Here is a 135466-nt window from a genome sequence, read left to right on the forward strand (position 1 = left end):
GCACTGCTGTCAATCCAATGAAAGGCCTGGCCCCTGTAAAGAACTGGGGACCCCTCCTGTGATTCACCACACTGGAATGTACCACACTTAGAGGACTACTTCTGCTTTCACTAACCTGTGAGCTGGCTGAATCTGTGTTGACGAAACCTTCAGGATCTGCAGACAAAGGCACTTTGATGGGCAGTACAGCTGGTTTAGAAAAGTTAATGGTATGAGGTGACCGAATTACCAATGAGGAAGAATGATGGTGATGGAACAGGAGCAAGCATGACTGATCCTGATGAGCTTTCTTTTGAAATGGAGGGTGTTTTTAATGGCATTAGCTGAAGTGGCACAGCTGTACCCGAATGGTGTAGGGGACAATGTGGCAAACATACCAAGTTGAGGCAAACCTGTTTCATCTGCATCTTGAGATGATGACCTCAGAGGCGACTCAGCTGAAACTTCAGCAGGTTCCTGGGATGCACTGTTTCCACTGCCTTGATACAGAGTGGGCAACAGATGCATTTGATCCAAAGTCCTGGTACGTGTGCCAGTCAGCGTGGTTTTTATCATCTGAAGCAAGTCTGCATTCTCCAAAGTCTGCCCCATAGAAATATCAGCTATTGAGGAAGTCTTAGTTTCTGTGGAAGGCCGTGTTGGTGATAGTATAGATCTCCAATTAGGAAAAGATCCTGTAGAAGGAGCATCATTGATATGCTGTCGCCTGATACCTGTAAAATAATAACTAAAATTAATATATTTTTCCCCAAAAGGAAGAGAAGTTGTCTCCTTGCTAGAAATCACTACACAAAATGCATTATGTTTAGTGAAATAAATGAACATTTTTCCTTTGTATTCAAAGTGCATAAAAATTCAGAGTATGTTGAAAAAAAAAAAAGAAAACACAAAACCCAGTGAAAGGTTCAACACACAGATTACAAACCCCTCAGCTCCTTTCATCTGACAGAAGAATAAGGAAAGCTGCCTTGGCCATACCATTTCAAAATCCTACTTTTAACAGGGATGTTTCAACACAGTAAAAGACACATTCTTAGCTTGGGATAATTCTTGAGGTTATCATGAGTCACCCTGTGCCGAAATATTATGTGAGAAGATGGGTTTAGAAGCAGTGCAGAAAGGGTATAGGTTTTGACAACCAAGCTTCACTGACTTGGCATGCAGTCTGACATGGGAATAGAGTCAGCATTGGCTGCATTCCTGTAGGATACATCTGGAGGTGCTCATCTTGCCAGTTCTAATAACACATGCAATTATAGACACAAAAGGAAGAAAATAAAATAGGGATGAACATGAGGAGAGGGGGGCAAGATCCAAAACAAATTAGGAAATTAAACTCCTTTTTTGATATGTGCAGATGTACAACACATCATTTCAAACACCAGTTTACTCTACATTCAACACCATAATGTTCCTAGGCTTTGTTTTCTTGAAATGATTACAGTTATTCTCAAATCATAGCATAGGAAGTCTCACATTTGTAGTAATTTAAAGATTAAGATTCACTCAAGAGTAAAATTTAAGGGGGGGGGGCTTTTTTTTCCCCCCTCCCCCGTGTGAAGACAATAGATCCAAACTCAGCCCTGGCACTGGCTACCCTGCCAGGCTCTGTGTCCCCTTGCACAGCTAAGCAGAGGCACAATGCAGAGACAGTTCCTGCCCTCCAACTGAAGCACAACTGGATCAGACACAGAGGATGCCAATCTCCTCCACACCCCTATGAATCACTCAGCATGATGGTGTGGAAGAGCAACCAGGGGCAGATCCTGAGACACATAAAATGACCCAGACATCAGTTCCAGCCACCCACAAACCCAAGGGTCAGTAGAGCCAACAGTACCAAATGGGATCAGCCCACACAGGCAGGAGCCAGCAGCAAAAAACCTTATGGTGCAAGAGAGGAAAATGGGTCACGTTGCACCTATTTAAAGTTAAGCTTCTTTCTTTCTACAATTTTTTCTCTTCCTAAATTTCTACGCAGCCCGTCATCCATATGCACAGGCCATAGTAGATGATTAGACCAGATCCCTCAGGCTCCTGTCTGCATTCAACAGGAGGGTGCTGGAATTATGTTCAGCATGACATTTTCTCTAAAAAAAAAATAAATAAAAATCCACCCCCCTCACAAAAAAAACCCCAACAAAACCAAAAACGAAGACCCAAACCAATGATATATCTTCCTTTACATCTTTGTATTTCAGAGCTTTATTAAGCTGTGGTGAAGAATGGCCATTATTATCTCCTCCACTAAAATGCAAGAATGAATATAGACTCCAGAAGCAATTTTTTTTTTTTTTTTGGGAAACAACTCCAGAATGGTCAACAGAACAGAGCTCTGCCCTCCTAGCAACCAAAAAAGTGTCCAGACCTTTCACCTAACACAGGCTACCTTGCACAGTAGCGATTTGGAAAAAAGTAGAGGTAGGCAGACATGGGGCTCCCCATGGCAATGAGAGATCATCAGGCTAAGGGGGAGCCCAATCTGCCTTTATGAAGCTCCACCAGAAGGTCAGTGGGCTGAACAGAAGGCTCCAGAGTCCAACAGGGAACCTGACCCACCAGGAGAGGTTTGTAGCACAGAAATGATGCCTTTGTATTGGGGCCCTAGTGATGTGTCATCAGGGGACCAGAGACCCAAATGACTGGTGTGGCCTGGTTTCTGACATTGTAAATGCTCCACCCTTTGTAGGAAAGCACATTGTGTTCTAGACTGTGTTTTGGTGGCTTTTCCTTCCGTGTTACAGTCTGGTAGCTTTTTAACAGAAGGTAGGAAAGGAGACGACATATTTTGCTCAACTAGAATGGATTCAAACATGCTTGAAATTAAGAACCAGATGATATGCTTTGCAAAGTAAGGCTCTAGGCAAGCCGCAGCTTAAATTTCTGTGAGGCCATCTCTGCTGATGAAGTCATCATTACCTGATCTGTTACACTTCTAAATGTCTTATTTCACCTCAGAACTAAAAGGCCATACTGAAAAGTGAATGCAAAGCCTTCATGGGGGATTTTTCTAGCACTTAGTCCTAGCACGAGTCCTAAGGGGGAATTAAACAAGTCAACGTTCTCTTGTTTTCTAAAATAGCAAAATCAGTCAACATCAATCAGCACACAGTCTGCACCATCCCTCACGTGTTTCTTCACATGTTGGTTTAATGAGAATGATTACGAGAAGAGAGAAAACACAACCTGAAAAAAAGCACTGAATTGATGTTACTGCATCTTGACAAGGAGTTACAAAAAGCTCAAATATTGCAAAGGAGGTAAAACGCTGAATAAAAATATCCCATAACCACTGCTTAATTCTGGTCCTTCAGTTCTTGTTCCTTCCATTCCACACCAACTGCCAATTCCTCTGTTTATGGCCATTAATGAAGTGAAGCTCTCAAGTTACTTAAGCTTCAAGAAAATTATACAATATTCTGAAACCTATGTATGATGCTGGCAAATTTTCTTTCATTCTACCCCTATGAAAAGATATTGATTATCTATTTCAAACTTCTGCCATAAATTCAACATCCTGGTAGTAACTACACACAGCATGCAAAAGGCAAGATTACCCTTGCAATGCAGGCAGTTTAAACTGAAGTACATACTCTTTGCTTGAGAATTGTTAGGATGATACCAACTGCTACAGATCCTTACAGAAAACTGAGCAAACCAGGACTGTAGCATGGAAAAAGGGAAGACAGGAAAACATTTCACTTCTACATCTATCAGCAGCTGGACACACTTGATGAAGGAAAAGACAACTAATTCAAATCAACACAAAAGTTGCAATGAGAACTCCACCCACCGTGCTCCACCACTGAACCTTGCTTGTACACACCTGTAGCTGTTCTTTGTGCCTCTGGATTACCTGTTATTCTTTCATACTTCAGGCTACTGACTAACCCCCACGTCCAACAATCCTAAAACCCATTTAGCAGTAACCTCATTACAACGACCATCATCGATTAGGGTTATTTCCATTAGCCGTAATGAGAAACATCTCTAATATGTCACAGCAGGAAGTTAAAAATTGATCCAGTTTACAGAAAATCACAGTTTTAGCATTTCTGAGCCCCGTTGTGAACACAGAAAGGAGTGATAGGGACCAAATAAGAACACAGAAGAGACTCTCATCCCTTCCTTCTAGTCAAGTAAAAAGGGTAGCACTCTGTGCTGTCCAAAGGTTGAAGGTGATGCACACAAGTAATTAATATGTGACAGCAAAAAAGGGTAATGAATTACGACTTCTGCCCTTTCTCCTGAGACACCACAGTTGCAATGTTATTGTTCACACAGGTTTGGTTATTTCCAGTCAGACAACTAGTTGGTAAGCAAATCTCCCCTGGAAAAAAGTAGTGGCTAATGAAAATGCCCATATATCCCAGTAAGCCTGTAAGTTCTGTTTCACAGAATCACAGAAAATCTCGAGTTGTAAGGAATCCATAAGGATCATCAAGTCCAATTCCCTACTCCTTGCAGGACTTATAAGGCTAAACTATAGACTAAGAGCATCATCCAGATGCTCCTTGAACACCGGCAGGATTGTTGTTCCCTGGGGAACCTGTTTTAGTCACTGATCACCTTCTCAGTGAAAAACCTTTTCCTATGGTTGAATCTGAACTTCCCCTGAAGTTTTATCCCATTTCCTCATGTCCTGTCACTGGTCACCAGAGATCAGCACCCACCTCTGCCGCCACCTATGAGGACAGTGTAGACTGCAAAGAGAAAAAAACCCTCAGCCTTCTCTTCTCCAAGCTGGACAGCTACTTCTTCCAAGCCTTGCCCTCAAGTTCTTTCATCATCTTCATCACCCTGCTCTGGACACACTCTAATAATTTGATGTCCTTCTTATATGGAGGTGCCCAAAACTGCACAGAGGTGGAGACACACCAGTGCAGTATGTGAAGAGATCAAATTGCTCATCTGTACTGCAGATATTTGAAACCATGGTTCTGTTTGCTTTATGCCATAATAAGGCAAAGATCTATAACAAGCAAGGTGAGAGTTCTGTGGGTGCTGCAGCAATGCTCGTGGTTTGCAAGAACAGCAAGAACAGCAGCCAGGGAGAAGCCTGGAGGATCCCACAGCAGAGCTCCTCCCAGGACAGATGAGTATCTGTTTGTTAACACGCTCACAAAACAAATTCAGCTCCAACTGAATCAAAAAATCAAATATCTGGGATTTGAACATTTCCCTCCACAAAAAGCCTAAAGCAAAAAAACAAAGAAAAAGTATGAGAATATCAATGGAATAACAGCCTACAGCTCTACTGAAGGGAACACAGGGACTATCCAGAGCTTCCCTCACTGCCATGGCAGGAGAGAAACATCATTTTGCCACTTCTGAGCCATCGCAAAATATCAGCTGAAAGGGATCTTCAATAACAGAAGACTTTTGTTGTCTTGACTTCCATTGCATTACTTACAGATCATCTGGATCACTAACATTTAAGAGTGAGGCAGATAAAGAGGACATTTGGAAATTTTATTGCATGACTGACAAAGACATCTTCCCATTACAGGTCAGGTATGTATCTTTTCATAACCTTCAGCACATTGAGGAGAGGATTTCAATTTTCAAATAAATTTGCTTTAATTATTCATTTCTGAGGAGAAAAAAAATATAGAAAATAATCCTCAACTGTAAAGGCTAAATTTTAATAATACAACAGTATCTACATAAGAGTAACCATAGCCCTAAGGGAAAGGATGACAAAAATAACTTTAAAAATAATCTTTTTTAACAGAAGGTAGGAAAGAAGATGACATATTTTGCTCAACTAGGATCTTTAAAAATCTTTAATCTTTGAAAACTTGTGAGAAACACAATTATTTATAAACACACATAAAAACAACCACCTACTTACAAGTATTGCTGAGACACTATTTACCACTTTACCCCACTCTACTCAGTACTAGAGAGCACTGTCCTAGGGCTGCATCTCCTCTTAAAAACAACGCCACTATTAAATCAAAACTGCATTTGTTTTCCCCTTCTTATGTTTCCTGCTTATTATTGCTTTACCATTGCTTTCATCACTGAGTGATGAAAGATCAGATGTGACTGGTATGGGATACAATAAGGAAATAAATAGAAAAAGAGTCTCTGTTACAGCAGTGGAAAAAGGCACCACCCTACTCACAGGGTTATGCAATTTACTTCTGTTGAAGAACATTAAGCCTACACAGTATGATGATAGCACCACTTCAGTTTTCTAAAATTATCTCTTTTTTTTATTATTCCTTAAGAGTTTACAATTGGAAAAAATGGCACAAGAAATACAGATTTCATGAGCAAAAGGATATGAAATATGCTACCAGTGAAAGACACAAATACTCATCAAAGCATTTATAAAAATAGCTATATAGCACATCAAAATTTTGCTCACTGTGCAGAATGGTAAAAATTATGCCCTCATCATATGTTCTTCCAGTCATACATTGATGAAACTGTTACACCACAACCTGTATATCCCCATACATCTCACGTTTGGCATCATTCCATAGACATTTGCAGCTTAATTCCACAACTTTTGCATCACATTTAACCCGTGTTTTCCAGTCCTGTCAACAAGCCAACCTACACACACACCTCCTGAGCCCTGGCTCACACCCCCCAACCAAGCCACGCCTGGTTTTGTGGCCAGTGTGCTTTGAGTTCAACCTCAGAGGAATCTGCCTAAAGGGATCACCAGGCTCAGCCAAGGCTCTGGAAGAGAGAACAAGTGTGTTTTTGGCACCTGACAAACCCACAGCTACTATAGCAGGAATAGATGGTGGAGAGGCTGAGAAAACTGCTTCCTTGGGACTGCACTGTGACAACAAAGTGAAGGTAAAGAAACCATCAAACTAAATCCTGTTCTTCACAGATATCTCCTTAACATCAATTGCTTTAAGCAGATTCTAGGAAAAGTTTATAGCAGTTCACTAAATGGATTCTCACATTGGTTTCAGCTGTAACTTTTCCCAAATTAGATCTTGACCTTCCAAACCCAAAACTCTGTCCTGAAGGATTTAAACTCAGATCATCTTACCAGCCCCCGAGGTTGTTTACACCCTAGCCTCTATTTACCTGTAACAGTCGATGTCTACAAGAGCCAGTCATTAAAAAAAAAAAAACAAACACATGATCTCCCATCAAAAAAAGCCCTGTTCCCAGTGATCTTAGGAAATTATACCTGAAAAGTATTAATAATTTATTTTTGACAACCAGGAAAAAATAGTTTGTCCCTATACCACCAGAATTCTGTTGAAATCAAACAGCTTTTCAGTGAGGGAAAACTGCATGAGAAGGTACCATGCCACACAAGGTTTTCTTTTCAACAAATAAAAGTTTGGGGTTTATGATAAATAATAGAAAAACACTTGGACATAATATTCAGTGAGTTTACTTGCACTGCCATGTATTTTCTCACATGAAAAAAATCAAAGCAGCAGCCTTTTCTGTTGGGAATGTTGGTGCACCTTCCCCACCGGCACAGACAGGGCTCCCTTTGGATCCCAAGGGAAATGCTCCAGCAGCAAAGCTTTGCATCAGGGACAACCTTTTGGCTGCGAACTTAAAATACAGGGCTGCAATGAAAAACGCATTCTCTCCTCCTTTTGACGTGTCCTGCCTTCATTGCTTACCCAGCCCAAATGTCAGCTGGCTGGGATTCGGGAGAGCCGAGCCCAGCCGGGGCTGCAAAGGCTTCACGGCTGTCACCAACATTGCTCCAGGACCCGACAGGCTGGTGCGACTTGTACCAAGTGCCAGCCTCTCCTGGGGCTGAAACGTGTCTCCTTCTCCACACAGGCGGCTCTGCGGGGAGGTTTAATCGGGTCCAGCAACCGGGAGGGAAGGGAAGAGCAAGAGAGAGACACAAGACACCGGCCAGGGCGAAAAAAAAAAAACCACCGCGCTCCTGTCACGGAGGAGACAATTCTGCCACCGGCAATTCCAGCTGCATCATCTGCATGTTGTATTCACGGAGCAGATGTTCAGCTGGATCATTAGGAAATGCAGGCAAGAGCGTGGCAGAGGAGGATTTTATCACCGTGCAGGGCAAGTGGGATAATTGCACATAATCATATAGAAATCAGGACCTGCTGTGGGGGCTCTTGCCCTTGCTCCCACTGAATGCATCCATCACCACTTCTGCTTGACTTTATCCAGTTATTTACAGAATTTCAGTGAATAAATGACACATATATATATATCTATATATCCTTTAAATTCTTATTGCTTTGTCAGCAACACTTTTAGGATCAATGCTTTTGTGAGCCTGACACCCTGCTTCATCACGCCTGCTTATCTGTTTATTTGTAAACAGATATTTACACTAACTTTTGCAAAGGAATTGTGTTTATTCAGGAAAGTTGCTATAGATATGCTAGCATCAGCATAAATGATTTAATGAACAATGTAGCAAAACCAATTCAAGGTCACTGGGAACATGCAGTAACAAAGCTGCCAGTTCTCCTGCTTTTACCTTGAGTCTTACAATAGTTGAGAGGTTTTTTCTATGAAACAAACAAAAGAAACAAAACATCCCAAAAAAATCCCTTCAGAGAAACAGGCTGTATTCGTATTTGAGTCTTCATTCTTTACATGAAAATTCTCAGGTCTTGTGGTTGTGGGATAAAAGAGAACTAAAATATTTTAAAATGCCGAAATTTTTAAGCAAATCACATTTTTACAGGACGGGTTTAAGTTTTTATTTTAAATTTCCAGAGCTAGGATAAACTATAAGGGTGGCACTAAATTATCAAAGAGCACAAAAAGAGTTTGGGGGCCAAATTCTTGTCTTCTTAGACTATTTAAGCATTAGGTAGCAAAGCACAGGAGACATGTAGCAGTTTTGCCACTGTCAGTAGCAAAGCAGGTGATGATGGCACATCAATTTATTATTATATGCAATAAAAACATGTTTTCTTAACTGGAAGCTACTCCTTTAACAAAGGTTTCAGAGTTTAAACTGCCCAGAAAAATCAAATACAAGAGGAGACTGAAGAGAACTCCTGCTAAAAGCCATTTATATTATTCTACAAAGAAAAAAAAAATATTCTCTGCAGAACTTTTTTAAGGAAAGGACAGTGCTTTCAAAAGGCTGAACCGTGGGCCAAATTACATAATACAATGCACACTTTGACATGCTTGCTGGGCAACTGCGAATGTTCCCTTGAGCCAAAAAGCTTTCTGCTCACCAACCCAAGCACACTCATAGAGGGAATCTGTTTTGCACGTAACATTTGAGGCTGTAACCCGTGAGGGGAGAAGACCCTCTGGACCATGGATCTGCCACCAGCACGAGGAGGGCGACTCACCCAACCCAACTGCAGCAGCAGCAGCTTCTGCCACCCTGCCCGAAGCTCCACTCCCCAACCAAGGGGAAATCCCCACGCTGGGGCAGCACCAGAAGCCTAAACTAGGACACCAAAACCAGGATGTGCAGGTGCTTTTTCCTCAGGTGATGCAGGGGTGACACCTCCAGCAAATAGGAGGAAACCAACAGGCAGGTTGGGAGCACAAGCACCTTCAGCCACTGCTGCTGGTGATTGAGCTCAAGTGTTACTCGTTGAGTGCTGTTCATTTTACTATGAGCAGGCCCAGGAGCAGGGACCACTTGGATTACACTGCACATTATACACCAAAACAGTTCCAGAGGAAAATGAAATCCAAGCATTGCTGATAATCACATCCCATCCACCTCACACGTACACGTACCAGGGGCATCAGCTGTGGAAGGGGGCATTCTGTGGCTGAAGCTGATCGTTGTGCAAAACAAATCCCTGACACTGCATCCAGACAACCCCAATATTTATTAATTTCAACTTATTTCAGGGCTTCGAAGTTTCAGTTACTACACCCAACCCACTCACAAGTTCCGAGGGCAGGGAAGGACAAGCCCTCTGCTTTCCAAGGACCATTTCAGGCCAAGGCATGAAGGGCAGACAGGGAGGCTGTGCCCTGGGTACCCCCGTGCTTGCCCTGGAGGACACAGAGCCAGATCCTATTTGGGGTCTGTTCCAGCAAGATAACCAGGAGAGAAGTTAATCCTCTCTAAGGAAAGATAGGATCTCAGAGGTGCCAAGTATACAGGATCAATACCAGGACAGAGGTTTCCACAATGTCTTTTTGCTACTTTCAAGTCCTTGCCATTGCCTGTGATGAAGGATGAAGAGGTAAAGACCAGGAAAGAAATGGAGGTCACACACAGAAGCATCCTGCTTTCTCTGTCTGCATAGTGTTCAGTGTTGCCCCACTGATAATGCTTTCAAAGTGTAAAAGTCATTGCTCTTAAAAAAATTAATTTAAAAAAATATTGATTTTATTTAGATTAGAAACTTCCTGTTCACATTGAAGAGAGGATGTGAAAAGACCCCTCAACTTTTGAAGTAAATAACATTTCTTTTTTTTGAAAATGCAAAAAAATAATAATAAAATACCAATTCTATTCTCTCTTCAAGATTTGCCCCAAATAACCAGGATTTATCCATCCTGGCATACAATGCAATTTCTGAACCCAAAAAAGTGAAGCCTGTTACATAGCCCCAGAATGCACAATAGTTAAAGCAGTGAATGTATGAGATCCACTACCATGAAAGAGAAAAAGACAAATATTTAGCAGAAATCTGACACACTCTTCTTTGGAGGGGACTTTTCCTTATGCCCATGAATGAGACCACAAACATTAGCTGTTGCTGAGAAAGAGTCCATGTAAAGTGCTTATTTTTTTCTTAGATTAGAAAAATTCTACTCCTGAGCAGGATTGACAGCACTGAAGGTAAAGGACAGCTGCCTTATAAGGCTTTGGGTTTTTTCCTCTATCCACTTAAAAAGGACAAACTAGGGAGAAAGTTTTATACACATCATCTTAACTTGTTCTTTCTTATATATTTACTCTTCAGAAAGCATCAATTTAAAGGCAATCCCTTGAAAAAAAAATCTGATTTTTTCTATTTTAGTTCAATATTGCCCTTTGATTCCTACCTCTTAAAAATGTAGCAATGGCTCAGTCTCAAAAGGGGGGAAATCACTTTCCCATGAAGGAAACTTTCAGCTTCCAGGAAGCTGTCAGAGAACTTCCTGAGGTCAAGTCAGGATAGTGAAGCAGCAACTAAAGTCTTCTGAACAAATCAACCTGCAACTTTGCTATGACCTGGAGTGGACAGTCAACATGAAATACAATATACATTACAATTAAAAATTACATCTTAATGAACAATGCATATAAACTACGTAATTAAATCTTAAGCTCCTTGTCTGCTAGACAGTAGATGAAGACAGGCTAGAAGCTATCATGACAATGTTTAAAAACTATTTCCATTTTCTGTTACTTTCACTGTGCTTTGCACAGCCCATTAGTCTTTATTTTCGGGTCCTTTATTTTCTTTGCTGCATAAAAGTGGCAATAGCTCAAGTTTACAGCAATATGTTGCCTCATTTCACTTTCTCACCTCTTGGAAATCAATGCAAATAGTTATCTGAAAGAACAGCAGTACTGCCTGTAATAAAAAACCCCAATGACCCTTACTGACAGAGTACAAGAGGCTAAAAGCACCAAGGGGGAGCCCAGTCACCAGTGGTGAAAAGGTTAAATAACTGCCCAGCCAAATCTAACTTTTCAGTCATTAATTAAAATCCACAAGAAATGTCATACAGATGCAAATACATGAGAACTGCTTCTGAATCTGAAAAATCAGCGGTAACACTGGAAAACTGTGGGGTTGCCAAGAATTCTGGAGAATTAGCTGAGCTCCCAGCACAGCTCTGGGCTCCCCTGAGAGCAATGCACACTCAGATCACCACCAGGATGCATCTGCTCCTCACCTATTTCCCTGCAAAAGCGATGGATCTGTCTGCCTCATTTGGGGAGCCCCACCCCTCATACAGAGAGCTTGGTCCTGTACAGGCTGTATCCCTGCACCTCCCATCTTCAGACAAAAGTTATATATTCTACAGGGGTTCGGTATTTAATTTACAGGTATCAAAGCAACACACCTAAAGCTCACAAAGACCCAAACACAGGGATAAAGCAGGTAGATGTACTTAAAGACTGTAGCTCTGCGCTTGCAGTGGCTGCCTGAACACAAAAAATGCCAGTACTAATCAGTGATGTGGTGTGAAAAACTTGATTCTTTTCCCCAAGATAAAGGCATTAGCGTTTTCTGTCAGATCATTAGACAACATCTTCCCTGTGAAATGACAGGAGTCCCCAAAAAAATAATTTTAAAAAGCAGGATCATTGCTACAGGGACAATAATATTTTAGTAATAGCTGAGTCACTTTTAATTGTAAAACCAGTAAATGGTTAACGATTACCAAAGTGAGCAGCTGGTTTCTCAAAAACAAGACCCACTGCCTGGAAGAAAGGGCATTATTAGAAAGAAAAGATGCTGCTATTTCCAGATGGTTCCTGAACAGCACTGCACAAGTTGGTGGATCTCCTAAATTAAAATCACTAAAGTGTTATCGGAACGTTTGGGGTTCGCAATAGACAATAATTAAAAGATTCCCTCTGAAAAGATTAAAATAAGCCAAATAAGATGTACTTATTTGGCAATATGATTTTCCTGGTTGCCTTCTGTTGTGCTTGTTCATGGAACTCACATGTTCCATCACACTGCACCCAACAGGATGGCAAACATGGCTCTGGCGGGAAAGCAGTTGAAAATCTTCCCTCTTGGATCTCCGACTGAACCCCATCTTTCTAACTTCTAATTTAACTCTGAACTAAACCCCCAAAAAGCCCATCTCTGTGACTCACTCTGGCTACTGCCAAGACATTTCTTGTCACTCGATTGCTGCTCTTTTTGATAAAGTTTCATAAGATTCTGTTCTCCAGAAATTTCTGGAAGCTATTTCTAAAAACAGCCTCTAACAAAAACAGACCCTAATTTCTTTCCAACCACTCAGTTAATCTTTAGGGACATGCGTGGTCACTTCTAACAAAAAGAGAAAGATGATGCCCTACTCAGACAAGGCTTTTCCTTTGTACCTACACCGTGGAAACATTTTGCATTCATGTCAGTATAACTAAATATCTGGATTTTAAAGCTCTCAGACTAACCAGGATTTTAGGAGCTTTACTGCTACACTGTCAAACACATGCACTATACAGCATTTAAGAAGGTTTTCCATTAATCTGCTCTATGCTGGTATTGTTATTTAAATGAGATAATTCAAACGAGATAGGGATAACCAGGGGAAACTAATGAATATGGGGTATTTTTTAAATATTAAATAAAGACACGTGAAGAGAAAAGGCATGAAGGAAGAAGGTGCTAAAACTGTCAGGTCATGAAGTGATTCATTGCTCTTTTTACTAAATTAAAAGTTACTCAGCTGTCAAAGTATCAGCATTAAGATCCAAGTGCCTGATGCTACTCAAAAGAAATCCTGACCATCCCAGGCTTTGCTCCAGGTAAGACAAGAAGCACAAGGTGCAAGTGTCTTCCCATAACATTCCTGACAGGTGACATATTTCACAAATCAGGGCAGCGCCTCAGCAAATTCCTTAAGTCAGATTTATGCCACTTCCATGTACTTTTTTAACACACACACACTTCCTCGCTGTCAAGGTTTACTGGCCTGGATGTCAGGACAACATGAGCACAAACATGGCCACACAGGTGACACTTATGAGAACTAGTTCTCATTCAGAGGTTGCTGCTTCTCTTTCACAGATTGGGACACTGGGTCAGTGAGCTGGTGACTTCATGGGTGAACCTGAACTTTACTGTGAGTACAGCAAAGAGTCACAGTGGGGATGGTGAACATATGAAAAAAGATCAGAAGATGCTCATGACGCTCACACAAGTAGAAAAAAAAAAGCCTGTAAATTATCTTCTCAAATATCCATTTGGCTCAGGTACATCTACCCTGTGACTTTTAAAGTTCTCCCAATGAAGGGTGCTTCTCTGCCACCTTTCCCTCAAGGATCTATCCTTCCCTGCAAGCCCCAACAGGAACACCAGCACAAGCTGTGGGACCTATCCTGCTCCCCAAGAGCTCTCACACCTCACCCATGGCAGCTCTGTCTGCTTTCCTGCCCCTTGTAATGCTCCAAGGGTCCCAGGTAGAAGTGTAGATCAACTGCTGAGCCAAAGGCGAGTGAGCACAGAGGGGTTAATACCCAGAGTTAAGTAATTAACCATAGAGGGTTAATAATCAGAGCTCATTGGGCAAAAGTTAGCCAAGGAGAAAGGCTGTTTTGCACAGTGCCAAAGGGGCTGCACTGAAAGGGCAAAGAAAAGCAGCTGGGGGGGTGGGGGGGGGAAGAAAAGAAAAATCAAGACATGTTCTGGTTTCACAATTATCTATGACCAGTGACAGATCAGACTTGAGCAGCAGAAGAAGAGCCCAAAATGCTCCTTTGCACCTGTGTAACAAGAGCACAACAAGGTGAACATCACTCTTCAAGCAATCCTTCAAACTGCTGGAGATCCCTCTGGCCCCACAAGCAGAGACACACGAGACCCCCTACCTTGATGTCTGGGCTCAAAGGCAGGTGCTATTCTGAACTACCTTAAACTGAAGCCAAATGCTTTATTTGGAGGAAAGGGCAGAAATGAGATTGTAAATTCTGGTCATAGTCTAAAAGTTTGTCTGGCTGGCTTTCACATTAATTTCTTTTTCGTGGTTTCACGAAAAGTGATCTGAATCTTAAATAAAGACTAACAATTAATTTCATTCTTCACTGGCTACTGCTTTTTCATTAACAGGTGATGCTTAAAATAGTACAAGCAATGTTCTCAAAATTCCAATTAAAAAAAACTAAATAACAACTATTTTCTGCAGGAATCAAAGATTTGTCATCTCAGAAACTGTAATTTCAAAGTGATAAATATGCTTCAGCCACATTCCCTTCCTACAAACTACCAGGCACCATATTTCTCATCCAAAAGCTTCTTTCATTGCAGTACTCATTTAAAACTCTGCCTAGACATATTAAAATGTTGACAATAAGAGAAATAAATTTTGACAACAGAACAAAGTATATTACCTTGCTTAATAGCATCAATCACGGGATCTCAGTTTGCAGCTATCACAATGAGCCTGCACTGCTATGAAATAAGACAGCTCATTGGCAGTGCAAAGTTTGGCTAGAAGCTAAAAAATTAATACTGCACATTTATCCCCATCATAAAGACACAATGCTACAGCATAGCAGTGGATTAAAAAGGGAGTCCATATTACAGGGTGAGCCAGGATATGATTAAACTCTGTCTCCCTGACTGAGACCTGTGTTCTACCATGAAAGAACAATTTTCTTATCATCTGAGGAAGGTCTCAGACAGCAGCATTTGCACAAATACCAACTCCATTTGTTTATGAGAACTATTTAAATCAAAATAAGGCCTGCTTTCTACTTTTCTTCTTAGTTTTTTTTTTTTAATTATTTACAGAAATACATTTCAGCCTATTGTAAGCATAGCAAATCTAATCCCCACTGCCCTGACCTACCATTATCACCTGAGTTTTAGTAAAGTAAGTGTAAAGCTCATCTTAATTCCAGTCACTTAATACCATCTCATCCCAGGAGGGGACTGGAAGTGGAAACATTATATATTGACTCTTGTTTTAAAACCATCCTTTCTACATCAGTTGTATAAATCAGCCTTAATGCAAGTAAGACTAGACACTCATCTGTTGATCTGACAGCACTTTGATCTTGCTTAGCACAGCTGCAAACCAGGTGCAAGAGCAGCAGGGCAAGGATGAATCACACCTGCTGCAACTGTACCTGCCTCAGCATTCCACTGCACCTCAAATCCAGCCAGTGAGTGCCAGGATGTGCTCTTGAAAATTTGTGGTTTGTTTTTGTTTTTTTTTTTTAAAGCTCATAAAAATATCCCAGAAACCATCAATTATTTTTATTTATTTTATTATTTTCCCCCTTTTTTTTTCTTTCTTTCTTAATTTTGGTCCCCAGCTTTCAGGGGGATTCAAGGTTAACGAGAAAAGAAAGACCCAGCAGCACATCCAGTCAGGCCAGGTGTAAAAGCAATAGAAATAGTACATGAATACTCCTGAAGGCAAGTCACACTTTCTGAATTCCAATGAGAAATACATTAATTTTTATTTAAATTCCTGTCTTGTAGCTTTTTCTTTTTTTTGGCAAGCTATTCTGTTAACCACCTTCATTCTCAGATATCACCATCATGTGAAAAGAGATATGTGGAAAATCAGCAACAAAGTGAACTATATATATTAAAGTAATCCAGTCAGAGAAAAATCCCCAATTTAAAATTGACACTCAGTAGATCAAAACTGAGTAGATTAGAGACAGTAGGATAAAATGGGAGACTGCACCTCTACAAAGGTGAACTCAGGAAATCTAATTTACCAAGAACACCAGAATGGATGCAGTGAAATTATTGTAACTGTCAACATCAAAGTCTTTGACATCTCTTGGCACCATCATATGAAAAAGAGGAATCTTCAGGAACTTTATTTAATTGTAGATGCACACTAGTCATGCTGTCACACTGCACTTGGTATCACACAACGTGCCTCGGGGTGTGCATTTCAGTTATTCGAGAAATACCACGGCAAGCTAAGTGAAAACAGCATTTTGGAGGCAACAAATATCTTCCAGTGAGTTCCCTCGGTGTGGCAAAGGGCTCTAAGGTTAAAAATAAATTATTATATTTAGTCTTCCCTAAGAGTTTGGGCATTCTGTGGTGATTCAACCTCTGAGCTGACCTGAGACAAGCCATGTTTGCTGAGGGATTTAGGGGAACAGTCACCAGTGATTTAACTCCAAATTTCCTCAGACTCCAGAAGAATTAGTCTTTGCTGACCTAGTGTTTCTTCAGCAAAATGTGCTTTCTTTGAACAGAGACAAATAAACGCTGGGCTAAGGTTTGCACTGATGCTGAGAATAATGTTGCTCCCTGCTTGCAAGAAATAATGCCAAAAAAGCACACCATTTGTACAAATATCCCTAAGGTAATACCATTCCCTTAGAAAAACAGGCAGAGGAGTAATGTGTGTTCAGTGATCAATGACCTCCTACTTGGCTACAAACTACCTCACAATCCAACAAGCAGGCTTCTCTGCAGACGAGCCATGTCTTTAAAAAGGAACTAAAAAAAAAAAAACCACCACAGTATTTTTCAGATAGATAATTTATAATGTTTCCTTTGAGATTTTATCATATATTGAATAATATATAGTTGCTTTGGTAAACTGCAATGCAACAACCTCGTCCACATCCAAGTGACTCAAAGCACCATCAAGGAAGTTTCTATCCAAAATATCAAGTACCTACTTTAACTGAGCGCTAATTTATTTATTTTTTTTAATAAGACACAAGTCAGTTACCCAAACCTTACTTTCCTGTGGTGTGCTGATTTCCCCTTTTTACTTTCTCTGCTCTCTTTAGAAGAAGGGCTTCAGACCCAGCCTTGCCTGCCAGGCATCTAAGGCAAGCTGCCATGAACCACAAACCTCACCAAGGCACCAGTTTGGAGCAGTGGTTTGGACCCTGAGGGCACTGCACCCTCACCAAAACCCATTTTTCCTGCAAATCATTTCCCTACTGGAGCAAATCCCACCTCCATGTTCAACCACAATTACTGACTCGTGAACATTCACTTAGAAAGGATGTGCTGAGCACAGTCAAGTAGATCTGTGCAGTATTTTCCATGAAGACATTTATCCTCTCCGTGGGAACAAGGAGGTTTTACTGAATTAAATTACTGAATTCTGCGGTCAACCAGCCTTCCCTCCATATTCCCAATGGGGAAAACATAGTGACAGAGTTGTGTGACACGTCAAAGGGAAACTGCCCAAAGCCTGCCAATTCAGCAATATTATTTATTTATTTATGGCAACATTTACAAACTTGGTGGACTAAATTCCAGACTCTGTTACTGAAAGGGAGCAACCTGCTTCCCCAAACTGTATACTCCAGCAATGTCTGCCAATTACAGTGACCAGGGATGTCAAGCCATTTTTACAAAGTTAGCTAAATTTGGAATTCCTGTCCCAAAATTAAGACCCCCAAATACATGTGTTTCAGCTGCTTGGCCTAAAGCATGTTTGTTGCTGAACACAGACACACTGGTTTCTAAGAAAATGAAAATATAAACAGAAGGAGCCAGAACTGATAATATTGCATTCCCGTGGGATTTCTTCTCACCATCCCTCTACAACGAGTTCACTAAACAGTAATTTAAAATTCTATGCATTAAAGATTTATATGGTAGTTTGGTCTCCAGCTTCTGAAATACATAAATACATTAACAAATATGAAGGATTCTCAGAGACTTATCACAGCTGTAGGAGCTTTGGAAGTTCTTATCTTTTTTTTTTTCCTCCTCCCACCAGCTTCACAAAGCCCAGATGAAGAGCTGCAAATCCCAGTGGCTAACAGGGGGGCTGAAATCCTCTGGTACTTTAGAGGGAGAGAGCAGCCAAACTGCCATGAAAAACACCACCATGCCACGATTAGAGGTGAGAAACACTGAAACAGAGATTCTGTGGAGGAGGGTTCAGCAGACAGCAGCAGAAGGCACTGAGGAGCCAAGTGAGGGTACAGGAAAGAGGGCACCCAGTGGTGTGAGCAGGGGATGGAGCACACCACACATCCAACAACCAAAGAAAGGGCAAACTGCACAGGGGGGGTTCTGGCAAAATGAGATTAGCATTAATAAACAACAACAACAACAACACCAAAACCAACCGAACAAAAAAACCAAACTAGAAAGCTTTGCTATCTGTTTTAGGTTATTCAACTCACTCAAGACAATCTTGGTGTCTTGAAACCTGGCTTATTGCTTTTGAAAGTGTAGGAAGACCAATTACATGCATATGTGTATATATAGGTATAATATATTCTTCAAAAAAGAGGCTCAGTTTGCAAGCTATTCATCAGCTGAAGTGGCTGAAAATAATGTCATAAACATCTAATAAGTACTTGGCATTTACAAGCTGCCAGGCACACAGCAATCAACGTTTTCATTCGGTGTCTGGGACATCTGCCCTCCACGATCTGCCCTTTCAAAAATAATAAAAGTAAATTAGAAATAAATTTTAGAAATAAAAATTTATATACTGTGGCATTCTTTCTGAGGTGGTTTTACGGGGTTATTTTACCCTGAAAAAAAAAAAAAGAAGGTCTGGGTACACTGCTGCTTTGGGTAGATAACCAAGTGGTTTTGAGAAACACGAAATTTAGCACTGAGTACCAGTTTGTGGAAATAAATACATTTGATTAGAATTAAAATAAGAGCAGAAAAAAAACTAGAGGATTATTCCAATCCAGCTGAAGCCAATAGGGAAGAATTTAATTTTAAATAGTTCCATTAAATATGCAGGTTAATCGTTTAATCTATTAAAGCATTTTGATTCAAAAAAACCAAAACCTTACAAGGAAATATTTCTGAAAATAGAGTATTTACATTTTTTTATTTTTAAATAAAACTTTCCTTCTTTAAACCTGCTTAGAGAGTAAGTAATCTGAACGTAAATAATACAAAGAGTTAGTTAAATATTTTGTTACATGTCAATCTGGAACACTTGTGAGAAGGCTGAATAATTTCATCACCATCTCCATTTTGAATCAATCTGAAGCAAAATACTTTTTTCTGGTTTGGGTGAAGTAAAACCAAAAAAAAAAACCTCTCCTAAGTCACTTTGATTAGATTGTTTGCTGTCTTATAAAATGTTGTATATTTCTCATTAGGTAAAGACAATTGATATAATCAGTCTCTGAGCAGAGAACCACATTTTGCTGTAAATAATACAGGTTGAAAAGGTTGAGCCTCCCACTGTCACTGCTGTAGGCTTGGGAATATGGAAGAGAAGTATCAACCAGGGAATAAAAGGCCATGCACGTTGGTCACACCTGTGGCCACACTTTCAAAACATCCCAGTGTAAAAACACTCAGCATTCATATCCAAAGCCTTGCTCTGCCCTTGGATCAGATCCCAGCACCTTCCCTCTCCTCTGGGCAATACCTCCTGGAAGACTTCTCAGCTGAGGACAGGAGTGAGGGGATTCATGGCCCCCCTGAGTCCTGGCCCTTAAAAGAACCCTCCATCCTGCAATTTCTTACTAAGCAGTTCTGCTTTTCCAGAGCATGTGGGAGGGAAGATAAGGGCTTGAGATTGGTATTTCAAGTCAACCCACAGACCCAACCCATAAAAAAACAGACCGTGTTCTATGTAAATTTATACTTCAGATGCTAAACACGGTAATGAATATGAAACAGTGATAAGAAAAAAGTGCTAAATATCATTAACAGGGCAGGCTGTGCAGTTAATAGACCATTAGGTTAACTCCCTACTAAGTAATGTGCAGGCTTTGAGTATTATCCTTCCAAACACAACAACATGCCTCAGTCCAACTTAAACAACTGACTAGAGCCCTACCATCTAGAAAACAACGTGCAAATCACCTAATGGCTATAAATGGGGTTTACAGGCAGCTCGTTGACACCTAAATAGACTCACAAAAGGGCAATTACATATTTCTATGTCCAAACTCTCTGACTGGAATGCTCATTACAGATACAACTCATTAAAAAACCACAAACTACGAAAACAGATGTGTTTGTACACCAGAAATAAAGGAAGACCATTCTTCAAAAAGGGTTAGGCTAAAAGAAAACAAATATTTTCTTCTGACAGTAATGGAACAAAGTCTCTGCATTTCCAACGAAACCAAGAACAACCTTTTCTGCACGCAGAGGGGCAAGATTTCAATAAGTATTCACCCAGAACTAATGTCACAGTACTAATTCCCGGTGGCTAGTCATTAAAATATCACAACATTAATAGAGAGGGCACAAAAATATACATTTTTCTAAATTCTTCAAATACCAGCAGAATTAAAAAATGCCTCTCAGGATCCCACTCAAGAGAAAAGGAATTACAATTGAAAGACAACCAGGAAAGGCTTTTTTTTCATCCTGCTGAGCCCATACACTCTTGCATCCTCTGGCTCCTAAGTTTGGATTTGGTGACTGGGGAGTCCAAAGCTGGTTTAAGTGGTCAGGGACAAGCCTGCTGACCATGCAGCAGGGGAAGGGAGACAACTTCCCTGCTTGTCTATTTGAACACTTGTTTTTTTTCTAATTTCACAAGATGGTTATTTTACCCAGACCACAAGAAAAAAAAAAAAAAAAGAAAGTATCTTCTTTAAATGACAAGGAGATAGCCCTGCATGCACGTCCAGTCCTCTGGAATGTTCCCATGAAAGCCCAGAAGAGCCCAAACACCCACACCTTTACACACTCACTGCATCCCTCCAGCAATGGGCTCTGTTAATTCTGCTGGGTTTAACAGAGTTTATGCTGGTTTTGTGTGGTGTGCTCTCATCTGTCTGTTCCCCAGGGCAGACTTTCATTAACATTAAAACCAATACCGTGTCATGAGTGAAGTCACAGCCAGACTATTCACATGGTTCCAGAGAGAAATGGAATTCTTTTCCTCCATCCCTGGCTAAGCAGCCCATCCTCTTCACAGCATCTGCTTCACACTGCTACGACCATTTTTCCCCTGCTAGTTCATGCTGCAAAAGAAATTTCTCCTCTAGGACAGATGCTTTTCCATCCTGAAATGCTACATATGTTCCTAAAGCACCAGCAGAAGCCCTTCAGCGAGCTGTCAGATTGGCCAAAACCTATGGGTCCCACGCCCTCGGCAGGCATAAAATCAGCCTGGAGTTAAAAAAAAAAGTGAGGAAAATCAGGTCACACCGATAAAACCTTACCTTTATTTCAGATCTTGTCTATACAACCTGATGTCTTCAATCTAGCAGAAAATTCAGCCTTTACTAAAAACAGGTCGTTTCTTTTTTTGGGGGGGAAGGGGGGGGAGAAGTGGAGACTGTGGCACCGGGCAACCACCCAGACGGGAGCCTCCTTTCAGGCTCTGGCTGCGACAGTCTCAGACCAGGCAGCCCTGAGCTGTGCTGCTGTAACCTTGAAAAGAGCATCCCCGGCACCTGTCTCTCCCGATTAACAGCCCTGCCCTCAACTACTGGTGGCAAACATTTACAAAAGGCAGCTAATTATGGGAGTGGTTAAACTGGAGGCAAAGCCTCCTCAAGGGGCAGCTGACCTTTTTGCCTCGAAGAAGCTTACTAATAGGTTTAGTGAGGTTATTATTAAAAAGATTTTCTATGTGAGGGATTTTCTTTATAATCCACAGTCCCAGGGAACGCTGAAAACACACTTTTCCAATTAGCTAATAACCACAGTTTTATTTTTCAAACTGCTAAGTAGCCACAGGATGATAAAAATCTGCATTAAATGACTCATATATACACACACCTGCTTCTACAGAACATCCCACAGAAGACTGCTACAGAATGAGTACAGAAAAATGACATTAAAGGGAACCATAAGAGTCAGAAGCCCAATTTTGCTCTCATTCAAGATAAAGAAAATTTACAGATCAAACCTCCAGGTACTTAGAAGGTCAAGTACATTTATATTTATCACCTCCCCTGTTTACTCACCAAAATCTAGGTATTGCTTTTATCAGTCAAAGAGCCAAGTGATAGAAACTAAAATATATTTTCTTCTAAATGACATGTGCTTTATTCAAAAGCATATATAATGCATGTATTTCCTGCATGAATCGCTACTATGAATCCACAGGCAAATGCAGATTGATAGGTCCTGAGAAAAACACCTCAACTTCCTCAAAAAAAAGAAAATAAAGCATATGATGAATGAAAAACTTAGATAATGATTAAAACTTTGTTCTTTCCTTTTAGTCTATTAGGCATAATGTGCACTCATTAGGCAGAAGTACGCTTGTTTTCCCATCATCATTAATAAGTCTGCATGATTCCCTGGCAAATTAAAAGTAATTTAAAAAATCATCTGCCACTTGTATTGGCAAAACAATACAAGTAGGAAATACTTTAGAAACTACTTTTCTGGAGAGAAGTTGTTTCATTTTGGACACAGTGACTGACTGTTGTGCCCACACAAAGGCCTGAGAACGTTCCACTCTGAAGCACAACTACATCTTGACCATGTTTTACATTTTTCCTAAAAATCTGCAGCAACTTAAGGCCAAACTAATCCACAAAACTCTGAGGTGAAGTGGTTACACAAATATGAACTGTCAGCATTACAAGACCATCCCCTCTGCCTTTTGCCTGTGGTATCAGTTCATCAGAGCAGCTCTGCAGCAGGGCAGTTGCATCTCACATTTCCCTTTAATGGTTGGAGAGAGAAGGGAAAAATCACAAAGGGTTTTCTGAGCAGGACAAAGAAACTGAAGATCTGTGGGGCTAAGAAGTTGTCACTGCCATCCTCCCCCAAACACTGAGACCAGACAGGTCCCACTCCCAAGACCTCCACCTCTCCACAACAGCTTTGCTGAGTGCAAAAAGGACAACTGGTGCTACCGAGGAGCATTTTTTTTTGTTGTAGAATGAGAAAAGAAAAGGAGTAAATGCTAAAAATACACACCACGCCGGAAATGTGACTCATACCCACTGCTGATCTCCTGCCAAGCCTTTTAAAAACTCCCCCCTCCCCTCACGTATCTGACCCACTCCCATAAATTCTTTACAAGACAGCTACTTCTGCAGGGCACAGCCCCCCATGTGACAAATGCTGTGCTCTGCCAGCCGTGCTATTATGGCACCTTTCAGGCACAGCAAACACAGGTACCACACTGCAGCCACAGTTTGGCACAGCCTGACGTGAGGGGTACCACACTGCAGCCACAGTTTGGCACAGCCTGACATGAGGCTCCAGGGCAGGGCGATTTTAAGACGATTTTATTATAGAACAAAACTCATTTCTCTCACTCCTGTCCCCTGACCCACACTCCCACACGTGCTGAGGGGAGTGTGCCCAGGCCTGTGGCTCTGCCACCTGCACCGAGGTGCAAAGACACATCACCTGCACAGGGCTGCCCACAGCAGTGATGGGGGAAAGCCCCATCACACCCCTGGTGTGTCCTCAGGCTTTGGGTGTGCTTTTTGGAGCAGACTCTGAGTTAAGATTTCTGTCTCTCTGTCAACTCCAGCCTTGCTCTTCACCCTTTCTGTAATTACCTTTTGATGAAGAGCTCAAGGGCTCCCTGTTTGCAGTATGTCCTTTGTTTCAGTCTGGTGAGTTCCTCCTGATTGGAGTGTCCTGAGATGTGTTTCAATCTGACACTCTTTTTCTGCTCTCCCTTCCATCCCTTCTGCACCCAGACATCCCCACTCTCACACCAATCTCACCGTTCCCACCAAACCTGTCTGTAATAAAGTGCCACAAAAATGTGTTCTCCAGGTTTTACAGTTTTAACTGTGTTATCCATTACAAAACATTCCACAACACATTTTGCTTGAGGTCACTTGCTGCTTTTTCCAACATAAATCCTAAAAAAAACCCCAAGGAAATGCCAAACAAGTGGAAGATTTCTAGTAGGTGTTTCACCTACAGCAGTGATTTCTCTATCATTTTAAACAACTTCCTTTTACCCCCCACACGATGTGAACACTCAGAGTATGCAATACAACATCTTTACTAATAATATGACATACTTTAATAATTACCCTGTCAGCTAGATCAGCATGAAAGGAGGACTGATGGTAAGTGAGCAACTCAAGTGAGCAACTATTTGGAGAAGGATGAAGTGATAATAGTCTTATAAATGGATTTCCAATTAGGTCAAAAAAAAAAAAAACCCTTTTACAGATTTTCCTCAATTATCACTCATTTAATGGCCTGCCAGACTAACAGGCCATACAAAAGCAGGTTTCTGTGTAAAGATGCTGCCTTAGAGAACAGCCTTAGAGTATTCTCAGACAGAATAAGCAGCTGTCATGGAGAAGCTTCTATCCTGTCTCCTGAGACTCTGCAACAAAACAGATTGCTTAACAAGGATCTTAAGGATCTTAAATCTCATCTGGTGGCTTCAAGACAATTATGAACTAAATAAATGGATACTTTGATTAAAGTGAAATTAATGGAAATATAAAGTGTTAGTAAGTCTGAGTAGCTTCTCTCAAAGATATATCTGATGTTATTTGACAGTGATTTTAATATACAGGAAGCCTAAGGGAAAGCAAATCAGCCACTCAGTGGTAAAGCAGCCCTTCCAGTCAAACACTGAACTTGTAATCCCAGTTTTAGAATATAGATTCTCAATAGATTTAGTTTCTATAATAATAGATTTAATTTCAACATTCAAAAAATATTCTTCACTGATAAATACAATTAAATTATATTGTGGTCCTCATCAAAAAAAAAAAAAAAGTGACATTTAAGGTATGTAAAAAATGAATGAAACTTCAATGTTCCAATAGGTCGAAGATTATGCCCAGTTGGAAGGGACCAACAAGGGTCTGAGTCCAATTCCTGGCCCTGCACAGGACATCCCAAGAGTCACACCCTGTGCCTGAGAGCGTTGTCCAAACGCTTCTTGAACTCTGTCAGGCTTGGTGCTGTGACCACTGCCCTGGGGAGCCTGTTCAGTGAGCCCAACCACCCTCTGATTGAGGAGCCTTTTTCTAATACCCAACCTAAACCTCCCCTGACACAACTTCAGGCCGTTCCCTCGGGTTCTGTCACTGGTTACTCCAGAGCAGAGATCAGTGCCTGCCCCTCCTCTTCCCCTCACTGGGAAGTTGTAACTGCAGTGAGGTCTCCCCTCAGTCTCCTCCAGGCTGAACACACCAAGTGCCCTCAGCTGCTCCTCACACGGCTTCCCCTCAAGGCCCTTCACCATCTTCAGAGCCCTCCTTTGGATGCTCTCCAATACCTTAATATCTTTCTTACATGGAAATGATTCCATAATCAGTACCTAAGTGTTCCTTTATTTTTTCCGTATCCTGTAGCAATAATTCACAAAGAACATCATGAAATGGTGAATTCAATAACTGTGTTGTGTGCAAAACAAAGCAGAGGGTAATCTAATAAAGTATCCATCTATGTGCAACACAAAGCTTTATGAAATACAATTTCATAAAGTGATACTTGAAAATAGAAACTACTGTTACAAAATCTCGTTGATGATGCAGGATCTGCCCTATTTTACACAAACATCTGGCTCAGGGATGCCAAGACACAGCTGGCAGGTTGACTTCTCAAGGATCTCGCATCAAGTCACAGGACACATGCAACACTAAAGGCAGACCCTTCACTCAGAGCCCTGGGTTGGAGCAGCCCAATGCCATGTTCTCCCTTTCCGTTATTTTTACTAACATAACATAAAGATTTTGTACAACAGTGCTGAATGTATAATCAAAAACTAAAACCTGATGTTATAAATGTTACTCAAATTGCAAAGTCAAGTATTCCAAAATTAGAAAATGTTCCTCTTACAACAGCCTTTGATTGCAGACCCTTTCCTCCAAATCCTTGCCTTATTCAGCAGAGGGACTGGATAGCAATCAGGAATTAACATGTCTGTTCACTTTACAATCATCTCCTTCATACCATATATTTGCCATATTTGCACCAGGTTTTAGTCATGAGTTCTTGTTTTATGTTATCACTGAGGATGCTGTCCCTGACAAAATTGTCTCATCTATTCCCTAAATGGAAGAAAAAAGATGAGTTTTTTACATCAGGAATCTGAGGTACAAGGAAAAATACTGCCAAAATTCATCAACACTGTGCTGCTTTTGGATATAAACTTGGAATCCCAATAACCTGATTTATCTAAGTATGCTGCACTTGGGATGTCAGATTTCAAAACAGATACTAATTATTCCTTCTCTATATTGTCTTTTGAGAGAAACAAGTGTTATTCTAATAGACGGGAAAACATAAATAGAAACATAACTGGCATATCTATAAGTACATGGTATCAGGGAAACTAAAAGGACTCAAACCCTGTGCTAGGCCATTTTTCACATCCTTGCAGAGCCAACTACCTCTTTCTGGTCACATCCTCAAAGGCATTTAAATTCATACCTCTCTAACTAGACTCTGAGTGACTCTATTCACGTATTTAGCTTTGAAAGCTGCTGCTCTTCTTTCAGATTTGAAGATGCAGGAAGGCTGGTGCACCTAAAACACGCCATTCTGCCAGCTCTGCAAGTTGTTCCTAGTAAAACACCTCATCTCCTATAAACATTGTCCTGCTTATATCCCTAAACCATCCCAGTTGGATGAAAAAGGGAAGTTGAAAAAGCACAAAGGCCGTTACACAGAAAACATGTGAGATGATCTTTTTTTTCATCCACCCCCATCTCAGGCTTTGTATATGCTTCATGGACCAAAGCATCAGCAGAACTTGTACAACCACTAAACCCCACTAAAGCCAAAGATGCAGGGAGTTGTACCTGAGCTCACACTTATTGTGATCTGTACAGACAGCAAAGCCATAGACTTTTCACTTTCAGTCTGTAAATTACAAAACATCAAAAGCTGACTGTAAATGACCCTAGGATTTGCATTCTCAAAAAAAAAAAAAAAAATCTTAAAGTTGTCAATATGGAGAGCAATATGTTCCACTTCTATTTCCAGTGGACTTGCTGCAAGATGGATAGGTGTAATCATTTCTGGTGAATTAGGAAAAAATCAGCTATTGATTGCAAGGGGTTAAAAATAGCTGAATCAAGTAATTAAAAAATCATTAGTATTTGTATTTCCCTTTGTTCCTGTTGAATGCAACAAATATCTTATTTAGCAGAAATATTCATGGTTAAGAGATGATTTCTCTGCAGAAAAAAAGTGAGAAAAACGGCATATTTTTAGGAAATGCTATTAATTTACAGGGTGGGCTTTGATGTGCCTCCGATTATCCGTATTTCTGTCTTGCCCACAGCTACAAAAATCAGTGCTTTTCTAGAGGAGTTTAAGTTGATATGTGTGCTTCATTTTTCATACCATTCAGCATTAAACCAGGAGGCACGACTGTTATCCTTCTCTTCAAAAGACTTTCACACATCCAAGCAATAATTTCATTTAAATACTACAAAGTTTTTAGGAAGTAGTTTGCTTATAATGTAAGCCAACAGCATATTTGGTGCCAGCAAATTAAATGTAGAGTTGCCTCTGCTTCACACACTGAAATCAAGGATCAAAGCAGGGCCAGAGCTGCTGTATCAGTCACTTTCACTGAGTCAAACTGGTCAGATTTTATCTGTCATAAATCAGTGTAAACCCACTGTTGGTCAAAGCATGCCAAGGGAAGACCTGTCCACTTTAATATTGTTTCACAATCACTTAAAGAAGTACATATTCTTAATGGAAGCAGGCACATCTGCTGCAATTATTTAGCATTGTAATGATCTTGTACAGGTAATCAGCTTGCTTGAAAAGTAGTATTTTTAAGAAAGAATTTGTGATTTCTATTTGGAATTTATCTAAATGCTTTAAATTTAAAAAAAAAAAAAAAAAGACAAAAGCAATCCCTTTGAAGTAAATTCTGGCTGCAGTACTTGAGTAACACTGATGGCAAACCCAGTGTGGCTGTGGTCCCTTTTTATCCTCAGGCAAGGAAAAGGGGAAAGAAAGAAGGGGGAAAGAAAGAAGGGGGAAAGAAAGAAGGGGGAAAGAAAGAAGGGGGAAAGAAAGAAGGGGGAAAGAAAGAAGGGGGAAAGAAAGAAGGGGGAAAGAAAGAAGGGGGAAAGAAAGAAGGGGGAAAGAAAGAAGGGGGAAAGAAAGAAGGGGGAAAGGGGGCTGTGCCCAGGCAAAGAAAGCTTTCCTGAGCCAGAGCAGAGGGAAGTGGGTAGGACGGGCAGGCCAGAAGGAGATGGGGAGCACGTGGGTGGTGTGTGCAGGCTGGGAAAGTGTGAGAAAGGAACTGATGTGGTGGGATCAGAAATTTATGCATCCACACACTTTATATACAAATCATTTCCAGGCACAAGCTGAAGTTATGCTTCATATATGCAATGTGACAGTGAAGCCCAAAACCCAGCCCTACTGGGTGGACAACAATGAAATAAGAAGAAAGATTTAGACTTAAATTGGCAAGCTGAAAAAGGACAATAGTGCTCCCTGACATCAGATGATAGATTTATTATTAACTGAAAGGATCAAATGAATTCACCTTTAAAAAGGAGGTGACAGAGCATGTGAGAAAGACGAGGATTTTTTCTAAGACTATCTCAGAAGGAAGTAGACATTTTTCACAATATGTATAGACATAATACCAAAAAAAATATTAAGTAAAACTATTAAAATATTCATTATAGAAATACAAGCTAAATCAGAATGTGAAAAGACTCAGTTTTTTCCTCTAAAAACGAGGCTGTGAGGTGAAGATTTTCAGAGCAGTATCTTGGCTTGCATTCTGACAGTCAGAGCAAGCAGATATTCACCTCCATGTTACCAGATAAAAGTGCACATGCTGCAATTATATTCCACTTAGAAAGGTGTTTTTTAAATGGCTGCCTCAGAAATTCACTTACCTGCATCAAAGTCACAGAAGGCTTTAGTACTGCAACAGCCTCTGCAAATAAAAAACCTTGCCCTGTTTTTATATCAGCTCCTACAAATCTGAGACTCGTAAATCAAAACTCTGATATCTTTTCTACAAGCTACAAACAGGCTTTAATTAAGCGTGTGGTAGTTAAATCGGAGATCAAAGATACTTCTGTCTTGTGCATCCTGTATATTCAGCACCCCAGGGAATCGTGTGAGAGATTCCTGCAAACCTGAAATGGATTTGGGACTCCAGGGCTCAGCTTTGGACAATAATTCATTGTGTAAACCTCTGGACAACATTTAATCTGTCCATGTTTTTGTGCCCCACTTCCAGTATGTGTAAAAAGTGATCATTTGAGAGGCACTGGTCTCATTTGAATTATTTTAATGTTTACAGAAATTCAGTGAAATTCTCTAATAAAGGGATGACAAGTATACTAGGGGCTGGCACACACCATCTTAGCAAACCTTTACCTGAGCAGGCAGAAGAGTGAGGTATTTCAGGTCTAAGAAGTGTGGGGGTTTATTAGGAGAGTGAGTCTGCCAACGAGGCCACCTGCCTCGTGAATGAGAGACCTTTCCAGCAAGGGTTGTGATAGGGCAACACACCAAATGAGAAAGATGCAAAAAACAAAATCCTAAATCTGTAAAAGAATTCATTTTCAGTGTCACTGTAGAAACACTGATGCATAAAAATTCACAAGAACGAGACCCAGATCGTGATTTTAGTTATTCCAGAAAGTTTCTATTTACCAGAATGACCCAGATGATCAGTTAGTATAGTAAACACTTCCATGCAGTTCCCTGGAAAACAGGTCAGGGTAATAAAGAAGGCACACAATAAACATGTCTTATAGGAAATTCACTGGCATCACACACACAGTTTTAGAGTTGCTGTTATAAATCCACTGCAAACAGTCAACTCTCCCATCAGCTAAAAAGAATCTGCCCAAAGCATCTAGAATTTGCAGGAGGTTATAGGAGGTCTATCCTGGTGGGATTAACAGCCTAGGTCTTTCTCTCCGATTTGTTACTCAGAACGTTTGTGTCATCAAAAAATTGGGTCTTTGAAGTGGTCTTCCTATAATGAATCTCACTGTTTTTTAACCAAAGGGTATAGAAACTGCAAAACACAAAAATTTTAAAAATCAGTGTTCAGTTGGACCTTTGATGCTGTGACTGAGGCAACAGTATTCATTGCTCTGGATAAAAGAGAGTAATAATTTAGTATTGAGAGGCACAGAAGGATTCATTTTGCAGCATGCAGGATCTAAGCAACACTTCAACAATTTATTTTATGGCCTCAAATAATTAAATATTGAATGAGGAAAGAGACAAACCCTTTTCAGATTTTGTTTTCAAAGAAACTCTGCAATGGCTATTTTTTGGGCTTGCTGTTATGTAATTGTTCCTGAATGAGAGCTGCAGATGCTACTGAATGGAATCAACATGCCCAGCAAGGAGATGCAGATCTTCTTTCCCCTTTACCTTGTCTGAGAGTAGAAAGGGACCACAGCCACACTGGGCTTGCCATTAGTGCTACTCAAGTACTGCAACCAGAATTTACTCCAATTCCATGGCTAAGAAAATATTTTTATCGAATAAACTGTTCTGGGCAAAGAGCTCTGAATTTTCTCCCCTTCCAGCACAGGCAAGCCTTGCAGATGGCAATGAAAAGAACTGAGTTACGAGTCTGGACCCCACCAACCATAAAGATCAGTTGTGCAGCAGAGTTGGCCTGTTTGGACAGGGAGGGAACCGTAACTCATCTGCACTTTCAGCCATTCAGTCACAACGCTCGCAAGACATTATTTGAAAGTGGCAAGAAAGAAAGCAAAGCCAGTGAATTCTTTCAAGTCTCCTGTAACTTAAAGCTTGTAAAAAAGTAGCCCATGGGTTAGTGGAAGTCTTATGATACCACTGAACTGGTTTAGGTTACCCTTCTACTCCTAAGGCCTCCCTGTCGGCGAATATTAACGACTGTAGGTACATCAGCAAATAATACCATGGTAATAGATAGACTAAATTTGTGTTTATCTATTCTGTGCAGGAAAAAATTCTACAGCAATAGAAGACATTAAAGCCAAAAAGCTGTGCTAACACAGGCTTACTACGTCCCATGAGCACAGATTAACACCTCGGGTAGCTGGTGAGTGGGAAGTTGCCTAATAGGCGACAGCCAGCGAGTTGGTAGATGTGTCACTAGAGCTACATCAGCAACTCTATAATGAAAAGATTAGATATTGGTTACATTTTGTCAGTCTTTCCAAAAGGACTTATAGCTCCGTTTCTGTCCCCAGGCTAGTACATAATCATCATCCAGTCAGAAAATCTGCATTATGTGGTGCACTGGCGTGTATCCACAGTGGGATGGAGAAGCCTGTTAGTCATACCATGGAAAAATGCATCTGTAAGATGAAAGTAAAGTTGTGAAAGGACTCATGAGTTAGGAGCAATAAATAAAATGCTTGTTCTGTTACCAAACACTGATTCATCCTTCTAACCTCTCTACATTACCAAAATTACTGTTACAGGCAACAAATGCAAAAGCAGCATTAGGTAATACCCTCTCAGACACTATAGTAATGGATCTTTCTACCTTATGTTGGTAGCTGGAGAAGCTCTGAGTCTTCTGTCCAGAGTGGTGAATTTGTCAGGCTACCCAAACAGAAATGGATCACCAGCTCCCTGTTTTCCTTTACAGCCCGGATCTCTTACACCAGTTCTGTCTGCTCCCTCCCCATTACATTCAAATAATTATTTTTTTTTTCTCCACACAACCCATCTCTATTTTTCCCCTGTTGCTGAGTGTTTGCAGGGCTGATTTAGTGGGTTGTGCCTATCCCAAACCAATGTTCTTTCCTGATAACTTCTGAGTTAACCTCCAGAAGATGCATTGCTTCTGTCAGTTTATAAGGTATGAGAACAGCTAATCTAGGAGATGGTCCTTCAGATAGCAAATGATTTTTAGTAAAGCTAATTCCCAAAAACTAGTGGTAGGCAGGACACAGTAATATTTTTTTCTACCTAGACAAAGCTTAGGACTCAGAAAGTGCTTTTGAAACACTGTTTCCAATGACTGGAACACCCTTAACATGATCATACAGAAAACAAATACATAGATGTATAAAATAAAACAGAGAATGAGGCCAAGAAATTTACCAGCTAAGCTATTCCATGCTACAATGAGTATTTAAATAGAAGCAATAACTTATGTTAAGATTATAACAGACTTTTCTTATAGGCTGGTTTAGTGGGATTGCTAAACACAGTTCAACTTAATTTTGAGGGTCCAAGTTTTATACATTTTTGCTGTCCCATTTCTAGCACTGGATTTTTTAAATTGCACATAAACCACTTGCAACACAGATTTTCTTAGGCTTTTCTTGCTCTTCCACGACTACACTATAATTTATGTGGCCTATTATTCCATTTCTCACTTAAGTGCATCAGATTTTCTTGCAATTTATTTTATTTGTAACAAAAATCTAAAAACAGTTGACATATTAGAGTGTAAATGTGCTAATGGAAAAGGATTCACTACAGATGTTATGAGTCATGTCAGATGATCAAATTAGGATTTCCTTTGTCAATAAGAAGTATCTGCTACATCCTCTACTGTGCTCTGAGAGTAACTGAGACTGAATCAGACTACAGCATCTATAGGGCATTTCACAAAAACAAGATGAGAAATAATTACCACTTTTGCATTCCCTGGAGGATGAAGTTTGAGGTTCTGTACTGATTTACTTCCAGAAGATATCAACTCAAATACAACTGTGGTTAAAAAAGATTTTCCACCACTAGGGAAGGACAGCCAAGTACTATCGAGGGTTTCCCAAGCTCTGAGTAAGCTATAAAGTTATTGCCCATCATCTCCACCCTCACACTAAAGACAGCAAATATTGTGAAATAATAACGTGTAAATTACCTGAGAAAAATGCAATTTTGGGTTGCATGAAACAGTTAACAAGTCTGATCAGTCTTTCCAGAGAACGTTTTGTTAAGTGCACCAAAAGTTTCAACGTTCCTTCCAGCAACCACGTTAGTCAAATTTTCCTGCTGCCAGCAGGTCATCTGAGAACACACTGGTTTGGAACAAGTAAATAACAAGTGACAGGTGTGACTCAGCCAGCTCTAACTAAAGCTGAAGCAGTACAGCAGCTATTGACAGACTGAGGAGGAAAATGGGAGAAAGCAGAGTTATGGTGATGGTCTCAACTTCAGAGTCCAAGGGATGTTTACACAGTTGGCAGATTGACTGGTACAGCCAGGTCTGATTCACAGGAGGGCTACAGCAGCAAAGGAATGTGTTTGTAAGAGATAGAGAATGGCAAGGCTATAGCAAGATGTTCACACTGTGCCTGACTGCAGGGTAATCAGTCCTGGCCAGTAATAATGCCATCAGCTGTCACTGGCAAATAGCTGCATTTTATTTCTAATGTGAAATTGGAACCTTTCAGGTGTACACAATGAAAACCCCTGATGAATCTTAAGTATTAATGGAGTCCACAGTACTATGCTGCCTTTTCAAAATAAGTCTAGCTGGAGAAGTTCTTGGTGCAGCTTGAAAGGGACAGCCTGTTAAGGCTGCAGGATTGCTTGTCATGGTCAGCATCATCTCACGTTTTCTCTGTTGTCTACTGCAATTCGTCTGACCATTCATGTAATTTTGCTCCTGCATACCAACTGATTCAAGTTTCAGTTGATTTAAGAATTACAATGGACATATTTTATCTTGTCAAAGAGCATTTGCCTCTTGAGGAAAGTCAAAACTGGAAGCAAGATACCAGAGGGAGATTACTTCAATGACCCTGGAGCAGGGAGACCTGCAGGGTGCAAACCCCTTGATATCACTTGACATCCAAAGAACAATAGCAGGACAGAAGGAGACATAGAAGCCAAGAAAAGTGACAATGGAAATGTAGCCCTTCGATCAGGTCAAATGTGCTGTATCAGTAAAGAATAGGTTTTGACCAAGCAGACCACTGCTGTGCAGTGGAGGAGAGCTACCAGAGCAGGGGTAAGAGTCTGTGGCACTGACAAACCACAGATGTTGTTTGCTGCTGCCCCTGGAAATAACAGCTTCAGGAAACTGCAATACACCAAAAAAACTCAAAACAACACAGGTGCTTTTGCCTCCTGAGAAGATCACCCACATTAGCAATGAATTGGACTTAAAACTAAAACTTTGGAGACCTTTCAGAGTGGGTGCCTGGAAGTGGCTGGGGGCTGAATCCTGTGAGCAGCATCACAAAATACCTGAGCTGTGCAAAGCCAATTTACTGCAAAGCATTTTGCTGCAAGGCAGCAATAACATCTACTCAGTTTTGCTGATAGCAACTTTTATGTGCTACTGGATCACCCTATGTAATGACCCATGTGGCAATCATTAGGAAACAGTTCAGGTTTTTCTACATTAATGACTGACACAATAAACTGTGTCTTATTTAACTGCTCCGTTGTCAGAGCTTGTAAATATAACTTTTCAGAGCTGCCTTTATTTTTCACTACCTTTGTTTCTTATGTCTTAGCCAAATCACTCAGGGATACTTCTGGTGTAAATCAGAAACTTACTTAATTATCCTGTGGAATAATTCTGATATGTGGATGGATGGTGAAAATGAAGCTATAAGGCCAAATTTTACCTCCATGTAGCTGCATAGGATGCAAGGCAACTTGAACTAAGCCACTAGGAGTAGTGTTGAAGGACTGAATTTGAATGCCCACACTGATTATTTTTGGAGTTGTGCTATAAAACTCTACCTTTCTTTGGTCTAATCAAGTGTAAAAGCTGAGCCCATGATAATATAATCATATAGGCCCAGTCTCAGATCTCTGTTTCATTCTAGCAGTTCTAAAAACATGCCTCCAACCTGCTCCACATTCAAAATACCCATCAGGGAACCTTGGGTTTCAAGCTCAGATCCTGTGCTGTTCCCTTTGTCCCCACACATGAGGAAGGGGTTGGTGGCAGGATGGGATCAAACACTCACAGGGGCAGCACTAATGACAACTCACAGTGCATGACAAGCACACCACACAAACCTAACTTAAATTCTCTGCTCTGATGCAGGACCTGAATACTGCCTTCTGGGAATGAAGCAAACCATAAACAGACACGTTAAATATAATTTTGATATTAATTTCACAAACTGCTATGGAGAGATTCTTGTCTTTGCAGCGATTCTGTGATTTTAAGTTTCATATACTGTGCCATTTTGTTTTGCAGGTGACCTCCAATTCTGCAAAGGCTTTTAGGTGTGGTGTTATAAATTTAAGCCTGAAATGAGCTGACCTGCTTAATTAGGATGCCTAATGGAATTTAATGGAACAATTTACTGCTTCAGATTCAGGTTCCTGATTTCTCAACTCTGTGACAGAGACATCTATAAATTGTATTTATAATGCTGTTTAAAAAAGCTTCTGCACAATTTGGTCACATCTACAAAGCCTGTTTTCCACGGGTGTATTCATTTAATGGAAACCTTGATTTTTTTTTTAATTTCACTGACCTCTTCCTGGAAAATCTTTAGTCTCTCTCCTCGTGCTTTGGAGGGAAAAATGTATTTGGTAATCTCAGGTCTTCACAAATTGGTGGACTTGGTTTGGGTGCAGAGCAGCACCTCTGGTGGCTGGTGCATCAACTGGAGAAGGCATAATGTTCACTTTTGTCACACAGGGGCTAACTGCTGGCAAGGGAAGGAAAAATGAGTAGGTGATCCATATGTTTCTGAACAATCTTCTGTTCAGTTCTTTCTTGCTGGCAGATGCAACCTCCTGGAGATGACACCATCTTAGACAAAAACTTCTGTTATCAATGTGCTTGGTATTTTTTCTACCTCTACCTTCTGCTATCCACTGTTTTCCTAAGCCCTTTTGAAGCTGTTTCTTCATTATTGCCTTCTTCCAAGCAAGGCAGCAGAAGCCACAGCTGTTGTGGCTGAGAACAGGTCCTGGTACTACACAGGGTGTTCATGGCTAAGATTACCACTGATTGCATGATAAAATTTCCCCTTCCTGAAGGGGTTTTGTAAGTCATTGCCTCAGACACTGAGCAGTGCTGCAGCACAAAGTTATAGTGCTGGTTTGTTATCAATGGCAACAGGATTGAAAAAAAAGAAAGAGAACAGCTTGTTTTTGGTTTAGTGCCTTTTAAAAGAAGAGTTAGAAGGTAATTATTGGCATGGTCAGAGGCTCCTCTGAAGTCACACACAGATACAGCAGTAACTGTGCCACTGTTCCTACAGGAGGCACAGGGGACACACAGTCTCCACCTGTTGGTCTGTAACCAGAACACTGATGCTGTACCAGATCATGTCTGTGAGACCTGTGAGCAGTGGGTCACCTTCCACTCGTGGATCTCACACACAGGAGCAGGGTACACAGGCTGGTGGGGGGAACAGGCAGTCCTTGTTTCTGCAGGGACAAGACCTGGAGTTGTACATCTGTGCAATGACTCCACAGATTATCTTTAGTCACTATTTAAGTACTAATAGTCATTCTTTGGAGCCCTTGTTCAGGAAAATAAGGTCATGGACCAGATCTGTCCTGAGAGACAGAGTTATTATGAAGGCATTTGGGTCCAGAAGTAACCACAGTTCTCTGCAGATCCTATAGAACAGACCCTGGCACTTTACTCCCTCACTGTGGTTCCAGTTGTGTACCTGTTGGGTAACTGGAAGAGAACACCTTAGAGAAAGTCACACAGAGTGGATGAGGCTGGCAGGAACCTCTGGAGATCACCAAATCCAGCATTGCCCTGACAGCAGAGTCAGCCAGAGCAGGCAGCTCAGGGTCACATCCAGTCAGGTTTTAAACATCTCCAAGTGTGGTGACCCCACAGCTTCTGTGGGCAAAGCTGGAGCGTTTTACCACCCTCACAGTAAAGGAGGTTTTTCTGCCAAAGAGAACGGTGCTTTGGCACAATGAATTAGCTGAGGTTGTAAACTATTCTTTTTTGGCAAGGCACTATGAAATTCAACAGTTTTCTATCTATAGAACTCTTAAATGACCCTATAGGAATTTCCAGAGTGCTCTCTGCTGAGCTACAGAAATTTTAAAAAGAAGTTTGATTTCTATAAAATCCACCAGTTCCACCCTTCTAAAATTCTACAGGCCTATTCTCCCGGGGTTCATTATCCCAGAAATCCAGGTCAAGAGCAGTATTGACCTACCACTCCCTTCAAACCTCAAACTAACTGGAATAGATATTACACACACACAGCAGTTTTGCAGTTGAGCAGATGCCCTGATAGGCATTAGTGTTACCACTGCAAGTGCTGCAGGTGATATTCAGATTTTTATTTCAATAAAGAATGAAAACCATCTAATCTGGGCGTAGCAAACTGCCACAGGAGAATTGTTCACTATGAACTAGACATTTTGAAAATAGACACAAACGTAAATACTACTTAACTTTTGCTGCATATTAATAAAGTTTCAAAACAGGCTGATGAGAGCTTTTGATGCTCAGGTCCATAGGTGAGGGGCAGCCCAGATCACAACTGCATTTGTGATGCCAACTCCAGTCATTCATGCCACAAAACCACAGGAGGAGCATCTTCCGAGGAGGGAAGGACAGCACTTCTGTTCCTCTCTTTATTGCACCAGTGGCTGAATCATCACAGCCTCAACAAATATTCTGTAATTAGAGCTGTTCATTTTATCAATACTGAAGAGCTCCAGAGAAATAGCTGCAAATATTTATCACCATTTCAAGACTGAAATACTTTTACCACACTGCATCCCGCCAGGTAAACCTCCTCGGCAGCTCGTTTAGAGGGAAATGAAAATCTCCCTCTAAAAGGAGAGCTAATGCTGTGAAATCCTTTTAATAAAGCATCATGAGTCATAACCAACTGAAGACTTAAAAAGGCAAGAAATACCCCACTGCTGATGTACTGGACTGGTACATGGGAGTTCAACTCCCAGATCTCATCTGCAGCTTTGATCACGGCCCAGTCAGTGTGACAGGTGGTGCCATATCAGAGGCATCACTGGTAGGGACTCCTGTAGTTGAGGTTCCTGAATTCTTTCCACAATGCCCTATTTTCACCTCCTTCTGTGTTTGCTAAACTGGAATATTCAAGAGGAGGCTTCATACAGAGATGATCCTGAAATCACACTTGGAGATTAAGGGATGTGAGTTTTCGATAAAACAAAGTACCTTTTTTTTCTTCTTTTTTTTTTCTTTTTTTTTTAGAAAAGAATATTAAGGATGAAATTTGCCATCCTGTCCTCTCAAAAATTACAGCAGCTCTTTCTTTGAGAAATAAAAGCATACAGATGCTTTTGAGCAGGGGGTGTGAAATACTGAAATGTGTCATTTACTGTCCCTATGATTATCCAGCCAAATCTACTCGTTACAAGCCTCTGAAAAATGACAATTCACTCATTCTAAAGACCTGTTAGAATTTGGCAGCATTGTCAAAACTCCCTCTTCTCAGCACATACTCTAAATTGGGCCTTTGATTTCTCAAACTAGACACACAGAGAAAGAGTAGACTCGAATTTAATTTAAATTATTCTGCATTAGCGTCATGAACAGACTCTCTTGTGCTCACTCTTTACATTCAAAAGCACCAAGCCTATCTCAGCTGCTTTATCCCAAGAACCCTTTCCCTTTTTTCATTTATTCTCCACAGCAAAAAAACATCTTCCAAATCCCACAACTGAGAACAGTGGTCTCGCTGATAACAGCCCTTGTTTCACAGCCCTGGTTCATTCCTAGTTCGTGATCCATTATTTACTGAAATAGATAAAAAACTTTCAAGGGCTTGAAAAACAAGTAAGAAAAGAGACTATGAAATTAAAGACTATTCTGTAAGCATTCAAAAGCAACACTAGCCTACCTATTTCCAGGCTTCTGCATTCTCCTTGCAACCTCACTGCTATGTCAGTGCCATTACTCTTGTTATACTTTTATTAGTGTAAAAACCAACAGCAACAAAAACTTCCCCTCACCACCAAATGCTTCTCAGGTCAGAATATTGTACATTAAGGTAATGGCATTTCTTCTTTCCAAATATATGTCCATAAAGGGGTGGGTGAATCATACAAGGATAAAAATTTATAGTACAGTTCCAATGCATTAAATACATCACTTCACATTTTACAACCCTACTGGTCAGGCCACTATAAATTTCACAGGAAATACACATACTCAGTAAAACACTAAACAAAATTTAAACTATTAAACAAGTATTTTAAACTACTAACTATGGAATGGTGCTTATCTGCTTCCACATGTGACAACTCAAATTTCGTTTTAAATGAAATAACAATTTCTAGGTGACAAGAAAGGGAAATCTTTAAGACAGATCTAGTTAAGTTAGGTTACTCCACAATTTGAAATGCTGCCTGGTAGTACTACACAAGCAAGAAAAAAGATGAGTTATCCAAGCAAGTATTAAAATCTCTTTACCTTGACCACAACAAGCGCAGTTTAGTGTGAGCTGTAAATTGTCACTGGGCACATTTGCAACTTAAAATCCAGTCACCTCATCACTTAACTATCAACATATATAGTTCTATAATAGTTCACTCATTTCATTTCTGTGACAGGCAATTCTGCTAAATATGTAAAGCAGACCATAGTTAGTAAATCACGATGTATCATGGCAGTGCTAGGACCAAACTGGAGTGCTGTCAACAGCAATTCAATAAAAACAGCAACATGGAGGCTTCTCCAGCCCTGATCAGCAATATTTAGCCATTTTCAGTAAATTAATAGCAAACGAATTCTGCTTGCCATGCAGAAACTGCTCACATTGGGCACATTTCAGCTGGTGGGACATTCCATCTCCTCCCTGAGCCCATCCAGGTGCTGCCTTGAGGAACAACCTCTCTGAGAGGTTAAAAGAAGCAAGTACAAAAACAGGTATCATATGTTACGGCAAAAAAAATTACCAGGTGTGTACCAAGGTCAGAATTCCTAATGCAATAAACTGTTAAAAATAGTAACACTCTCAATGCACACCTTGAGGCATTAGTGTAATACTACTCGTATCATAAATGACACTATAATAACACAGTGAGTACACTGAAGGTGAGGGGAACCAGCACTGCAGTGAAATCAGTAAGAGATTTCATAGCTGTATTTAGAAATGAACTCATTAAATATGCAAAAAATTTAATGATTAGCCCTACACTACACATGATTTTCCATTTTGAAATGAATATGAGTTTATTACACTGCACTCTCAGTCCAAATATCTGCCATAGCAATTTGATATAATTGGGTTTTTCTGATAATTTCATTAAATTACTTTCACTGCTATAAGTAATAAAATGCTGACTCCATTTCACTGCTGACTGACAGACTCTGCTCAATGCATCTTGTTCACTATCAAGATTTAAAGTATGTTCATACAGTTTGAAAACTCTGCAGACCCTAATCCAGCAGAATTGAATATGTTTTCTGAGGATAAGTAGCTGCCTACCTTAATGTCATATTTTACAATAACTACATAGAATTCAGTAGCATCCCAGCTATTAGAAATGCCAGAATAAATAGAGTTTATGGAATAAATTCAAAGAGGCTTGGTTAAAAAAGTGTTAACTTGGCATAACAGAAGGCATTCTTCAAGAACCTTCCTGTAGTCTCTCATTTATGTTTGCAAAATAATAATTGGAAAACAACCCTGAGCTTCTGAGTTTAGTTCCCATGATCTCAATCATGTAATGCAATGTCAACATTTATGGAAAAGATTAATTAAAAAAATGCCCCATGTCCCTGAAATAAATTGGCTGTGCTTTCAGCTAGTGGAAGGCATATATTTTCTCACTTGAAAATGCTGTCATCACCAAGGAAAGCATCTCTGGGGAGAAGGAGCAAAAAACAGTTTTGTGGTGCCAGAAGACATTCACATTTTATTCCTGAACACCTGATATAGGAGCTACATTGCCTGGATAGACAACATACCCACAGAGTAATTTGGAAATCTGAGTGGAAGAGAAAAGGAAAGCTACTCAAGATTAAACTCAAAGCAGCAAAGGCAGCTTTGCCCCATCAGCAGCGGGATGAACAGGACACACAAGCATTATGAGCTGTTGGGGAAGGTGAGTCTGGTATTTGTACAGCAATTAGTGGTAAAAAGCCCAGGTTTGGAGAGATATGTAATAAATAAACACAAATAAGTTAATACAGCCAGTAGTAATTCTCTATTCACTACCTTGACTGCTTCCATGAATGGTAATTTGTGATTTCAAAACTGTGCCTTTGCTCATCTCTTTTCAGGTGGAAGAATTTTAATGTGCTTCTTCCTCACGAAGTAAAGGCCAAGGATGATGATGATGGTGATCATCAGAGAGTTGAGCAGACAGGATAAACAAAAAAACGCATCTCCTCTAACAAACATGTCACCATTCCCGTGTTCCTGTCACATTAATTCCATTACTGAGCACCAAGGAGAGCGGAGACAGGAGACACAGGGCACTACCATGTAAATGCACACAGCCTTTCTATGGTTAAAACACGTGTGCAAAGCGTGTCTGACACCTTTGGTATGAAGCTCTGCAGCATCTGCAGTGCTGCTGCTCATTCCATAGGCAGGAGCAGCCCTTCCTCAGAGCAAGACCAGCCCTGGATGTGTGCGTGTGTGAGTGTGCATGTAAGTGTGCTGCAGCTGGCATTGCAGGGAGAAGCAGCTGGAAGCCTTTCTCAATCCTTCCCAGTTTTCAAGACAATTCTGTGAGGGGACAAACTGGTGTGATTATTTCCAGTACTCTGCCCAGTTCTCACCAGGCAGACACCCAATGCAGTTGCGTGTGGAGGAGCTAAAGGGCAGTTTAGAAGGAAGACAAAGTCCGGAAAAGTAAAGGAGCAGTATGAGGTTAAATATCCCGAAAACATAAAGAAATCCTGCAGACAGTTCAATTAAATACCCCAGATCAGTGTCTTGCAGAGGTGTAACCCTTTTGGCCAAGCAGGGAGGACAGCCTTGCTTCTCAATTCAGGGTGAAAGGCAGACGTGCACCCACACAGAGAGAGCGAGGAGGAGACACTGCTCTGCTGCAGAGCCCTCTGCAGCTACACCAACCTGTGTGAAGCAGTGTGGGTGGCTCTCAAGTCAAATGCAAATCGTGAGTGAATACAAATTTGAGGAAATAAATATAGGAGAAGAGCTACTTTCCATTTCTTTCATATATTCTGAAATTGCAGTGATTGTTAATTCATTAACATAAATCACAGAGCCGGGCACCTTATATCAGATCAAATATTCATGAAAACAGCAACTTTAAAGCTACCACCTTCGGAAAAACAGATGCTGACCTTACAGAAACACAGGGGAAAAAAGGAGATGTGTAGAAAAACACATACATTTGCATACAAACAATACATTTACATACATGTGTTTACTTAATATGCTAGCACAGCTACCAAAACATTCATTGCCATATGAAAGAGCATGAAATACATACAAGTACATGCATGGGGTAAAGATTCTTTTACCTATAAAAGGGCATTTGTGCATCTCAAGAGCCACAGGTCAGTCAGAGAATTAAGCAGCAGTCTTTGCTTACAGGCAGCACTGAACAACTCAAGCATATTGTATCAACTCTACCTGACTACTGCAAAATTAATGGTGGTTTGTCCCAGCTATTTTTAATTCTTTGGTATTAGCAACATGAAGGGCTGGTGCTTTATATTGAACACCAAAGGCAGGTGAAGATACTTTGAGCTGAACAAATGCTACTGAAAGAATGACCTGCAATACATAACCTTGCAAACCAGACCAGAGAAGTCAGTGCCTGCAGGGATGACAAAACAAACATCAAACTAATACACCACTTGGAACAATTCATCGCAAGTGCCCGAGGGGCAGATTTACAAAAGAGGCATGGAAGTGCCTCGTAAGACTTGCAGGAGCTGCCAGCTTTGAGAGCTGCCTAACACCTACTCGCTTGAGAAGCAACGAGGCCCTTGAAGAGGCAGTGCAATTTCTGTGCCCAAATTACTCCAGGGATCTTGCAGGTTCCCATCTGCAGCCATAGGCACCCAAATGCCTTTGCAGCTCACCAGTCAGTGCCCTGGTACCTCCTGACTCACCAAAAATTACTGAGCCCTGCTGCCTGAAGTACCTGTGGTACTTTTAAAACTGAGCCTTAAGAGATCCTTGGGTACTTGTAAGTAGGTATTTTCTTTGACAAAAGGCCAAAAAGGACAAACACGGCAAGAAATGGGATATTGTAAAACCTCAGCATATGGCCCATGAAAGCCTTGATGTAAATCTTAGTTGAAACATTATACCCACTAATGCCTAGTAGTACTCCAATAGCTGAAACATCTCATGACACAGAGAGTAACAGTACAGATTGCTGCATTAGGCTGAAGAGAATTACAGGGACAGTTCAGCAAATTCAAAATAGGGATGATTTATTACTGGAATCCTCCTTTTTCTTTCTGGAAGCCACAGGAACACCTTCACAAGCCCTGACCCAGCTACCAGGCAGTGTTGAGCAGGTTTTAGCTTCATTCCAGGAGACAGCACCTGGGTTGAGCGAGGGAGAGAATCTTCCAAGAGCCCATCTTGCTATTTACTTTTAAGCATTTTCTGAAAGCTCCAACTGGAACATATTGCTATTTTTGCACCAAAGTTTATGTTAATTTCATCTTGTTTTACCATAAAAGCTTAAATCACACTTTTTTATCATGTAAATCACTGATCTGAAAACTCCACATTGCAATGTGTCCTCTTTTTTTGTCTCTCCAAAGAAAAGGCTGAGGACCAGTGATTTGCATCACCTCTTCATGGGATTACCCATAAATTTGATACTACTTAATGATTTCTGAATAACCCCTCAGAGAAAAAAAACAACAAACTTATTTTGAGAAAGTTGTTGAGTTCTTGGCACTTGTTATCTTGACGGCAAGATATCTTAAAAGGCAAAATATAATTTTCTGTCTTTGAAATGTGCACTGAGGGGGGTTTGTGGGGTTTGGGTTTTATTTTTTTGACAGTAGCACTGTGGAAAACTGCTGAAAAGTTTCAATTACTGCCACAGTGATAAAGAGAGGACCACGAGCTGCAAGTGAGCACCCAGCAGGATAATGCACATGGAAAAAGAAGAGGACTGTTGCATGTGTACATGTGTTTGTGTAAACAAGACCAAGTGCTGATGGGATTTTTGTTTCAAACGAGAAAAGCCTGAAGAAATAGGTCAGACCTTTTAAGAGATAATTTGTATTTCTTGGTACCTCGTGTCGGCTGAATGAAACAACAACTGCGCTTATAATGTCTTTCGAGCTGCACTTACAGTGGTTGGCTCATTGGAAGTGGTGACAGATGTTTGTCATCACATTCTGTCCCCAAGTCCCAGGAGCAGCTCCCGGCTCCCTATCCAGCATCACGGCCAAACTTGGGTTTGTTTGTCAGGGCCAGGGCTCCCCTGCCAAAATAAAACTGGGGAAGGTGTCCTAACACAGGAACCGAGCTCCCCCCACACACTCAGAAGCCACATCCCCTCTTCCTGTCTGTCTCTCCCCCTGCCTGCTCCTCTGAGTCCCACGGCCCCACACTGTACCCTAAAACCCCCAATCCTTCCCTCGTGTTCAGCCAGAGTCTCCCCATCTGCCCTCTGAGACAGCTGCTCCATCCCACTCTTCTGCTGGTTGGGAGCATCAGGGAACAGCAGAGCACTTGTTATCATCTCCTTTCCATCTCTGCAGGCACAGATTTTTATGAAAGCAGGAAGAACCTGAGACAGCAGACAGCTCTATCGCTGACAAACCTGATGGAAACTGGCCAAAGGATTAAAAAGTTACTGGGGAGGGCTGTGCATTCCTCAGTCTTTCAAATGGACTGAGAAAAGAAAACGGCAAAATTCATGGCTTTAAGTTTTGTTTCCCTAGGAAAGCAACCAAAATATTTCAGAACGGTACCCAGCGTTTCTTGCACATTATCTTTCAGACTGTATTGAAAATCAATGCATTTACAAAACCCCAGAGAAGTCAGTAATACTTTTGTAACAGGTTTCTGCCAGCCCCATCACTTAGTGAACTGCCTGAGGGAAGATAACCATGTATCCCAGGGCTTTAGGCAGGCTCTGCACTACACCCCCAGAGGTTTGGGTATTCCAAGCTTCAGGGTCAGTGCTCCCACCCCTTCCAAGGGGTTTTGTGCCAACAACTAAGGAGCAGAATCCAAATGTAACTCAAGAACAAAACGCTACGTCTGTTTTGATCACATTAAAGTCAGAAGGAGCTATTAAAAGAAGTTGTAGCAGATGACTGGGTCCCAAAGAACCACAGGCAATAAATTCACATGGCAGCTTTGTTTCATAACTTCAGTCCTACTTCTTCCTTCTTTGTCTATTCTAATTACTCCCTGATATGGAATTAATGCAGAAATCAAATTAAATGCTCAGGAAAGTGTACGAATCAGCTGGCCCGAAAGAAACAACTATTAAAAACAATTAGGTAAATACATCGATTTAGAAATGCACAACATGTTTCTGCCTGAGTGAAAAGTATAAACACAGAGACAAAATGGAGACCTGTGATGCCAAGAAAGGAGTAGCCTCTCTGGGTCTTATGGAAGTGTTTGGTGGCAGGTTTTGGTGGACCGCTGCCTTCAGAGAGCATCAGTGCTTGCAGGTGGCACCGAGGAGACAAACATTCAGATCTACATTGCCTCTTTTTTGCAAAACCTCCCCAAAAGTGGTGTTACACTGGGATGGCAAACACTCTGAACTTGTAGAGGGGATACAGCACTGGGACCACACAGATTGTCTAAAAATGAGTTGACCCAAGTTAACGCAAAGTGCAGATGACAATTTGATGTTCTACACTGAGATTAACTCAGCAAAAGCAACAGCAGGTAAGGAAATAAGTCCCAGTAAAATAGATAGGTGTCCTCTCTCTCCTCTGAATTTACAGCAAGAAAACTACCCCATGAAAACTGTTTCACAAGAAAAACATAAAGAAATGGTTTTCAATACAACAAGATCTATGAATGTATTACTAACTCTGCACTGGTGATGCTCTTGCAATTCGTGACATTCTGGAAGCAAAATGTGCAATAACATGGATTTTAAAAGCCCGAGTTCACTGAATGTAAATAGTGCTGTCAATGTGGCGAGCACAGATGCCAGTTAAAGTACATTAATTCTTTAAAGTTGATGATATGAATAAGTGCACATAATTTTATCTCTGAGCACCTCTGCAATCAGGAGCCATGCAGTGAAGCCCAAGCAGACAGCAGAGGCAGTTTAACTAACACCTTTCAGACACTTGCACACCCCAGTAAAGGCCAAAAGTATCTGACACGTGCCAAAACTGCACTCAAGGAACAGCAAGCAGGGGGTCAATATGGAAAGTACCTACTATAGAGAAGCCCCACAAAACTAAGTGAATAAGTCCAACTTGGAAACATCACAGAAGAGCTGAAAAACTCCAGAGGAATCAAAAAATCCTTGCACCACAGACACTGCCCGTGTCTGGGTTGCTGAGCAGGTCTGGGCACTGCCTGTACCACTTGTGGCCCCCCAGCGCTGAGCCCAGGCTGTGGGGACAAGCTCAGTGTGGACTGGGGGATGTGAACCTTTTATTTCTTCAAGAAGCTGAAGAATAACCTGGTTTCCCAGCTGAGAGAATGCAAAACAAGAAAAAAAAAAAACCCTTACAAGTGCTGGTGTATCCACAGGAGAACATTCCTTTAAGTGACTTCCCTATCTCTCTTTTTGAATACCACATATTTTCTCTAGCAAAGATAGCTTAACTAGTGAGCCTAAAAATACTCCTAAGAACAATTTTTACCACACAGTGGGATACGTGCACCTTGGCAAGTAAAAATAATCCCTATTGTACCCCGTTGACAAAAACATTCAGCAGACACCTCATCTAAATGCCACTCTATCAACACTGTCAGTATACATTTTAATAACAAAAAATGAACTCATCCATAATCCATTTAATCTAAGTTTCCCAAATCATATTGTCACCTCAGCCATAAGAATCCTCTTGTATTAAACAGATAACAAATAAAGTATATTCTTTGCTCCGAATTGAGATGATGTCCTCCTTTTAGACATGAAAATTATCAAAGGTGCAGTGCTAATATTCGTAAAAAGTATTTTCGCTAAAGAGACTGTGGAATCAGCTAAAATGGAAATCCTTCAGCTGCTTACAAGAATAAATGCCAATATTATCACTGGGAAGAGTACTGGTATAGCAAAAGGATGGTAAGTTTTATTCTATTGGGGATAAGATTTACTTTATGCAGAAATAGAGTAATAAAAGAGCATAACTTTTCATTACGTAATTGTTATCTTTCTTTTTACCTTTTAATATGTTTAAACAGTATTGAAGAGAAACAATTATATTCTTTTGATATGAAAAAAACTGTAAAAGAGGAAGGTGCTCTGTAATTAATAAATCTTTGTTTGCAGAGGCACACATTCAGTGCTTAAAAGACAAACACAAGTTATTTCTGTCAAGATATGCTGAAACGCCCAGATATAAGCCCAGATACTAAAAGGGTGGGATTTGCTGCTCACAGCAGTTTTCACACACACAGTTTGACTTACTGTTTATCTGGTAGTTTACTAGTGGGTGATGTGAGGTAAGATGCATGCATTTTTCAAGTTAATTACTCTACAAGTTAATTACATTTCTACAAAAGCAAAGGAACCAAGAGAAAGAACCATAGAAAGAACCAACTTTTCCCCAAAAGAGAAGGATGAATCAATATATTTATCTTTACTCTCAACCCAAATATATTTGGATTTAAAGAAAACAAAAAAAAAAAAAATTAGTGAATACACGTATCACTTTATTTTCCCTTTCCTTCTGCAAAGAGAAGTTAACAATATCAAAACAACAGCTGTGCACCACTCTGAACTGAAATTAAGTTCATGGTGTTCCTGAAAATGTCATACCCACACAGGGCAGAGGCACAGATGTCTCAGTACCACACCAGTTTAACTAGTGTAGGTAACTTCACGCTCTGTGGTCTGGCTAACAGTTACATCTACTGAAGCAACCTATGGAGGGGGGGAAACCAATTTTAAGAAGGCACAGATAAATAACTGCAGACTGGTACTTGAGTTATTCTCCAGATTAACCTTTACTGTATTTATTTACATTGTCTTAGTCACTGAAGGTCTCAGCAGATGAGCAGTAGAACTTGTTGGGCACCTTAAAATGGCAACTCCAGTCTGTTTAAGCATGCACTCAGGAGAGCATCAGTCTTCTTACCTACTTAATGCCCTCCATCACAGTTTTGCCTTTTTCCTTGGTCATTATTGCAGTACAAACAAGCAAAATTGCCCCTTGTGAAAACACCTCTCCCAGGTGTATCACTATAAACTTAGTGGTATCTTAGTGGGAGAAAGAGCCCATAATTAAGACTCAGCTCACTGCTCAGAGACTCAGTCCCCACCCACTGATGTCCCTGGGATTCCTCTTTCTGCTTCCCTGACCAGCCCAGACCTGAAAGGCAAGACACCCATGGCTAGACCTAATTAGTCATGGAAATACCTAAGTATTTTAAGCAATTCAACATCAATTCCATGAATTTAAGCAGACTACAATGTTAAGAATTTTTCTGTGTGTGCATGAGTAGATAGCATTGATTTCAGCAATAATTGCCTAGAAAGACAATTTTAGAATCAAATTAGCAGTTAAATAATTGTAGAAATTATACAGAGAGATTTCTTTGATTGGATAGTTGTAATAATAGCTACAGAAATCCATCCTACACAGATCCTACATTGCATTACGCTACATTATTTTAGCCTAAAGTTAATATTGTTGAAAACAAATCACATTCCAAGAACACGCTCCTGTAAGATTATTTCTTCGGGGTGATTTTAATTAGCTGCATTACGCTGAAAATATTGGATACATTAAAATATCTCATAAACTTCGAATATTCCATACATCGTTATCTCAGTCCTGTTCCCATTATCTATTACTTCTAATTCATCACTGATTTTTCAAATGAGCTGCTGGCTTTTCAATAAAACACACGCTGCCCAGCCAGTCCATCTAAGAGGGGTGAGTGTTCTGCAGTGTGCTGGAGGATTGTGGTGTAATTTCAGATAAGCATTATATGTGCTTCCCTTCGAGCATTCAAGGAGTTTCACTAATTGTAGTGGCTGACTTTTAGAGGACAAAAAGGAGATTAATATCAAGACACCATTCCGGTCTCCTACCTAAGGCACACTGCAAAACCAAAGGAAGCCAGAGTCATCACAAAAGGAAGAGAAAGCAACTGAAATGTCTCCCACACGAAAACCAGCAGCAGAGTTCCTGTGGGCTCTACCCAGGCCAGGATTTTCACCAGTGTGTTTCCAGCTCCCAAATAAATTACAGCAAGAAGCACAAGATGTCGAGCTCTATCTCATACAACCCTAATACCCCAATTCTTTTGATGCATTCAGGGGACAAAGCCTTACCAGTGTTCACCTGGCATCCCATTAGCTCTGCCTGAAATACCTACAAAGCAAAGAATATTTCGTTTGCAACTGGAAAGACTATTTAGCTTGGTATGCTTGTCCTCTTCCCTTTCCCTAATCCATAATCCCCTCCTCTCTTTAGCTCATCCCTGTGCACAGCTCTCAGCACTTGGCTTGACAAATTGGTCTCGAGTTTGAGCTGCACAGACACTGCTGGGAATGCAGCACAGCCCCGAGCACTGGTGGTGTACGGAGACACCGGGAACACGTGGACACACATTACCTGCCAGGTGTCTCCATGGCTGTTCGTGAAACACAAGTGTCCCCTTCAGCCAAAGGGAGTCTGGTTTCCCAGGAGCTTATTTTCTGTGCATCTAGTCATGGTTTATACTCTTTTAGTGCTGATTATTCGAGTTCTGGATATTCTGTTTGTTCACACAGGAAGGTAGGAAATGCCACCCTGAACTAACCGGGATTCATCCAGTCTCCATCAGTCTGTGCAGCCAGACACTACCAGAGAGTGCACCAAACATACATTTTTGGGGTTCCTAAACTACCCATTTTTATGGCAGCAAGTCCTACAGCCAGAAGGATTGTGAAGCAGCACTGACTGGTTTTGAATTAGGCTTTCCCCCTCGCCCCCCCCTCAATTGCTGATTGTCCCCTTATTGCTAGTGCTAGGAGGCAAAGCAAACAAAGAACAGTATTTATCTTTGTTCTATAATATTGTGACATTTAAACAAGGAAAATGGGAACTGTCAAATAGGGATTTTGATATTGATGGCGATGATGGACTGGATTAGCAGAGAAAGGATTTGACTGATGATAAGCAAAAAGAGAATGGAATAATTAATGCCCAGGATTGAATTTTTATGGGCAATGAATCACTTTAAATTCATTTTACATTTCTATCAGACTATAAATTTGATCTAATATTCTTAGATTTCAATGAGGCATTTGACTTTATATCTCACATTTTGATTAATAAAATATAAAATGAATATGGTGCCTATGCCACAGATTTTAAATGATTAAACTGAGCATCAGTTCTTCTGGTAGACCCATATGGGAAATGATTCTCAGCCTTGCAGTCAACATTTTTATCAGTAGCCTGGAGGAAGTCAAAACTATCTGATAAAAGTTCTGAGATGACAACTGGGAAAGGGATGAACAATGAAGCAGACAGGCAGATGTAGTCAAGTATCAGACCACACATCTGGAAATACAGAGTACAGACCAATTTCACGGGTAAGAGTGTCTACAGAGGGGAGCAGTGATGAAGGGTTATGTCTGCTGAGCAGACTGCAGCTTCCATGAGTAGGAGAAGCATTGTAGCTTCAGGGATCGTTAATCTTGCTTCTCTCGATTACACCTAAGTCTGCAGAGTAGACTTCTTCCAAAAAAAAAAAATAATCTTGGAAGCAGAGGTGAATAATCAGATCAATGGGAACCACTTCAGAAGAAACTTTAATTCAATTCTTACATTTGGGAAGATCAGCACTACAACAAAAAATTATATTACATCTGACACTGATGCCCACCGCTGATGAACCAGGAATACCAGACCAGCTGTGGAGGCTGCAGTTTTCAGAGGGACATCAGACTGGAAAGACTTCAAAAAGGACTCACAAGGATGATGAAAGATGTGGAAAATATGCCTTTGATTGAACCCTAGGAGAACTCAAAGGAAAAGAGTAGTTGTGCATGGCAAAGAGATTTTGGAGGTCTTCAGTCTGGTAGGTAGGGTGGCCAGAAAACACAGTGGTACAAGTTCAGCTTTGAATTATATACATTTCCAAATGTAATAGTAATGTCCTTCAGCAGTAATTCTGGTGAACTGCCTGCTCCCTCATAAATTTTAGTCAGGACTTCATAGTCTCTTAAAGGTTGCCTGGAGCTGCCACACTTGTATCAGTCACTAAAACCAAGAGAAAACTTATGGCTCACGTTATTCAGAAGGCAAATTTGACATCAGTGACTTCTTTGTGACCCAAATGCCTAGAAATGTTTTAGCAACACAAGTTTTCCCATGTTCTGGGATATATCTTGGATATAAGATGACTGCAGGAAAAGCTGCATGTGCCCAGGAGTAACCCCAGCTGGTCAACAGGATTTTTGTACATGGCTTCTCAGTAAAACATAAGGCTTTGACTTTACTCAGTAAAACCTAAACAGCTTTTGGCAGGTGATAATCTGGTAAAAATCTTTTTGAAAATAACTCAATAATTTCATATTAATTATGTGACTCCATAAGCTTTTTATAGGTGTTTCATTAGCCAAAGAAAAGGTAGATATAGAAAATAATGCTTTTTTAAATAGCAGTAGAGCCACAAAGAACACCTCATAAAATGTCTAATCAACACTCCCACTTATTCATCCAGAAAAAAACCACTGCCTGTAGACAATTTAAAGCCTGAGCTCTAATTCTCTAATAAAGTCAAACATTTGTTTTTAAATAGCAACACATTGTAGATACCAAGCCTTGCATAGGGAATATATTAAATATATATTGATATATTCAGGAGGTTGCAGCTTTGAAAACATGTCTTTTACTAGCCACTATGAGAGCAAAAGCTTTAGCCTGTTTATGGACTGCCAGTCAACAAAGGACGGGGGGGTTTATGTGCATATTTAATTCACCAGCTACACGAGCAATAGGAAATTCAGATAAACCCATCTGAGAACACTGGACAGCTACAACAGTCAAGCATGTATTAGCCTTAAAAATATTCAGCCAAGAGATTTTACCACAAGATCAGAGAAGTGCTTTTAAAATGCCAAATAAAACCAAAACCATCTTTTTTAAGGATTTCTTAAAGCCACCCCTAGAAATTTTGGCTCAAAGACATCACATCAAAGACATCCCACAATGACAGAAAACTGTAAAAATGCATTTCCTTTCTTAATTAGCCATGACCTCTATAGAAATCCAATTTTTCATCACTGACCTATTCATCTGCCAAAGCTACTCATCAGATTAAAAGAAACTGCACCAAGAAAACGAGGCAAGTCTGTAATGGTTTCTTTTAAATCAGTTTTTCAGAACTTGAGTGACAAAGAAGACCACATAAGCTAAATTATTTCCATTTTCAAAACAAAGAACAACTATTTGGTAAGAAACTGCTCCCACAGATAAACCTCCACATTTCAACTCTTTTCTTACCGTTCTACATTGGTTGCCAAAACATTTTGCTGGCCTCAGTTACTTCATTGTTTAGGAAATACCACAGAAAACTAATACATCTTTGTTTCCTATTCCTTTGGAATCTGTTTTTTGACATTTTAATTTCCATGCATTTAAATGTTTAGCCTTTCTTTTGTCTTTTAAAAACCTTTCTCTTAGCCTTGCAAGTTTCACATATTTATGTAACAATCTTTCTGTGTTATCCTGGCTAGTAACTTTATCAGGTTAAATTTACAAACCCCACACCTCTCAAACACAGGGCAACAGTTTACTTGAAGACATTTTACTTATTTTCAGCTAAAGACACCGCAGTGAGATCATCATATCACTAAACACCAGAGTGGTGCAGGATAGCCCTGCTGCTTTTTCATTACCTGGTATACAGATGGATTGTAATTCATGTTGGCTTCCTTCAGGAATTTTTTATCACCACACATCTGCACGAGCATTTGGGAAAACACAGGACCAGCAGGTATGTTGTGTGAAAAGACTTTCCTAGAGAGCAGCCAAAATCTCTACAGTCAACACAGAGGCTTTTTAGCCATAACGAGGAAAATGCACACACATGAAGGCAATTCAGAAGTTTCAAAAGAAGAGCTACAGCTGCTTCCCTGCTGATGCACCAAACATGATGGTAATACCTGAAAACTGGAGAATATGCCAATTAATCACAGACTTACGCTCTGTGATTAAAGTCTTGCATAGTTTCTCCTAATTTCTCCCATGTGTTCTTCCTATTCAAAGTCAGTAAGAATAAGCCGGGGTATTTCCCTTAAAAGGTGAACATTGGTATATTGCTAACAGATAATTAAAATGCTAGACAAGATGTTGTAGATAGTTTCAGATCTACAGCAATGTGTTGTAGAGAAAATGAGGAAAGGGGTACCTTCTTATGAGTCTGGATTTTTATGGTTTTCATCTTTGAATGTTCTTTCACTTTTCCTTCCTTACTCCTGCGCCCAGAATACAGAAAGGAATTTGCCCTAGTTTAACTTCCAGACCAAGTAGTAACATTATGTGTGTTACATTTTGCTACACACACTGTATATACCTCATACCTGCAAAAGTAATTGTTCTTTAAATATTAACAACATAATCATTTCTTGTCACCCAGATGGGACCCATAGTACTTATATCTTCAGATTTTCGATTTTCTGCGATAACTCCTCTTTTATAAAAGGGAGTAGCCAAACCAAGCCACTTATATGTGCTGTTGAGAGGCCCTTAAAAGCATCATCTCTGTTCAAAGATGCCCTTCAGACACCTATTGGCATAGTTTCTCCATTTCAGACTCTAAGAACATTACTGGCCTTTCCACCTGTGACAACCATTACTAGATGTGGGTGTTCCCTTTATGCCCTTCTGCATGTATGTAGGACTGCCACCAAAATGTCAGGTCAAAGACTGGGCTTTGCTCTTAGTGGCTTCTTTTCCAGACCCTTTGTCATAGACCTTTTCAAATCTGGAATTATTGAAAGTTATATTTAAGGAGAGAGAAGGGAAAGGAGGGAAAACCCTGATGGGTTTTCAAAACTGTGCCAAGAACACTACAAATATACTTCAGCAGCAAACTGCTGTGTGTGAGCTGTACATTGTTTTTCCCATATCCTGTACTGCTTCTAACTAAATACCCTCATTGGGAATGTTTTTCTCTGGGGTGTTTTAGGTGAGAAATGCCCTGTGTCCAAAGCCCACCAGTGCTATCCCACCTGGCTGGTAGGAAGGCAGTGCCTCACCCATGTTCCTCAGGATTAGCCATAAAAGACAGATTAGTTCAGTAAGTGCAGTAGTTCCTTCCTTGGACTCAGAGAAGGGAGTGAGAACAGTAAATAATCACTAAAATGTTCATTTTATTTTTTTAATGAAATGTTGTCATGTTTTGACATTAAAGCCTAAATTAATATGCAAATATCATCAGTATTTACTGCAGCAGAGACAACCATTCCCACACGACCAGGAAAATACCATAAACAGAAAATTACTCACAGTCCCCTTCCTTTTGTTCATCCACCTGACCTCAAGTGAGTGTGAAAGACTCAAAAAACAGTGCAGTGAAGACTAGGAGGGTGCAATACGCTACAGGGTGACTGAACACGTCAGAAAATAAGTTCTTCTCTAACCATGGGTCCTAAACAGCCAGTCAGCATTCCATACAAGCATAACACACAAGGATACCCTTCAAGCTACTCCAAGATATTTGCTTGTCTTAATCTACAGAGAACAGTTTCATCAAAGTGGTTTCAGTGTATATGAATTTGACATATTAGATATCTAGGTGAATACTAAAACCAGATTGTTTATTATCAGCTAATTATTTATTGATCAGGTCAGATCCAGGAATGTAGTGGAAGAAGGTAACTCATGACTGGTGGATCTATACCAAGCATATCCATCAAAGCCTCAAATCCTCACAAAGAAGCATCTTTTTCATGCTCCTGGTGGCCTAATGCTTCCACCCTTGCTGTAGATCCCTGTTTTGTTTGGAATAATATGAGTTAGAACTTGAACTTTCCACTGTTCTTTCATGGGGTATCTGAGACGCCTGCATGTATTCTGCTCTGTTGAGATGATCAGAACATCAAAATACCAACGTGACCACCCTGAAACTACTGATTTCCTAAAATGCTGGACTGGTAGTTCTGGAGAGCAACCCCATGAGGTGCAGAGTGCCTTTTTCTACGTCCTCACCAAATTCCACAATGCAGAGCTGGACCCAGGGAAGGATTAGGGCCCCACACGCTCGCAGCCCTCTCCTCTCCAGCGGCTCCTTTGGCAGTGAAAACACCAACCTGTCCGCTTCCAGATGTGCCAATCCCGGTGCTTTTTGTGGAGTTTCAGGAGCTGAGAGGAGTCGAGTCAGTGCTCAGGTAGCTGCCATCCACTGAGGAGGAGGTGGGACTGGCAGTTTAGCAGCTGGCACGGAGCACTCTCCGAGTTGTTCAATGAAAGCTCCAGCTGCGAGAAGCAGCCACTGCGCTGGAGGTGTCGTTATTGTTTGTGAAATCATTGTTAATTAAGGTGAGATCTCACTGTGCTGGCGTTCAGCAAACACAGGAAGAAATGGACCTTTCCCTGACAAGTTTATCGTTCAAACACAATACACAAGCAAGCATAGAGGACGATGGAAAGTGTAAAAGGTATATTTTAATGTTTCTTTAAACTTTGTTAGCCCAGAATTCCCCCCTGCAGTCTCTCTGATCAGTTGATTAATCTCATGAGCAACACAACTGTGAGCAACACGCCTTTTCCTCTGTTTTACTCAAACAACAGTGACATATGTATTGACTGGCTGAGAGATGCTCCACCAATATCAAATCAGATTTCAGTATCTGCCTTTCAAAGTTACACCCATTTCAGAAACTGCCTCTCTCTTCTTCCACCAGGGGGTAACAGTTGCCCAGGGTTCATGGCTCTGATTCATGAAGGAGTTTTACCTGGCTGGAGCATGGCAGGAGTCAACCCCAAACTGCACATTCCCTCATTCGATTTTTGGAGCATTACTTTTCCCTTTCTTGACAGATATATTCAGTTTGACTCAGTTTTTGCACTGGTTATTCTATAATCCACGAGAAATCACAGTTTTGTGATTCTGATGATGGTGGACAATGTAATTTTATTTTCAACCTGAATTCAAGCAGTGGTCCTGAGGTTGACATAATGTTGAAGTTAATAACTAATTCTGCATGTCACTGAGCAGTTCGGTATATATCCAGCTAAAGAAGCATAAAATACTTCTAAAATTAAAAATAAAGCTTCTTATCTGCTGTTTGAAAGCTAATCACTCTGTAGTCGATGGTGAAAGTGTCCCGAGGCACAGACCAGCACTGAGGTCTGGCTCTGAAACCCTAAGAGAAAGATAAGCAGTCTCCCAACACCTGGGAGCCCAACACCTCATCCTGCCAGGATCTCTTCTCAAGGAGATATTTGCCCTTTGTCTTGAATTCTTATTGAGGTGTAGGGAAATTTTGTAGATCTCAGGGATCAGCAAACTTTTGAGTTGTCTTCTGTAGCACTAGCACCAGAGTAAAGCTTCTGTCTTTTCTCTCCATGCCCCGGGTTCCCTGCTTCATCTTCACACACAGTGATGCCACATGTCTCCTACAAACCCAGTAGAAGAACCGAGCATTTATCTGTGTGTGTGTACACATGTACAGACATAAATTTCCCACAGAGGGAAATGTTCCCCAGTGGAGAAAGCTTTAGTAAAAATGGTGCATGACAAATGCTCTTCCCAATGTTTCATGCATCATGGAACACCACTTGGACTTCATGGCAGTGGATGTGCTCTATGAACCATACACATTACCATATTAAACATGGGAATCTGTAAAATCACATTCACTGAACAGAAATCCAGACCTAGATGTAGACTACTCCATGTAAACATATAGAAGTTAACCTTCTTAGACAAAAATGATGTTCTTGATTGAAAATATGGCTCTACCACATATTTTGCCCCTGCCTTCAGTGGGAGACAGCACTTCATGTGTTCCATCTCAGTGGAAGACAGAGCTTTTAAGGTTGATTGGCATCCAATTTATGCACCTCAGCAATTGTACCTACTGATCAACACTGAATAGGAGTAATAAAGTTTTACTGGTGATTGCAGCTGTAAAGCTCAAAGCTATGAAGTACAACAGATTACATTTAGTACCTTAATGTAACTACCTGATAATCTGAAATCCCCAAGTAATGCCAATTGGTGACAGTATTTTACACAGTATGTGCTATATACACCATGGTTATGTACTTTGCCTTGGCACTATTTTGGCTTCCCAACTCTTTTTTTTTTTCCCAAGGTGTTGGCTATGAGATACCTACAAATATATTTTTTAACTCTGTTGGATTTCTTCACTTAAAAGTGAGATCATTGCTGTGTCATAAAGACATACAGACCACAAAGGAAGAAGCAGAATATTCATACACTTCGTTCTACTCTTGAATCTCACCCTCAAGCATGAAAAGGTGTCTTGTTGCATTGTCAGAAATACCTCAGCTTTTGCAACTCAGCTCTGAGAGCCTGGCTACCTCCGAGGGAACACACATTTCATAACTTAGATGTGGTGCCAGAGTTCCTGTGAAATCCAGACTGACTTGACAAGCCAAGGTAAAAAATTAGCCATTCCTCTGATCATCATGGGTCAATTCATCTTATAGAGATAAATCAAACTGTGGTATTTACATGCTCAGAATAAGTAATGTAGTATGAGGCACTGTTCCATCAACCTACAACCTGCAAATGAGAAACCTTATTATATTATGGCCATAAAACTGGCATCAATTGTATACAATTACTGTACATACATATTAACAGCTTCAAAATGTGGATTCACATCCCTACTCCTTTCTTAAAACCATAGGATCAATCTAGCCATATATCAATTTTAGCCTCTTTCAATTATTTTAGCACAGCCTCAGAATTATATTTGGCATCTCTATCTGGCTCATACAATAACCGCCAGCAACAGTAACCATTTCTGCATTGAGGTCACCGAGTATATCGGCTCCTGTAAGAAGACTGGAGAGCGCAGGACAGTGCCTGACTTAAAAAGTCAAGGGAAATAGGAAAAATATAACCCAGAAATTGTCGGAGCTCTCAGCTGCATTTGAGGTGTAGCGCTGAGATCTTAGCGCAGCTTGCCCTCTCCTAACCCCTCCTTACCTTCCCCTCCTCCCCGCCACACACACAGAGAATCACTGGAAATGATCCTTTCATTTAACAAAAGCCTCTGCCCGTCCCTTTCTCTGCAAGGAACAAGACCTAATCCAACTATCCCGTCCCATAGGAAAAGCTGTTATTTGTGCGCCAGCCAGGCAGACCGGGGGGGGGTGATGGCAGCTCCGGCTGCCTTTAGGGAAAGGCAGAAAACCCGAGCATCCCCTCTCCACAGAGGAGCCTCTGTTCAGAGAGCGGATAAGAAGGGATGCGGCAGACAAAGAGAAGCGCCGGGCTGTTCCCCGCTCTCGGCAGCGCCGGGCACAGGGCACTGATTCCCGCTGTCGTGCGCGGCTCGGGCAGGAGGGGACCCTGTGCCACTGCAGCAGGTGAGGCTGCTGGGCGGGAGGGAGCCAGGGCAGCCCGAGCGTCCCCGCAGAGCCGCGCCGTCCCCGCGGGCAGGGCGGTGACTGTCACTGTCACTGCTGTCACCGTGACAGCGGCGCCGCCGCCGCGCTCTCTCCTCCCGCGCTCCTCCCCGCGCCCTCCGCGCTCCTACCGGCTCGGCGCGGGCGCTCGGCAGGAGGGCGACGACGACCCCGAGCACAGGGACTGCCGCGGCCGGCCCGCTCCCCCGCCCGCGGCCGGGGCTGCGGGACCCGCGGGGCGGGGCCCTCGGGCGCACGCCCCGCTCCGCCGCCCGCGCCGCCGCCGCATCCCCGCCTCGCTCGCCCCTCAGCGGGCAGCGGCTGCCCATCGCCGCCGCGCCGGGCTCTACAGCAGCAGCGGGCTCCGCGGGCAGGCGCGGCGGGAGGCGGAGCGGGGGCGCCGCATCGCCGCCCGCGGGACGCGCGGGCCGGAGCTGCTCAGCGGCGGCGCGGCCCCTCGGGCTCCGGCGCGGGGAGCGCCGCGGAACGCAGCTCCTTCATCCACAAAGGGCTCACGGCGCCGACAGAGCCGGCCCCGCTCCCCCGCCCTCCGAGCGCGGGGAGGCGGGAGCGGGGGCGGCGCTGCCGGGGCCGCGGGGACCCTCCGCCGCCCCCCGGCCGCTCGGGAGGAGCCGCGGCCGCGCCCAGGTGAGGCAGCCGGCGGTGGGGAAGGGACCCTGCCCGCTGTGCCGGCCAGGGCACGTGGAACGCGGCATCAGCTCCTGCCGATCAGCTGCCTCCCTAGTTTTTCTTCAGTCGCTTGTGCCCGGCGCTGTCTTTGGGTGTAAACGAAGCTGCACCCGCTCACACTTGTCCTGCGAGCCTGGCAAGACTCAAAGTCACTCCCTGCTCGCTTATTGCCGGCTGGTGTCCCGACCTGCGAGTCTCCGGGCCAGGGCATTCCCGAAGATGGCCCAGTTATCCGAGGCACCAGGCAGCAAGCAAGCAGCCACAGCGCCGAGCGCCACTGGCAGCGTTTCTGCGAGTGCAGAAGCAGCTCTGGAAATAAAGAAACTCGAGTGTACCGCAGGGGGTGACCAAATTGGCAGCTACAACCTCAGCCGCCCACTGTGCAAACACAGGAGAGGTCTACGCCTGTCGCCCCTGTCCTGTGCTCACTCGGTCGGTCACTCCCTCCCTGCCCAGGACACGGCTCAGACCTCCAGTCTGAAAGGGGAGCTCCAAAGGACAGAGGTTTGTCCCTGTGATGCGTAAAGGTACACCAGGAAACCAAGCAGCACACGGAAACGTGTTATGGACAGCAGCTGCCTCAGTCACAGTCACACCAAACATCGGGGCAGTTCATTTAGTGTTTTCTGCAATTACTATTTTCAGCAGAGGTAACATGAAATCTTTATTCTAGTGTCATCTCTTTCCTGGAATGCTTCCATGAATTCTTTTAGTTCCCAGATCATGTCTGCAGGCAACAGGCAGTGATGGAGGGAGGAGGAGCAAAGCAAAGGTGCCTTGGGGCACAACATGCTCCGGTACTCCGAGAGCTGATTCTGAAAGGCTGCAGTAGTGCTTACACGCAGGAAAGCTGCCCCAGCCTCGCAGCAATTCTGTTCTGCTGGAAGTTGTCTTTCTGAGAAATCCTTCAAAGTCACGTTTGAGGTAGAGCAAGCCTCGTCAGGGGCCAGCCCCAGCTTGACATCTGCTACCCAGCCGCTCACAGCATCCCCAAAGCCATGGTAACCCATAATTACATATTTATCTGACTAGTTCAGCACACTCCCTATGTCACCAATGCAATTACTTGGCCACTAATATGTCCCATTTCTGCCGTTTTACTTTTTCCTCAAATCACTAATTCAGTCTGTGCAAAAATTAGCTTCCACATGATGACAACTAACGATTATCCAGAGCAAAGATGGCAGTTGTATGATTATTATAGTGAAATGGAGAGCTTGCTCATCACTCCACTTAATCCAGGGCCAACGCGTTTAGTGCAGGGCCCTCTGGTGGTACCTTTAGGGAGTCCCACAGAAACCCCATTCCATCATTTTCGTATTTTTCTAGGTTTTGTCATAACTCGGCTTTGTAATAGATCCATCAGCAATTCAATTTTGAAAGCGATTTTTCCCAATCTAGCTCTTAACCATTACGATTTTCTCTTAATTTTCTATTACACTCTGTGTGTGTGTGTGTGTGTGTATCTATTACGTATAAAACACAAATACTGGATTTAGATGTTATTTCAAAGGATTTTTAAAATTTTCTAGAATGATGACTAGTGAAAAATCATGTGGTTTTACCAAGTAACTGTTGTTAACTACTTCCTGAACTTACTTTCCTTATCCTATTTCTTTGGGTATTTTTTTTTGTCCAGAGAGGTAATTTCTACCTCTTGGGGAGTATCTGTGCGTCCATACTTGCTACTGAGATTTGCTTTCCTACATATGTATTCTCCTAGAGCATCCACATGCTCTGTACACTTGATTATCAGGTACTTTTTTTTTTGCAAGCAGCACATGTATTTTGTCCATGAGTTTCCCTTCCATGGTCACACACATGGCAAAGGGGGGTGAAGTGCATGTACTTCTAACCTGGTTTTCCTCTCAGCTGGGAAATCCTGAATGCCAGACGTTAGTCCATATTCTAGAAGAGATGTCTCATTGTGGAGAAAGAATCAAGATGCTCCATGCCAGTGAAGATCCTCTCTAGTTGGCTGTGATGTATTGAGTGTTCCTCCACAGGACCAGGATGAACACTACTCTCCCACGCTATTTAATAACAAGCCACATACACAGAGCCCAAAATTCATGCTTGCATGGATTCCCCTGCCTTTGCCCCAGAGCAACAGGTTGACATCACCTGTCTGACTTGGGTTGAAATGAAGAGTAAAATCCAGGTCCAAAACCACCTTGCTCGCAGCAGACCTACCGCAAACATTCCGAGTCTTCCCTGTCTTTATGAAGGAACCCATTGATGAGGATCTCATCCATGCATGAGAAGCCACTGTGTCCATGCAGTGACTTCCCCATGAAGCAGGTGGCAGGCCATGGTCTCTCTTTGCAACAGAACAGTTGGCATTTTTCATTTTGATGAATAACCAGGCCAAGCCCACGAACATCTCACTCCACAAGCACAACCAGAGAATGGAGTCCAGCCTCCAGGCACCTCTATCCACATGGTGTAGATGCTTCTATTTCAGGATTTAAGGAGAAGAATCCTTTCAAATGTGTGTTTCAGCCTCTGAGCATAAAGCTCAGTGAAAACTCAGTGCTGTTCCCCAGGACAAGGACGGGCAGAATTACCTGAATGTGCTTGAAGCACGTACCCACCTCTCCCAAGGGAGAAAATGCAACTTCCTACAGGTGAAAGGCAGGAAGTTATAATTAACATCAATCACCATCAAACCTTATCCACGCCTTCCTGCACAGCAGGACATCAGCCCAAGCTGGGAAGAGAGGCAGGAGGGGCTACAGCACTTCTCTGGTGTTTCCCAGAGCTCTGCACTGCATGAGACACACGTGCTGAACACTGTGGGCCTATGAGGAAGTTACAGCTCTCTAAGTGGGGAGCAGCACTGTTCCACAACTCTCCCGAAACTTGGACTTGTGCTGCCTCTACTTGTGACAGGAGCTGAACTCAGTGTGCATGAGCTGCAGTGATGAATGTGAATCTGCCATGATAGTCAGAGCTGCTTTGTGAGTGGTACCAAACAGGAGCTTCTCTGTTGCCTCCCAGAGACTGATCATCTCTCCAGCTGAAAGCCTAAGCTAATTCATTGAGAAAACACAGCGTCATCCTGAACCCATTTGTCCCACTACAGATCTGTAGCATGTGACAGCCCCTTTGACTCTGAGAGCTTTTCCTTGAATGAATCTGCTGTCTTAGCTGCAGTACAAATTTGTCCTTTGCTTCTAGTGACAGGGAAAATACTCACCAAATTTTAAACCAGTGTTAGTCATCCTGAAGACAGCTGAAAGGAAGAGTACTTAGTTGTAATTGCCTGTTCTAGTCCAATCCTTACACAGGATGGGGAAGAGCACAGGAGACAGCTGGACATCATTACTAATAGAAAGCAAGAACAGAAAAGGACTTCATAGGCAGCATATTCCCCCTGAAAGGCTCAAGCTGCCTTTCCTTGTTTGTTAGATGTTGCCAGAAGTCGGAGTGTAAAATACACCAAGGCAGTGGCCTTATCTGCTATGGGAAAAGTGGGATCTAAATACCAACATGCATTTAGAAGTTAACAATACACAAGTGTAACTGTAAAAAGAGAGAAAGAAGCAGCTTGGAAGCAACACAAGTGTCTGTAGAACTTGGACAGACATGTTTACATGTCACCTGAAGGACAGTGCTGCAGGAAAAGCTTTGTAGACACCGACCAACTTGACTCGAAGAGCAAACGCTGTGAAAGATCAGCATCAGCAGCACCTCGTATTTAGCAAACGAAAGCTTTCTGTCAATTATGAAATATTTCGGTATCAAAAACGTACTGCACTGTCATTTCAGCCTTTTACCTTCCGTTTATGACTGCACCTTAAACGGGATGTCAGGCACACAAACCATTCTCCCCACACGTACCCACGTGCACCACCCGCTTCGCGCAGCTTCTCAACCACCACATTTCAGCAAGCACCGCAACCCCATGGCAGAGTGAGAACATTTGGCTGACAACAGCACTGCCTTCCATGGATGTCTGATCCATACCAGGTGGCCATCTGGAGCCACTGACCACGTGGGGCCATCTGTGGCAGCGGGAGCACCTTCCTGCAGGCCCGGGCAGCAGCTGCCACAGGCTTGGTACGAACTCGGGCAGCAGAGTGGTGTCTGCTGGTAGCTGGGCCAGATAACCTTCTTCAAAGGTTGTAAAAGTGGGACATCCAGAACAAAGATCCTTCAAGGTTTGGCTACACTAAAGGCAGAATCTCAAGGCCCTCTGAAGCAAGCCTTGAAAGCTAACAGAATTTAAAATTTCAGAAAGAAGCTTAATCAAATGATTACATCAGAATTTTAGAGCCCTCTCAGTGAGTTTTCATCATCTTTGCCTTAATCCAGCCTTGATGTGACACAGCAAAAAATAAAAGCCACCAAAAGTCATCTGCTGCAATATATATTTTAATTCAAAGTGAATCTTGACAGTAATACACCATAAATTCTTATTTTGACACTCACCAAAATAGTCACCTGGAAAACCCGCTTTTTGTGACAAAGTACAGAAGGCTTGGTCACATTTAAATCACTGAGAACTAGAAAGAAATACTATCGCAAACTGTAAGAGACATTACATCCATAAAAAAATTTTCCCAGTCCTCATATTGTAATATTGCACAGTGCAATTGCTACATGGCGAACTAGTGTAGCATAGAAATCCAAAGCAAAAAAAAAAAAGCCACAAGTCTACAAATTGTTAAACAGTAACAGTTCAACCTTATTAATCAAGTCTCTATCACTGGGTGTTTCTAGAACAAGTCTTCCTACAGCTTGCAGTGTGATTTAACTTTTACTTAACACAAACCAAGTTAATTAGCAGTAAAAACAGAAAATTTAAAAATTAAACCCCCCCCAAAAAAAGTTAATACAGTAGCATATTTGACCAATAAAACACCCTGAAGTAAAGTTAAAAACCGAACACAAGAAATTCATATAAAATCTTGCAAATTAAAGTAATATGCAGATATGCAATTCCGTAGTCATGCAGTGTTTTATTTAAAAAAGGCATTTAAACGGCATAATGTATAAATGCTTCTCAGAGGATGACTTTTTTCACAGAAAAGGTCCTCGCCCTGAAAACTTTTTTTTTTTTTTTCTGCAGATGGGCCCTGGACACTTGCAGTGACAAGAGTCCGTTCTCTCAGAGTGTATTGCAGGAGGGGGGAGAAGTTACCTGGTATATTGAATTTAAGCTGTGGCAGGATCCCAAATATTTCGTTCTTTGAAATGCAGACGTTTCTAACGTTACAATACATAGAAAGAGCAGCAGATCTAATTTGGGGCGCATTTACAGCAACTCCCTCCTGCACACGACAGGATACCGTTGTGATATACAGATAATCGTGTCAATTGAACAAGCACATCAGCTTAAAACCTTAAGCACAGTAAAAAGAAAGTACAGTAAATACATCAGACCAATGATGATCCCCATGGCCCCAGAAAAAAAAAAAAAATGCAGTATTTTTTATTATTTTTTTTTTTTGTCATCGCGATACAAAACTCACGTTCTCCGTTTGCATTGGTGGTTCTTGGTGTGTCCATTGCCTGCAATGGAGGGAGCACCAAAAAAAAACAAACGTCGCTTCCCGACACAAGGGAGGGAACAGAAAACCATCTGCTGGACCACACAGCACAAGTTTGAAGTGGTAAGGTGGACGTCCAATTTGAGCATCGTCTTGGCTCCCTATATTTATGCTTTACATACGCGTTGATAAGGTTTCAAATTCATCAGGATACTCCCTAGTTTCTAATGTATACTTTATATACACACACTCGTACAAAATGCATAGAGTTGATCACTAAAAACACTGAAACTTGTGGGAAAAGTTAGGTTTCTTAATTTTCAGTGTGATTAAAAACGTACTGCTGGTATTTTCTTTTTTTCTTTGTGATCTAATACTGTTGTATTTTAGTTATTACTTAAAAAATAAATCAAATGTAGGCACATTTATTTCATTCAGACATTCATTAAATAAAACACTGCTTGTGTTAGTGGAGTAAAGAAAAAGATTACCAGTTATTAGCTTATTGTCAGAGTTAAACTCAAATGCTTTGCACTCTCATTCCAGTCAACATTGCAAGGATTGTATTCCAGATTTTGTTTTAAAAAAAGTTAAGTCAAGCCTGCAAGATGCAGCTTCTTAAGTGTCTACACAATGCCAATATGAAAACATAAAAAAATTAAGTTACATCAATACATCCACTTATATGCAGTGATGAGCTCAAAGTTAATGGAGATAAAATACTGATGCAAATAACACACCCCAAAAAAACATATGCAATCATCTTCCATCATTTACAGTATAGTAGTTACGACACTTCAAACATGAAAACAAAATAAAAATTTAAAAATTAAAAAAAAAAAAACAACAAACCAAACCCCAAACCCGGCTTCTATTTCATGTAATTAGACTTGTACAGAAATTAGAAGGCTAAGAAAGAACTAGTTAATCACCTAATTTCACAGCTATCTGAAGTGGCAATCATTATATAGCAGCTTATCTATGATACATTCAAGATAAATGATACAATTTATTACTTGCCCATAAGCTAAAACACAGCCTCAGCTTAATACCTTCTGTAAATCCCATCTCTACACTACAGTATACTTGAGGTCTATGAAAAAGTAGCTACCTTTTATAGGAAATGGATGATTAAGTCTTTGGTGCCGCAAAAGCAACTTCATTTGAACAAAACAAAACAAAACAAAAAAAAAACCAAAAAGACACGCTTCCTAAGGGAAAAAAAAAAAAATAAAATGCAAAAAGCATGTAATTTATGTCCCTGACGGAATGTATTAAATAAGCAAACACCCGCAACAGGCTAAAACAAATACTATCATGTAAAAAGACTAAAATCTCTCCCATGCATAAATGAAAGATTGCACACAAAGAACTCACATCTTTTCAAGCTTCAATAGTAAATATTCTGCTACTAGTTATTAAATACTGCATGGTTTGCTCAAGCTAAGATGAAACCACATCATGGATCAATGAGCACTTGGCTTTTCCTCTCATTAGCTAGTCAGTCATGCCTACCGCACCTCTAAACATTTTATTATATCCAATTAGACAAACACTTTTAAAATAAACTACTTAGGTCGTACTGCAGTTCCATTTACCAGTATAAAATACTGTCTTGTGTGTCACTACTCAATAGCTACTGAATCAACTTTTCTTAAGCACTACTAAAGTCTTGCCTTGAAGCTAGATCATTCTGGGGGGAAAAAAAAAAGACAGCAAAATTTGACTACAGCAAAACATGCTGCCTTCTCAGTAAGGAAAACACACCCAATACTAAAATCATACCACACAAAACCCAAAATGAGCATTACGCTATCAAAAAATCAGCAGATCTGAATTTTTTAAGTGCTGCAGTCCTCAACATTTATATATAAGTAATAACATTAACAACCTCAAATATTTAAGGCACTATGTGTGGGAACAGTTTACAATGCAGCTGAGATTATTAGGACGACAACATTTAAGAGCAATGTTTAGGCTTTTTTTCTTTGCCCATGCAAAAGACACATGCAATGTGAAGAAGAACAACAGCTCAACTTTTAGATAAGTGACTCAACATTTAAACACCAAGATACGCAATACAAACAAGTTACTCCTACACTGTACTGCTGACACATGTGCATCTGTTGCTCTAGAGTTCTGTACACTGAATGGCTTCCCAAATGTAGACGTGTCTTGCACTAGTTAGAAGGCAATTTTATAAAAAATAGCAGGAGCAAAACCAGATTTCTGCTCCCATAAGTCACCTGTCTAAAGTTACTATATAAGAAGATAACATGACCAAAGACAAGTTATACCAAATGTGCAAAACACATTAAAAGTGAGTTTGTTTTTTTTTTTTAAAGCTCAGAGTTGTTTAAATTGCACCCAAGTCTACATGATTCAAAAAAATAATTTTCCTGTTGTGCCATGGCTAATATTTAATAAATACCATGTTTCTTCTTAAATCAAACTTCTGTTATCATTGAGCTTCCTCAATATACCGTGTCTGAGTTCTCACAGAAACGGATACTGGCTGAGTTTTGTTGGGCTCAGTGGGAATCCCGTGTAAGCGGGCGACGCCGCGATGTACGAATGCGGTGGGAAAATCGGCTTGTACTGAGTCTGATGGATGGTTGGGGAAGGTAAGAGGCGAGGGTTGATGCCAACTGGGACCTGGTGGACTATACCACTGGGATGGGTGATGCTGTACGTCGGGTGCTGTAACAAAGGTCTTGAGGTACACGGCGAGGCGAGGAGGTGGGCGACGGGAGCGGCGGTGCTGAGGGGCGCCGACGACGGGTAGGGAAGGAGAGCAGGCTGTGCTCCGAGGTGGGTGCTTCCAGAGAGGTGGGCGTGCACAGTAGTGTGATTGGGGCTTCCTTGGGGGAGGGAGAAAGCGTGGCCAGCGACGCTGGCCGGGATGTAAGCCTGCTGCCTCCGGTGAGTGTAGTTCCCGTTCCACTCCTGCGGCCCAGATCCAAAGTGCTGAACCTGTCCACACACAGAGACGGGGCAGGGTCTTAACGTTTCTGAGCACAAAGGGGGGTTGAAAAATGGAATAATGCACTAAAACTAGTCAACTTAAAAATCAAGAGAAATATAGAGACGGGAATAATTAAATGCTTATATAAAAAAAAAAATAAATATTAGCTATTTCGGTAGTAGCACAGACAGGAAATCTGACAATAAGAGATGGAAAACAGAACACAAGTTATTTTAATGCTCTTGCAAAAAAATAATAATAAAAAAAAGATAAAATGCCATGCTGGGCTGTTTTAACAGAAATACCATGTATCACATGAGCAAGGTGCTTATTCCACTCAGCACTGGCTTGGCATCAATTGGAAGTGCTGCATTCAGTTTGGGCACCATAATGAGGCACAAAGAGGACAAATAGGAGAGAAATTTTAGAGGAGAGCAGAAAAAATAATAAACGGATTGAAAATATCTGAGACAACTAGGCAAACAGAAGTCTAGGGCTATGATCACAGGAAGATGTGGCAATCATTAACAGTCATAAAGAGAAAAGACTAAAAATCAATTACTCTCATTAAATGATGCAGACTTCAAACTGCACAGGGCATCTACTAAAGAAGGAAGGATCAGCATAAATTTTTGTAATGAAAATAACATTCTACACTTTCCGCCAAGAGGCCGAGGAGTTGCAGACATTGAAGAGATTAAAAATTAATACCATGCTGATCATATTAAGGTTTGCTTAGAATTAATTAAACCAGTCCTTTTGCATAATCATGCAGAAGGGGAGACTGTGTCACCCACCCAAATGTTTCTTTCAATCTACACTATTCAAGTCATTATTGCTAAATCCTCTTATCTACGTATTGCACGCTTGCATTTAGTATTTAACTTACAATATTCACAGTTATTCTGCAAGACTTACACAAACAGGTACTGCTCTTAGTTTAATGTACCTAACTAAATGTATCTAACTAAAACCTCAAGGCAGCTACAGCTCAAAATCAATTAATTAAAAGGCTTAAACTTGATGTCATGTGTCAACTTCAGTTCTCAGCCACAGCAGACATATTTATTGTGTTGTTGGGTAATGATAAAAGTAACTTTTAAGTTAGCTTTGGGTATCTTCTAACATTGGACAGAACTACATTCACAACCTCATCTCTCCCCAGTTTCGCTACCTGGCAGCAAAGGTAAGAAATGGTTGAGTTTGTTAAGCTCTCTCTCATCTCTGGATACTCAAACTACAGGCATTTTCTCCACACTACTACCAGAACAAGACTGAGATACAGCTGTAGATTTTAACTGCACACTATGAGCATTTTAGCATTTGGAGGTAGGAATAAAAATGCTAACATATTTTTCTGTTTGTCTCATGCTTTGATTTTGTGTAAACATTGACAATTTTGCCAGTGTGGCTTGTCTACTATTTCTGAAAATAAAGTCAGCTGCTTTAAGAAAATGACCAAAAGTGCAAGATACTTATGACTTGCCCACTAAGTTGAAATCCACTTTTCAAGATTTGAACACTTCTTTAATGAAGCTGCTGAAAACCTGCAATTGCCATTGACAGCAATTGAAATTGTCAGCATTCAGTACATTTCAGAAAATGTACCTTTTTAGGTGTAAGTACACATACCTGACTGAAGTTTACATGTTGCTGATGGAATGCTGATTTTTGCTGACGGTTTCCTACAACAGAAGACTGGTTTATTCTTCCCAGGACAGACCGACCCTTTCTCAGTGGCTGGCACGTAGCATCTTCCAAGATACAAATAAACAATGTTATGTTTTTGTTGTAACTTCTCTCTTCTGACAAAAGTCAGGCAAAGTTTCATTTGCTTCAACATATAGGGGAGAAACAATAATACAGTACACTAAAGTCAAAACCCAGCAGTATTTAGAAGTGTTTAATATGGATTAGCAGATACATGAATAAGTCAAAATCTTCAGATATCCAGCTATTGAATAAACACTCAAATTTCTATTCTTATCTACTGGCATAGAAAAAGACACCTGAACCAACTTACCTGTATTCACCATCTGTTCATCAAGATGTAACCTGTTTTCAAGTCTCATTGGTGGTACCACTACTGTGCAAACAGTTGATTTGGTTTCAGGATTAACTGAGGCTCTTGCTTCCTTATTTTTATTATTATTGGCTACAAAGCCATTTTCCACAAATGGGCTGTCATGTCCTGAAGAATCTGAAGTTGGGGAACCATCCACGGTATCACATCCACTTTCCTGTTCATCATCTGACATACTGTCAAAAAATAACAGTATTGCAATAAAACAAATTTATTTTTTGTACAGATACATTTTCTTAAATTAACACATAAAATTTATAGAAGTGAAACTACTCAAAGGTGGATAAAAATAATGCATATTTATTATACAAGCACATATATTCAAACTCATTCTATCCATAAATGGCAAGACTCAGAGGAAGGAAGGAACTTCTCCATAAAGACTTAGACGTGTAACCCAATTTGCACCCACTTTGTAATTTATGTTTTAAATAATTCTGTTCTTATAAACCATCCGAAATTTACTCTTTACGGTCAAATAAAAAGTTGGAGAAGATTATTTCATTTCTTCCTGAATGATAACACAAATGTCTCCTCATGGTTATTACAGTAGCAAATGAGGACAGAACACACTGATCCAATTTCCTTCTAGAAATCAGCCACATCCTGGAAAAGCCATCCCTGGGGCCCGTGAGAGTCACGATGGGACAGAGAACACTGAGGAAGCATCTGCACAGTGACAGGCAGCTCCCTCTCCTCTGCATGTCAACCACCAGCTGGCACACGAGACCTTATCTACTGAAAAATTAGGTCTCTGAAGCTCCTCCTGAGCACTGCCCGTGCCTGAGCGACAGATTCTGTTTCACAGATCCAGGTTAAGGAGACAAACGCAACCCTCTGTTTACAGCGTGGCTGGTTTGGCACCTGTGGTCTGTGAAATCCATGCTGGTCAAGTGATGCAAACTCATTTATTCAACCACTGCTTTTACCAAAGCAGCTGGAAGGGGAACAAGGTGGAGAAACCGACTCATAATAATGGCCTTTGCTAACATTTATTGAAGATTCGTGCTTGCAGCAGAAGAAGAAAGGTGGCAAATGCGAGCTGCCAGAAGCAAGACCACGGTTCAGTCAGTGGAACCAGAACCAAACACCTTTTAGGCAGCAAGAATGGAACACCCCAGGAAAGGAAACTCATTTACAATGAGGTATATTGTCAGTAGAGATATTAACCTCCTTTATTATTTATTTATTGCACAAGCAAAAGGTACATCACGGGGGCATCACTAACAACAACAAAAAAAGAAATTTAAGAAGTTTTCAATTGGGACTGTGCCAGGTTCATAGATAGATAGATAGATAGATATAGATAGATAGACATATTATATAGATAGCAAGAGACACCCTTCACTTAACAGAGCTAAAATGAATGATATGGGGTGATGAATAGGCAAGTGTAGATGCTAACAAATTTCCTGGTTCAAGGACAGGCATGAGAATTGAGAATTTCCATAAACTAGAAAAGCATGAAAATCCCAGGTTCTATTAAACATTGGTGAAATAAATGCTTAACTTAAAACATGCAAGAAACAGCAGTGAATTCACTAACACCTGAACATACGGTCAAGTCCTTTAGGGATTTTACAGCTAATGTAACGTGTCTTTATTGCATGTTGTTTAAAATAAGACAATATAAATAAAACCATTTATAAAAATTAATTTTTTTGTGAAAAGTACTTTGACACTATGAGGGGCAGCACAAAAACCTGAAGACTCAGCCAACAGAGCTAGGTAGATCTGAGTATTTTTTTTAAGCAGCATATAGTAATACTATGACAACTACTGAGCAATTAATTCTATTTCTATATTATTATTTTTAAGTTCCTAATTATATGACTTATATTAAGTCAAATGCTAACGAAACCAGAATCCAACACACTCCTCTGCTACTGATAGAAAGTTGAATTACAGAGGGGAATTTAATTACAGTTCAGTTCCTTGCAATTCAAAGAAAATACTGCAAAAGCAAGTAAGTCTTTTTAAAAACTTACCTGAAGTTTTGAATGTTTTGATATTAAAGACTATCAAAGGATTGACAACAGTCCTGACACCTCCCAGTATAACACATCTCGTTATCTAAATCTTTACTAAAATTTAACTATTTAAATGGAAATTCTTCAAATGCTTTTAAGTTATTTTCTTCTTTTACGGTCAGATATGACAAAAGCTTAAAAAACTAGGACTGGTGAAGTATAACTGGTTTAGTCCATCTGTTTAACTCTGGTAAATTTTTAACCCCTCTCTTTTTTTTCTTGAGGGGAGAGGATTGTATTTACATAAAGAGAAAGACATATATAAATCATCCATTACAAGCATCATGAAGTCAGGCTGTAGAAACTTTAAAACACATAAAACTGCCTGTGTAGACTAGCAGTTCCATCTCCTTATCAATACACACTGTGATAAAATCTTCAATTATTTTAAACAAACTTTTTTTTTCAGTAAGACCCTAATCAAATTCATTTTGCACAGTGAAACTGCTCTGAGTTTGAATCACTCTTTTCTGTATAGAAGGCTACTCTACCAAAAATAGGAAGTGAATAAAAATAAGAATAAAAATAAAAGAATTGGTCACGCTTATGGCAGTCAGGGGTTGCCTGAAAAAAATTAATTGTATCTCTAGTCACGGAATTTCTATGGGACATTGGGTGAATCATACTAAACCAAACTTGTCACCCACACCAGCAACTACATATCCCAAATATTTCTTGGTCAACAAACTCCTATCTAGGAATCTAATTGGTAGATGTGGCACAAGTAGGAACAACTGATATTTCAAGACATTAGCACCAGAAGGGCAGGGACTGAAATAAGAGGAGTAGCCACCTGCAGGTGCCCCAGCCAGAGCATCCCAAGTGACTGGGAACTTCTGATTGCCTCACAAGTCCATGTTTTATAAGTGTCATACAGATAGATGTGTTAGTGTCAAGACCTCTGTTACTAACGCCATAAAATAGTCCGGATTAACAGTGAATGGTTTTATAAATGAATGATGCACAAAAATGCAGTCTTAAGTTAGACATGAGGCAGTGAACATAAAAACATTTAAAAGCTGCTTATATGAACAGTGTTCACATAAGTGAGGCTTATGTTTGGTAGAAGAAAAAAAGGCATCAATGTCATTAAAGATTACAAGATACACAATGGGAGAACAAGAGGCTGCAGAAACTAAAGACAATCTCGTAACTTCCAATCTGTCACATTTTACTTTGGCTGACTTAAATTTGCAACCCTAGAAGATTTTTATTCTAAAGGAAGTTGCATGCAACATGTTTATATTTTCTGTGTTAACACCATTCATTCAGTACTTTGAAAACTTCCAGTGTAGCAACATAGATCTGCTAGGAATGACAAAAGAACAGTCTATGCTATGCAACTGCAGGCCAGTAAATTAATTTTTAAATAGGTCATTCAGCCTCACCAGATGGCAACATAAAAACTTCTGCATTTTTTTTACTATAAACTGAGTCTGCTGCATGCTAGGATCTTTCTTTTTATTGAAAGGATTACAACTTGTTACCTGTTGGATCTCTTGCAAGGAGATGGACTGGACTGTTCGGAGGAGCTGGTGCTCAGGGTGCTGTCGGGACTGCTGAGGGAACACACGCGGTCGATGTTCAGGGTGTTCTGGCAGGCTTCACACTCCAGGCTACCTTTACACCTGCCACACAAAAACACAAAGTCAGCCAACGTACCAGCTCTCATTCACCACTGACTTAGGTGTCCAATATTAGAAAAGGTCTCTTAAATGTAAAATAATATCCAATTCCTTGCTTCTTTTACATCCAAACCAATTTTAAACCTTTTCGGCGTTCTTTTGAAATTCTAGACTCAACAGGCATTTTTTGAAACCCACTAAATAAATAATTGTTTTACTTAATCAACACTAAAACAAGTAGATAAAAAATTTTACTACAGCAGTTCAGAGGCATGAAACCTTTGACAAAGCTGAGATTTCAAATACAAGTCCTTCCAGTTCTGAATCATTACAAGTAAAAATGAAGTCAAACATTAAACTTCTAAGCCCTGATTTAAAATGATGCATGCTCTGTGATTACAAGCAAAAATGAAGTCAAATAAACATGAAACTTCTAAGCTCTCATTTAAAATGATGCATGTTTCTGTGATGGTTCTGTGAAATAAAACCCCACTGGGGTACCATAACCAGCACCTGCTTTTCTACTCAAAGGTACACCTTTTCATACTGTTAAAGAAGTATTTTGTACCCATATATATTTTCTACATACATATGCATGTAACATCATCTACTGGATAATGGAGAAAATATTCTCTTGTGCATCCAGCACGCTGAGGTAAAAGAATGCTTTGCTCCCTAAAACTCAAAAAGGGTCTTAGAGAGTTTTTATACCCTTTTTATATCTACTAGTATATCTACTACAATGATAACATTGATTATGCAAAGCCAGAAGACTAATCTTCAACAAATAAATAGGGTATGACATTATTAAGAAAAAAAAGTATGCTGGACCTAAAAGTACTATGGTTTGAAAATGCTTAATGCACATGGATTAACAAGGTAGAGTTTTGACAGTGTTGTTCTCCCTCAAATAATATAGGGCTGCAGAGCTAACCTCTTCCTGAAATTTGATTTAAAAAGCATTATTTGTCTTTTTTTAAACTCAGATCCATTAAACGCAGCAGCTGCGCTAAGGCAGCTATATTTAAGCAAACCCTGTAAAAGAAATAAAACCAAATAATAAAAACAATACAAATAAGCACTGGTTCTTACTCCCTCAGTGAATGTGTTCGTCCTATGTCATCCTCATCTGTGTCACTGCTGATGGTGATCACGCTGACGGCGGGGCTGGGGGAGCCGGATATGAACAGAGCCTGGCGCTGGGTGGTTCGGAGAGATGGATCAGGATCCAGCCTGACCGAGGCTTCACAGCAGGTACCCTCCTGTCCTTCTGAGTTAAGATTGTCCTGTGCTTCTATACAACTTATTCTCTTCACAGCCTTCAGGTTAAGTATCTTTGGAGATATAAAGGCTGAATTTTGGATGTTGGTGTTTTGTAACGCGTTGCTCCTGTAAAGAAAATATACCATTCACATTTAGTGAATCTCTACCAGCAGAGCTGAAAACTGTACTATTTTCAACAAAACAAAAGCAAACAATGTAGGTTAAACAACCAATTTTCTAAAGAAAAACACAGAAAAGTAAACACAGTCATAAATACTTGGCATAGGTGATTTCAGATATTAGCAAGAAAGATCCAAACTATGTAATACCTAAGACTGAAATCTATGACATTGAATGCAGTATACTGAAAATCTCATTTTCTCATAAGGGAAACAAAGAAACAAAAATTCCCATTCAGGTGAAAAACAAGCAAATAAATCCTGGCCAGATTTTCTGCAAAGATTCTCCCTGAAAACCGAAGCTGGTGGCCTCCAGAAGAACTCCTTCCTTAATACAGGAATGCTGACATTGTCCCTGTAACACGTGCTTTCCCCTTTATTGAGCATCCCACACCTTTGCCAATACTTTGCATGGAAGTGGGGCATATTTTCTTCAGCAAGCAGCTGAAGCATTTTTGGCTACCAGTGAAAGAAAGACTGTTGTTAAGATGACTGCAAGGCAAACTGCAACCCTGTACAGTGTGTCTTTATTTTCAGTTCACTAAACATGATATATCCTCATGCACATAAACTTAGGAATATCCCACTAGAGCTACCTCAATATATTCTTATACCTCCCCAAAGCCTGTAAAGACAACTTTCTATCATGAGAAGCACATACTAACAAAAAGGAACTAAAACATCTTACCACAAGTAAGTATTTTTCCACCTACTCTATTACCAAAATAACATTGAAAACTTACAGCAGAAAGGACACATTTTCCCAAAAGACTGTTTAAGGGCAAATGTCTCCAACAAACATGCCACTTTTACAGGTTATTCCCCTGACCACAAAACAGCAACAACAGGTACACTGCCTTGGAGTGTCAGAAATATTCTACCAACCTGTTCTGACACAGTTTGTTCCTCTTGGTAGCTGCAGGCTGAGGCCAGACAACGTGTGCAATGCCCACACTAATTGGCTGAGGGGCAGACAAGGTTATCTGATGTGTTAAAAGAGGCTGTGGTATCACTGAGTTGTAATGAGTGCCCTGGGTAATCATCTTCCTGAGGAAAAGGAAAGGCAGTTTTATATTGCAAGTCATTTGCATCAGCACCCATAGTTCTTGGTAAATCAAAGCCATTAAGGTGTTGCACAAAAATACAGGGACTTACCCCCAGTCTCCAAGCCTCTGTGGGCCAGCCACAGGATCAGAGGCCAGAGATGTTGCAGGAGCTGCCACTGGTGCCACCTGCTGCCATGCAGGAACCAGGATTTGCTGAGTCTGATTCGACCACGTCTGTTGTGAAGCAGAGAAGATTTTTATGACGCAGGGAACGACTGAACTTACATTCACTGCTTGTAGTTCAGCACAGAAGGGGGACCACAACAGAACTCTACATTTAAAAACATTTACTAACTAATAATAAAATAAGTAAGATTTTTTTCCTTTAGAGTGAGCCAACCTGAGAAAGGATTCCTGCTCGAATCTGTAGTGGCTGAATTGCGTGGGCTTGGGTCACCAATGGAACTGCATTATCCACCCTCAGGGAAAAACTGGTGGGTTTGCTGTGGTTTGTAGGAATTCCTATCAGGGAGAAAAACACATACCCAAGCTTTAAGCAAACACCAGTCTTGCATATATTTTCTGAGCAAAACGCAAACGCAGAGGAAAATTTTAAAACATTTCACGATTTTTTTTTTATATGTTTATGATCTAATTCCATCATTTAGACTTTCAAGCCAAACAAATCAACACCTAAAAGATTTTTGTGCCATAACTTATTTGCACAAATATTTGATGCTGTAATTTCCAGAAAGAACTGCCAATAGCTACTATTTGGAAAGAGCCTACTAGAAAGAGGAATGACTTTGGCAGAAAGTTCTGCAAAGCTAAGCATTTACTCTTTATCACAAGCTACATTAAAATATTTCAAAGGAAGCAGAAAAAAGTAAGCAGAACTGAATTTCAAAGCTTCTCACAACTGACTTCTGCACATCTCATGCTCTGTACTTCCAGTAGGGTGAAACCCATTCCTCTTAGCTTTTATAGCTGACAATGCCACATGTATAATGCCCCTCTTTGCTACCCTCTCTTTTGTGGGAAACAATGTAAAATTTTCTGTGTATCTCATCAAATATTTGCAGTAGAATCCATAATCCTATTCCTCCTTTCATCAAAATAATGCAAACCATAGCACTGTTAGAATATTACCAAAAGAGCATAATTCAAAAAAGATGCATCTCATGCCCTGTATAGATTTCATTATTGTCACAATAAGAGACATATAGCAATGCTGAAATGTTTACTACTTATAACATTTGTTTACACAATAATGTCAAACTAAAACGAAAGAGAAATTTTTCTCAATAGATACTGCAACAGAAGAACTATGGTAGAAGACAATACTGGCTGAGAAAAGATATACCTGATCTCATCTTCTAACTGCACTTCATGCCTTGTGCTTCAGTTAAAGATTAAGCAATGAGTGTTCAGAGGTAACTACTAAAGAACTACTAAACTAAAGTTTAAAAGTGTTCTGGTTGGGGTTTTTTTTATTCTTTACCATAAAAGATGAAAGAAAATCTTCATCTGATGTAATTCTCATGTCATAACACAATACTAAGTTATAACCATGCACTTCAAAGCTTTTAATTTTGAAATGCAGCTGACTGATTTTTTTTCCCCACAGCCATCTAGAAGAGCAACATCTTAGCTCTGACAGAATTAGCAAGTTTTAGCACTTCAGATATTCCACAGAGCAGCCAAGCTGGGAAACACTGAAGCAGTGCCAGATACCATTAATACCCCCTTTTCATCCGTGCCAACAACTCAACTCAGCACCTCTGTGATGAAAACAATATATTCCCTTCATTTCAGCTGTAGCAGAATTTAAATTTGGAAATCTATCATCATATTAAGAACATGGAATTTAAATTTGGAAATTTATCATCATGTTGAGAGTATGGAATTTAGAATATGGAAATTTGTCATCATATTAAGAGTACAGTATACAGATCACAGATAAAGTATTTGCCTGTACTGTCTCCTTTTCTATAAATCATTTCAGGGTTTTTTAATTGTGAAGTGTGTGATTGTGTAAAGAGTATATACAATTTAAATAATTAACAGCTCAGAAGGAAATCTGTATGAAGCAGCTATACATTTACCTCATATAGCCTCTGCCCAGTGAATACTCAGACCTTTCATGAGTTTCTGGAACCCAAGGTAGATGCAGCTGTCACAAATAACATTACTGATAAAATCTGCTGGATCTGTCTCTATCTACAGAGATTAAGACTTCCTGGGGTCTAAGTTTAGGTTAAATATTTTTGGTTTGGTTTTTTTCAGAGTGAGTCCAGTATGATTTCTGAAACTTATTTAAAATGCAGAGGGAGAACTAAGGAGAAGTTGGAAGGTTATTCTTAAAAAAATCTACTTCCTATAAACTCCATAATTTCAAGACTGGATCTCAACATGAGGCTGAACATCACCAAGACAAACAAACTGCATCTTTGGAGATGAAGACTATAATCAAAGTTAATAAGCAAACAATATAAACCACATCTCCCTTTCCATAAATGATCACTACTAGGATAAGACACTGATATTCCCTTCATCTTTCTTGTTTCCCCTCAAATTTTATTTCAGAATACATTCCTCTCTTCAGCTTTCACACTTTGTTCCTCTATTTTAGCCAAGATATGAATTTACATGTGTGTCTGTGGTATATGAAGATGGGCTCTGAATAGCTTAAATCATTTTCTGCAGGTGCTGATTTGCTGTTTCTTTCAGAAAGGTGCAGTGTATCTGCATCTGACTCACATGCTAATTTTTTAATGACAAAATTAAGTTCTTTTAAATATAAACATTAATTGGATATAATGGAAAACTCAACTATTGCTAACAGACAGACAGTAACACTCTTATTTTAGGAACTGTGAATATTACAGATAAACATACCTTGAATAGCTGGAGGACATATAATCAATGCCTGTTGGAAAACATCACTGCAACCAAACTGAGCAGTTCCTGCCTGCAGTGGTATCCCTTGGTGCAAAACTGAATGGGCAGATGCAGTTAATGCCTATGGGAACAGATTCAATACAGGCAACATTATTATAACATTAAATCTAAATATCTCACACACTTGTCCCGCCACTTTATATAACAAACAACTAAAATAACTTATAAAAAAATTAAAATTTCAAATACATTTTACAGGAAGCCATTCTATTTGGCCACTGGAGGGCATCATAATACAGCACTGGCTATCCCAGTTTGCACCTTAATTTGAAACGTGCTGAATTCTAAATGGTTTGTTTAAGGAAACATTAATGAAAAACAAAAGACAGAAGATTTTGTCACTTAACAGATGTAATTTTTAAAATTATTAAATTAATTAGAAAAACTGCATTAACTGAACTTATAATTAAAAAAATTAAACGAAAAATTAAAAAAAAACCAACCAAAACCACAAAATATTGTTTTTACCTGACTTCTTACTGGACCAATTTTGGTAAAGCTCGCAGTCAGGTTGGCTGCAGTGCCTGAGGCAACTGATCTCATAAGTGATGTTTTATTGCGATTGCTTAAGTCATATAGATTTGATCTGCATTTGCAAATATCCATGATATGGAAACAGGACTTCACTCTATCAAAACCAGAAAATAAGTTGCTTTAATCACAAATTTCATGTCGTTAAATGTACAAAACAATTCCCCAGAACAAGGTAAAAAAAAAAAAAATTAGTTCAAAGCCCACGTTTTCCAGTTTCACAGAACGGCATCATACACGGAAGCAGAAAAAAAGAAACACTGCTGTTACTATGGTCACATCAAGCCTTTGTAATGCCTATTTTAAAATCAAGAAAAATACTGCTATTTCCTACTCCTTCCATCTAACACCATTTTCTAACAGCTGTGTACAAATGGGAAGGACAGTAATCTAAATAGATGGAAAGTTCGCTCTTTCAGTGGAATGCTTGCACCTTAGGAAATCCACAACTCCAGAACTGCAAGAAAACTTTCAATATATTCCACATTAATCAATACATAAAGGAAAGTACCAAGATGTTAACCTCAAGAGGAAATGCCTATCCTAGCTTTCAATGACTGATTGGAACTAAGGCTCTTCATAACTCCAAAAATCAAGCCCAAGTTTCTGCAGTGTTGGAATTTTAACAACCATGTATAAAACCAACTGTTCTAACTGTTACTTTTCAGAAGGAAAAAAAACCCACATAGTTATTCAACCAGTTTCCTTGACCCAGTAGGTGTATCTAATACTGCAAGCACTCGAAAGAATTCTCTAAAACATTACAAAAATCATGAAAGGGTTTTTTTCTCTCTAATAGCCGAAGAAACAGCAGTACCATGCAAACGAATTGCAACAACAGAGATTCCTGTGTTACATACTGGTTGCTATGAGGGAAATCAAGGAGGTGCTTCATGGTAACAAAAGAATGGTTCAGGGTCTCAGCTGGAGTGATTCTTAAATCAGCATCGATAAGCAACATTTTCTTCAACAGACTGACGAATTCCCTCCTATCTGCCTTCTCTGCCAACAGGTCACTTCCTTCCAAATCCATCACCATGTTCACCTGGCATGGAACACAACAGTCAGATACAAGATATGCATATTATTTTACCTCTTTCTGTTACTGCTTTCTGCTATAAAATACTAATATTCAGCCTTTTGTTAGCTTATCCCAAAACAACTGGCTTGGAATTGGTGATTTTTTTCTTCACTCTCCCCAACTAAAAACTCCTGAAGGCTTTATTCCCATCTGGGACTTGGAATTTAAGGAATAAGATTTGGAATAAAGATCTGTATATGGTCTAACTCAAACTACAGAGGTAATCTTCAAAAAACAATATCAAGCATGTATTAATGCCAACATTGCAACCAAATTTGATTCTTTTTTCAGGATATGAAAGACAATGAAAATATTGACTTGAGAGTTATAAAGCCAAGGAAAAGTGAAAAAACAGTTGTTTTTAATAAAAAAATTTTAAATATTATACTGGGAAATATATTGTTAAGATAAAAGAATGATACTGGAAATTATAGAATTAAGACAGCAGGTTCCATATGCATTCTTTGTTTTACCCATAATGGCAGATAAGGTAGAAGAGAAACTATACATCATACATAAAATTAAATGGTCCACAAGGAAAAGTAACATTGTTTAACAAAGGCAATGACAAAGGAAGATCTTTATTAAAAGCCCAAAGGGCTGACATAGCCAGACATTTTCCTCAGAGCAGCAGAGAAGAACAGATATGACTAGAGATATAATAAATAATATTCTAAAGGGCATTTCTTTCAAAACTAATAAAATGTTTTAAAATCAGCATTCATTCCGACACGTTCCTTTCACAAAGGAAGACAGCTTTGATACTCACATGCACTATATCATCCAAACTGTTGAAAATATACTTTCTGGCCTCTTTAGACTTCATACCTGTTTCTGCCTCATGTTCTTCCAATGTCTAAAAAAAAAAAAAAAAAAAAAAGAGAGTTGAGTTTAGAAGTTGTCAATAAAAAAAAAGTCACAACTACAAAGGAACTTAATCTGTTTACTGACCTTAAAAACACTATTGTTTTTTCCAAATAATTAGTATTTTAATTGAATAAATATAAATACAGTGCTTTTCTGGCTACTTTCATTCTCTAAATCGAAAGACAAAGACTACTACATTTTACATCTGACAGATCACAGTACTGGATTACAATATAGTCTGTAAATCATGCAGGAAATGCTGAAAGCCTAGCAAAGAGTTGTTTAATGAAAGTGCCTCATGTGCTTATATTTTTATATAGCACAGGTTTTCTATTACTTGTATTCTACCAATTTCCTCAAACTCAGACCTTTAACTTCAAACAGCAGCAACATCATATCACTTAAAAAAAGAAAAGAGAAAACAAAGAAGTTGAACAGAGGTTGCCTGGTTTTTATTTTTTTGTTTGTTTTTATACTTTTATTCTTCCACTTATATAACAGCTGGTATAAACATTTTAAATATTGAAGTATGAAACAAACAAATTCTAGAGAATGAATTAAATCACTTATCAGTGATTTATGAGCTGGTATACCACTTGCTGTTACAATTTTCCTCCTTCAACACAGACAACGCCTGTGGGATGGTGCTGCAAGAGGCAAGGTGGGAATTCAGGGATTAAAATTAAAAAAAAAATAAAAATCAGCATACAGATTACAGAAAAGTTTCCAAAATTAACTTTGACAATAACTGTAAGTAATGACCAATGGTTCATACCAAAACTCCTAATTAACAAGGCAAGGTAACAGCTTCTGAAAAATGGAGAGGGCTGTTTGCATCAAGAACTCGTTTAGGTTCTCCGATATGGAGAACCTAAATGTAAGGAGTCACCTAAAGATCAACTGCTGAAGAAAAGAGGATACTGGATTAACCAGGAGGGTGTAACTGGAGAATTCTTGCATAACCCGACCCTGCAGCGCAGCCCCGGCCCTGGCCCAACACGCCGGGGATTTACCAAGTTACTGTGGGGAGTTACACAACTCGTGCCTTGAGCTCCTCAGCTCTTTGCTGCTGCACAAATTTCGTGTCGACTGTAACTGTTTCCTGACTCCCTGAGCCCTCTGTAACCTTGGTGAAGTCGGATCATGAAGCAATACAATTTAAAAAAAACTATTTTGCATAGGAAGTGAAAGCTCTGCTTATGGCCACCGTGCAATAATGTTGGTCAGAGAGAAGCAAGGTGTGCAGAACACAGAAGTACTTTTTAATTTCATCTGTGGTCGCTGTATTGCAGCTTTCAGCCAACAAAGACTGTTCTAGCAGGGGATCTGAAGGAAATGAGCTATTTCTTAATCTCCTCTTTCTCCTAGGAACTTCTGATCCTCAAGCCAGTTTTGGACGAATTTTGACAGAGCAGTGTGGGCCTCAGAGACAAATTCCTGAAGCAAAGTGAAAAGCAGTAACCGAGCAAGGAGGTAAACAAAACAAAACAAACCCACTCATTTGGTACCTCTGGAGACACAAGGCTTAATGTGAATTCCCCACATGGCAGCCATGCATTGGCCACTGCACAGCCTGGCAGCTGTACTAGACCTGCCTCTGGGTCAGCCAGCAGGAGAAAACATGGGCACGAGCTTGGAGTGCTGCTTTTGGGGAACGGAAAAAATGGTTGGGATACAGAGCAGGAGCTGGCAAAAAACAGGAGATGCAGAAGGGAGACAGTGGCATTGCAGTGAATCTTGGCCTCTCTGGTGTCTCTGCTCACAAAATAATAGGCTGGTTTCTACTACATTCTACTGTTTACCTTTAATCTCCAACTAGAATATGGTGCATCCGTTTCTCTACAGAAAAATCTTGCGGTTTTCGTTCCCATGCTTAACAACTGCTCTCCTGGCAAACCTTGAGTCTGTGAAATGTAACGAATCTGAGGAAAAAAACGAAACAGGAGAAACAATTTATCTCTTCTTTTCAAAATCCGATCCACACAGTTAAAAACTTTCAATTTCATTTTAAAAAATGGCAAAATGAACCAGGCTCAAGAGCACCCAAGTTCAACGGCTGCATCTTAACACAGGGGAGAAACCTAACACTGAGCACTTGGTACTGCTCTCTCCGTGTGTCAAAGCCATACATAAACAAACCTCTGAAGTGACCTATATAAGCAAGCTTTTTAGGTTGGGTCACAGAAACGAGAAGCTGGGGAGAGTGGCTCTCATTGCCTCCTCAAATTCATTCAAATCCTAAATGTATTATTTTAATTCTAAACAGAAAAGTCAGTGGGAGTGCTTTGTTTGCATACTGAACTTCGGTGATTTTTTTTTGCATGTTCTCATTACATAAGTTGATAAAAATCCTTCCCATTTGCTGTTTCCAGTGTATCAGCCTTTTACACACCTGACACACCTACAACTAAACATTCCATGGGGAAAGCGGGTGCAACCTCTACACATCCAGCAAAAGATACTGTCCTCATCCAAGAAACTTTGCTACTGAATATGATGGGAATGGACTACCCTCATGAGCCTTTTCCACTGAAATGATCGACATGCATTTATTTTAGAAAACTACTTACTGTGCATTTTGACTTTCTTACAGTTGATGACTGATGTATTATCTAAAACAGTTAAATTTCTAGGCTTTAACAGAAAACTGTTGAAACGTGATGAGTTTTAACTACTGTGCATGCAATGTTAACTCACTGTACAAGAGGGGAGTTATCCCACAAGTAATACTTCTTTAAAAATTAAAAACTACCTTGGAGTTAGAACAATAACTGGGCAATAATTGAAAACTGAGCTTGTTGCAGGCTGGGATGGAGGGAGCCTGGATTCCAGCAGCCAGGGCTGAAGGTCCAAGAGGAGCAAGGCCCTTCAGGGCTGAACCCTTGAAGGGCAGTGTCCCACACAAGGGCTTCTAGGATGATCCAGCCCCTGGAAAAGGTGGAACAGCCGAGGAATAAGAGAAAATGGAAGAAAGGGAAAAATCAAAAGGAGAGAGGGGTCAAATACACCAAACCAGAAAGTGAGAGATGAGAAGATGAAGTCAATGAAAGACAGAGGACTTGAGAGCTAGGAGCACCTGAGAGGAACAAAACCGATGGGCAGTAGAGAGGAAAGGTACAAATGAGGCTTCTGCTAAAAATAACTGACAGACCCAAGTGGGGAGGAACTAAATGCAATCCTGACAACTTTGGGTATTTGTAATCCTCCATAATTCCCTACCTCAGGGAGTAAAGAGAATACCACTCTGAACCAGAAATGTTTCCAGATCACTTATGATGTGCTTAGAAAACAAATAAAGACTGAAAAGTTAAGGGGCGGAAAGACAGTGCATTAATTCAAAAATTTAGCAGTTGAGCACCTGTGCCTGTTTTTAATGAGTATTAAAACTCAGAAGGCACAGCTATTTTCCCCTGGGATGTACAGCTGTTACTGGTGCTAATCACAAATGAATACAAGAACTAAGAGCCCCCTTTCCAGGGCTAGCGTGACACAGGTTGCCAGGGTTGCCACAAAGCAGGAGGACGGGGGGGAAAATGCAACACAAAGCCCTTGCCTGTTCATTTACTCAGTGACACACACCATGTAGCAGGAGGAAAGGAATTTCCTTGGAAGCCATCTCCTAGTGCTGCTGTACTCACGTATACCGAGAAAAAGCCTGAACCAAATTTCTCCAAAGCAAGTTTTGCAGACGTGCTGGAGCACGATGAGAAGCCTGGTTAAAGTAAGGTAATTCCTGCTGGTGCAGAGGAGGTTACAGCCCCTCTTCCTCTATGACTTCTCCAACACAAGGGTCAGACTAGTTGCTAGGTGAGTTATTAACTGATGCTTCCAGCAAACTTGAATGATATGCCACTCTTTAACTAAATGTCTTTCAATCTTTTAATTCACTTGTAAAGCAAATAGAAAGTCTTACGACCATTAAGATTCCCCACTAATCCATGCAGTCCTTTGCATGAAGCACAGCACCTTGGAAGGTGCCTGGTGACAATGCTGTTAACTTGCACTGCCCAACAGGATCTAGAGGTTGAGCCATGACAAGAAACAAGTGACAGGAGTTCACTGTCATAAGGACCTGTCCCTCTAAAACTGAACCAAGAGGAACCAAGGAGCACTATAAGGCAGGCACTCTGTGCTCTGTACTAAACTGCCTTCACCTGCCTGGGTTTCGTACTTGACAACATGGTTGTGGTGCAGTGGGGTAAGAAAGGGCTTTTCTTTTCAAATGAGACCCCATATTGTTCTGAAAAAACATCCTGAGAGTCACGAGACCGAGCTTTACGCTGTTACTGCTCCCTGCACCAAAGTCAGGGGCTCAAAGCTACGTCAGCCTGTTGGCACATGTTAATCAGTAATCGGGGCTGCTGCCATCATGACAAATCACAAGTTAATTTGAGGAAAGAATTGTGACAGAGGCAGCATTTTCCACACTCAAACCCCCAGCTTCACCACAAGTGACTGAAGATGTTGTGCAAAGCAGCATTCCACATCCAGAAGCAGCATCTGTCTATGTGTGTGATCCTGATCAGAAGACCATGAACTGGGCCTACCCACAGCAGCATCCCTTTTAATAGCTATTTACAGCAGTACAGGGTTCAAAAGTGGAAATAACCCTGGAAATTACATATTTTGCATCTTTGTTTTCTTTTTTTTTTTCCTAATTAAAGTTCAGATCTCCTACAGGTTTTTTCAAAATAAGAAGTAAATAAATTTGCCAAATTCTTGGAAATTTTTGAGACAGTATTGCAGATTCTTTCCAAAGGAAAAAAAAAAAAGCCCTCACTTTATCCTTAGAAATTTATGGCTGTTGGATGTTTCCTCTTTCATTTTCCATTTTAACAGCAACACTCTGCAAAAAAAGCCTAAATGCTTCAAAGTATCAACCTGAGTTCCCCTCATAGCTCACTTTCTACACATGAAATGCTGCACTTTGTGTAAATTAAGTAAACTGAAATAGAAAACATCACCAAAGTCAACTCAAAATTAATATAAGCCCTGATAGTGGTTTTAACAAACAAATTTCTAGAAAAGTAGGTCTGATCTGTAAGCACAGGGAGTGAAAAGCCCACTACATGATCAGGACTTGAACGACCTAAACAACATGCTGGAGGGGACTGCCCCTAAACTCAGTGTTGAATCAAAGCTGTAGAACTTAGCAAGAAGCCAGTGCTGTTACTTCTGGAGTTTTCAGGAGATTTCTTCACTTTCCAAGTTCAAAACCAGGTAGGGATAGTCAGGATGCTGATTACATTCCTTCCAAATTTCACATTAGGCTAGAAAATGATAGACTTCTCTAAGTGTTTAAAATAGAAAATGTTCTACATCATTCATAAGAAACAACGTGGGGTGTTTTTAAGTCAGCTCACTAATGCTGGTGGTGTCAGCAGCTGAAAACTCCAGCAAAGCAAAGGCACAGCTTCAACAGCTCCAAGCTCTACCACTGCATATCTGCATTATTATTGCGACAGTTGATTCTCGTTCCTCATGAAGTGCAGGCTCTCAAATCTTTGAGCTCTGCTGGATTTCCAGAAAGCATCAGAAAGTATTCAGAAGACAATTAATCCTGACATCTGAATAGACATTCCAGAGTCAGCCCCGTTCATTATGGTCATGGCAAGTGAAAGAGAGATGATAATGCGATGATGGTGGCCGCAAACTTTGGTTTCCATCAGAAAAAAGCAACTTCAATACCAACATCTATTTTGTAAGATGGAAGGAGGAGGACAAATTGAAATTTAATTCAAAAAAGCAGCACAATAGACAGTCTGGGTTAAAAACATGGATTTATGTTTCTAGGACAGTCAATAAGACTAAATTAAAAGCGATAAACAGACTTGAAGAAATGCTACATAATAGGGGATATTATTAACATTCACAATTCTGGATTTTGTAATCTGAAATCCTTAAAGTTGCAGAAAGTATGTATATGCTTGTGAAATTTATTCTACTACCTGGTCATATTCCAGTGCTCCTGGGTACAGTGGCCATCCAAGAAACAGCTCTGCAATCACACACCCTAACGACCACATGTCTATGGCTTCACAAAACGGCAATCCCAGTATGATCTCTGGTGCTCTGCAAATTAAACACGGTTACTGAATTTTTTTTCCTTGGGGAAAAAAAGGTAATTCAACAATCCAACATGACAACAACAACAACAAAAAAACCCCAAACAACAAAATCTGTTATTTGATAACACAGGCTAATTATTTCAATAAAATCATAGCATCAGAAATTGCATTTTTCTTTAAATAATCTGTGGTAACATTTTGCAGCTCCAAGGTGTTTTTTTTCCTACAAGTATCAGTTTGCTATGCACATGAAAATAACTTCTATGCCTGAAAAACAGAATGTCCCTGATTCAACACTTTTCTCTTTCCTCCAGTATATCTCAGATGATTCATCCACTCAATGTTATATGCCTTTAACTACATTCTAAACAAATACAGTCTTTTATATCAAACAAAAAAATCAAACTACAAGTTTCATCAGAAGATCCACTTCTCACTTCCCAACTGGACAGTACACTTAAAGCTATTTAAAATATCAATTTAATTACATAACTGCAAATCCCTTAATGTACTCAAATCAGTTCAATGTGATCAATTTTTAAATTGCTCAAATGAAAACACTGCACTTGCTAAACAGAGCAGGTGTTATTTTTCACCTAAAACAAATGTGAATTATTTAACCAACAGCATCTGAATTTATTTCTGCACTCAAGAACCAGAAAAATTGGTATTGACACAGCTGCTAAAGGGGCTTTTAGCGTTTCTGTTCACGTGAAACCAACTCAAGTATTTCACAAATATCCATTTTCATTGCATTTGTTCATTTAAAACCTTCCCTCCCAGCTCATTCAAGCTATTAACAAGAGGAAAAAGAATTAATTCATATCTGCATTCTAACACAGAAAGATGCCTGGAGACGTAAAGTATTATTTAAATGATCACACTATACAGGGATCTGCTTTTAAAGCACACAATCTGTTGTTAGCTCAGCATGTCACAGAACAGTAGGAAGGTGGTTAAATCCAACAGGGCAATTCCCATTGCAGCTGGGCAGAACAGGAGCATCCAACTGAACAGGTAACGTGATAAGGAAAAGCTTACAAATCTTATGCTTCAGCACATCCTGGTGTAGTCTACTGACATTCCACATACAAATCAGACTCTCTGATCATAGTGAATTCCTATGTGTCTTATTCTCCTCTAACATTAACCTTTATCAAAATATTCTCTAAATCACTGATGTACCAAATTGGGAGCAAAACCCCATTTTTATGCTACACTGGGATAGAGAAGCTATTTTTTAGCTATACAGCAGACCAAGAGCTGAAGTATCTCCATCCCCTTTCACAAGGGGTAGTTGGTAGAAGCTGTACACGGACATGCTCCAAGCTCCAAGGATGCACATTCACCACCAGGGGAAGGACTCCCAATGCTCTGCCCCATCTCCGACCAGTGAAGCCCTTCAGGTTTCTGCTACAGGGAAAATCCAAGACTTTCCACAGAGAAGGAAGCCTACAGGACAGGATATTCTGTTAAATATTTATGTACTTTCCATTCATGCCAACACATCAGTTCTTCCCATCCTTGCCACAAACCATTTCAGATGTGATTATATGAAGGATAAATCTTGCTACGCTGGCAGTGAAACTGGAGAGGCTCAGTTTTCCAGTGCCTCCAAAGATGTGATTGCAATAAACTTCTGGGGATCAAACACATGTATTTCTGTAACGTGGGATCATGACACTGCCGTAAGTATTAGCTAGTTTTGTTATCTGAGAAATAAATTCAATATCTGTAGATGCCACAAGAACTAGAAATAGCAACGAGAAACGTCTGCCTTGACCCGCTGGCCGGGTGCCAGTCTGCGTACGGTTGTTACGGATCTCCGCTAAAATACACTTCCTTTTGTTGCCTTATGTTACAGCCCTGAATAGTTAATGAATATACACACACGCAGCCTATGGATATAGGGGCTTTAACAAATGCTCCTGCTAAAATAAGCTCTTTAAAACCTCTTACGTTTACTCAATGGTTAATATGTGCGCCGTATAAAAATAGCCGCAGTCGGTCGGTCTGTCGCTCGTCTCTTTGGAGGGACAGCATTGCAAATAATAGAAGGGTAAGGGTGGATACAATGCCAAAAAAAAAAAAAAAAGAGACAGAATGCTTAGTGCATTTCAAAATACAGTACTCTTTTAGTTTTTCATGGCTACCAAGAAAAGCACTAGTAAGTCTAAGGAAAAGGGATGTATTTCAGGAGAGGCAAGACCTGTGCTCCGCACTTCCCAACACCTGACCTACCACGCGCAGAAGGGAAGAGGAAATCAATGTGCTACCTGCACCATAACTACAGTACAGTGAACAAAAAACATTTTCAGGCTAGCTTGGGGTGAGGAAGATGAAGAGTTGCTGCTCTTTCGGGTTCACTGTGTCCTACCATGTTTCATGTCAGTCCTTAAAATAAGGTAACTCTCTCACAGCACAGGAGAACTGTAACTGAGTTTGATTATGTTTAGATTGGTCTTAACCAGCTCAAACATTTTTGATAAAGGAAAGTTTGTTAATGTCAGGCTCAGAAGCACCTTTTTCTGTTTTCCCTTCTTTTGAACTTCCTGTTAAAATCTACCTGGAGAATTGGGGGGAAAAGCGTTAAAGTGGAGGGAGTCATTCTTCAACTTTTATTTTTAAGATGATCTTTCCACAGCTCTTTTCTCATATAAGAAATATTTTTACACACAGCTTAAAAGGAAGGCATTCCCTTTCCTAACTACAACCAAAGACATCAGAGTGGTAGGAGCTCCAGATGTCTCAACATTCACTTTAACATCAGATTACTCAAAAAACCCAGTGTAACTCAGTACTTCTCTCTCTCAAAACAGCAACACACATACACACAGACACTAATGTTTGTTTTTTACTACAGATTACAAGATGTTCAGTGCACCAGAAGCTACCACAGTCCCCAACTTCGTAAATAGCATCTGTTATCCCATATCAAGACATCAATGAGGACAACACCAGAATTTTCTAAACTTCTTAAAGACACCAAATCTTACTTAAATGTACTCAAATTAAAAGCAAGATTTTACAGAGAAAGCATCTATTTCCTTCTTATCAATGTTCATTAAACATTAATTAAAAATATTATCATAAAACTTAATTTATATTCCTACACTCAAAAGATTCACATTACTAAGCAAAAATTCCTAGATTAACACATCTGAAATGCTCCTTTCTCACTTTACACAGCACAGCTCAGACTTTTCAATTGTAAATATCTAAAAAGATTAAAGATGTAAATGAACATTTCCTTCAGCTTCTCATTTGGATAGTAATATTTCTATTTATTACATCACAGACCAGGAATACATATACTATTCTACAAGTTTTTGTAAGCTTATGAGGAAAGAAACCATACAATTTGTTCCATTAAGTTGCTCAAAGACCAGAACATTTCATAAAATAGTTTAACTTCGGTGTGTTAGCCAGCTTGGAATGAAGCAACAAAATAAACAAATTTGAAGAAAAATGAAATAATTCCTTGAGGAAGGATTTAAAACAAACAAACAAACAAACAAACAAACAAAACAAACCCCAAGCAAGAACTATTAAAAAAAAAAAAAATCAAAACTTTAGCATAGTAACAGAAAATTTCTTCCATCCTTTACACTGGATGAACAAAGAATGAAGAGCAAAAATTACCCATATTGAAAAGGTACATCATGACAAAAACTGTAAGAAGTCCAGCCATTTCAAATGATAATTACCTAGAAATCGTTGGTTAGAAATCTAATTTAGAACAGAATTTCCACGAAAAAGCTAAAACCCAACAGTTAATGCACGTAATGACAACTGAAGAACAGCATAAAACAATAAAAACAGCAGCTTCCCAGAACCACTCATTTTATGAAAAATTCAGCTGAATGCAGGAATGATTTCTCAAATATGTTCCCACTGAAGGCCCTACCACATAATCAAAGTACATATACCCCCTCACAGATCAAGGAAATGAGAGTAAAGACTGAGCCACTTTTATTCCATTTCTCTTCTGGCAGCATGAGAGGGTCAATGGATCTACTGTCAATCCCTTGCCACTGGTTTATTTACTGACCACCAGGCTGCTGCTCTCCAAAAGAGTATAGAAGTAGTCACCCTCCCCTCATGTCTCCCACTCCTTTCAATGCATCTGTGTGAATCCTTTCCAAGAACAAAACCTCTACTCCCCACCCAAACCAACTTCCACACTAGAAGCTGAAGGCAATGGTGCCAACAAGGAACATGGAGCTACTTCCACTCCCCAGGTGCTACTGCCTACTCTGAAGATGCTGGACATCTGGAATGCTGGAATATCCTTGGCAGTGGCAGCTCTTTCTTAGAGCTTTTGCAGAAAAATTCTTTCCAAACAGGCATATAATCCTTATCAAGCTATTTTAACTCTGCTGTTTCGGACAAACTGAGTGACAATTTTAATATTGGTTCTCCAGAAATTTTGGGTTCTATATATTCATATAGTTGAAGGTAAATGGATACAATGCTTCTAACATGAGCATTTTACACAAAATTTATACTCTTCTCATATAAGCCAAACTTTACTACCCCTATTTACTGCTGTTCATGGTCACAATGCCTAATAATTATCTGCTCTGGATACAACACACTGTCATCATTATAATAAATATTAATGCAAGGCAGTCATCAAAAGGGTAAGGGTTTTTTTTTTTTAGTAATGACCTGGTCAAAGTCATGCTATGGAGAACTCAAGTACATGAACCCAATTTGCAAAACTTAAAGTCAAACCAGATACCAATCTGAGAACAACACTTCTTTCCACCCCAGTACCATCACCAGCAAAATGCAAGCATGTACTTTCTGAAAGGAATAACCAGAGGGTTGTGGGATGTATAATTCTTTTCTAAACAAAGGAGGTCTAAGAGGAGGATCAGATGTAATGAATAAGTTAATGAGAGATGGTAATGAGCATTCTGATGAGTATTCTCACGTACAATTCAACGACCAATCTTTATCATGAACATGGAGGAATGCAAACCTTTCTACAAGATCTGCAAGAACACAGGAAAGACTCTGGGGTAGAGGGATCCAAATCAAGGTGGCAATACTCCAAAAAAAAAAATCACAGGCAAGTACAATTCAATAATCTGAAGGATGAAATGAGAAGGAACCATGTAATGACAAAACCTGTGAATGATGAATGATATAAAGAACAGTTGGCTCTATAGTGCATTCATGATGGTCTTCAGAAGGAATTTCAAATATGCAATTAGATCAACACAACAAGAGGAAGTAGAGCATACATGGTGTATAGTAAACCACAGTGAAAATTAATGTACAATAATATTAATTAATTACCTATAAGAATTACTGTTATAAATTAACCAACTTTTCAGTGAAATATCTAGACAACTTTACAGATTACTTGAGAAAAATATTTTACAATTGGGAGCAAAAATAGGATATCAGTACTTATTTTTAAAGGACAAAGACATACCAAAAATATTATGCCTTATATAAAACTAGTGATATTCCCTCACCTTGAATAGTGTGTGTTCACTTTTGAATTCTGTGTTCAGTTTTGGTCACCCCCATCTGAAAAAGGATACATCAAATAGAAAAGACGCAGAAAAGAACAATATAAATTAAAGACTTCAAGAGACTTGGGTAGAAGAAGAAAGCCTGGTTAGAACTATAAAGCTTCTGGAAAGAATGAATGATCAGTAACATTACTCAAATTATATAATAAATAAGGGAAGAGAAGCAGCCAGAAGTTTCTAATGCCCTGCCTCGCTAGAGAAGAGCAAGGAATCCCACTCTGAGATAAAGACTGATGTAATTATAAAAGTGGGGATTTTTTAAACCCAGAATACAATTACCCTTGGAATCATAGGCCACTGCTGATGTAAAAAATATTAAGAGTATTTAAGAATGGATCAGCAGAAAAATATCCACAAAGGCTCTAAATTATACAGTAAGGTTTGTATCCATGTAGAATAAAAACAGCCATCAACTGGGTAGAGACGTAAGAAACTTGCACCAGAAGCCACTGATGTGCAAACTTTTGCTATGGTAGGTTTTCTCCAGCAACAAAATTCCAGAACACATAGACCACTGATCTGAAAACATATGTGTATCTCATTTTCTATATATTAAAATCACTATTACTGCATAAATATAAGACATGCCCAAGCAAACCCATTGACCCAAACTACAGTCTTCTGTACAATATTCTGGTCTCTACAACCTTCTTTGTGGTCAGAATAAGTTTTACTTGTAATGTCATTTTGTTAGAGTAAGAATTATACCGACAAAATTTATAGAAGTCTTTGAAAAGGTTGTGTTACAGATTAAAAAAAAAACAAAAACAAAAAAACACTCAAGTGAACTTCTTAAAACACTTTTAAATTTGCATTGCCTCTTGCTTTTAAGCCCATTGAGATGTCAGAATGGAGACTGGCAGTGTCATGTGTTAACGTGCATTTGATCCTAGAAATTCAAGTGTGGTACACAATGCCAGACAAAGAGCCTTGCTCCCTGTCCTTCTAAAGGAATGGTGCTGCAAATCTATAAATCTATAAAATCTATAAACTGAATTACAGGTTTACATTCACAATCCTGGCTTTTGCACAGTTTTCAAGGGTTCTTTAAACTCTTCTATGATTAGGTATTAGGAAGAAGGTAACTAGCAAATTCTGATTGGGGAGGGTGTATTTTTTTTAAACTCTAAGAAACTGAAAGTGAAAATTGAAGTGCTCAGGCAGAGCCGGGAAATAACAGTTAGGCTGCATTGGGGCATTTGTGTCTTTGAGGTGGCAGGAAAGAATCAATCCCCCCCACACTTTGCAATTTAAGGCTATGTCACCATGTGTCACAAAACACAGTGAGAACAAGTATGTTCGGGATGATATGAGAAGTTATCCCCTCCTTCATGATTCCATTCCTCCTTTGAAGGAGTTTGGTGCACTACCAGAGCCTTGCATGGGAAGTGATAGTGAAATCAGAAGGAAAGGCTGAAAATATCTCCTGTAAATCTCTAAGGCCATGGGATTGCTGTGGTGGTGCTCCTAGTGCCACACAAAGGAATTTTCATTTCCTGGTAGGGAAAAACTTCATTTTAGCATAATAAAACATTTCCATAAAACTGAACATGCCAAATAGCTAGAAAAGACCTACTTCACACCACAGCCTTCCAGTGAAATATATATATATATATGAGTGTATATATATATATATATATATATATATATAGTACAAGACTGACATAGAGCTGCCAGTTTAACTTTGAATCCTGATCTGCCTTAGAGATTTAAAAATCTTTATATAGAAAGTGGCCCAAATACGTAACTACTTACAAAAAGAAGCAACCACTGCAAAAAAAAAAAAAAAAATTAGAACACAGGGCTCATAACAGAATAGGGAGAAGAAAATAAAACAAGAAATTAAATGAGACAAATCAATCAATCTTAGGTAATTTCATCAGAGAATACAAAATTACAAACAAACTATCCTGATACCAAAAAAGAATTTTGTTTTGAAAGAGCAAGCACAAATTTTAGCTAATACATCTCCTCTTACCACTTAACATAAATACTAAAGATAATCATTACTTAGTTGCTCCTTTTTGATTTTTTCAGATGAGAATGTTATTTCAGTAGACTCTTTTCCACTTATTCACTCTCTCTGGTGAAATGAAAAATTGATTTTAACTAAAACCAGATGTTTATGCTTTTGTCTTTTCATGATTCTGATTCTCCTCAAAAAGACTGACTGATTAATTTATGTACTTGATACGTTAAGCAGTTTTTGAATTATACAAAAATTAAGCAAAACAGATACTGATGTAACAAGAGAATAACAAAAACTGCGTACAGAGAAACTCTTCAGATGCTTTATTGGTAAATAAAGTCTGCTATTTAATACACTTACATTTTGGATAGAAAAGTGTCAACATTTAAAGCACCAAATGAGGTTACTTACCCATAACTGTGTTTTGACAATACCCTTTGTGTCCTTGTATGATTTACTCTTAACTGTGAGAACATTCTGCACTCCTCTGTCCTTGAGAGAGTCAAAGGTTGCAAGAGAGATGGTCACACAGACATTTCCTCTGCCCTCATCTGCAGCAAGGAACATCTAGGAGGACCTGGACACCCTTTCTTCTGCAGTTTGCAGTCAGATTAACTTTCTGAGCTGAATTAACAGCCTACACATCTAATTTAATGAGATGGTCTCTGTCACAGTGTGCTGTTCCTGACATGCCTCCTATATGCTACAAACACCTTCGGTGTTTCTTCTCCTGTCTTCTTTTCTTTCTTTTTGTTGGGGCATGACAAGGGGAAGGATGGGAAGGGAAAAGAAGCAATCTCCAGAAAGCAAAAACATCTAAAATCTTGTACAATAATTTTGTACAAAACAAAAACCTCAAGATGAGCTGGTGAAGGGTCTAAATTATTTTTGAGAAAACCTGACTTGAAATGATCTTGCTTAGAATGGTGATCGAAGGCAGGGCAAGCACAAGTAACTGTGGAAGACCAAGCAGTGGGGCTGGTGGCAACCACAAACTGAGCTCCCCACGAGGAGAGGATCTAACACCAGCAACCATTCCCAGCTCTGAAGGAGCACAAGAGAAGAGTGAGAACAGCACAGTGTGGGACGTTTCAAGGCTTCGCAAATCAGACATGTTAGAACTTAATTCCCCCCTCACCCTTTATTTTGTTATTGTTGATTCTTTGGCAATAACAACTTCTAACTCCAGAAGGGGCTGCATGGACTTGCAGTGCCCAAATACATCAGCTGAAGAACAGGCAGGGGGTTTCTGCAAAAGGGTAAGAAGCCTGGCAGTATTTTCTTGTCGAGAATGACAAGACCTTGTAAGTCAGTTTTGCACAAAGGCTTTTTGTGCTTTAGCTCTTGATGCCAACAGTCCTACATCTGGACTGAGGTACAAAGTCATGGTGGTCCTAAAGAAGCAAGCAGACAGATCCCACCGGAAAAACCTCACCAAACACAAGGCAATGGGAAGAGGTATTAATCTAAAATGACTGATTAGCATGAGGGTCCCTCTTGTTGGCACGGTTCAGGTAAAACACCAGAGAACTCACGGATATTGCTGTTACGTCAAAAATCAAGTGACTCATAAAATATTACTTTAACTGTCTATTAAGGGGGGAAAAAAAACCCCAAAACTAAAACCCAAACAAAACAAACCAAGATCAAAGTCTACCCTGAAGACACAAAGCAATATTTTCCATTCTGCAGCAACACTCGCGAAAGACGTCGCCCTCCAACACAGAGCAACGACACACCCGTCCCTGCTGCAGGTCTGCAGCTCAGCCCAAGGGTTTGATAAACCCCCAAGGGTTTGATAAGCTATGGAACTATTGAAACTATCTGAAATCATTTTCTAGCATGCAGCTGCTGTATACAACAGCTCTTCAGTGCACACTGTGCTGGAAATGAGCGTGCCACACAGATACCCGAGAAGGTAAGAAAATCTGCTCACATCCTCGTTTCTTTAAACTGCTGAGGCATGCCCATCTGGACGATGCTAAGTGATATTCTGAGGAAATTTTGCAGCTCAGGCTGATAAATTTTGACTTAAAATTACGTTGTTTGAATTATAGAAAGCTCATTGAAATTCAACACAAGTGTTTCTAAACAGGCAGAGCAATGTCATGTCATGTCTCTGCCTCAGACCTTCAGATCATTCTGTTTTCATACAAACTACCGTGTTTTTCTTATTTACCTTCCCAACAATGTTCTATACAGTATTAGAATAACACTTCCACAGTCTATTATTCTGACTTGTAGCCTGAAGGTTATTCACCATGACACAATCCTGTCCCAAAATTAAAAATCTGTCAGAAGAAAAAATAAAAAAAAATTTTAAAAAAAATTTGTAATCTTAGAAAAATGTCTGTATTTTCATTACAGATAACTTATGTAGTGATACTAGATTTAAAAAAAAAATTGTCAAATCAAGAATCAAACATTAACAGCATGACATCAGGACAAATAAGAGTGCAGGCTTGTGAAAGTTGTTTAATTTTAGAAGACAAACACGCAAAAGACATCTAGGAGAAACTGATATTCTAAAAAAAATTGTATCCTATTAACAGCAACAGGTGAGCACTTGAAAGTCAAATATTAATTAGTAATGCATTGGTTATTATAAATATTAAATTATTAATTAATATAAACATTGAGTTATTAATTAATATAAATATTAAATTATTAATTAATATAAATATTAAAGTCAAAAGTACACAAAATTTAAAAAGTAGAGTCTAGCAAAATGTCATGTATTGATGCCACAGCTTCACATAGGAGATTCATGTCCCTTCACTAAACAAATGGAACACCAGAATCCATTTCTCTTTGGATATTCCCCCACATAAAGTGTTATGTGGATACTTAATACCTATGTCAGCTGTTAAATTTAAAACAAAAAACTGAAAAAAACCCAAACATTACAAGAAAGTTATTATGGAAAACCTACAGATCAGCTACTGGGGCAGATGACTTAACACACATGACATTAAATCTGCTTTCTTAAAGTTACACTAGTAGAGACTTTTTGTTTAATAAGAATATTTTTAAACACTTCTGGTTTCCAAGTGCACTGATGGATTCATACCCTACAGATATATGTATGGCTCAATGTTCTGTGAGGATCTGTTGCTTCCACAGAACAATGCAGAAAAATAAACCCAACACAGAGTACACGGCAACATTTAATAACCTTAAGTAGTAATTTATGATGCTCTGGCAAGTGAACCCACTGGCTGACTTAGCGAGTTTTTCCCATACATATTTCCATGATTAGACCCCTGGTGTAAATATGACACCACCAGAAAAAGTCACATCCTTACCCACAGCTCAGTGATCCCAACTAACATGGGGGAATACAACAGAGCCTGAGCTCTGGGGCACCACGGAAAATCAGCTGTTAACGTTCTGACAAAACCAAGACAAATTACATTAGAAAATTTAAAAGGTTTTCCTCCCTGATGAATTAAGGCTATGGACTGCTTCCGAGGAAAAGTACACAAGTCTATTTTGGTAGGTCAGACTGCAAGACCTCAGCCTTCCAGCGTGTCCCAACACCTGCTGGCCACACCACCACAGTCTGCTCGAAGAATCTGTATGCAATGGTACCTTTAAGTGTTTCATCCCAGTCATGAATCCCACCAGTACCAGGCTGCTCGTTTTTCCCTTTTACTGGTCTCCTTGGGTGCTTTTTCCTCTCTGCTTTTTCCCTATTTTTCCTTCCCTGGATTCCCACTTTAGTTTATTTGTCCTTTCCTGTTGAAAGGAGAGCCTGTCTATTCTTAGAAGAGTTTTGGGTCCTAAAATAAACTGCTTAACTATGTATCTATTACATTCAGATTGATGTCATATCAGACCCTGACAACATGCTACAACAGGAATGCAACTACAGCAAAGAACCCCAGCATTTCTGCAAGCCCTGCTTTGCAAAGGTTTTTGAAGTAAAAGTACATACAAGAATGTAACACACTCTACTCAAACATTAAAACATAGGGTAGGGATTTTTCCATCTATTCTTCTCGCTACATAAATGTTGATATCATTTTTCAAGCAGTTCTTGCCTGGTATCTAATAGTAAAAACCAGACCCTCTACCACCACACTAAAGAGGAGAAATCAGGGTAACCAGATTACACTGGGAATTCTTAAAATTCTGCTGTCAGCAAATTAAAGTTAAAAACAGGTAGTGCGGTTTAAAGGAAAAAGATAAAAATGGGATCTAGATAATAACTGGATAATAATGGGAGCCTTTCATCTGAGTGAACCCTTTGAGTCTGGTCCAGGACACTAATAATTGCAAGCAGCTCATTAGTTATGGCTAAAAACTTCATTCTGTTCCCAATATAGACAGACACTCATGTCAGGAAAAGGCACTTGTTGACAATAATAACAGAAGCAGCAGGGATCAAATTGACAGGGAACTTTCCCCTCATTTACAGAAGAGCTGCTGCTCAAATTGGGCTGTAACACACTGACTGCTCGGTGCCCTGAGCTGGGGATGTAAACTTTTGTCTCCAAGAGAAAAAGGAAAGGTGAGCTACCTCCACTGACCTCTCTTCTCAACATACAGAGAAAGAATCATACAGAATTTCACAAGGCTCTGCTGGCAAAGTGTGAGGGACAACAAACATTTCCTGAACTTTAAAAAATAATAGCAGTAGTTACTTCAAGGACACGACTGTCATTTCATTTGAACCATTAAAGAATGAATTAATATAATATCAATAACGATTATGAAGCACTCTCAAATATGTCCTAAACTGAGAATTGAAATATACACCACATAAAGCCCATAATCCATCTAAGTATCATACTGTGCCAAGGAGACATTCTAGTTTCAATGTTCAAATGACTTGCACCAAAAGACAAAACCAAAACATGCCAACTAAAAATTTATTTTGAATAAACAGACAAAAAAAATTGCAAAAACAAAATCATTGTGGAGTTGGACTATTCTGCATGTGACACGAGCTGTGGCCAAACCCTGAACACTGCCCTAAAGGCCACGGCATTACAGGAGTCTGCACAGTAGGAGTATTTACTGGGAACTCCCACTCCTTGAAAAGATGAAAACTGAAGTCCAGTTCACAAATCTCCCCTAAAAACATATCTGTGATTTCCTTGGAGATGTGGAGAATTCACACTTGTTTTGTTTCCAGCATATATGAATTTTCCAAGGGGAAAAAAAAAAATCCTCAAATCAAAGCGTTACCTTTTCTTAGCCCCAGGAACTATTTTTAGGTTATGCTGTCACACCACAAACTGATAGGACAAACTTTCAAAGGCCAGCCTGGCATTATGTCATCACTTTTTAGTAAGGCTCCCAGCACTGCTCTTGCTATGTCTTTGCTAACAGACTTAATATTTCCTTTTCAGTCAGGTTCATTAAGTTTTCTGGAAGTTTTACATTGTGCTTTTCACTTTTAAGAAGAAGTCAACCTAGGAACATAAGTGGGTAATCTGTGTATGATAAAACTGGGAGGAAAAAAGAATAAATCTCTTATTGAAAGAAAAAAAGCACCTCCCAAAAGCAGCCCACTATGGCCCAGTCTCAGCAATATCCTGAGCTTGCTGTTTGCAAACTGAACAGTCCCTAAACACACACACACACTTCGACTGGTGGGGGAAATCTTTGCAGTTTTCTTCTATATTAATGAAGTTCCTATAGATCTTTTGGGTCTCTGGTATTTACCAAAGAGTGTAGGTGACATCAGACAGGATCCTTATCATCAGCTCAGTGAGATTTTTGTGTGACATGCATTTCCTCACAGTAAGTTTTTCTACATGTCTTCCTCATGAAATCATGATTTTAAGATTGACAGCAGTAAAGACTATTGACTAATATATGAATAAGAAATTAAATTATTAATGGAAAAGGTAGCATAAACTATCACAAGCAGGGCAATATACTTAAAGAAATCCATGGTAGTAATCCCACTGCCAAGACAGACTTACAGATTTGTTTGGAATTACCCAGGAAGAACTGCAGTCAATCAGCCTCCAACAAGGCTCTCTAAACAACATATACATTAATGATGATGCTGGGACGTGAGCAGCAAAATTATCCATTATCAAACAGTTGCCGAGATGCTGGAATACTTGAAGTCTTATACAGAAATAGCCTCTTGAGAATAAATAGTTGGAAACAAGAACAGTATCAGATCTACATCAAATTCAAAATAGAAGAGACTTGGAAGCCAGTAACATAGCCTTATGAGGAAGAGTCCATTAGAGTATAATGATAAATACAAGTACTTTCATTAGTCATTTCAGAACTAGACAAACTTTTTTTTATTATTATTTTCTGGCTCTGATGTTGTAAATGCCCTTAGGCAAATCATCTTGTATTATGTTTTAAGTTTACAAGTTTTTTAAACATAAATTATAACTAAAAATAACCAGCCAAGAAAGGCACAAAATCCAGTAGACATTCAAAAAAATCCCAAAAGCTGCATTTTTAAAATAACTTTTAATCTGAAGATAAAAATGACTATAGTCTACAAAAAGTATGTCACTGACTTATTAAGGTATGGTACTGTGAGTACCTAAAGACAAAAAGCTGCCTTGGTAAAGTACCAAGGAAACAGGTCTTTACCTCAGAGACCTAAAGCAACTGTCTTTTGAAATAAAAGGCAAGATGGTCCTGTTTCAAAACAGAGATTGTTTTGAAATGGCAGATTCTGCTACCATTTTATATTCTCCAAGGATGGTCAGTGTAATAGTACAGTGTTCACTGTAGGGCTTATTAAGCACCACGTAGCAATACAGTGCACTACTGTTACTAAGTTTGCTCCCAAATGTGGTTACAGTTCCATAGACTAACTAGTGTTCATTCTTCCAAGCTATACCTTTAACAGTGGAACACATTTATGGAGCTGCAGTAGTTAAACCTGATGTCTATTTAGTGATCTATAATACTACAGGTGTGAAGGTTTCTCAAAGATGCCAGACCTGTTTCTAAATCGTTTCTATTATTTTAAGCATGACAAAAATAGACTCAACTGCATACCCCTGATTTCAGTTTAAATTCATATGAACTGTGGCACACGAACAGGTTGCCACTCACTTGATTCCATCATCTTTCCAACCTCAAAGCAGCATGGTAAACCATCAGGAACATTAACCAACCAACCTAACAGGCATCATCAGATTTTATCTGCCAAGATCAGGGGGAGGGGGTGTTCAACTTTGAATTATTATAGTTTCTTACAGGTTTTTATATATAGGGGAAAAAAAACCTAGTCAGCCTGAAATGTCTAAACAAAACAATTGTGCTCAAATATCTTACATCTGGAGGGGTTAAGGACTCTATAGCAGCACCCTTCAATAAAGAATGGCATGGCAATCTTAACAAGGCACACTGTTACCAAATTCAAGAGGACTACCAAAGATAGGCTTCGTTGGACAGAATAAGCACATACCTCACCGTGCTGTGTATTTCTTATCCCTCACTGGTGCCAGTATACCCACTGAAATGAGAGACAAGTGAAATCATAGGTTTTTTGTTTCACTGTTGAGCATGGGGGAAAAAAAAAAAGAAGTATGTTAAAAATCTATGAATTGAGAGATTGAAGTTACAACAGGAGTTAACTGAAGTAAGTCATCATGCATGTAAGCAGTTTTCTTCCTTCTGGGTGTTGAACCAATGCCTCTACCCCCGGAGGGGGAAGAGGAGTGGAGCTGAACTGCGTCCAGGGGATCTCTAGGGTGAAAACTGACCCCTGGGCAGGCCCACTTATCAGCCAGATAAAACAGAGCACTGGCTTCATAAACTTCTCCAAATCATCAGCATGCCTCAATGCAAGCTTGTTATGATTTAAAAGTGGTGCATAAATGCAAGTGTAATTACAACTGTCATACTTTTGGTATCTTCTAAACAGTAAACAGGAATAAGCAAAAACCAGCTGATGAAGTCAGTGCTTACACATATCAACACAGCTTTAGATAAGAATGTTCTGAAATAAATACCACCCAAAGCCACTGCATGTGCCACTGCTTCAGTAAGGAGTTATTGCTGTGTCATAACTGTGTCAAAAAAAGATATCACAAAAATATCGAGGCAATGTTTACAAGTTGGGTGATTACTTTAAAGGTAATTATTTAGCTACAACACATGACCCTTATTTCCCTATGAAAGGCTCTCTACTTAACTGGATTAACACACTATTGATAGCTAAATTCCACTGCCGGAGGCTACTGTCAAGTCATCATTTCCAGAACAAACCTATAAGCTATTTTCTTTATCCTGTGTGCAACTATTACAACAAGCTCATCATGAATTTGCTCCCAAAGTGCTCTAAAAAAAAAAAAACTGCTGCAAAGAACATTCAAGAGATGCATGACACAGGATTACCTGTTCTAATGAAATTAGACTGTACATCAGTCACAGGTTGGAAGGCTAAATACATTTTGCAGCCAACCAAGAACCTAACATCTGATTTTTCAACATTGGTGATTTTTTATTTTTAATTTAAAGACGATTCAATTTTGATGCTGTGAAAATAGACTATCACCTAGAACTGAACTCACAGATGCTTTCTAGGGAAAGCAAATCCAGCTCTGCATTCTCAGCAAATATTTCTCACTAAAACCTTTACATTTTTCTTATCAAAAGCAGCCCTCCCAGATATGTAAACCCCATTTCTCCAGCCCACTCCTTAACACACGTGATACACAGAAGATTTCACATGGGGAAGTCAGCCAGGAGAGAATAGAAGTAACCTGCCTCAAAAAAAACCTTTCCTGCACGAACATGCCCTCAGGGTAATGCCACTGGAGAAGACACCCCATCGTGCACTGCCCACCTTTGTGGAGCCCTCCCATTTCTGCAGGATGGTAATGCAGAGGTAGAACAAGGAAGAGGAATTCCTGACCCCTCTGTTTTCATGGAATCATCAAGAACCGTGTCAATACAAGCATTACCCCCTTGTTTTATCTCATTCCCATTTGTAGCATCCCACTAAAATCAGAAAGAAACTGAAAACAAAAACCAAAACCTGAAAGTGGAGTCGTAGTTTGTTCCTACTGTACTTCACATAAAGGAAATTTATTTTAAAGTTAGGCTTAGTAACAGGAACAAAAGCAATAAAAAACCCCGACTGGTTCCAAACTGGGCAATTTTGAAGTCTAACTTCCTTCCTCCTCTCCCACCAACACTCTCTGTTTCCTGATGTTGATAATGCCGAGTGGGACACAGAGCACAGACCCTCCTAATGAAGGGCCCCAAAATATCCCTATGAAGGGTCAAAGGGGAGTAACCAAAAAGGTTAAAGTACACAAGGAACACAACCCAAAGAAAACATTTTTGTTAGGGACAGGACAGGCTGATGTGCTGGGGGCACAAAGGACTCGGAAAACAAGGTACAGTTCCCTCATTCTGTACTGGCAAAAAATGCTATTCCCTACTGTACTCATGCAGGGCTGCTCGGAAAATTTCATGAGACCATCTTTCCAACACAACTTACCCTATTTTCCTGGGCTCTTGTCTGGCTCAGCAACATCAGCAGCCAACATTTCAAAGTGCTGGTCACTCATGCAATAAAATTGTCTGCCGCACCACACAGCAGCTCCCTTTTCATACAGCAAACACAAAACCTATTTCATAAAATGTAACTGGGTTGGGGAGCTTCACTGCCCAATTTGGCCAGGCCAAAAAACGGCAAAAAAACCCTACCTCTAATGTGTTACCAGACACAAAAGGTCCAACCTACAGAAGCTAGGAGAACATACTAGGAATCACCAATAGAAATGTACCTTTGCTGCTTTGTCTTTGCATAGAGTTCTGCTATCCATCACTAGCACAGGCTGGATGCTGACTGGATCTTTGATCATCCAGAGCTGGTTCTATATTCTTCAGAAGGTTATTAGAGGCTCACACGTGTATTTGGCAGCCCTTTGCCTCATTCAGCCTTCTATTGAAGGGGTTACGTTTGATATAGGAGAAATAATGAGACTAAGCAAAGGAAGAACCCCTTTACAAAGTAAAGTGTATTGTAATGACATCTAGGTCTACTTGAAATACATTTGCTGCTTCAGAGAAATGTGTGCCTAATAGTTATTTTTATTATTGTAAGCCATATCAAAAACGTTACCTCTAAGCATCAAAAACGATACCCCTAATTGTGCAAATTACACAAACCACGTTTCAAAGCGCAGCAAAGTTTTCACATTTTTCTTAGGCAAGTCACACATGAGCCCAATAAAGGAAAAAAAGAAGACCAAGGTTACTAAAAAAAGAAAAAAAATGGAAATTTAGTTTGATTATAAATGAAAAGAACAAAAATTAAAATGTTTTCTTTAAAATCCGGTTTAAATTAGCAGCTAAGTTTGTCAAGGAATAAAAAAAGAAAAAACTGGAAACTTAGTTTGATTATAAAAAGAACAAAAATTAAAATATTTTCTTTAAAATCCAGTTTAACAGCTAAGTTTGACAAAGAATAAAAAATCTGTGATCTGTGTTAAACCACATCACAGATTAATACCCGGGAAATGGGTATTAATCCCTTTCAGCTACCAGTTCTTTAGTAACATGCAACAGTTCATTCAAAGTAAGAAAAAAAATAAAAAAGGTGTAAATAGAATAACTGTTGTACAAGAGATTTAGGAAAAACGGGGAAAAAAAAATATATTTTGACTTGCAAAAGAAAATATTCGTAATGGCACATTTTCAGTGACTCCCTTTGCATTCCTACCTCTTTTGCACACTAAAAATTCCACCGTGTCGAGTCGCCCTGAGCCGGACGGAGCGTGGGAAGGGTCCAATTGCGTAAGATGTTCTTAAGGCAGCAAAGCTGGGGCTGCTTAACTGCACATACTTAAATACTCAGAATAATTACACAGATTAGCCAGCCACTCTCAGAGCAGAGTGTTGCCTACCTGTGGTTCAAACACACCCTCTCCACGAGCGTTCCGTGCTCCAAGGGCTGAGGTGGGAGACACTGACCCTTGTGTGTTTACAGGACAGGACTTTACCACTATTCCTAGGAGATCCACATGCTTCCAAGTGATGGAAGAATTCCTCAAATACAGAACTAATTATGTTGTATCAATAAGGTAAATATGACTCCCACCCAGAAGTTAATGTAAAGGCATAAAGTATTTTCCCTTCAGAGTGGAATAGCAGAAACGTGAACTCCTGAGTACACCTTGCAGTACTGAGAGCCCTAAAGAGGCATCTGCTCAAGCAACTGCAGTTAAAGGACTTGTTTCTTGTTTAGCAGAAATATGTGAAGAATCCCACATGGCAGTATTTCAGATGCCAAGCACCTGAGTGTGTTTTAGAAAAATCTGGGCGAATTTTGATTTTTCAGATATTTACTCATAGGCCCAGACCTACGGAAGTTTGGCACAAAATACTGCATACTAGTTAAAGGAAGTAAGTCATCATAAAATATTTGTTTCTTGAAGGGATGGTAAAAAACCCAACCAAACCACACAACAAAAGAAAAATTAAATACAGCAACGCACTGCTCTGAGGAGGCAGTCCTGTAAGTAGAGGTATATACAGCTACAGTTGACATGATTCTTGTAATGCACTCTCTTCCCATTCCCCCACACATTTTTAAGTGGGGATGTCTTGCTTTTGGGGGTTTGTGGCTTTTGGGTTGGTTGGTTTGGTTGCTGGGTGGAGGCTTTTTTGTTTGGATTTGGCTGGGGAGTGAGAGGGTACAGCTGTTTTGTCTTGTGTTTTTAAATAAAGCTCCCTGCCCTGTCTGCAGAGTTTTCTGTTCCTCTTGCAGTGGCGGTGCCAGTCATGAGAAGCAAGCATTGAGCAACGAGCTGGAGAGAGAACTAAAAACATGGATTCTTAGCCAACATCAGGAAATTATTTCCATTTTAGAAGTCAGGAAGCTTTTGACACATTACTCCACGAGTCTTCGTGCCACATCCCGCTGAAGAAGAGAATCTGCTGTTATGCCACACAAATGTAAACAAGCAGATCAACAACCCCTTGGACTTAATTATACTTTGTTGTTGCTGCTTTTTCAGATTTGCACTACTACTCTCCCCAGAGAAGAATGAACAACCCTAGATCTCTGGGTTGTTTTCTATAGCATGCAAAGGCAACAAGCATATAATTTAGTTAGTCCAGAGCTATGCACGCACCGAGTAGCCAGATGGCTACTGCAAAACAGCAAGGATAACTGCCAGCTTCTTCCTTTTCACCTTGTAGGGATCACTAGTTTGAATCTTCCCTCTACTCTGCAGCTACTCTGCATACTGCTGGTATCAGCACCTTCAGGACTTTGATGTCCTGTCAGATTTGGGTTGAAGTATTTGAAGGTTCAGTGGTTCTGGGACAAAGGCACACTTTATGTACATTAACCAGTTAGAGATGAAAAAGCTCACAGGTCAGCTCTAAAATTTTTCCAAAAATCCTGCTAGATTACACCCACCCAGCAACCAATGGATTTCTTATTGCAGGAATTTCTTGCGCTACCCATTTCAGAAGTGCCAAGAGCAGCCCACGAAATGTCCCCTCCAACAAGCTGGTCACAGTCCATTTTCAAAACAGGTGCTTTTGCTTGTCCTCACAGCTCCCCACTGGAAACTTATAGGTTTAACATACACAGAGAAATTTCAGAGCTTTGTTTGTAACCACTCTCTAATGAAAAAGTCAAAGAAAACATTCAAAGAATCTTTAAGAGGAACTACATGGACACTGTCTTGTGCAGAAGAAAAATTAAGCTACGTAACTCTAACTAAATCACTGCAAAATGAATCCACTTAGATGACTGCAATTAAACCACAGAATACTTGTATTTTTTGATTTGCTAAACCACACTAGACTGTGTACTGCCTTTCATTTTTGCTTTCACCTCAAAGCCCATAAGTCACTTGCTTGACAAAATATTATCTTACAAAAGTTCTCTCTTAAGGCACAGCCACAGAAAAGAAAGCTAAGAAAGGGGAAAAATGTCTGAGAATATAAACTTCTGAAGCAAAGCTAAAACCAAAGCACAACAGCAAGGGGAAATGAGTTGTTGCATCCAATTCCATACATGCTTCAGACACATAGGCGACGCAATTCATGACCACACTGGTTCCAGTTCACTTCTGTGCCAAGCAAAGGGACTTGGCATCCACCACCAGAAACACATGGAAACCCAGAACAAGGACCATGCACAAACTAGGAAATTACTGGTCTCCCGTGTTGGGAGGGGAAACAGCACTAATTACAAAGTAATTAGCTTCTACTAGAAGTTTAATTGTCTCATTAAAGGAGAGGGAAGGGCTGAGGTTACTGTTCTGCATTTGATATTCCTAATTCATATAACAACCATCTTCTTTGAAATGGTTGAATTGATACAAATTCTGTACCTTGGGAGGACACGACCTATATACTCTGGTTAACAAAATGCTTGAGCAGGTATTACACCAGCATTATTTCATACAGGCCTGCAGGAGAGTCAGTGGTCTCACATAAGCTCAGTCCTCCGTACACACAGAATGAAAATGCTGAAGTGTCAAGAAATAGCTGCAGACCAGGGAATGGCATACAGGTGTGACCTCCATCCCATTTAGTAAATTAAATATCAGACTAAATTTAGGGGCTTCTCTTTTTATGTCAGATACCTCTACATTAGAAAAGGGTCAGGGGGAGTCATTTGATTATACCTGTACACAGGCTAATAATGATGCTACAGACAGAAATATAAAGAAAAAAAGGTGCTTCACATATGCAGATGCTTAATAATCATAACCAACGAAACCTCAGAAGAATCGGAGATTAAGTGAAACACAATTAGCGCTAATTTGGCTTAGGAAATGCTGAAGTTCTTCTTTCAGGGAGGCAACGAACTGCATGGCTACAAACTGACTAACCCAAATGGCCCATGGCACCACTCCATGAGCAACCACCCCTGTGGGACAGTCATTCAGAGGGCAGGGTGGAGTATTTTGCCACTAACGACACATGCTAATTCCTAATTATCCTGCTATGTAACACCCTGCGGGGTTGCAGGTTTTTCCCTTGTTAAATATCTGTCAGTTCCGCAGCTTTTTTTTTTGGTAGGCTTTTTGCAGCAAAACAACCTCTGCCTATATTAAACACTACATTAAATAGGAAAATTACATAGAACAAGACAATACTAGGGATGAAAGTGATGCTGGTCATGTAAAAAACAGGTCAATGCCAACTCAATGAGAGAAGACTCATACAGTTCATCTACTGGTGGGGCCAAGAGACCAGTAAAGAAACAGCAAGAAATAAACTTCAGCATCACTTTTTTTTGTGCCTCTCTCTACAGAAGTTACACAGCACAGTCAGAGAGACACCAACTTTAACTACAGAGCTTTCCCAGCCACTCTGCACATCCGGGAAAGCTTTCAATTTAAGAATACTTTCTTACTGGAAATTGTTGAAATAATTCAAGGCTATAAGAAAACCAAAGCACAGCCAGAAGCCATACCATATAATCTACAAATTACATCCTCCTGTTCTACTTTCTAGGGCTCTTGTTACCAAAAATGGCCCTCTGCTCCACTTCTAGCTACTCTTTCAGAGAAGTGAAGTGTTCAAAACCAGCTGCATCTCCACACAATGCTGTGTCCAGCACGATGTTAGAGCATGTCCACAGCAGGGCAACAAAGATGGTGATGGGTCTGGAATATAAATCCTATGAGCAGCAGCTGAGGGAGCTGGGGGAGTTTACCCTGGAAAAAAAAAAGAGGTTCAGGGGAGACCTTATTGCCCTCTACAATAACTTGAAAAGAGGTTGTGGTGAGGTGGGGGTCAGCCTATTCTCCCAAGCAACAGGACAAGGGGAAAGAACCTCAAGTTGCACCAAGGAAGGTTCAGGTTGAATACAGGAAAAATTTCTTCCCTGTAAGAGTGACTAAGCATTAACAGGCTGCCCAGAGAAGTGGTGGAGTCACCCAGAGAACAAGTAGATGTGGTACTTCATGATATGGTTTAGATGGCATGGTGGCGTTCGGTTGAAGGTTGGACTTGATGGCCCTGGAGGTCTTTTCCAATCTTAATGATTCTACGATGTCTGTGCAAGTACATCAGTGCACAGACATCATCCTCCTGCAAGCCCTTATGCTACTGCCAGCAACAGAGGAACAGCTGGAGGTCTCTCCATCCCTGCTGTCACCCACTGGTAGCAGCCCACACAGAATTCAGGTAGTTCTCCAGAGAAACCAAAAGCTATGGCACAATCTCTGGATCTACCATAAGACAAGGTCCAAACCCCATGGACTACAGACAACTTAGTGAACTCCAAAAATTGGCCACCTAGAGGACAGAGATGTTTAAATGCAGCTCATAAACCATTTTTATAGTGACAGGGGGGACAAGTGTGTGGAAACGCTGAAGAAAATTTCAAAGTATTAAAAACACAGTTAAAATACTCATAGGCAAATAACATACTTTACATAAAAAATACAAACCAGATCTTGACTGGATGGCAAGAAGTGAAAGAGAGAAAAATCAAGAGCTCAAAAATTTAAACATTACTGGGGATCAAAAAGGGCACTGAGAACAACATTCAGTGCTATTAGTGTGAACATTGCTTTTGCCATCAGATCTTTTTGGCAAGTACCAAGTGCTATTATTGATTTGCAACCTACAGCATACCCTACTAGTTTTTCCAGCTGATAAAACAACAGTAATATGCAGTTTAAAACCTTAATACAGTGTTGCATTTATATAAAAGCCTTGTACATAAGCGATGTGATGCCTGCAGTTTTTCAAAGAAGTCATGAAATGAACATGTTCAAAAGTTATCAGGGAATTGAGTTTTATTGAAAGAATGTAACAAAATATAATGAAAAACCCCTGTTCCAATTCAATTCCTAGAATCAGTTTTGGGCAATTAAAATACATTTTAAATTCACATTAATTTTGAATCTTCAACATTAAAATAAGATTGTGTGCACTACACTTAAACAATAAAGCAACTCTTGTGAAAGATTTCATCATAAAGTATTTGCCGATTTTAAATATTTTGAACACTTAGAAAGACTTACTATAAGGGTGAGACCCTGTCATTGTCAAAAACATCCAAAAAGGCATTCAAAACAATGGAATTCTGACTAAAGGGAACCATGTAAAGACATGATATTTTGTGAGAGATTGCTGCACTGTCCTGGGACAACAGAAATATCCTTGGTATTTACAATGGGGGAAATGTTCTTAAGGTAACATCATAGTTTCAGAATGCAACTTCTTCAAAATCTTATCTGTGAAATGCTTTTGGCTTGCTTCTCCCAGGCCCCTAATTCCATCTCACTTGTTAGAAGCTATTTTATTAACAGTCCAAACAAAAAAATCCCTCCAAAACATTGGCAGGATCAAGGACTTTCAAATATACAGTACAAGATTTATCAGTCCAGACATTTCAGGCAACTTATTTTCATACAAAGTGTAATTTTACTTAATTACATCTCAAATACTTGTTTTTATGTTAGACACCTCTACCACTTTCCAAGTGGTTCCTGAATTCACAAAAGGTTTTTTTTTTTCTTGTAAATGTTTTGGTTTTTAATTCCGTAGCATTTCATTCCTGGTTTTGGTCTGAATCCACATGAGTGTTAAGTATCCTAGATGTGCTTACATTATTTATTTGCACTGGCTTAACCTGCTTGATTTTCAGATCAACTGAGAAACTTTTTGCCTTCTGTGGCTAATGGGATGAGCCCCCAGCTGTGGCACATCCTCTCCCTTTCGCAGGCCATGGCAGCACCTAAGCCAATCTTTGTATATTCAGCCACGTGAAAGACTTTCCCCATGTCTGCTTCCTCCTCCTCATTCCTGTTGGATGCTGAGGGCTGATGCAGAAGACAGCCCTCACCCCCAAAACACTTCTTCAAACACAAGGATGTCAGGTGGGGCACACAGGGGCTGATGCACAGCCTTTGCTTTCAATCCCGCTGATTTAGATCTGGCACTGTCTGCTCTTACAACAGAAATGCACGGCCACGTTTTCAAAAGAGGCCCAGTGGGAGCAATTAGACACAATATTTACAATTGCAACGCTGCAGCTACTACTGATATTTTCTGCAGCTACAGACACCTGATACATCCACGCTCACGTACGCACAGATGAACAGATCTTTGTGACATAAATATCAGTGCGGTGGGGGGGGGGAAAAAAAAAAAGATCACATTTCAGTAGATCTATTTTAATGTGTGAAAAATAAAAGCTGCTTCCCAAAACCTTAGCCATGACAAACGGGTCTATCATTCAACCTCAGAAAAACGCAATACAGCAAGAACCAAGAGGTTTTTTGCCTTCAAAATTATGAAAGAATTTCCCTTCTGCTCGAACTGAAGCAATCTAAAGACCAAGAGAACGCTCATCTGAACCTTGACTTAAGTTGTTGCTCCAGCCATCATGACTAACTTGAAATCTGGGCTGACATTACTAGAATCTCCAAGGTACCTTCCAATGGTTCATGTGTTATCCCAGCTTATGTTACTCAGAAAATCTCTAGCTCAGAAAAACAACCAACCTGAAGGCTGGATGTCATTTCATCCATTCCCATCCCCATGATTCTCCTCTGGATCTTCAGTTAGGATTTAAAACAAACAAACAAACAAAAAAAAACAACAAACAAACAACCCCAAAGTTGCAAAGTTACAGTAATCATGCCATTCTTTTCTACAGAAAAATTTAAAAAAAACCCCCACAAACACAACAAAAGCAAAAACCCCACATGATTATCAAAAATCTACTCTTATTTTCTACTTCTATGAACAGAGAATAATAAGGTATTAGAGACCATGATATGTTGATTAGAAAATAATGAGAGAATTGAAAATACATTTGTTATCAAACAGCTACATAAACATGAAGTTATGATGAGCTAAGATTGCCACTCCTGGATTATATTCATAATGTTTTTGGTCAGGTCCTAGTAATCATGAACTAGAAGTTTAAAATGGGAATTCAATAAAAAAAAATTAATGAGCAATATGCAAAAAGTGCAAACAAAGTCTGGCCAAATCAATAAAGCAATTTGTTCGCAGACACAAGCCACAAAACCTTATCTTCACACTAAGTTCCGTTCGCTCAGATAAGGTTATAAACCAGCAGTCACAGCTCTGCAACTTTAAAGGAAGGGGGGGGGGAAACCTGCTAAGTGTCCCAATTCACTTGTAATGGCAATTCCTTACATTATCAGGACTTTCTTATATATCCTACTGACAGTAACCATGCCCACAGTAGAGCAGCTGACTTTGAACATGCTGACCTTGAGCAAGCAAACGACCTTTAGCAGCATGTACTTCTGGCTTATTTCACTGCAACAGCGAAACAGCCTCACCATCTATAGAAGTCTGGAGTCTCTGGCCACCACCCCTGACTATTTTAAGATATCCCAATACACTTCAGTGATGCACAGTTCAAAGTGATAGAATAACATCTGCTAGCATGTTGAAGTGCAAGTTGTTTACAGAGGCATTTTTAGCTTGTTCTCATACTGTGCTTCCCGAACTGACAGAAAAATTGATTTATTAATAGAGCTTTGCCTCTCATTTAAATATCTAAACCCCTCCCAAATTTAATAAATATTGAGCAAGAATTTTAGGCATTGTGAAAGGAGAAAAAACAAGACGTCCCACTCTAGATAAAGCTTATTTAGAAACTTCAAGTATGTGACACTAATGGGTGGACTTGAAAAGACACTTGCTTCCTGAGATGTCAACTCTGCACAACTTCTCCCCTTGGTCATCACTATAAAGAAAATCTGTATTAAGATAGGTATTTGTATAGAGGTTTTTAACTGCTATTTTAAACATACAGAAGTTGTATGTTGATCTGATGTTATGAGAAGATAATCCCCTAACATCAACGGATGCAACGTTGTGTTACTGAGTCATAATAACCCATCCTGCTGACAACTCAGCAGAAAGAGAAAACATTCTATTTTTTAAAAAAACACTCTCGGGAGTCACTGTCAGCTTGTGTTCTCTGGCGTCCCTGGAGTGACAAGGGCTACATCTAACCAAGTGACAAAGGCCACTGAGAAAACAAGCCTCTCCGGGAATTTATGGGCAGGAGAATTTTCTTCTAATTTTGAAGGAATGTGCGTAGGAAATCAAATAAATTGTATAAGTTTGAGGGGGGAAAAACTGGCATAAGCTGTTGTTGGTTTACTCTGAAATTTAGCATGAAGCTGAAGAAGTCATAAATAAAAGAGCTGTTCTAGTACAACAGCCTCAGAGCACACACTGCCCTCCTCACTGGAGCCCTGCTCATGGGCAGTAATTAAGCCACATAGTTCAACTACTTTATTGTTTTTCCAAAACCCTTTAAAACAAGAGAGACCATATCAGATCAAATCGCTCTCTGAGCCACAGCAGAACTGACTGGGCAAATGAAAACAGTGTCAGGAGCACAGGACACAATGACGGTCACTCTTCCTCTGTCCTCTCTGATCCTTCATAGTAGAGGAGGGTAGGAGAAGGAGAGGGGGAAAAGCCTGCTCTCATCCACCAGGAATACATCCAACAGCGATTTTTCCATCTCTCTGAGCTCCATTGCAACACTATTGACATTTGGCATTTTGTCTGGAACAACTCTGTTGATTAGCAACTATCCTTAGCTGGAAGGCTGGAGGGAGAATATCACTGTCCGATTCAGGAATGACTCCACTGAGTGCACCTACTTCCATCACTTGCTTTTCCTTACGAGTGCACTGCTGAATACCTGGGATCATATCTGACTACTGTCACCAGCAGAGCAGAAAAACATTTCCGACCTACACGTGTCTCTTAATAATCAAGACACCTTCCATTCTGCCAGCATTGAAGTTGTCCACCAGCCTACTGCAGGTTCAGTTGGTGCCCCATTTAGTAAGGAGATCAATTATATTGCTTCCCACTCATCTCATTTTCCCAATGAATTTGACTATGCTAATCAGCAGTTTGCATACAGACCACTGGAGGCCAAGAGGAACATCCTTCCTTCAGGGAACTGAGTGCTTGTGTCTCCAAACATATTTTCAGTAAAGTTTCCAGCTGTGCTCTAACAGCACTATAATCTGGCACACCACGGAGATGATGTTTGCTTCGTAGACAGGAGTTGAAACAACCATCGAGGTGGCCACATGGGCAACCAGACAAGCCACTGTTCAACTCCCTTTTGGTTGGCTGTGCACCAGGAGCACGCAATGAAGCGGCTCACTCACTCCTACACCTGCAGTGGCTACTGGTAAGCCCATGATACGAGAAGGATTTTATGAGTGATGAGCTTCGTAAGGTTTACTGAAGTCTCTGAGGAAGACAACCCAAATTAAATCAACATGAAGGTGATTCCCCATGGAAAAAAAAAATGTGTTACCTCTGAATGCAACACTTCCCATGACAACAGAAATGAAGGTAACTTGGCTCCCTGAAGCAGATGGGCAGGACTACCTTGACCATCTCAGATCATTTGACTATTCTTGGAGGGCACTGCCATTTCAAAGCCCCTCTTCTCATAAATACTTCCCTAAATGCATCTCACCTCAGGAGAGAGGCAAAACAAAGGCAAGCAACTTTCAGAGGGAAACACTATGCCCTAGGAAAACTTTCTGCCTTGCCGGATGAGCACAAAAGACCAGATTTAGAAATAAATGTTTTCATTCCGCTCCTCCACAGCCTCCCTGTGCGATAAGGGGAGAAAGAAGCTTCCCTTTTGGGATGCAACACTCCCCTTTTCACGATTTGGGGCACAGTGGACCAAAAGAACAGGAACATACTGATCATACCATGCCCATAAATGACAAAAGCTGCATCACCTAGGCTGTATGTAAGGGCATTTTCTTCTGAAAATGTACACACTGCCTAGTTATTTACCTCCCTAGATCACTCACAAAAGGTCAACAGTCTTAACGTGTGAGGCCAACAGCAAAGAAAAGGCTTCAAATACCAGATCTCTCTAGTCCACAGCTATTAAAATCCAGACCAGCATAAAAACAGCGTGTCGGCACAGACACTGTCTTTTAGGGAAAGAGTACAGAGAATAACATTTCATCTTTTAAACAAATAAAAAATAATCATCTGTGACTTCAGACAGTGTATTGTGGTTGGTATTTATTCATATCCATACTCTACAATTTCTAGCAATATAAGTCAAAGGTTTCCAAAAGGTAATGAAATGTCAAAATCTGTTTTTCGTACTTGTTTAAAACATTTTCTTATTTTCTTTTTGCTTGACATAGTTGAAACAGAAACAGGAAAACATCAAGTCATTATCACTCCATTCGGTTTTTCTCCATTTTTCTGCTTGTTTGTATCCTTTTAAAATTCAATTAGTCTCACTTTTTTAGGATCTCTCCTCATACAAAAGTACTGTAATATTTCCAATAGTCATCATTATGTCACCTCTCCTTCTGCTACAGGCTAAGTAGCAGCCCATTATTCATTCACCTGGCTGTACTATGTTCCATGCCTTAAATCCTAATCCTCTTATTACTTATTTTTCCAATTCATTACTCACTTCCTCTTACGGATGCAAAATACTGACACCAGCACTGAAAATAAACACTGTAACACTGGAGAATGCCACAAAGTCCATTCTCACAATCATTAGCTCACTGTGGTCCCAAGAACAAAAAAAAAAAAAAAAAAGTAGTGATAAGATTGGGGGGGAAAAAACGAACAAACAACCTTTTCTCTGCAGCCCTGCTTCCCCTCAATCTACATCGTCATTTAAGGACATTTCATTCCATCCCCTTCTAGAATATCAGATCCTAATATAGTCATTTTAAAACAAAATGTTTCCTCTTATTAACTTTCTTCAAACTCTCTCTGGCTGAGTGCTTTTACACATCAGAAGAGGCCAGGTTCCCATCACATCTACTTAGGAAATATCCACATAGATGTCAAAACCAGAACATTCTGCCTGTCACTTGAAGCAACCCTCATCCACTGTCGTCTCTGACCAGGCAAAGATCCCCACTGTAACAGGTAAAAGTAAAAATCATGCCAGTACACACCCACCTTAGCACAGAAACCATTTTCAAGGATTGTACACAAGCAAACAATGTGATCACACTAATAAAAAGAGGTGCTGTAGTGAACCAGCACTTTTTAAGAAACACTTTCAATTAGAACTCTAATTGGATTAACTTCGCTTGAAGTTTTAAATAAAAATCTATTTAAAAGACTACTTTCTTGTTAAGTAACTTAAAACAAACACATACCACCACTGAGCTTAAGGGACAACAAGAAAAAATGTGGGGGAAAATATATTTCAATAGCAGTCCCAATTGCTGCTTGTTTTAAAGGGTTTGTTTCAACATATTATAGTTAAACAAGTCAAACCTGCACTATCACTCCCAGTCTTTTCCAGTACAAAAAGCATTTAAGTACAGTTATATTTTATGAAGTAGCTCTTTATTTTATTGACCAAAAGCAGAGTTTCTTGCAAAATAAATTCCATCTCAATACAATGTATTCTCTGAAGGCCCTTCTCATCCTTCTTTCAGGTTTTTCTCTTCCCTGGCATCCTCTATTTTGAGACCTTTTGAATCAAAATCCTATTTTCTGATATTATTTACACTAGTCAGGTGTTTCCACAGGAATAAAGAAAAATGTTGACAAACTGCCAAGTTACACAAAGTTAATCTGAATCACACAACTGGTAGAGAGCTATGGATCTATGATGAAATCCAGCATGCTAAAAACCTTTTCAGTAGTAAAACTTTTGCTGAAAATAATCTTGATATTTAGCATCTTTCTTTTTCCAAAATTATCTCAACCACAATTCACATATTCATATAAATATAACACCAAAACCATTCAAGTAGATGGACCCTGACCTTTTTTTCTTTTTTATGTCCTTTTTTGTTTCCAAAAATTACTGACCTAAATGCTACTTTATAGAAGGATGATAAAACTATACAAGACAAAGAATATGATCTTCTACTGAGCAGCCTGAATATTTACAAAGCACTTAAATGCAACTCAGTAACTAGGCAATTTTAGGGTCACATGCCATATTAAGTATATGAATATCATTCAACATCACTGAGGTAACACAAGTACATGCACCCACAAATCTTATCTTATTCTGGGGGGGAGTGATATTTTAGAAAGTACATCCACAAGGATCCCCACTTATTCACACTTCAGTGCAACACAAGCATCCAAAATGCACTCAAGGTGCACACTGACCCCTGCCAGCACATGGACCTGCTCAACCCAACCAGCAGGTCAAAATGCTAAAGAAACGTGGAGCCAAGTAAAACAGAACTACAGTTACTACATTTTTGAGTAGGCAACTAAATAATAACAACAACATTGTGTCTACTGAGCCATCTGAAACAGAACAAAACAAACATTTGAAAGCAGTTAGTTGAGACTGAAGTACTAAGACAGGACCACCCAGCCCGGCTGTCCACAGGCTCCCCTTCCTCAGGGAGGGAGGAGGGAGAAGTGGCAGTAGCTCACAATAATCTGTAATTGCTTCAAGAAATAAAAAAGCTAAAATAGGCATGAAAACATTCTCAGACCATGCACCTGGAGTGTCTGCTGGACTACAGATCTGTACAGAAGAGCTGACGTTAAGACAGTTGCCCTTGTCTAGAACCTCACAGAATTCATGCATCTTTTCAAGTCTGGCCCATTTTCGTCCTCAGGGGCCCAAACCCACAGTATCTGATGTGGGGTACAGCCACTGCACCAAAAGGGACTCTCTAGTGACTTAATTTCTTATTCCCTCTCGTGCACATTTTTGTATAACATGGGCATGCATCAATCCATGTCGTTTCCCAATTTAGTTTTCTGCTGATGAACTCTGTGTAGTTTTTAAACCCTTTGCTGCAGTTTGCAATTAAGCAATAGAGAATGCAGGTGATGAACTGGAATATTTTATGTGAGCACTGTATATGAAGTGTTCTTGTTTACAAGCTACAGCCAAAAAATTAGTTAGATCCTTCTGGTAGGAACACCAGTCACTCATTTCATCAAGCCTAGAATTGCACTGCACAAGTTTTCCTTTCCAGAATGAATAGCTATAAAATATTTAAAATTTTCTTCAAAGTACTCATTATCCTAGTTTACTAGCTTTTTACTAAATTGGCAGACAGTCAATACACAGGGCATCCTATTGCCAATGACGCAGAGCAGAACCGAAAAAGGTCTTCAACCAAGACAAGTTCAGCTTATGAGGAAGACAAAAGGAATAAATATCGATAATTTTTGAATGTCACACAGATTGGATAATTACATGAAGAAAGGTTTGAAAAACAAACAAACAGAAAAATCAAAAACATACATCCATTTTGAGGCAAATGAGAATGCAACCATGTATCAAAATCACTTTAAATGTCAGCCTGGTATCACCTTAAACATTTAAGTATCCTGTCACTCACTAACTCCAGCTGAAGTCCACTGCTGCTGGAGGCACTCAGTCAGAATGGAGTTTCTAAGAACTAGGGAAAATATTTACAAGTTCTGGAGAAAAACAGAGGCATTTACATAATCTTTGGCAACAGGATATAGAAGTATGGCACTTCTAGTACACTGTCCAGCTGCTTACAGGAAAAAACCCATCATCACATTAGGAAGGCAGGAAAGGCATCCTAAACAAGATAATTTTTTTCTCTTTTCCTTTGAAAAAGTCTCATCAGCAGTCTCAAAATAACAGTAAGTGATGACTTCAGAGCGCAACACAAAACATACTTCCAGAAAAAAAATCAACACTGCAAAAACATTCAAAGCAACTATTCACATTCAAAATGGTAACCAGCCACTTAACCCTCGTACAGCCTATGTTCTTAGATGGTTCTAATTTTTTCTAAATTATTCTTATTATTTACCTGGAACAGTAGTTCCTTAAGCCATTAACTTTAATAAGTGCTAAAACCTTGTTCCATTGAAGGTTAAAAAAAAAATTAAAGACACTTACCTGTAATACCGAGATTGTAAATAAGTTGAACAAATAGTCTTTGATACATGGCTGGCAGACCCGAAGTCTATTACTTTGACCCGGTAAGGCTGCCGAACAGGATCCACCAACATAATGTTCTCTGGTTTGAGGTCAGCATGGATTAAACCCAGACTTTTCAGTTTTTTCAGTGCAGTGGCCACCTGTTGCAGAATGGGCCGTATTACTTTGAGTTGTAGGGGGCTGAATTTGTTTTGTTTCAGGAAGTCGTACAAATTCTGTTCCAACATCTCAAAAACCAGGCAAGTGTGGTTACGATGCTGAAAGCACTCATAGGCTCTCACAAAGTTAAATTCATCAGCATTTTCAGTGCTTAGCCTCGCTAAGATGCTCACTTCTATTTGCCCCTGGCGCGCGTACGAAGGGTGATTCTTCAAGATTTTGATTGCCACAATCTCATTTGTCCCCCTCTTCCAGCACTTCACTACTTGTCCAAAGGTCCCTCTCCCAAGGAAATCCAGAACCTCGTACGTGTTTTTCACGGAGCACAACACCTCGTGCTGCACTAACTGGTAATCTCCATCTCCGCTCGTGCCACTGGGTTTTGCAGTTGCAGCCGTCGTCACGACCGTCACCGGGTTCCCCACGCTGGTTTGCAACATTGCAGGCAGGATGGACAGTTCATCGACAATCTGCATCGTGCTGTTCTGATTATCCAGCTCCTCGCTCTTACGCTTCAATCCACATCGCTGGGGTCCTTCCAGGATATCTGACTGGCTTCCTTGCGTCCCAGTCCGAGGTGCCTCTAGCTGAGGTTGCTGCACCCACGCTGCCAACGCTTTTGTAGCACCTGCGGTATTTTTTAAAGCAACAGCATTTGACTGCAACCAAAAGCTCTGTCCTCGAGGTCTGTCAAATGGGTTTTTAGTCTGAAAGAAAGTACTAACCCTGTGGGGAGAAATTCCAAAGTTTTTACCATTCACATAGATTTGCGGGTAGGTTCTTTCGTGGTACACGCAACTGCTTGGTTCTAGTTTGAGTTTCTTCACACTACAAAAGGCACTTGACTGGGTTTGATAAACATATGGTGGATAGACCAAGACTTGTGAGGCCATACCTACAGAGAAGATAAAAAGAAAAAAACAAGTGAAAATTCTACACGTGCCCCATGCTTTGCAGCAGCTTCTTCTAAAGAAATCAGGACACGGGTATATTCTCCAAACGAGTCAGTCTAAAGCTGTTACATATTTAGTTTTTTGTGGCTGATACAAGGCCCTTATGCCTTACCAGAGCACACACTTCAGCACACAGGGACTTTAACAGCAGCAGGTTACTGCAGTCAAGTGCACAGGGCAGGACTGAGATAGTCTGCAGCAGGACGCTGCATGTAATTTTTCAAGTGCAGGACCTCCCTTTGTGCTATTAAAAACTCAGGTTTCATTTAAAACCTCCCAACTTCTACATACAAAAGTACCATAGTGTTCGGTAACCTAACTGAACAACCCATTCAAATATTTGTCAGAGATGACATAAAATAACCCAGACATTCTTAACTGTGAGATAAAGCTACCTGTTACACAGGTAGACTTACTCCTTGGAAGCACCATCAGGCTTCAGAGAACAGACAGACAACGACACAACTGTCCAAGCTGGAAGAATTTCACTGGGATGAAAGGGAAAGCGGTCGAGCCATGTGATGGGGCCCAAAATAACTTCGGGGCACGTGTATGTACACGAACGACCACAACTTTCCAGTAAATTACGATGTACAGTAATCTAATCCATTCACGAAAGGCAGGTGCTTTTCCCAAGTTATATTCCACCCCAGTGCAGGAGTTCCAATATCAGTGACGCAGTCTTAGGGGGTAGAGGCACCGAATTTAACTTCCAGGTTTCCTCTTTCCACTGACCCTGCTGTCCCCTTCCAAACCTGTCAAACGCCAGCCTTAGTGTTTAGCATTACATGACAGAAAAGTCTAAGAAAAAAGGCCCTGGATGGACCTCAGTGTAATTTGACTACAAGGTTTCATGGAAGTTATGGAAGTTATACCAGTCTGATCAGCAACCAGAGACAAATTCAACACCAATAATACCTTAATTAAATCACTTAATCATACCAGGCACATGAAAATTCTGTTAATAGGTATTTAAATTGCAGATGAGTCACATAAAACTTGAGCCAGACATTGCAATGACTCCGATCAAATGAAAACTAACCAAACGCACGGTGTAATTATTCTGAAGCTGTGATTTGATTTATGCAAATTAGCATTTAGATATCTTAAGAGCAATTAAAATAATCATACCAACACCTCAGCTTAGCATCCTCTAATGGGTTTTGTCCCAGCTGTAGCAGAAAACTTCAAAGCCCTTTCCTCCCCAAAGCTGTTTGCCCAGAGCCCGATGATGGAGAAGGCTGGAGACAGCCAGCAGCTGGGCTCTCTTGCCACCAGACGTGATGGGACTGCCACTGGCCTCCTGCTTCACACCAAGAATTTAAGACTAACTATTAACCTCAAAACACAGGCAAAAATTCCCCAAATTCTTGAATTCTCTCCTAAATGGCATACCCCATTACAACATGCCTAGTGCACAGCATAAGCATATTACTGACTACGGGACTTACCCTCTTTTCTATAATAATCATATTTAAATAATTCACAGTTCAGGCCAACCTAAACCTTCTGTCAGCAGCCTACCATTCCTCCAGTTCTTCTGGGATGATTCAAATAGCAGATTTGCCACATTTGCTCCAAAGACACCGAAATATCAAAATAACGCTTGAGGTTTTTTCTTAGCAATCTTTTCAAGGTTCCTGCTAAAAAATGCTCTGCTTGCTTTTTCACCACAATCCTTGCTTACTCTTTGACACGCATGTGCATGACAGAAGTAAAATACACAACTTCAAAAAACTTTTACACTTCAAAAGCAAAGAAACTGTCCCTCTTCTCAAGGACTGGCATGTCATCCTACAGCTTGCTGACAGGAGGGTTCAGAGGCCCAGCATCACCTTCATGACTCAGAGGCAAATCTAAATGCTGAGCCAGCCCAGAGGCACAGCCATACCACTAAGCTCCTGGGCAGAAACAGGTCCAGTGCACTTCCAAACAGGAGGGAGCTGGATGTCTGGCCCAGAGGAGAGAGGCTGGCTAAGCTGCAGCAACCCCAGCAGGTCCATTTGTCCTAGATCTGCCATAACCAAACAGCAAACATTCCCAACATTTCACTTCTGGAGAAGGTAATTGCCCGTGCGAGCACATCACGAAAGCTGAGGGCATTAAATGAGGATGGTTACTTTAAAAAAAAGCAATAAACCTACACTGCAGTTAAGGATGTTTTCAGAAGACATGACAACAACACAGTGTGGGGGGTAACAGGGGGAGGACAGTCCTCTAGCATGGTCAGAGGACAAGTCAAATCGTCACCTGAGCCTATTGAGACCACTGACATTCAAAAAAAGTGCAAGTTTTCTATAGCTCATGCTGTTCAAACCAGTCCAGAAGTTCTGGAAGCACACAGTCCCAGCTTTAACATTAATTTCAGTTGGACAAAAAAAGCCAGGCTATCTATCATCTTTTGGAATTTGTGTGTTTCTTACAGACTTAACTACATGACCCTGAACTCCAACCACAGTAACAGCTCTGTTCTCAGATAAGAAGTGTTTACTGAGTTATCACAAGAACATTTGCAGCAACTCCAAAAAAAAATATAATTAAGCACTAAATAGAAGAGATAACATACCCTGGAAGAACAACCTTGGATACAATAATGAACTGCACTAAATCCGACTGAACAAAAAACAGTAAAATTTCACTCCAGAAAAATAAAAATGGTCTTGGTTTTTGTTGAAGCATCTCAATTCTTACCTTCCCCTAAACACTTCTTTGTTAGCTCCATTATTTTGCTTGTGTTTTTTTTAAACATACACTTCGAGATGTCAATCTCATTTGGACAAGCTACAACGTCTTCACATGACCAATGAATGAGGTGTTCCTGTGAAACAGGTGCATGAAAACCCTGCACCTGAGACTGCTTAAAGATCCCTGCCATGCACTCATACACAGTGCTCAGTACACATTTCAGACAGGGGCACCTTCCTCGCTCTACATTAACATATATGCAGCGAAATCCAACAGAGCATCACGTAACTAATCCAACACAACCACTTTCTGGAGGCCTCTGTTTTGAGAAACTAAGTTTATAAATAGGATTGATTTGCCCCTGCCCGGACGAAAACAAAGCCCCACAGTCAGCAGAGCTGCACAACAAACCTTGAAGAGAAAGGGAAAATACCACAACAGCCTCTACTATAACAGCACTGCCATAGTGTGGGGGCTTTTTTGTTGGTTTGGGGTTGTGGGTGGTTTGGTTTTTTGGTTCTGTTTTTTTCCTGTGTTGGTTTGCTTGTGTGGATTTTTAGGGGGTTTTTTTACTATTTTGGGGGATTCAGGTTACAATGCAATCCTATGTATAGCTACACTGGAAAGAGTAAAGAGTTATCACGTTGCAGGGGTTTTTTGTTGTTATTTTTTTTACCAGGTCTCCTAGCAGAAGAAAAAAATACAGCACATTTCCACCTACCAGAGTGGATCTTTCTTCCCCCTCTTGTCACAAAACATTTCACTGAGTTTATCCATCTTTCTGCACAGTTCTTAGAGAGACTATTCCCACTTCCTCGTACAAACTGAAGCTTGTCAGGCTACATCTACATTAACAAGTCCAGCAGTAGAATAAGAGAGGGATGTGCAGAGCAAAGCAGCCAGTGCCAAAGGAAAACAAAACCCTTACTTCTGTGCTCATTTCAGGGAGGTTACTTGAGCCCCAACACTCATGAGCACCAGGTGCATATCTTCCATTTTAAAATTTAAGAATTTTAAAAAACCAAAGGCGTGCACTAGAAGACCCCTTCGGAATGCAAATCAAAGCAGAGTAAACAAAACCATCAGAAGATGGACTGAAAAGTGCAATCCCCAGGTGACATAAGACAGCTACGCAGGTAGCCTCCAGCTACTTGAGTAGTTTCAGACTTGTCTTTCAGTTTTAGTTGCAGAGAAGCCTGTCTGCTCCCCCTAAACCCATTTTTAAAGCCCTCTTCTCCTCCCTCAAGTGCAAGGAGACCATCATAACTTCCCTCCAGCACAGTGACTGCTCCTGAGTAGTGGCACACACAAGCTGAGGTTGACTCTAGAGCTCTCCAGTTTGCATTCTCCAATACTGAGGTTGCCTCACATGCCAGACACTGCCAGTGAATACTGCAGGGGATGTGGAAGAGAAAGACTGTCTTGAGACACCTACCAAATATTATTACTTCTAGACAGGTTTCCTTCGAAGGAATGGGTCTTCTTGGTTTCAAGCACAGAGAACTGGGAAGACTACGTTTGGCTTATTAAACATTAAACTACATAAAATGTGTGACTTCTGATCAGAGTTAAGACTGGGAATTCTGTGCTTCTGAAGAAAGTACCAACAAACTAATGAAGTAAATTCACTGTTAATTCATTTAAATAAACTAATAAATGCACTTTCACAAAGCGATGTCAATGGATCGGAGGCACTTCACAATTTGCCCCCCCCCCCAGCTCGGCTTTCTCTACAGAAACTGAGTAACAAACCACACAGACGTGTCTCAGCAGAATGAAACCCCTCTGCTTAACATCTTGCTAATGTTCACCTAACTGTAACAATGCTGGCAGTTCTAGGCAAATTTAGGAACACGACCAACTTGGCAGACTGGGACAAAACCTCGACAAGCACAGGCTGTTTCAGGCCTGACCACCATTAATAATTAACCATACACTGACATTTCCTCATGACCGAGTGAGGCGGCTGTGTAGCAGAGTAACTAGTTAGAAAGGCCACGAGCTGAAGAGAAATTGCCACATTACACCCTCAAGTCGTCTGCAGAATACGCAGCTCCTTTTACCTGCCCCAAGCGCTGCAATCACCCTGTTGTTGCTGGCGTAGTAAATCCCCGGCAGGCAAAGCCCAGCCAGCGGCACCCACCTAATAACAGAGTTAAACTGTAACTCAGGAAAACTTGTTTTCCCACTTCTTTAGGGCCTCCATCGGCAAGAACCGGCTCCAACATACTCTCACCCTTCTCGCAGCGCAGCTGGGGCATCGAGGGAGGCTTTCTAAAAGCTCAGGAACTTCCAGCAAATGCTCAGTTTGAGCAGTGGGTGCTTACGCAATGTTTTGTTTACATTATGCATCACTTTGGAAACACTTAGGATACTAACTGCCGTTTTTCCCAGGTAAAACAATTGCTCTTTTTACATTAGCTGACACTCAACTTCGCCAGTTATTTAGCAGAGATCTGAATTAGGTGCCCTCTCTTTCCCCCCCCCCCCCCAGAAGAAACTTAATTACCAGTAGTAGCAGCACCTCTATGCCATTGTTTATTTTGGATATGTAGTCGAACAAGCTGTACTGATCCGAGTACTTTCATACCCATGACCCGTTCACCCTGAGGAATTCCCTTACTCCAGCCCTACGATTACTAACAAAGCACTGGCAATTGAGGTTTCGTGCAATTTATACAGGAAAAGATCCACAGACAGGGCAAAGTGTCCAGAAATACAAGCCCAGAGAGTCCTCCCACCCTCTGGCCACCTCAAAACCAGCTCTGTGAGCAGATCTGTGACCCACGGAAGGGAGGGAGCAGAGCAAAGGAGAAAGCACGAAGCTGTTTCAAGTAACACATGCCATGTGAATCGTTTCCTTGCATAACCACAGAGGCAATTCTAGACATGAACTGCACAGGCACACACACACACTCCACCACAGAAAACTCTGAGATGCAGGGGCAGCTGATGATACCTCACAAAAAAAGCCAACACCAAGTTCCAGGGGTAGCAACCAGAGGCACGCAAGTTTAATGACAAAAAAAAAAAAATTATTACAGTCTTTGATTAGAACACACAAGATATTTTAGAGCTCCAGAATTTTGGCCCATCGTACACCAAGAAAATTCAGTTGAGCTGATGGCAGCCTTTGCCCAACATAAAGCCTCAGTCCTGCACAGGTCAGTGGCAAAAGTCAAGGCTGAAAGGCCAAAGGTTGGTTGCAAGCTTGGGGAGAGTCTTAGCGGGAAGCAAATGATACAGGGATTAAATTTTGCATCTGTAAAACTTAGTTACTAAACACCTAAGAAAAATGTTACAGAGTTGACTTTAGATTTGTACAACATCAGAGATATTTTTAGTCAGACGCTACCGATGCTGCATTAATAACAGAAACGGAAAACCTAAATTCATTTAAGTGTGATACAAACTAGTCTCAACTGCACCATTGTCTCGATACTCGGAAGTAGAACTGACGCCACACACTGAACACATACTTTATATAAAATATCAGAGTGAACTCCTATGACTCAACGCTGTCGTTAGTGCCAGTAGCAGTACTCAAGAATACAATGGCTATATTCACATTTTCCGCAAATATCAAAAGCTAAATCTTGTGATATGACTGCAATCATAGCTAAGAAGATAAATGAAACAGTACTTCAAGCACTTTTTTTTCCTCTGGGCAAGATGCTGTTGTCCAACTGAAAAGCAAAGCACAAGCAGTGCAGCATCAGCCATCAGCCCCGGGTGAGAACATGCCCTCCAAATCAGAATGTGCCTCCATCAACACAAACAGCGCATTTCAACCAGCCAGGGCTTCGCCAGCCTAATCTCTTCTTTTAAAAGGCTAATTCTTTTAGAACCTGGAAACAGTAGGCACACTGAAATAAAAGTCCAGAACAGTGGTATTTAGGAGAGCCCACACCTTCGCGTTCCCCACCACAGCAGTGCTGAAGGATCCATTCAAACCACTGCTGCTGTCTGTCACAAGAGCAAGAGGGATCGAGGTGAGTCGAGAGGCAGGGCGTAAAGCCACACTTTTTCCATTGCTGTAAGTGTTTCCAAAAGATTTTGCCACCTTCCCTAAGGCAGAAATAAAATTTGATAGAGGGGATTAGCCCAAACTGCTTGTTGGTATATCACCTGTTCAAATGCCGCTGTCTTTTTAAAACAAACAAACTTCTTACACGTGTATGCCCGTTTTCCTTCTTATTTCCAGTAATTTTATTTTTGTTTCATTGCTTAATTTTGCCTTCTTAAGTCTGTTGGGCTTTTTTTAAAAACAGAAATGGACCAACCCCTCTAAGCAATTTATTTAGAAGCTTCATTTTAGCATAGCTCTAGACAGTATCAAATGCAGTTCCTGTAAGGAAGAGGGCTGTTTCCCTTGTAGATACCTCAGCTCCACATGCTGAGGTATCTACATGCATGCACATCAAGGGGTCCTATTCACCTAAAGTTCATCAAGTCCTCTAAACTATTCAAAGTGGAGGAAATTCATCCAAAATGGTCTTTCTCCCTCTTACCGTAAAAGATTTTCCCCTGGACAAAACAAAAGAATAAGCCACACACCAGTACAACAATACAAAATAACTGGTCTCTCCACAGGACTTGCACATTAAGTTTGCAACAGCACACACACAAACAGCCTGTTGAGCTCATTGAGTCTGACACGTGATGCAAAAATTTGCAAATCAGGCCCTCCTGTATCAAGGAGGTGAATACAACTGCTGCCTGCACATTGAGAATTACCCAGCAGTAAGGAATGTTTGAGTTAAAACTTTCCCCAAACACATGGGGAAAAAAAAAAAAAAGAAAATCAGTCTCTCTTCCCAGAGCATATTCATCTCCTTTTGCAATAAAAATATTAGAGTAAATAAGAACCTTAGTGTTTTTTGTTTGTTTGTTTTAAATCTGACTTAACTGCAAAATAATTAAGGCATCTAAGCCAACATGCTTACCTTGACTGATCTTTTTCTGCTGCAGTTTTCAGGCCACTTGCCTCAGCTACATCCAGTAACAACTTTCAAACATATACACATTGAGATAAATACACATACACATAGTAAGTATATGTTTGAAAGGTATTTGTATATATACACAGACGGAAAAAAAACTCTTCAAAGTCCTAGTATATTTCCCATAATAAAAATTCCTTATTTAAAAGGGGTTTGATTATTCTGCCTTTATATATCAGGAGTTTTTCTTACATTGTAAGCAATGTTGTCATGAAAATAGCATTAGTTGCTTGCTGAAAATAGCTGTATAAATTAGATGTGGCATATGTAGAACAATAAAGAAAGATAGAACAGAGGAAAAAGAGGTGTTTACTTTTTTCGGATTTCTAAGGATGCAGAGGAAGCAGCATTTCCTACAGGTAAAAATCAGTGCATTAGAAATGCATACTGTCTCACAGGAGGATCAGCCTCTTGCCTCCTAATGAATCAATAACTGCAGCAACCCATATTATAATGTTTCCCAAAGCCACCAGTGCAAGAAATTTCTCCATCTTCTCTATGCAGAGAAACTTATTGATTTAACCCTACAGAAAGGCAAAAAGAAAGGCAAGATTACATGCAGCACATGACCCCACTAGCTGGGGGTCATAATAATACTGATAAATGTGCATCCCTTTTTTCTCTGTTGTATTCCCTTCCATGTTTAATAACCTTTCCATTTGTGGCATAAATAAACTTTTAACGACCACTCTTATTTTAGTCTTCAAAAGAATGTTTAGACATCTCTGCAACCAAGTTTTAAAAACACCTTTAGTCCCAAGGAGCACTTGACCCAAAGAGTTTCCAAAGTATTTCTTGAGAAAAACTCCCACCATGTCCTCTTGCAGGGCTCAGAGCTGACACAGTCAAAGGAAGAAGTCTGCCCACAGCACCAATACAAAAGCCAAATAGAAAAGGTATTAAAAACACCCCTTTAGCATCTCGTGAAAGCAATCCATTCCTATTAGGCTGAATATCAATTAATTTCATTAATCACTAAATAAGTTGATGTTAACAGACAAGGAAAGAGGAGGCAAGCTTTTTTCTCCTCTTAGGAACAAAGCTGCTTCCTTCTCAAGGGCTTCACAAGTAAGATCCCAAACACCAAAATTCCTGCATTTAACAGATTCAAATACTGAAAAATAAAGATCTTGTGAGAACCTCTTCTATCCCTATAAATAGTTTAAATCTTCAAAAACAATAGTGAAAAAACCTCAAATGGAAGACTGTAGACAAGCAACCAATTCTAATAGTTAAAAAAAAGAAAGAAAGAAAAGAATAATTGAAAGGAAAAGGGTAGAAAGCAGTAGATGACCGAAGTTTCTAGGAAAACACAGGAAGGAAGATGTTTACAAGACAATGATGCACATTAACAGCATTTCAGTCAAAAAGGCAGAAAGGCATCTTACAAGAAACAACTAAAAAGGCTTCTGGAAGTTGTGCAAGTTCCACCAATTGTTGTGTGCCAACACAGACAAACCCTGCATCATATGAAAGAGGAAAAAAAAAAAGAACATGTTTTACTCAAACTAGCAGAATTAGGTAAAGGTTAACAGCGTTTTTTTAAAAAAACACTGACAAAGGACCAAAACAAGGTAGTAAATAACACGTTGAGACTGGAAACACAACAGAAGAAATGTGGGTTTGTATCTACATATGAAAAAGTAAATCACTTTTGTAAAAGTAAATAAATAAAGTTTCAGATAGATAATATTTATGAATATGTGATACTACTGGTTACTCTTAGTTTCCAAAGGGAGCTTAGATCGCCAGTAAGAAAAGTTTCTTTGCTTGAAGTATTGTTTTATTTACCTTTTTAGCTATGATTGCAGTCATATTGGTATCACAGGAGTTAGCTTTTGATATTTGGGGGAACTATGAATATAGCAATTTTTTTAACACTTATTGGCACTGAAGTTTGTTTCCACTCTGCACTTTTGCCTTTATAGGTGAGCTTTCCCACGCAGACCTCAAGCCTACACTAGGTCCTTTCTGTGGGCAGGCACTTGCTTCAGTCTATTCCAGCAGGAACGGGGAAAGGTTCAGATGTCAGCTGACATCCACATCCCAAGGGAGCAGGCCTGGAGGGATCTGGTCACACTAATAAAAGCAGCAAACATCTTTGCAATGAAGACACTCCAGCCCCACACAGAGCACAGCTGCACCAGTTATCACAGTCCCAGCTGAAGTTGTTCTCCTGGCAATTCTTCCTGCCCAAGGACCAGTTTTGACATCTCACTTCATCATGGTGAGGAGACCCAATTTCATCTCTCAGTTCACCTTCTAACTTGAGAGTCAAGTAAAACCAAAAGTAAACCCCTAAAACGACCCAAAGCAAGTTTTCTCAGGTACTGGTCGCAGCTTGCCCCAAGGCAACAGCCAAGCCAAGCTTTGTGATAAAAATCTTGCCTCACCCAGCAATTTAAGTTCCTTGGAAGTTAAAGTGTCCCTGTCACATAAAAATCAGCTCCAGGACAGCAGGGCCTGGTAACCTAAAGCAGCACAGCCTCCAGAATAGAGCAGGATCAGTGGATTACAGAGTGGTTTCCCACAGACATGGAAAGTGACTGTGGGCATCTCCAACCAGCAGCTACATCCTCCTCTTTTAATGATGATGTTCACAGAACTCTGCACAGGTATTAGGATCTGAGCTTTCTTGTCCCTAAACTTTCCATCCCTTATTCTAAATGGGTAGTTACTGAGGTGCTGTACATATTCAGCAGGTGATGTTTATACAAATACAAAGAGATTTTCATTTGACAATCACTGACTTCTTACATTAAAAGCATTGTTCGCATTTAACTTGGAACGTGCTTTTAAAAAGCACTAAAAAGTTTTCTACAACTGTTAAATTGTTTTTGTAAGAGTGGAAAGAGTCATATGAGTTTAAGATTACTGATTTTAAAGACAGTTTTTTGATGGGAGTGTCCTTCATAACATTTAATAACAGTACTCTGTACATAAGAATCAAATTACTTTAATATTGAGAGTTGCTGTGGCTTTGACCACACTAAAATACAGGAATTTATTTGTTGTGTCTGTTTTGTCTTTTGATATTTCACTGCATCTTATTTTATTGCTGTGTTTTGGAACTTGAACTTAACATTTTTCTACGCTTCATCTTATTACACCCAAATATTGTAGAACACAAGAGAGCTGGAGAAAAGGGAAAACCAGGAAATATACTGCTTATTTACAAAAAGGAATATTTTCTAATCTTTTTCCGAAAACATAAGGTGAAAAAGACTGTGCAAAAAGTTTACATAATACTGGACCTAAAAAATATGTATAGTTAATGATATAGGGAGAGGTATTTTGAAATTACACAACTCTAAGTCAAAGCATAAGAAAAATAACAGAACTAAACTACATGAGTTGACTTGCTTAAAAAAACAGTTCAGTTATTTGGCTCTTCCTCCTTTTCCAAGCACAACTGCTATGCTAGAGACTAACTCCCATTTTTCAGAAAGTTATCCACTCTCAAAAATTAAGTGGAATATTAAGACAGTATATGAAAAAAAAGTGATATAATGTGAAAAAATACTACAAAACTGTACAAAGACTATTCCCAAACTGCATCTAAAACCAAGGTTCACACCAACTCTTGCCATGTTTTTCAACATTCATTATATTGAAATGAAACAACTGAAGAATTAAGGGGAGGGGGGAAAGAACAGCCCTGTAGGAAATGCTATCAAATAAAGTCACCAACAAAAATCCACTTTCATAATTACATGTTGTTCCCCTGCTCACCTGTCACTCAAAACTTAGTGCCTCTGAAGAAAAACAGAGCTACAATTTCTCTAGAAATCTGTTCAAGAGGTAGAGGTTCTAAATTAAAACAGTCCATGGGAGGGTAGGGGAAGCCAAGAACAGGTAACAGGATTTTCTAGGCTTTATCCTTCATTATAGGTTATTTCAGGTCAAAAAGAGGGTGTTCACTGCCTGTACAAGTCAGAAAAGGTAACCCATTACTAACCCATATCATAGGACTAGCTATTTAAAGTTGCTTTAAATCGAGTTAACATGGTCATTTCAGGTGCACTGTACACTCAGCAGCCATCTCTAACACGCTCAGTGCTCAATTCCTCATGTTTGGTTTTGTGCTTAACCCAGCCAGAGTTCTGAAATACAGTTTGAGACACCCAGAGATCCATCTCATACCCAAAAAAATGAGCTTTTCTTTCAAGACCTGTTGAAAGTAATACATTATTTTCCACTCCACCTCTGATTGTCACTTAAGAGATCTGAAGAAATATAAATATTTCAGTGACTTAGGAACAGAGACATTAACTTAGTAAAAGCTCCCCAGCATCAAGCTGAACTCTTATTTCCCTCACTTTCAAAGGCAGGAAAATGTAATAGTTAGAGCAGCTGTGAGTTTACGTAACACATCTACAGGACCATCACAGTTACAATGAAGAAGCACTAAGGATGTTTTCTTCATCAGATCAATCCCATGCCAAGACTTCTGAAAGTCTCCTCTGACTGCACCGAGTAACATCATCAGGGAATTGAAGAAAACTCAGAAAACACAAAATGGCACACACAAGCCTTTCTGAGGTCTGAAAGGTGGAAGCTATTTCACAAAATTCAACAGCAAACTCATAACAGGTCAATGTTGGTATCATCACCATCCTCCCTCCGTGTTTCTTCTTCCCTCGGCCAGAGTATCACCAGGTGATATCAGGCCTGCTCTGCCCAACTCATACTTCTGCCAGTGGGCAGAGCAGTTTACCTCAGCTGTAATGCTCCTGCATATTGGATGATATCATTATCCAGAGCAGCTAAGGCTTACCTAATTTTTAAATTAAAAAAAAAAAAAAGTATAGCTGTCCTCTGCTTTATTCCCCAGACTTCTGGGCAAAAAGTGACACTGCCTACAGTAACTACTCTGTACGTACACAGTATTCAGGCCACGATACCTCACAGACCTCACACTGTAACAGCAACATTTAGCTCAACTAAAAGGACTTGTTCCATCTGTATTTAACATTCCTCCAAAATACAAATATTCCTCCAATTCGGCCCCAAACGACAGCACTGATCCCGTTAGTAGTGCTGTTCTTCCCACACACACACACGTAAGAAAGCCAACTACAAAATTCCTGTTTCAAAATGCGCTGCTTTGTCAAAAGGGCCTTTGTTGCTATGATCTGCATGCTGGCAAAACAGAAAATACAAGAAAGAGAATATATACTGTTAAAAGGAAAACTATTCTAAAAAACAGGAAGTCTGCAATCCCTTAAAATAGTACAGAGAGGTACATACCTAAACACACAAGCTCAGAGAAACACAGCCTGACATTTCCTACACGTTTAGATTGGGCTTTGCACAAGAATTAAGCATAGTTAATTCTCTTCCACCCAGGAACTGGTAAGCCAACCCTCTGCCTCCAGAAGCACTGCTCAGCCTCCCATCCCCTTTAACAGACCGACAATCAGTCTGACAGATGCTTTTGGAAAAATCACCTCCCAAACAACGTTTGTTTTGAAGCAACTGCTACCAACTGGAGGACACAACAAGAAAAGCAGCACGTGCAAATTCCAATATTTCTATGAGTCAGTTCTGTTAAGATGAGTGAGTTGCAAGCTCACTCTTCTTCCCCACACCCTGTCTTTGTCTCTGCTATCTCGTTATGCAGAGCTGGTCTCATTTCCCTATTTCTGTAGGTAGTTGTTTGAAAGACAGGAGGGAGGAAGCACACAAACACGAAAAACCCTAAACAAAGAAAAATCACAAGTACCGGCAGAGAACCCCAGATCAGGGGCAGCTTCCCGAGCAATTTTTCAATGAAACTTTATTCCAGCTGATGGAATCCGTCCAATTACAAATCGTCCTCAAGCCCGGAGAGCCACACGCCGCCGCCACCACCACCACCACAATCAGAATTAGAGCACCCAGCCAAATATATCCATGAAAAAATAATTTACAAGCACAACCGGTGCCACACCCCGAGCAAGCAGCAGAACTCGCAATGCAACAGAAGTGCCCGGTAACAAGTGCATCAAGTGAAAACTCTGCCTAATTCCTGTTTTACATGACTGTAAACATCACCTCACCGCGCCGCTACCATAAATGGTCCGCGGCAGCACAGATAAAGCCGTCACCGCTGTTATATCGGTATCACTTTTCTCCCGGTAAGTCCACGTTAACACTTCGCTCTATTTATCTGCGATCTCACTCTGCCACTTCGTAATACAGTATTGACCTATTTTCCAGGTGCTTAATTAATCTCTTTGCTGGCTGCCACGCTTATTAGACAGTTACAGCGTGTATTTTAAACTTAGTTTATAGGAACCTTTAGCAGATTAACTCTGTTATAGAATCATTATATCAGAAAGTAAGTATTCATAGTCCAGCCAGGCTTTTCTACTTTGTGTGAAATCAACCAGAGATTAAACTTTCTGCAAATGATGTAATGGGAG

At 40.1% G+C, this 135466-nt stretch overlaps 2 protein-coding genes across 2 annotated transcripts in view; both read right to left on the minus strand.

The window, feature by feature from the left end:
- Positions 1–705, minus strand: part of KIAA1549L (KIAA1549 like) — a 72134-nt gene extending 71429 nt beyond the window's left edge. The window contains exon 1 of the mRNA XM_018076135.2: positions 378–705. Within this exon, the coding sequence (XP_017931624.1) occupies positions 378–591 (214 nt within the window). The 5' untranslated portion in view covers positions 592–705. The remainder of the gene's footprint in view (positions 1–377) is intronic.
- Positions 706–64038: 63333 nt separating this feature from the next.
- On the minus strand, positions 64039–121312 carry HIPK3 (homeodomain interacting protein kinase 3). The gene is made up of 15 exons (XM_029961023.1): positions 120218–121312; positions 87757–87880; positions 83611–83730; positions 81711–81797; positions 80721–80905; positions 79798–79957; positions 79267–79390; positions 76769–76890; positions 76478–76602; positions 76208–76369; positions 74973–75269; positions 73743–73883; positions 70166–70401; positions 69775–69896; positions 64039–68150 (listed from the first exon to the last, which is right to left on the minus strand). The coding sequence occupies exons 1-15, from the start codon at positions 121309–121311 to the stop codon at positions 67674–67676; spliced, it is 3576 nt and encodes a 1191-aa protein (XP_029816883.1). The 5' UTR covers position 121312; the 3' UTR covers positions 64039–67673.
- Positions 121313–135466: the final 14154 nt, after the last annotated feature.

The sequence above is a fragment of the Manacus vitellinus genome, unplaced genomic scaffold (assembly GCF_001715985.3).
Source record: "Manacus vitellinus isolate BGI_N305 unplaced genomic scaffold, ASM171598v3 scaffold_30_pilon, whole genome shotgun sequence".
NCBI classification, from domain to species: Eukaryota; Metazoa; Chordata; class Aves; order Passeriformes; family Pipridae; genus Manacus; species Manacus vitellinus.

Excerpts from the sequence above, each read along its gene's own strand:
- HIPK3 (XM_029961023.1), bottom strand. The coding sequence starts at position 121,311 with ATGGCCTCACAAGTCTTGGTCTATCCACCATATGTTTATCAAACCCAG. Across the intron at positions 80,906-81,710 it reads GTTTGGATGATATAGTGCAT|GTGAACATGGTGATGGATTT; the intron begins GTGAGTATCAAA and ends GTTCCATGCCAG. Across the intron at positions 70,402-73,742 it reads CCTTGCAAGAGATCCAACAG|TATGTCAGATGATGAACAGG; the intron begins GTAACAAGTTGT and ends ATTTTTTGACAG.